General features: G+C 46.5%; 1 protein-coding gene across 1 annotated transcript; it reads left to right on the forward strand.

Annotated features, from left to right (window-relative positions):
* Positions 1–13,404: 13,404 nt before the first annotated feature.
* On the forward strand, positions 13,405–112,767 carry LOC311235248 (corticotropin-releasing factor receptor 1; the record flags this gene model as incomplete). Its single annotated transcript, XM_084322661.1, has 9 exons — positions 13,405–13,499; positions 21,804–21,924; positions 28,188–28,341; positions 32,279–32,339; positions 32,909–32,981; positions 40,879–40,964; positions 79,564–79,699; positions 90,405–90,446; positions 112,627–112,767. 9 exons carry the CDS (start codon positions 13,405–13,407, stop codon positions 112,765–112,767), a joined length of 909 nt encoding a protein of 302 aa, XP_084178787.1.
* Positions 112,768–144,179: the final 31,412 nt, after the last annotated feature.

Consider the following 144,179-nt stretch of genomic DNA (forward strand, 5'->3'; position numbering starts at 1 on the left):
GGGTCCCCAAAAACGAACTTGGTCCATTGCTGGCGAAGTTCGGCATCCACGGGGGGGGGGGGGGAAAGGAGTGCAAAGACGTATTAGTAGCTTTACAGCCAGGAACAGAACATGTTCTGCGGGGTTTGCTCATCGTGGAAGATATGCAAGTGACTGCACTCCTGTTTCTAGGTAGTAGGTACCTCTCTATTCTAGGTAGAATGGGGGCGGGCATTAGCTCCAACCACAGAGCCAATCGCATCACTGTGCGCTACCCAGAGCCCGAATGACGTGACTCAGGCCTTCAAATCAAAATGGCCTGATTTACTGGAGGAGGAAAGGGGCTGGGCTGAATCTGAGCAATCCGCCAATATGGTATTTAGACACTAAAACACATTGATACGAACTCCTATTACTATAATACAATGCTAGAGACTGAAAAATGACATTTATAGTACATAGCCCCTTTAATGTTGCATTTCTTTTTCAAATGTAGCCAAGAGTAAAGACCCTAACCCTATCAAAACAGCAGTCGATAAGTGTATATTTCCAGCACTATGTTTGTTTACCAATGATTCTAAGTGTTATTAGTGAAATATGTGTTATGGTTTGTATGCGACCCCAACAGCACGACACAGACAGGTAAATCAGAGTTAGCCAGAAACAAAGGGCGTATTTATTTGAACAACAGAATTTGCAACACTGTTCCTTTAAGGACAAAAATGTATGTGAGAAAACAAACAGCGTCCAGTAACTGAGGGAATTAGGAACATCGGGAGGATGTCAATATGCCAAATGGAATAGCACGGCAGCGTCCAGTAACTAAGGGAATCAGGAACGTCCCCGTTAAGGGAGAATGTCAATGAGCCAAACGGAATAAGCAAGGCAGCGTCCAGTAACACGTAGAATCAAACAAATCTTCAAAGGATATGGAAAACACCCGAAGGCGAACGAAGGCACGAGTCCAGTGCTACGTGGAAACGTTCAGAGACTGCCGATGGGCACATGCACAGCAAGGACATCCATGGGACGGCAGGGAAGCGACCAACGTCTCCCACTGGAGACCACGGGAGAACACGGCAGTAGATGGTGGAGACGACCCGACAACAGTCAGCGTATATGAATCCTCCCGACAAGCTGATTGGAATTCATCTCAGGTGCGTCAGGGCTCTACAGTGCGACCATTTTACTCGCATTTGCCCCTAATAATATGTGTGTGCGAACCGGAAAAATCAAGAAGATTACAGCCTCAGTCGTGCTTTTTTCTCTCCGCTGCGAATGCAGTTGAATTTTCCCCTTAGGATCGATGCATTGCGATGCATTGTTACACCCCTACACAAAAGTCACTGGCCCACTGTGTGTGTGTGTGTGTGTGTGCTAACTTGGCTAGCGTTATCAACAGCAGAGGTGGGTGCAGGCGGTGTGACGTAATTGGCAGAATCGACTGTCAATCAATGGTCTACCTGACACGCAAACTCATAAACAATGTTTCTGTACTGGAGGTGTAGTACAGTATTTCAATAGGCAACCCTGAAAGGATTATTTTTCTAGAAGAGCAACACTAGCCAAAACATAGGCATTGTATGCATAAAAGGGGCAAAAGCTAAAGTTAAGTGACTGTTACTTTTGTAGCAGTAGTTGATTGATTGATTGATTGAAAACTTTATTAACAGATTGTAGAATGGGTACAGTACAGCTCAATACATACAATTGTTAAGGGGATGCAGACCAGAGAAAGACTTTCGTCTTGTTTACATCAGGGTCCCCCATTTTCAATTCATCATAACATATATGACACACACGACATACAGATAGACAGTACTGCTACATCTATACATTTATGACATACCAGATTTGCTAATACAGTACTGTTTGTGATACAAAACGAGTCCAGAAAAGAGAGTATATACATTTGACATAGAAACTGTACATTGGAGGAGGTTGGGTGGGTGGGGGGACGGGTTGGGTAGGAGGGGTGGGGGGGGTTGGGTAGGAGGGGTGGGTGGGGGACACTGTACAACTATACCAGCAAAACTGTACATTGGAATATTGACAAAACCATACTTGGTCATTTACTGTACATTGGAGGGGGTTGGGTTAGGACATTTACAGGGGCCAATGTCAATGTCACTACCTTTTTTATTAGGCCTAGTTGTTGGCAACAACTTTGCCACAGTAGGCATTAATCACTTAATAGTTCAAATGTCTGTGTCCCATTCCCGTTTGCACACGCAGATACACACACACGCACACAGTGGGCCAGTGACTTTGGTGGTATGTGCTATTGCACAGATGTGTGTCCCGTGTTGCACACGCATGCACAGTACAAATATACATTTATTTAAAAATAAAATACTCTGTTACTTGAAATATTTTCACTGTGCTCCTAAATATTTTTGTGTGCTCCTAAATTTCTTTGTGTGCTCCTAAATTTTTTCATTTAGGAGCACATGTGCTCCTTGGGAAAAAGGTTAGCGTAGAGCCCTGTGTGTGATGTTGATTGACGTTGAGAAGCACGCAGTGCTGGGCCAGCCCTCACAATATGAGCTTATAGAAATCTCCACGCATTGCATCGGAAAGTGGAGGATTTAGGCGGAAGTAAAGTAAGCTGTCAGAAGTGTGTGTAGTCCTATGAACAGGGAGATCCAGGGCTTTCGACAAATTCAGTATTGTATCTACAAAAAACCCTGTAAATCATCTGCCCTTTATTAATTTGCTTATATTTTTTGTACACGTGATCTCAAGAAGGTGATGAATTTGTCACATCTGGTCAATGGTCCTCATTCTCGAACGGACATACGTAAAACTTACCAAGGATTTCCTTTGTAACTCGATTTACGTACTTATTCGGCATTCTCGAACAGCTTCGTATTGTAAATTATTTGTAGGATTTACGTACTCGAAAAGGCAGTCGTAAATCGGACAGACCGGTGTGCGCCCATGGTTTCAACAGCTTTCTCTGTGACAAGTCATTGGGGATTGCCAATACTACAGACATTCGTGGAATTAAATATTTATAATGCTAATTAATACAACAATATTGGTATAATTAATAATTAATTGCGTTTTGCATTTATAGTCCTGACTCAATGAGGCATTGTGAGCATTACACACACACTGCAAACTGAATAAATAAGAACTAAACCGATTGCCGTGGATATAGCTACTGTATAGGGGAATATACTGTATTAATATGCCATAAACTGTCTTCTTCTCTATGATATTATTTATTGTTGGTTTGATGTATTCCTTCCATTGCTAAATGAAATAAATGCATTAGTGAGGCAGCCTCAGCGCATGAGCACACACACACATACACACACACACACACACACACACACACACACACACACACACACACACACACACACACACACACACACACACACACACACGTACTGTATATAATTATATGTGACTCAATGAGGCATAGTTAGCATTACACACACACACACTGCAAACTATATAAATAAGAACTAAACCAATCTCCGCGGATATAGCTACTGTATAGTGGAATATATTGTATTAATATTCCATATACCGTCTTGTTATTATGATATTATTTATTGTTGGTTTTATTTATTTATTACATTGCTTGCGCACATCTAAGAGCCAGTGTAGAAACGGCTTGGTTGTATGTTACTATTGTACTTACATTTGCACTATGGTTGGATGCCAAACTTATTTTCGTTGTATTGTACTTGTGCTGTATGATGACAATACATTTTAATCTAATCTAATCTCATTTTGGCAGATTATATAAAATATTATCATTCAGAGTCACAAATCGATGTTGCGCGCTTGTGTGTACACAGTGTATCAGCTGCTGCATCATTAATGAACTATAGATTTATATGGAATTTGTTCATTATTGACATTACTAAATGTGTGTGTGTGTGTGTGTCTGTGTGTGTGTGTGTGTGTGTGTGTATGTGTGTGTGTGTGTGTGTGTGAGTGTGTGTGTGTGTGTGTGTGTGTGTGCTCGCGCGCTGACGCTATCTCACTGGATGCTACACAATGGAGCATTTATTTATCAACTCTGGTTGGATGGTGTATTGTACTTGTGCTGTATAATAACAATACATTTGAATCTTATCTAATTTTTAGATCAGCCGCAAATCGCGTCCGGCTACCTGTAGAATGAATCAGCATGTGTGGATGGCAATGCCAAACCTCTTGTTACGGTTTGTAAAGCGACCCCAATAGCACAACACAAGACAGGTATGAGAGTTAGCCAAAAACAGGGCATTATTTATTGCACAGGGGAAAAAGGCAGCACTGACCCTTTAAGGGTGAAATACATTAGAGTCCATGAACAACGAAAAAATGCAGCACTGTCCCTTTAAAGGGCGAACAAAAAGTACACAGGAATATCTTCTTGAGTCCATGAATGAAAACGAAAGTTCAGAGTCTGGTCTCGTACAGCCTCACCAGAACGCTGCCGACGGGCAACACAGCAAACAGGGGGTCCAAGGGGAACGGAGTGAGAACACGGGCATCCTCCCGGGGAACTATAGAGAGTGATGACGAGGCCTCACCCCAGGAACGAGGTCCACGAAGAGGGAGTAAAGCAGTAGCTGGCACGACGTCTCACCCCAGAGACGCGGCGGTAGATTGTAGCAACGGATGGCACGACGTCTCCCAGTGAGAACATAGGAAATCCTCCCGTGGGATTATAGAGAGCGAAGACGATGTCTCACCAGGAGCGTGGCGGTTGATGGTAGCATACAGAACGACCTGGCAATGAGTGGAAGGCAACCAGCAGTACTAGTAGTCTCCCGACGAGCTGATTGCCAACCACTCTCAGGTGCGTGAGGTAAAATGTTCGGCACGCCCCCTCGTTGGGCAGCATGCAGTCCTTACCCAGCCCTCACAGTATCCCCCCCCCCACCCCCTCCACGGGAGCCACCTGGCGACCAGCCAGGCCCGCAGGGGTGGGCATTTTTTTTTCCAGAGAGCGGGGCAGGGAACATGACGGAGCAACACACAAAAATGGAGGCCTTGCTAGCTGGGGAAGCTACACGTAAAGTGGGGCTAGCAGAGGGACAGGGTAGCTGCCAGGGCATAACTAGCTACAGGGCCTATGCTAGCTGTAACGCTACATTAACACAGAGGCTGCGCTAGATGCCGCAGCTAAGCTAGCAGACAGGGCTGGACTAGCAGAGGAGAACAAGCTCCAGGGGCTCTCTCATACACTGTCTGTGCCGGCTGGGGTCGTCGACATGGCCAGGTCGTATTGTTGCGGTTTGTAAAGCGACCCCAAAAGCACAACACAAGACAGGTATGAGAGTTAGCCAAAAACAGGGCATTATTTATTGCACAGGGAAAAAGGCAGCACTGACCCTTTAATGGTGAAATACACTAGAGTCCATGAACAACGAAATAATGCAGCACTGTCCCTTTAAAGGGCGAACAAAAAGTACACAGGAATATCTTCTTGAGCCCATGAATGAAAACGAAAGTTCGGAGTCTGGTCTCGTACAGCCTCACCAGAAAGCTGCCGACGGGCAACACAGCAGCCGTTGGCGCAGACCAATGCACGGATAAGCGATTTTTCAGCCCGCTTCTGTATCGTGCATGAGGACACATATACTATCGATAATCTAGCGTTTATTTGAAAATGATTCATAAATCAGCCGAAATATTACAACGTGTTTTGTGTATTCCACTAAAGGGCTATTATCGCTTTCTTTCTCTGGAATTACTAGAAATCACCAAAACTATACTCGTATTCAAAACGGTATAAAACGGAAAAGTACAGATGAAAAAACAATCCGTTTTTTACATGTTGACTGCAAGCAACTCATTGATAAGCGACGTGTGTATTAGACCCATAGCCATAATGTAAGATATATTTTAAGCACTCGCAAATATCCCCGTCCTCCCATTGATTAAAGCGGTGGCCATCTAGCCATAATTTCCCGGAAGGGGCGTGGCTCTCAATGAGTTAAGAATGAGTGACGTATTCATTCGTGGGAACCCATTTCCGAAGACTTCGACAAGTTACGGAGACCATTTCACGCGATCAGGAATCTCGAGGAGGATTTCCGTTAAATCTGTTGGTCCGGAATTCTTACCAAGATATTTACCAAGGCACTTACGAACACATTCGAGAATGAGGACCAATGTTAGCATGGTGTTATTCACCATCAAAGATTAAAAAAAAATTATATTCTCCTTGGTTCATTACAATTTACTCAATTTACATCTTCTGACACTGGGAATACATTCTCTGAGATCCATAGATGTCCCTAGATACCAATAACATGCAAATGGTCCTTGTAGAAGTGGAGCAATCTTCCATTTACTTAGGTATGTATTTTTAGGCAAATTTTCAGAAAATATGGCTAGGGCTTAAGAGGTTAAGAAAACCAAATTTTTTGGTACAGATCAAAAGGTACTGCACAAAAGGCACACCATAATAGGCTGTATGGTGAAGGCTGTATCATTTCATCCCGTTCCCACCTCGGCGAATTACACAATTTTCACTCTGGGTGAAAGATCGATTGGTGTAGATTTAGGAAGTTCTCCATTGACAAAATAGCCCATTTTGCGCAATCATAATTTTAAAGTTGGGACTAGATCTTTCCTCGCGAACAGATATTTGGTCACCACAGAGTTTTATTTGACGCAATTGGTGCAAGTTCGTTCACGTATCTTGTGCTCGACCAATAGCAGCTCTCTTTGTTGCAACAATATACAGAATAGCTATACACAAATAACAATCACAGTGTCAGACGGTAGTGGGTGGGTATTGCACAGTGGATATTGCACATCAGGATGTTGCACAGTGTGGGAGGAGGGGGAAAGGTGAATTACCCTAGACCAGTCTACCTTTGATGGTCTTAGCAAATATGTGTGCCACCTGTATGGCCAGCCATCAGCTAAGAATATGAATGATGCCAGATATAAAGCATTCTGCATGGCATCATCGGCTTTGCCAGAACTCTCTATGCCCCCGACAAGTGGCGCATTGTACCAACACTGCAAAAGGGCAAATTACCAAGCAGCTATAATGAGACATTCATTGAAAGCTATAATGTGTGCCCCTTTACCTGTTGGCAATGGGTGGCATGTCGAGGATGGGGAGTTAACAGTGACTATGACGGATGACTACAAATCCGGCCTCTGATAGTGTGTTGCAGGTAGTCCACTAAGGGTTGGGATGTATAGGGCGAGGGGATTAGGATTATACAGTAGTAGTGTGATTTGTTTGTATTTGTTTAGATCAGTTTGACACTGATCTCTCCACACACCTCACTGTTTACTCATTTTACTCTGTATTGTATATATGTATATTGAATATTCCTCATTACTTACTTACTTTTTTTTACTGTATGAAGCACATACAGAAACAAGCATTTCATCGTAAAGTACCTGTATTTTATTGTGATAAATAATAAACAAACTTGAAACTTTAAACTTGTGTTAGTTGTGTACATGTTACGGCCATCAGGCTCCACAACAGTGGGCAGGGACTGCTGCCAGACATCCAACTACAACTACTAGCAACCTAAAAAGGACAATAACACTACCGTATGCATACTGCACCTTATGTGAATACTGTATATTTCAGTTAGTTAGTTAGTTAATTATATTGACTTGTTATATTGTTTACACTGCTTGTTTTTACTACCTGTACCTCCCCTCCCCCATGCTGCTATGATGCCTGAATTTCCCCAATGGGACCAATAAAGGAATATCTTATCTTGATTGATAACTTTATTAACAGATTGCAGAATGGGTACAATACAGTACGGCTCAATACACACAATTGTTAAGGGGATGCAGACCAGAGACGCAGGAAAGCTGAGAGAGAGACGAGCAGGGGAGACAGGAGGAGGAAAGCTGAGAGAGAGACAAGCAGGGGAGACAGGAGGAAAGCTGAGAGAGAGACGAGTAGGGGAGACAGCAGGAGGAAAGCTGAGAGAGACGAGCAGGGGAGACAGTAGGAAGAAAGCTGAGAGAGAGACGAGCAGAGGAGACAGTAGGAGGAAAAGCTGAGAGAGACGAGCAGAGGAGACAGTAAGAGGAAAAGTTCCAGCTCAGCTAGATGTGGCTCCAGAGAGGCTCGCGGGGGTCTTAGCCACCACACCATTTTTGTGGGTACATCCGTTGGTCTCGCTAAGCCCCTATGAGTGTTGAGTGGAGGAATGGGAGCACACCCTGTATCTGGTGAACGAAAGGAGGGATGAGGTCTTTTTTCTTCATGAGGGAGTGGGGGAATTACAAGGTACTGCCCACATGTTAATCTGGACACAGCCAGCAGTGCGTTACATAAATCCACATACTGCACAGATTACTGTTGGTAGCATGGGGGGGGGGGGGGTGGATCCAATCACAAAAATACTAGCAGGGGCGCCCCAGTGGCGAACCACATAGTGCGCTCAGCCGTGACACGGCTGACTCGGGTTCGACTCCTGAACCCGTCGTTATTTGCCGAATGTCTTCCCCCCACTCTGTCTCCCATTCCTCCTCTGTCTCTCACTACTGGACTGCCCAGTAGAAATAAAGCGATAAAAAGAAATCTAAAAAAAAATCTAAAAAAAAAAAAAAAAAATAGAATAGAAGATGTACTACCAAGTTTGGTACACTCAGACCAAGTGGGTTTCGTGAAGGGGAGACACTCAGCTGATAATATTCGCAGACTCCTACACATAATGTGGAAGGTTAAGAATGATGTAGAGCCTACAGTGGCCTTCTCATTGGACGCCGAAAAGGCCTTTGATAAGGTGGAGTTTGCGTTTTTATTTCACACGCTAGAGCGCTTCGGATTCGGACCATCGTTTACTGGGTGGGTAAAGCTGTTGTACACAAATCCGATGGCCTCTGTCTCTCTTGACTAATGGGATCGTATCCTCGCCCTTTAACCTAGGACGGGGGACGAGGCAAGGTTCTCCGCTTTCTCCCCAAATGTTCGCGCTTTTCCTCGAACCACTTGCTATCGCACTAAGAACTAATCAAGACATCAAAGGGGTAATAGCGGGACAGGTGGAACATAAACTATTTTTATATGCGGATGATATCTTATTGGTATCCAGCAATCCCCAAACAGCAGCTGGGGTCATTGGAACTGTTATCGAGTCCTTCTCAGAAATATCTGGATACACAATCAACTGGAGCAAGTCAGAAGCAATGCCTCTCTCTAAGTGCTGTCTCCCTGCTATTAGGAGGGGATGGCAGTTCAGGTGGATGCCCTCAGGGTTGATATATCTAGGAATAAAACTGATCCCAGGCCTGAAAGAGATAGTACAAGCCAATATTGCCCCTATAATTGAACACGTTAGTGCTCTGACCCAGAATTGGGCCAAGATGAATATGTCCCTCCTTGGGAAGGTAAACTTAGTAAAAATGATATTGGCTCCCAAATTAAATTATATCCTATATATGCTGCCGCTGACCCTGCCGACTCACTCTCCCAGCTCTCCAAATTGAATCACTCGACTGAGGAGGCACCTGCTTGGGTCAAGATGGAGGAGGAAATGGTATATCCCTCATCTCTGGAATCCTTCCTGACACAATCAGACAGACCTATACCTTTTAAGAACCCTCTAATGGCGTTTGCCAGGGAAACTTGGAATCAGTTGCACAGGCTGACTAGTGATAGCCCATATCTAACTACAAGAGCCTCTATATGGTATAATAAAAAACTAAAGATTGGTAAGAAATCAGTCATATGGGAGGACTGGATTAAAAGAGGGATACATGTACTAGGTGATATAGCCGGGGAAGATGGAGTATTACCTTTTGAGGATATTAGAAAGGACTTTGGTATAGATAATAAAAACTTCTATAAATTCCTACAGATTAGACATTGTATATCGTCATCAATGGGAGGGCCAAAATGTGGCCCGATTACTGCAATTCAAGAAATATTTTATAAAGGATGGCGTAGGAAAGGCGGTGCGTCAAGATTCTATGATGTTATAAGGGAACACAATGCACCCAAGTTGGCGGGTCTGAGGTTGAGCTGGGAGAACGATGTACGTGAGGATATTACTGAGGAAATATGGGAGAAGCTGGTGTCCAAATGGGGTAAATTCTCGAGGGAGGCACAATCACAACTTATCTTTTACAAAGTGTTAAACAGAAGCTATTGGACGCCTAGTAAACTGGCCAGGCTAAAATTAAGGGACAGTGACATCTGCTGGAGATGTGAGAAGGAGACAGGCACTTTACTACATATGTTATACGAATGTGAGAAAGTCCGGAAAATGTGGGATCAAATTGTGATATTCCTAAGTAAAGTTTTGAATGTAAAGGTGAATAACTCCCCAATGGCATGTGTTTTGGGTATAGTACCGAAAGAGATTAAACTGCCTAAATACCAGGGAATGTGGTATAGAATGGCCATGATATCAGGGTGTAGAATTGCCTTACGACATTGGAAATCACCCATTGATATTACTTTTAAAGAATGGATGGAACTAATGTTCCGGACAGCATCATATGAAAGGGTAACATATAGAGTCGCAGGGAGAGAGGATATCTTTGCTGAGGTATGGGACAGTTTTCTACACCTGACTGAACGGTCTGGGGACGAATGATTAAGGTGGGGTTTCAGTATTATCAATGATGAAGGTGAAAAATGGGATCTGACCTGATGGTACCTATACTTTGTATTGTATTATGTATGTATATGCATAGATTGTATGTCCGGATGGTGTATCTATGGAATGGCCACTTTCTCTATCACACTCTCACATGCGCATATCTAGCCGCATACGCATGTCTAGGACACACATACTCGTATGTGTACATAACTGAATTACACACACTCATATGCACATGGCTGGGATATACATGCCAGAGGCACACATACACGCATATACTCACATGTAGGAAGCAGGCATACACACACATACTTATACACATATCTGAAGCATAAGCTCTCACTTACACATATAGGGGATATACACATACATATGGGACACACACACATACGTAGCTGAGACGCACATACATATACACATCTGAGATATACACTCACACATGTGGCAGAGACATGCATGGGTACGAGACACACACAAAATGTAGGGTCACAGTCACGTATCTGAGAAATACCCACACATACACATACCCACACATACACATATGAGACGTACACACATACGTACGTGAGACACGTACCCACATACACGTATCTGAGACACACATTCATACACGTTCTCACACACACTTACATAAATATGAGACGCATCCTCTCACATGCACTATGGAGAAAGATGGCATCCCGATAGAGATGCAGCACATACTTGCATCGCAGGTAGAATCGGACTACATGTAACGTATATGCATCTTGGTTATATATGCACAATATATAGTAATGTTTTTTTTTTTTTTTTTTTCATGTTTGTTTTTGGTATGTCTGTATAAGTCCTATGTAAGTTTTGTATGTCTACAAAAAAAGAAAAAGACAAATCTTCGACTTTGCATGTTATGACGATGAAAGTTCTTCCATGAAGATGTGTAAGATTTGTGCAAAAATATCGAATTAATTCTAGTTATCAAAATGTATCACATTTTAATTGCATATTATGTGCGCCAATTGGTTGCGAAAAATAAATAAACTACCTATTTGAAGGGTCAAAATAACCCAAAGTCCAAGTTGACAGGCAGTCTCCCATCCAAGTACTAACCAGGTCCAATGGCATAGCCATTTAGTCTAATGTGTAATGGGAGAAATCGATAATGCTAGCATTCATCTGTTGTGGCGATGGAATGACATTACTATGGAGAGTTGAAAACAAGTTGTCTTAAATTGTAAAAAGTTTATCCTTCTAGCATACTTTTGTATGAAACTGTACCTCTGTGCTTTTTTGCCAACTGTAATTATAAAGTATTCACTCAATCACACCCAGCTCTCTGACCCAACACACGGGTTATGTCTCAGAAAATTTACCCATAATTATTATAACACACAAATTGGGGCAAAATTGGGGCAAAATAAAATCTCAATAACCCAAATAATGGTTATGCTCAGAGAATTAACCCAGAAATTTGACCCAACACGAGTAACCCAGAAATTGGGTTATAGAATTGACCCATCCGTTTTTAGTGTGTACATACGTTTAAGCAGCATAATCTTGTTTATTAGCTACTGTGGTAGATTCTGCAACATAGATCATCATTAAATCAAACTGTTGTGTAAAAGTCTTATAGAAACAGTCAAAGTGGAACAATTCATAGAGGATGTGTGGGGACAGGGATCTTAAGCTCACAATCAAAGGTGAATTTGCATACAAAGTGTGGGCAACAGTTGCAGACTAAAAGATACAGAGTCATGTATCCTGTGTGATCTGTGGAACCGGTCCTGTGAGGACAGCTGCTGTATAGACAAGTTTCAAACCAAGACAATAGAGGAACTGTTTATAAGTGGGGGTGTGTAAACAGCTAACGCAACCAGCCACCTGGGTTCGTCAGGGTGGGGGACAGGAAGCCTTAGTTACCCATTCACACACACACACACACAACATATTCTAGAGAAACATGTGTCTCCTCTTAGGAGACATCAAAGGACCAAAAGGTCACGTAAACATGTTATCTCGCTGGAGGCTCCTGTGACACACACACATACACACACACTCACACACACACACACACACACAGACACATTCACAGGAGCTATAGCATTCTTTATTGTAATTTGTATACAACTCTTAACTTTGATTAAACAGCTGTTGTTAACTACCTTTTCCTCCTAATTCCTTCTGCCTGCACCGCTGAGAAGATAGAAGTAATTCCCAGAGCTTTAGAGCTATTGAAACAACGCAGAGTACTGAGCACCCGGTTCTGACCAGAGCAGAACCGTAATAGCTTGGGAATCCACTTCACTACTACACAGACCAACAGATAAATGCAATTTTTAACAAAGTGGAGCGCTTTTAGGAATAATATATATATAGCGCAAAGGACCTTCGAGGTAAAAGTAAAACGCAGTATTTTCAAGTACATTCCAGAACAGAGAATTGGAGAGACCAATTCCAAGTCGATCGGCACTTTCACTGCCGAGCTATAGTCACTTTTCCGCACCTACTCCCGAACTAAGCATGCGCAGATTGCCCACTGAGTCTAAGTTCATCAATCTGCGCATGTGTAGTTTGGGAGTAGGTGCGAAAAGGTGACTATAGCTCGGCCGAGAAAGTGCCGATCGACTTGGGATTGGTCTCTCTCCGTGTTCAGGAGACTCGGGCGTATAAAAGTCTATTGGATCATGTTTCCAACACCCCCACAGCCGTAGCTACAACCACTTAATGTCAAGGCTCTCATCCACATTCATTCATTTGTTCTGTAGTTAATTAATCGAAATTAACGCGATAAAGTCCCAGCCCTAGTAAATACCCAATAAACGTATGCAAACTGTGTGTGCCCCCTTCTTCCTTTTCCATGCTTTGATTTTGGTCTCTTTTCCAGAAAAAGGGCAAGATGCACTATCAAATAGCTGTGATCATTAACTTCATGGGTCACTGCATCTCACTGGTGGCTCTCCTGGTCGCCTTCTTCCTCTTCCTGTGTTTGAGGTGAGTGTCCGTTCCACTGCCACTGGCCGACTGATCCACTGATCTCACACACACACACACACACACACACACACACACACACACACACACACACACACACACACACACACACACACCATAAAGTGATGGAGACTTGTCCGTTTGCTCCAGAGGTCTTCTGGTTTCAAAAGGTTGCCTCCTGGTTTTCTTCCTACTGTAAGAGGATGAGACATTCCCTATCATCAGCCTGCAGATGTAAAGGGTTTAGGAACTGGGGCATATTCCGCTTATAAATGCAGCTATTTCAGTAATACCCCCCCACACCTCCACCCACCCACCGCTAACAACCATCCGCCATCTGACGAGCAGTACAAAAACACCCAAACAGAGAGTGAAGAGAATGAAGAGAGTGAAGAGGGGGAAGAGAGTGAAGAGAGTGAAGAGAGTGAAGAGGGGGAAGAGAGTGAAGAGAATGAAGAGAGTGAAGAGGGGGAAGAGAGTGAAGAGAATGAAGAGAGTGAAGAGGGGGAAGAGAGTGAAGAGAGTGAAGAGAGTGAAGAGAGGGAAGAGGGAAGAGAGTGAAGAGAATGAAGAGAGTGAAGAGAGGGAAGAGAGGGAAGAGAATGAAGAGAGTGAAGAGAGTGAATAGAGTGAAGAGGGGGAAGAGAATGAAGAGGGGGAAGAGAGTGAAGAGAGTGAAGAGGGGGAAGAGAGTGAAGAGAATGAAGAGAGGGAAGATAATGAAGAGAGTGTAGAGAGGGAAGAGAATGAAGAGAGTGAAGAGAGGGAAGATAGGGAAGATAATGAAGAGAGTGTAGAGAGGGAAGAGAATGAAGAGAGGGAAGATAGGGAAGAGAATGAAGAGAGTGTAGAGAGGGAAGAGAGTGAAGAGAGGGAAGAGAGGGAAGAGAATAAAGAGAGTGAAGAGAGTGAAGAGAGTGTAGAGAGGGAAGAGAATGAAGAGAGTGAAGAGAGGGAAGATAGGGAAGAGAATGAAGAGAGTGTAGAGAGGGAAGAGAGTGAAGAGAGGGAAGAGAGGGAAGAGAATAAAGAGAGTGAAGAGAGTGAATAGAGTAAAGAGAGGGAAGAGAGTGAAGAGAGGGAAGAGAATGAAGAGAGTGAAGAGAGTGTAGAGAGGGAAGAGAATGAAGAGAGTGAAGAGAGTGTAGAGAGGGAAGAGAATGAAGAGAGGGAAGAGAGGGAACAGAATGAAGAGATAGAGGGGGAAGGGAATGAAGAGAATGAAGAGGGGGAAGAGAGTGAAGAGAATGAAGAGAGTGAAGAGAGGGAAGAGAATGAAGAGAGTGAAGAGAGTGAAGAGGGGGAAGAGAATGAAGAGAGTGAAGAGAGGGAAGAGAGGGAAGATAGTGAAGAGAGGGAAGAGAGGGAAGAGAGTGAAGAGGGGGAAGAGAGGGAAGAGAGGGAAGATAGTGAAGAGAGTGAAGAGAGTGAAGAGAATGAAGAGAGGGAAGATAGTGAAGAGAGGGAAGAGAATGAAGAGAGGGAAGAGAATGAAGAGAATGAAGAGGGGGAAGAGAGTGAAGAGAGTGAACAGGGGGGGTGTTGGGAAGGCAGGGGGACACCGGGGGCAGAGCAGCAAAATGGGGAGGGGGAGGGGTTATTTGACAAACCAAAATAAACCGAGCGTTAAGGAGAGAAAGGTCTTAGCGCCCTGGACAACAGCCGTGGTCGTTATCGATCCCCGGGACGCCCCCAGAGAGCGCTAAAAGCGCCAAAGGGCCCCGGCCTGCATCATAAATGGGAGCTCTAAAGGAAAGCGTTTATGCACTATCTGTGTTTGTATGCCACAGTGGCTTCAGACAGGGAGGTGGGGAGGAGGGTAGTGGACGTCAAGAGGAGAACGCCAAATGGGGGTTGGGGGTGGCGTTGCTGCAAGGTACTGCTGGGGCTGTAAACGTCATTTTATTAGAGAGGGACCTTGTAACTGTGTTGTATTGGAAATGGTGTTTGACTCTAAAGCCAATAATTACACAGAGAAGAGTCATCACTGCAGTTTGTCATTTGGTTGGTGAGAGAGAGGAAGAGAGAGAGAGGGAGAGAGAGAGGGAAAGAGAGAGGGTCGAGTGAGAGGGTGAGAGAGAGAGAGAGAGAGAGAGAGGGAAGAGAGAGAATTATGCCTGATGGCGTCAAGCTCAGCTCATCTCAGCAAAGACCTGTGTGGAGTGTCGGTGTGCAGCTTTCCTCTTTAATTAATAGGCATCGGACAAGCGCCACCAACACTGGCAGGCTGCCAAGGGAAGTGAGGTCACTCAGCGTAATGAATACACCCCCCTCCCTCTTATCCTTCTGGTGTTATAGCAGCTGCATCTAGGAAGCAAAACTAATGGGGGATTTTGCTAGTGTGGTAGCGAGTGTGGTGGTAAATTGGCCAAGGCTTTGTGGCATAGCAGTTGAATTGGGGTCCACTCTTGTGTGTTTGTGTTTGTTGTTTGTTGTTTGTGTTGTTGTTTATTTTCCCCTTTCCGCAATTACACCCCGGCATAATGGAGCTGTTGTCTCCCTGTGTACGAGCCGTCTCCGCCAGGTTGCTGTTGCGTTAATTAGGTTGTTGCAGCATTGGAGAGTTGGAGAGAATTGATGCATGCAAGGATGAATCACGTCGCTCACTGTCAGCAGGGCAGCAGCCCTCAGCTGGTGACAATAATATTCTATATTATCTTCCAATCTGTCACTGCAGTGGCCAAGGTTGATTTGTTCTGTCAAGTTCAGTTGGGGGCCTGCTTCTATTTTCAACCCCCCCCCCCCCCCCCCCCCCAAAAAAGCTTTGGGGCAGTTTGAGAGTGGACATTTTAATTATACCCATGGGTCAATGATGTATATGGAGCTGTCAGACTTGGGGGTGTAATGCAGGACGAAGAGGGGTAGAGGCAGTGTCCAAGGGGGTTTATTTGAATCAAATACGATGTCAAACGGTGGACAGACAGAAGACATGTAGACAATGACACCACGAGGACTGAACAGAAAACGAGGACTGAGGGCAAATGAGAACAGACAGAGAGGGAGAGTGAGAGACAATGAGAAAGAAGAGAGACAGAGAGAGCGGGGGAATAAATGTCCATGGAAGAGCGGGGGGAAACAGGCCATGACCTGGCAGGAGAGACAGAATGTTACAGAGAGAGAGTCCATGACCTGGCAGGAGAGACAGTCAGGGGTGCGTTGCTCATGGGACGGGGTTTGCACCCGGCTCTGTGAGCAGACGCACATGTGTGCACACAGGAATGTGCTGCACTTGACTGATGCGCCAACTCGCTAAGTACCCACCTGGCTACTTTGCATAACAATAGCGCAAGTTGTCAGGTGTGTTCAAATACGTTCTCAGATACATTCACACAAAGGTCATGGACATTATGATGAATTGAAAATGGGGGACCCTGATGTAAACAAGACTAAAGTCTTTCTCTGGTCTGCATCCCCTTAACAATTGTATGTATTGAGCTGTACTATACTGTACCCATTCTGCAATCTGTTAATAAAGTTTTCAATCAATCAATCAATCAAACTGTCTCTCTGTAACATTCTGTCTCTCCTGCCAGGTCATAGACTGTCTCTCTGTAACATCCTGTCTCCCGCGCATACGCATAATGTTCCCTCGTGTACGCACAGACTAAAGACAATGCCTAATTGCCTCTACGAATGGAATGTAACACATTTCATTCACAGGAGAGACAGGATGTTACAGAGAGACAGTCTATGACCTGGAAGGAGAGACAGGATGTTACAGAGAGACAGGCAGGAGGGGCAGGATGTTACAGAGTCAGTCTATGACCTGGCAGGAGGGGCAGAATGTTACAGTCAGTCTATGACCTGGCAGGAGAGACAGAATGTTACAGAGACAGTCTATGACCTGGCAGGATGTTACAGAGTCAGTCTATGACCTGGCAGGAGGGGCAGGATGTTACAGGAACACTAGAAACAGTAGCCCCTCAGGACACAACAAACAAAAAACAAGAGGCGGCTAGGTGGCGCAGCGGTCTAAGCGCTCGTCACCAACGCAAGAGACACCGGTATCGAATCCGGCTGTCAGCGTTGCCTCCGGCTTGGCCGGCCGTCACACTGGCTCAATTGGCAGAGTCAGCGGGAGGGAAGCTGGTGGGGTGATATTCTGGTCGTTGTAAACAGCGACTCCTACAGGTCGGTCAGGGCGCCTGCACAGCAAAGAAGGGATATGTTGAAGGTAGTGTGACCTCCCACACGTTACACTTCACCAATGAGAGTCCGCGCTGGCAGGTGAAAAGAGGTTGCTGGCTGTCTCCTATGTGACGGAGGAAGCATCTGTTAGACTTCAGGACTCCCTAGACTGACCAGTGGGGGGCACATGCGAGCAACGATCAGGAAGGGGATAGGGGAATTGGCATAACGACGAAATTGGGATGGGAGAAAAAAGCGGAGAAAAACAGAAGAAAAAATTAAAAAAAAAAAAAATAGTGGGAGGAAAATGTTGTCTATTTGCATAATCTCCTGAAGGACTGGTGTGACTTAATTACTGGCTGCATTTCTTCATTCTGTTTTTCATTTTCGATTTGTTTCCTTCTGAGATAACTCTTGTGTGTGATTAGATCACTGGCCTAATTAACGTGACTCAAGCTTCTGCATTGTGCTGCGATCCACAGGGCTGGAAAGTTGTGCGCTACAATGTCACTGTTGTGTTTCTGTTTTTAAATCTCATGTGAGATATGTCTCTGTGTAGCTGAGTGGGTCCATAGGGCATGGCACTTATACTGCCATAGTTGGGGTTCAATTTCCACCCAATGCTAAAAATGTATGCTCTTGTGTAAGGCACTTTGGATAAAAGCAACCACGCTGTGCTAGTTTATATCACAGCCGGGCAAATTAATATAGACTGAAATTAACTTTAGATCTCCCAGGCGATTGTATGTCATGTAATTTGATTTAACTCACTCAAAAGCATTTTATATTACCTATATTAACAGCATAGCAGCAACCGTTGACCTTTAACAAACACTAGATTTAAAGAACACCATAGGAGCAACCTATGACCTTTAACAAGCACTGGATTTAAAGAACACCATAGCAGCAACCTTTGGCCTTTCTGCACAATCCACGTATATATATATTTTTGGATCGTTTTTGCTTTTTTTCGATTTTAATATTCTATTCAATGTCACAGACCTGTATGTTGCCGTTAAAAGGCATACTGGGACCCTGAGGGTGGAGTACCGGCCAGATCCTGCTAGGTGGCAGTATCGAGAGTGCAGTAAACCCTGTTCCAGACTGTGTGTTATTTTAAACCCCTCCGGGCGGAGAATTTTGGTACAGGGAAGCCTAGAGGTTCACTCGATCACATTGAAATGTGTCCGGGACACTCGATGCGTGTGTTGTGCCGGATTATGTTGTGGACCAGATGGACACCAGATGGACCAGATGGCGATCAAACAATTGGAATATTCTTTTTGGAATAGCCCTGATCAAAGATCTGACGTAAATTCCAGCTTGATCCTGCAATGATTTCATATAGATCCGGCTGATGAATGCCGTTACTGGCAATCAAAGCATCAGAAACGACCCCCCCCCCCCTTTCATGCATTCATGATTAAACATAATACCTATTATATACATGTGATTTGGAAATAATAGCGTGTCCAGCGATGAAACGCCAATGCTTTTAGCAGAATTCACGTAGCGCCCTATAACTCAGCTTTCCAGGAATTAGCCCGGATCACCCCGAAACTATACTTATATTCACCACAGGATAACGTGCAAACGTATGTATGAAAAAATTTATTCTTTTTTGCATGTTCGACGGAAGATACTAACTGTCAAATGACCATAGTATTGTCTCCATAGCTGTAATATAGACTATAGATATAGCTCTACAAACAAGGTGACACACCCCTATCTTTAAAGCGTGGCCCAGCTAGAACAGGATAAGGATAATGGCCGGCGCTTAATGAGTTAACAAGCACTGGATTTAAAGAACACCATAGGAGCAACCTATTACCTTTAACAAGCACTGGATTTAAAGAACACCATAGCAGTAACCTATGACCTTTAACAAGCACTGGATTTAAAGAACACCATAGGAGCAACATTTTAACTTTAAGAAGTGGTATGCATGTGGTATTGGCAGCAATTTTAAATAAGAATTAGTTTTGTGCACATACATGCATTATGTATTCAGTTTGGTACTTTCTACATTAATAAAGAAGTCTGTAGTGTCTCTCTCCTGACTGGAAATAAAAAGATCAACAACCGCTTAAAGCATGCAGAGCAAATGAGTGGAATCGTTTGGGGAAAGATGGTTGATTTTGCACCTGACCAAGGCCACAGAGGCAGACATGTTGTGCCTCAATACGTTGACATCATTCTTGCTCTCCTCAGGAGGCTGTTGGTCCCAGGACTAAAAGGGGGGGAAAGTGAATGAGTACATTATCCCGCCCGTCGTCAACTACCACTGACTTGCTCTTGAGCAAGGCAATGACCCTCCATCTGCTCCAATGGAGCTGCTCAGTGGCCAACGTCCAATAATTCGCCGTCAAATAAAGACGCACTTCTTCAACCATTATCTGAAATAATAATAAAAAAAATATATATATTTCATCGAACCGTAACTAACCTTACTGTCATGCACTTGTCCTAATAAACTAACCTACACTGTAGCACTCAACACTTTGATGAACATTGTTACTCAACTGATAGAGTTGTGCCCTTCCTGATGAGTTGTCGTACAGAACTTGTAAGTCGCTTTGGATAAAAGCGTCAGCTAAATGACTAAATGTAAATGTAACAGCATACGACCGTGGTTATACTGGGCAGCTCCCAAGTGTGATGTGTGGAACTGTGTGAGTGTGAAGCTGTGTTGCTTCAGTGACTCTGCCTAAATAAAGAAAAGGACGGGTGAAGGTGAGAGACAAAGGTGAATGGTAATAGTTGGGGGGGGGGGGGGTTGAAACATGGCTGGGGGATTGTTTGAGGGGGGGAGGGACTATTCTGCCACATGGGCCACCACTAGACTAAAACCACCAACCCTGATACAAACACTGCAATACTATGATGGTTTGTTTTAATGTTTAACGATCATTAAGACAGAAAGTTAGGGTTAAGGTAAATTAAAAGTAAATATGCTTTTTATAAAAAAAATTTACTTATAGTTATAACATAACGTACAATATGTACCTTTTTCCTGTGGTCGATACTTTATTTACATATTTTAAGCGAGATGGGGCTGCAGTCTGCAGAGCTGTGGTTTGCGCGGCACACGCCTCTGGAAATAATGGGTTTCAGAACGCAGCGGTGCCCTTGTTTTGCGTTGCATCTGAAAGGGCCATACAAATTTCTTGGAGGACGGTTCTAATAATAAACACACGCCTTTCTGGGGCACAGTTGGAGAAACGTGGGAAAGGAGTACAGGGAGATGAACACGTGCTCTACAAAAAGAACAACACAACACACCATACATATTTTGAGCTCATCAGTCAGATCTCATCTTCAGAGAACAAGTGAAAACATCTGCCAACAGAGAGGGAGAACTTCACTTGTTCCAAATCCTTTGTTTCATCAAATGTCCTGAAAACAAATGACAGTATCCTGAAATTAGGAAGGTAATTAGGAAGATAATGTTGCTTGTTTATAAAAAAGAAAAAGAAAATACATATTTTAAAACCATTGACAGGACCACCCCCCCTTCTCGTTTGAGAGAATATGAGCTGGAACGTGTGATGTCATTATGACATATAATTCCAGGAAGTCTTAAATAGAACTCGAAAAGATGAAAGTGAAAAATATCAAGACTATGTTCACTATTTTATCACGATTTGACGCAAGTATTTTTTATTTTATTTTTGTGCGTGTGTGATCACGGGGCTCTGAGAGTTATTACAGTTACTCTCTTACTCACCACTGTGTAGTATACAGTATTTACAGTTACTCTCTTTCCTGTGTGCATATGTGTATCTGATCATTTTGTAATGTTACTTTTATCTGTACTGTCTATGTGTTTATTCTGAAACTCGTGTTGCTGCTATTCTTGACCAGGTCTCCCTTGTAAAAGAGATATTGGATCTGACCGGGACAAACCTGGAGTGTTCCATTAAGATGGGAGAAATTGATATGTATATATATATATATTGCAGTGCAGATATATGCCCCCTATACAGACCACCGTCGGAAGCCAGCCTCTTTGACGTGGGACCAGAGATAAGGACATGGCTACAAGATACGGAGTTGGACCTCTGATGTTACACGAAAGAAGAAGAAGTATTGCAGTGCAGCAGTGCTCCATTGAGTGTGATATGTTATGTGATATGTTTGTTATGATACTCAGACTGTAACTTCCTGTCCTCACAGGAGCATACGCTGCCTAAGAAACATCATTCACTGGAATCTGATCACCGCCTTCATCCTGCGGAATGCCACCTGGTTCGTGGTACAGCTGACGATGAGCCCTGAGGTGCATGAGAGCAACGTGGTGAGTGACAGGCGGACGCTGATCTCTATTGACCATGCGAGACAGAGGGGGAAGCTTGTCTGAAAGATTATATTTCGCACTACGTAGACAGACACTAGATCACTTTAACTACCAGGTCGGAAGAACGGTCTGGTGGTTTTAAGAGATCATCCCGTAACTGAAAGGCCATCCAATGGGGATCCCTGCCAAACTGTCCTTGAGCAAGACGTTGAACCCCCTACCTGCTCCAAGGGCACCGCAAAGGGCGCCCTTACGGAAAAGTATCATGGTGTCGCCATGATATTACCATTGGTATCATGGTTTAAATTGTATTATACCATTTTATTATTTATGTGCAAAAGTTGTACCATGCTGTTACATAACAATTATGTATACAAGGGGCGGCTAGGTGGTGTAGTGGTCTAAGGCACTCGCCACCAGTGTGGAGACGCTAGGATTCGCGTGTTCGAATCCAGCTCTCCACATTGTTTTTCAGTTTGGCTGGTCGTCCGCAGTAATACACATTGGCCGTATTACGGGGAGGGAAAAACTGAAGGGTGGGGATCGAACGTTGTGAACAAGCGACTCCTACAAGTCGGTTGGTGCGCCTGCGCAGTAGAATCAGGAAGTGTCGGGGGCAGCGTGAGCCTCCCACGCGTTACTCCTCGACACTGATAGATCGAGCTGCGCAGGTGAAAAGATGCGACTGCTGTTACCTCAAGTACCGGAGGGGACTTGTGCTATGTATGACTTAGTCCTCACTGCAGCCGGCTTGTGGGAGGCAAGAAACAGCGTTCGTGACAGGGGAGGGTTGAATTGGATGATACGAAATTGGGATGGGAGAAAAATATAGAAAATGGGAGAAAAAGTGGATCAAAAAAAAAACAATTATGTATACATTTTTTTTTTTTTTTTTTTTAATATTTTATTTTGATTTCCCATTATTCAACAACAATAACAACAACTATATGTGGGTGCCTATATACGCCTATGGTAAATGGTTGTAAATGTGCAAGATAAAGTGATAAAGGTCCCTACATATGTAAACAAACACAACAGGAAAACAGAAACAAACGACAACAACAAAAAAACTGAACAAAAAATTACAATATTTTCAGAGACATTGAGAGATACAGGATGTCCTCAACACATCTTTAACACATCTTTACCAGAATGGAGCTACTAGAGAGATCAATGAGAAGGTCATTCAGTCAAGTCGGGTGGGAGATCTCCAGTATACATTCTTATAAGACACGGAAAATACTGTTACAGTGTTCCATTATTACATTACATTTAATTTCACAACATTACATTGTAATCAGATTACATAAATACAGATTACAGCTTGGTCTTAAATATGTGACATCTGTAGAGACACATAGTGTGGTCCACATTTCATAGAATCTTCTGGTATTTTCCAGGTAATAAACGACTAAATGTTCTATATTAAAGTTGAATCTATTGAGATGCAATGGAATACAAGCAGAATGTACATAGTAGCCTACAAAAAATACGTTATACAACAAAATCATTCATAATTAGATTTGTATGTAGGGTAATACAAAATGATTGATTAATAAATGTATCATTTAAATGTTGATGAATTTTGTTGTTTACATGCATGTGGTTACATGTTGTGTGCATGTATCCCCTCCCTGCTTCCTATTTCCCCAGGTGGAATGCACCTGATTGGATAAATGACATGCTGGTGCTCTGGTGTGACATCTTATAGTAGATAAGATAACATTTGTCTATTTGGTTATTTGCACGGTTGCTGCTCTCAGCCTATTTGTTATCCAAAGTCCAGAATCGCTTGTGTGTGGATTTATAGTGTTGGAATATTAGCATTGGATTAGCAATAAGCAGCGTAAGGCATCATATTTGCTAGCTGTGGCTACATGGCTTAATGTAACAGATTTGTTGATGCACGATTCAAACTTTTTAAGAAGCTTTTCTAGTCTGTCACAAACTGGGAATCTTTTCAGTCTGTCCAAGATATTGAAAACAGAAATAGTTTGCATTCATTATAAATACTGCTGTAGGTCGAGGGGGCAAGACCTAAGAATTTTGCTCTTTTTGTATGTAAATGTGACAAGATGCAACAATAAAACTGAATCTGAATCTGAACGGCGTTATGTAAATCAGCCATTAAACATATTTTGAATACAGCTGATTCATTATGTTTTCTACTTAGTGTAGTTTGAGTTGTTGAGTTAAAGGTGTCCAATGGAGTTTTTGACCACTAGTTGCTGAAATTGGCGCTATAGAGCACAGTAGGAGGAAAGGGGTCCCTGAAAAGTGTGTATCATGTGCTACACTATACACTACGAGCATGGGGTGATGTGGAAAAAAATAGTGCACTGGAGGAATGTAAACATGTCCTTGTGCTTCATTTTGATCGGTCTATATGATGTTCTTTGAAATCTAAAACGCTAACTGCATGTCAATCAAAGGAGGTCCAACCCATTACAACTCTGCCAAAAGCTAAAGTGAAACTTAACATGTGAAATGACTTAATTTACTTATAATCATTAAGGCCTTAGGAAGGCATTGTAATGTGTGATTCCATTTGCGTGTTCCATTGGAGGACAGAATGCTCACTGTCTCTTCGTCTGCATTCCATTATCTACAGTTTCACCGATTTGGTTGCAAAACGTTTCATTATTGCTTGTTATCAGCATTTTTGGAACACAGGGTTCTGGGACCTTTCAGATCAGAGGTTGTGTCGAACTCAGGACAGGAACCGTCCGATCTAAACCGTCCGTTTTCCGGTGCATTTTCCGGAGATTTTTACAAGCTCATATTTAGCTAATAACACTTAAAATCATTGGTAAACAAACATAGTGCTGAAAATATACACTTTGACTGCTGTTTTGATAGGGTTATGGTCTTTACTCTTGGCTACATTTGAAAAAGAAACACAACATCACTTAATACGGATATTGATCTATTTGTGATGTGAAATAAATGACATGAAACTCAAATTAACTCTAGGCTCTTCCACCTGATATCAAGTTAGCTTATATAAACTCCAGATGTCAGTCGTGAAACTCACACTTGCTTGTACTTATTTGGAATAGCCGTGTCGGAGATAAAATGCCGGTTTGGCAACATTTGGGACATTAACTGTTGTCAATGTCGGGCCTTACAAATGTTCAACTAAGCGTCGGAAATATACATTTTCAACAACAGAAAGGGGCTGGTCGTCCAGCACAATAAATTTGGTTATTTTCTCGGTTATCAGCTTTACTTTGTTACCGTCTGCATGGAGTTTCTCGCACTTCTGAATGGTTTCCAGCTATGTTAGCTGCTGCGGCAAACTTTTCCTCTTGGCATTCGTTACACGTATGAACTCGGCATACTACTTTCCATGATGAATCTGCAAGAGTTTAATTATGTTTGTGGTGTTGAAGTTTCCAGTGTTGCTGCCACCCCTAGAAATACTTGCGTTGCAGATATTACACTCGGCTGTTTTGCCTTTTTCTTCTTTGAGTTTAAAATACTGTAACTCCCGGCGGTCAGGTGGCGTAGCAGAGATTGCGCTCGTCGCCAATGCAAGAGGCTGCGGTCTCGACTCCCGGAGTCAGCATTGCTTGAGGCTTGGGCTGATCGTCATACTAACTTGTTTGGTTGGGTTAGGGGGAGGGCAAGTCATGGGTGGGAAACTGGCGTTGTGGACAGCGACGCCTACAGGTCAGGTCTGGGTGCTTGCTCAGCGGAGGCAGGACTTGATGAAGGCAGCGTGACCTCCCACGCGTTACACTTCACCAATGAGAGTCCTCACTGCCAGGTGAAAAAAGAGTCACTGGCTGTCGCCGCGTGTGTCGGAGGAAGCGTGCGGATGACTTCAGGGTTCCCTTGTACCGACCAGTAGGAGAACATGCGCACAACAAACAGGTAGGGGAGGGGGGGAATTGGCATAACGACTAAATTGGGACGGGGAGAAAACAGAGAAAAATGGGAGAAAGAGAGGATTAAAATAAAACTCCACACAGCTGACATGATCGTGGCACACTGCTAACAAGTTCACTCGCGTTTAGCTAATGCTAGCGTTGTTGTCGCTACTACTGTTCACGTGACACCGCTCACTTTACGGAATGTATCGGATCTGAATATATGTCCTGTTTTTCCGACATCCGATCCTGTGAATTAGGCCAGTATCGGACCGATACTGATACTGAATATTGGATCGGTGCCATCCCTAATAAAGTGATATAAGGAAAAGTCAACGAAAGCAGGGATTAAAGTTCTCCGTCCTACGATGGATTTCCGTCAATTTGATTCGGAGTCAAATCAATTGGCTACCTGGTATAATATAATTTGCATACAATCAATTTTGATGTGGGTATTAGGTAGCCTATATAAATTATATATAATAGTATAGCTTACATATAGGCCTTTATTGGCTACAACTATGCGACAGTAACTTGTGCATAACGCATGGCACAGACACGGAGCCCTGAGAAGCCTGCATACAGTAAACTAACTTGATTGTTAATCTAACTGTTGTCCTTGTATCTTTACACTTATGAAAACATTAAATAATATGTATAGGCTATATGCTATAGCCTAGCCTACCCTCGTTTGGCAATAATAGCCTATTCTCAAATGGCTATCTCCTCGCTGATGGACCAGTAGCCTATATCATATCATATTCCTATGTCTCCAACAAATCGTGGGGCTCTGGGGAAGAAAGGTTGGGAACCCCTGCTATAGCCTATCCTTTATAATGTTATAGGCTATTTTATTTACAGTAGTCTATTTTTTTATCTAAGCCACGATTGAAAATAATGTACTTCCTTTCTTGACAATAGCCTATAACAATAATACGAGAGAGAGAGCATACAATAACAATGAATCTCACTGACATGGCCTGCCTATGTGATCAATAGTTAAATTAAATAGGATACACACCTAGGCTATATGACACACCCCGCGGGATTGACTTTGCCATAAATCATAGGGTGATATACGCTACATTCTCTTTAAAAATATTAATTTTACAGGACAAAAGTAATAAAGATTTAATCACTTTTATTCTCTTAAACTGGTCTGATCGACCTTCAGCATGTACATAAACAATGAACAGACAGGTAGATCCAGTCGAAAAAACGCAGTTGTTGTTGTTATTATTATTATTAGGCTATTATAGCCTTCTAACGAAAACACAATTATAAGGCTATAATTCGAAAGACCGACCTGCCTTAAATTAAATCCGTAGTCTACGGATTTAGAAAATTAAATAGGATACACACCTACAAACAGCATTGATATTACGTAAAAGCAAACTGGCAATAGAAAAGATGTTCAAAATAATCTAGTTCCCTTAAAAACGCTAACGCTATAAAAATATACAGTGGAGGTTAAAATAAGAATATGACTTGGCCAGGAGATTTTTTTTCTGCTTTAATCCCTGCGAAAGCCAACAGATGATAGGAAATGTATTCAGCTTGTGGACTATAGAGTGTGAGAAATGTGAATGTAAACAAAAGGGAGCTCTTTACAAGAAAACTCTGTTGGACACCTTTTAAGAGTTAAGATATGTCATTATGATGTCTCATAATCCAGGAAGTATTAAATATGAAATGATGTGAAATGATATCAAGTGAAACATGTCAAGGCCTTTGCATATGCTATTTTCACAAGTTGTATTTAGTACTTCTTGGAACACGTGACATCATACATTCACGCTTTACCTCACTAGTTTATAGTTACTAGTTTATCGTTTTGGGATATGTGTAAGATCAGGGGCGTTTCTAGATTTTTTTGGGGCCCTATGCAAAAATCTTGTTTATCTCAAGGTGGCTGCAGTGCAATATCAAGTTAACTAGCTATTCATCTTAAAATCTTGTTTATAATGTTTTCTGGCAAAGCCACATTCTGCAAGCTAGCGAATAGTTTATGCAGAGGGGGCCCCTGATGACTATTCAGATTTAATTGTATTGCCTATATTTATGTCTTTCTTCTATAGACGGGTTTCTTGTTTATAAACACACCATGTCATTTTGGCAAATCAGCATGGTTGTGAGTGTAAATCTTTCACCTTTTACATATTTAGCTTTGGCATGGATTGATTGTTTAGAACGCTAGCATGGCTAACAAATGCAATATATTGTAGTCTGCCTCATTGTTCTGACCAGGATTATGTTCCTTTTTGCCTCCTTGATGCGCACACACACTGAGTCTGACGTGGACGAGAAACCTGTCTAATTGAATTAGAGTGTCCCTTTAATGTAACTGTGACATATTGAACATAAATGAACATTAATCGAATCATCTTGTAGGTTTGGTGTCGCCTGGTCACCGCTTCCTTCAACTATTTCCACTCCACCAATTTCTTCTGGATGTTCGGTGAGGGCTGCTACCTCCACACCGCCATCGTCCTCACCTACTCCACCGACAAGCTGCGCAAGTGGATGTTCATCTGCATTGGCTGGTGTAGGTTCACTGTTCTTTGCTGATAATATCCCTGTATTTATCAATCATCTAATGCGACCTAAAAGCACCAGTAGTGGGGTGTATATGGTCATGCGACCTGAAAGCACCAGTAGTGGGGCGTATATTTATATATGGTCATGTGACCTGAAAGCACCAGTAGTGGGGCGTATATATATGGTCATGTGACCTGAAAGCACCAGTAGTGGGGCGTATATATATGGTCATGCGACCTGAAAGCACCAGTAGTGGGGCGTATATATATGGTCACGCGACCTGAAAGCACCAGTAGTGGGGCGTATATTTATATATGGTCATGCGACCTGAATGCACCAGTAGTGGGGCGTATATTTATATATGGTCATGCGACCTGAAAGCACCAGTAGTGGGGCGTATATTTATATATGGTCATGCGACCTGAAAGCACCAGTAGTGGGGCGTATATGGTCATGCGACCTGAAAGCACCAGTAGTGGGGCATATATTTATATATGGTCATGCGACCTGAAAGCACCAGTAGTGGGGCGTATATTTATATATGGTCATGCGACCTGAAAGCACCAGTAGTGGGGCGTATATACCGTAATTTTCGGACTATAAGCTGCGCCTTTTTTCCCCATTTTTCGACCCTGCGGCTTATATAACGGTGCGGCTTATATGTGACTCGACGTGACCAAACCCGAAAATGTAAAAATCGAAATATTGCTTTTTTGACTGCATGGAAATGTTATTTATCTGTTCCCTTATTTGCTAAACTTAATACAACTTGTAAATGAGTTAATTCTTGTTATTTGTCCGACAGTATTGTGTCCCAATGCTAATTACATATGGTAATTAAACATTAAAACACCTGCGGCTTATAGTCCAGTGCGGCTTATATATGTACACATCATTCAATTTAGCTGCTGCGGCTTATATTCAGGTGCGGCTTATAGTGCGAAAATTACGGTATATGGTCATGCGACCTGAAAGCACCAGTAGTGGGGCGTATATGGGCATGCGACCTGAAAGCACCAGTAGTGGGGCGTATATGGGCATGCAACCTGAAAGCACCAGTAGTGGGGCGTATATGGGCATGCAACCTGAAAGCACCAGTAGTGGGGCGTATATATATGGGCATGCGACCTGAAAGCACCAGTAGTGGGGCGTATATATATGGGCATGCGACCTGAAAGCACCAGTAGTGGGGCGTATATATAGTCATGCGACCTGAAAGCACCAGTAGTGGGGCGTATATATGGTCATGCGACCTGAAAGCACCAGTAGTGGGGCGTATATGAACAGTGGTCTTAGAGCAGAAATCCTATTCTTAGACGTTTGATTAATATGGGCCCTGAGGTTTGACGTAGATCAGTTCAAATGTACACTGCAAGAAATCATTGACAAGTAATTTAATCTTGACAATTTGAGGTATTATTATCTTATTTTGCTTCTACAACTACTGCATATTCATAAAAGCAATCATCAAAGCAATTATAAAGATAAAATCTTCACATTGCTGTACGAATTGCATCATGCACACCAAGCTTCTGCAAAAAAACATTTTACAGCCATTTTCACAAAATTACATGTTCACCTTAACTTGAAGATACTGCCTCATATATATATATATGATGTCGGGGAGTTCGCGACCCTCTCTGCGCCGCCCCCTATCTCCCTGTCTCCGGCTGTCCCTGAGCAATGATCGGAGTGTTGAATGTCCCGTGACTAAGACGGGGAGGACGTGACCCTCTTTGCGCCGCCCCTGTGCCTCAAATAGATCCGCTATCAGCTCTATCTTTAATCTTTCAAAATGTTCAGTTGCTATCGCTATTAGCTCTATCTTTAATCTTTCAAAATGTTCAGTTGCTATTGCATGCACTCATCTGTGTTTCACTACACACATGAGTGCATGCTTACCAACTGTCCGTCTGCAACACTACTATCACCAACATCTAAGAAGGGAGATCCCCCCTTGAATGGCCCTTCTAAGGTTTCTCTCCTTCACACTGCCTGTGGAGCTTTTTTCCCTATTGTTAGGTTTTAGTGAGTTTTTCCTTACCTTCGTCTGCGAGGGCTTGCATTCTTTCATTTATTTGCATTCATCTAAAAAATGTTGGACCTTATGGTGTTCTTGTTCTGTTCTTGACTTATTGTTATGTTTTCTTCTTGACTTGTTTAAAGAAGACCTGTACGGCCCATGGGGACATTAACGTGTGTTGTCGGGCCTTATAAATAAATTTGATTTGATTTGATTTGATTTATGGGGTATTTTATGAAACATATTAAATCCAAAACACCACACGATATAAGCAAAAACATAAAATAATCTGTGAATTACTAACTATTTCGTTATTATTACATTGAAACTGTGTCTTCTAACATGCAGATGTGTGCTTTTTTCTTTTTTTAATATTAGCCAATTTAAGCATATTAATAAAGCATGTGTAAAGTTGAATTCGGATACGGATGAAAGGATTTCTTTTCCCTATTCAACTGGGGTACCATCCCTTAAAATAGTATTTTCTTTAAACTAGTCAAAATAATCTGGCAATAGGATGAGACAATTTCCATTGTTTCCAAACGTGTAACAAGCTACATTATCTTGAAACAGAAGTAGTTATTTGTCTCGTGCCAAGATATTCTCACTGGTTTTGAAAAAGAAAAACACAAGTTCAGTTGCATTGAAAGTTCAGCATTGAAAGTGAGACTCAAAAAATAAATCACGTGGAGTTCACTAATACACTTTTTGCATAGTCAGATCAACCTGTGCAGAGCTGTGGAAGCTAATCACATTCCCTCCCTAAGGCAATGTAACCTTGTACACATTGTAACACTGTGTAACCTTGTACACTGTGTAACCTTGTACACCTTGTAACACAGTGTAACCTTGTACACCTTGTAACACAGTGTAACATTGTACTACACCTTGTAACACAGTGTAACCTTGTACTACACCTTGTAACACAGTGTAACATTGTACTACACCTTGTAACAAACACCATGTAACATTGTACTACACCTTGTAACACTGTGTAACATTCTAGACCTTGTAACACTGTGTAACATTGTACACCTTGTAACACAGTGTAACCTTGCCCTTTCTATTTGGTCTTAAACTCCCAATCCCTTACCCAGTGGGGGACATTGACAATAGATTTATCTATTATTCTGGACCAGTGGTTCCAGTTTGTTAAGGCAGTCTGGCCCAATGTGGGTCAAATGAGTACGGCTAGGGAAGTGTATATTTGCCTCCAGCCAGAAGTGACACTTATATGGCCATGTGACCTGAGCTGCGGTCCTAGAACAGATAAATACAGGCTCTGAGGTTCAAATGTACACTGCAAAAAATTATCTCAAGTAATTTCATCTTGTATTGAGTCTTAAGGCGAGTTGAAAACGATGATTTGTTATTTGAAGACATGTAATGTATGGCCGGGGAAGTGTAGGCTATATTTGCCACTGGTGACAGAAGTTGGCACGGCCCTTGCATTGGTCCTCGCATGGTCCTCGTCAGCATCTCTTGGCAGCTGTATAGCCTTATTGTATGCAGTCCAGGAAAGCAGACGATCACTTCACATTAGCATCAAGCTCAGGAAGTGACAGGTCTTGGGCTCGCGTATGCGGATCACAACACTCCAAATGACAATTGATTCTGACAGATCCTTGGCAGGACACTGGGGAGAGAGGGAGCAGGGGAGAGGGGGGGAGAGAAAGAGGGAGAGAGAGAAAGAGGGAGAGAGAGAGACAGAGAGAGAGAGAGAGAGAGAGAGAGAGAGAGAGAGAGAGAGAGAGAGAAAGAAAAGCTTTCTTTTTATCTTTTTTTATTTGATATTTCAGTGTGAAATCCCTGGAGTGCTATTATGTGATTTGCATTGCTTGGAAAGATGAAGGAATCTGTCAGTGTCTTTTTTTTTATATCCCCCCTCCATTCATCCCCCCCCCCCCCCCCCCCTCCACAGGTATACCATTCCCGATAATTGTCGCGTGGGCCATTGGAAAACTGTACTATGACAACGAGAAGTAAGCCCCTTCTCCTGAGAAACGCCTCCTTTGTTTCCCCTGCTCCCCCCCCCCCCACACTGTAGTGAAGGACAATGCGGGCAAACTGAAACCATGTCACATTAAAGAAAATTAATTACCATTAATAATCTGCTGTAATCACATTTACATTAGACTGGATTCTTTATTACACATTGCACACCCACAGCTAGTTTGACTTTAATTGTCAGTGTTTATGTGGATTGATATTAAGTAGCCTTCAGAAATGCATATTAGAAGGGAGATAACTGCATCACCGTTACGACGTGATATAAGAGGGACTACGTTTTTATTATTTTAGGCTAATTATGGGAATGAATCAACCGCCAGTCAAACACAAACTCTTTCATCCATAACTCACATTTTGGGGGAAATTACCCTGTTGGCGTTCACACTTGATTTAAGCGATTGCTGAGCTAAGTGGATTTGCACCCCTAGAGCACAACATTATTAATTAATGACAGCATGAATTGAACATGGAAGGGGATTTATGACTACGGATGCTGAAAGACAATGGCGACTGATGGCAGCTATTCACCTTTTTCTTCCAGGTGCTGGTTTGGCAAGCGAAGTGGCGTGTACACAGACTATATCTACCAAGGCCCCATGATCCTCGTGTTAGTGGTAAGAGAGATTTTTGGTTTCCTTCCTTGGTCCCATCATTCATGTATTTTACTGCAGTAAAGCACCTTGGGCTGCCATTCTTGTATGAAAGGTGCTATACACATAATGTGTATTATTATTATTATTATTCAGTATCATATGAATCATTTCAGCACAAAGAACCACGCAAGTAACATTTTAAATTTCAGATGAGTCTGGCTTTCCAAATGCTTTTAGATTGTATATATTTTTTGTTACATACATAATTCGTCAAAGACATAACATGTTGTGTATTTTAAAGATTCTCTCCAGATGTATTTTAAACCCCTAAAATATGTTCAATATTGAATAACAATTGGTATAAATATGTTTTATTCCACCAAAAGGTTTCAATAAACTATTGAAAATGGCATCTCTACACATTTACCCTCATTGAGAACGCAAGGATCTAAGAATATACAAATTGTTAACAAGCATCCATTGATATTTACCAGGAATTCCAAGTTGGCAGGTTATATTCTTTGTCATGTCAATGCTGAAGCTAAAGGTGTCAGGTTACCACATATTGGACCATGAGAGGATAAGATATAAGATATATAAGATATAAGATATTCCTTTATTGATCCCCTTGGGGAAATTCAGGCATCATAGCAGCATGGGGGATGGGGGGGGGTACAGGTAGTAAAAACAACACAAGCAGTGTAAACAAATAAGTCAATATAATTTACTATCTAACTAACTGAAATATACAGTATTCACAGTGTCACATAAGGTGCAGTATGCATGAGGTAGTGTTATAATTTACTGTCTAACTAACTGAAGTATACAGAATTCACAGTATCACAGTATTCACATAAGGTGCAGTATTCACATAAGGTGCACATAAGGTATGCATAGGGTAGTGTTATTGTCCTCCTTGGGTTCCTATTAGTTCTAGTTGGATGTCTGGCAGCAGTCCCTGCCCACTGTTGTGGAGCCTGATGGCCGCTGGTATGAAGGACTGTCCGAGGCGGTTTGTTGAGTGTCGGGGGGGTATGAGTCTGTGGCTGAGCTTGACTAGCTTGTCGTAGAGGGTGTGGGAGGGATTCTCCAGGATAGCAGCCAGCTTCCTTCTCATCCCTCTCTCTGCCATCACCTCTAGTCTGACCAGTTCGACTCCCACCACGGAGCTAGCCTTCCTCACCAGCTTGTTCAGTTTGTTGGTGTCCCTCGAGTTGATGTAGCCCCCCGGCATGCCACAGCATAGAAGAGGACGCTGGCCACTACAGACTGGTAAAATGACTGCAGCAGTCTATTGCACACGTTGAAGGACCTGAGTCTCCTCAGGAAGAACAGCCTGCTCTGTCCCTTCCTGTAGAGTGTAGAGGGCCTCTGTGTTGTCCGACCAGTCCAGTTTATTGTTCAGGTGTACCCCAAGGAACTTATATGACACCACCACCTCAACCTCCTCCCCTCAGATGGTGATGGGAATCAGGGGGGGCCTCTTCTTGCCCCTCCGGAAGTCCACCACCAGCTCCTTGGTCTTACTGGTGTTGAGTTGAAGGTGGTTGCTGTCGCTCCACCCCACAAAGCTCCCCACCAGGGCTCTATACTCCTCATCATCGTCAGTGATGCAGCTTACGATAGAGGAGTCGTCAGAGAACTTCTGCAGGTGGCACCCGCTTGAGTTGCATCAGAAGTCTGAGGTATAGAGGGTGAAGAGGAAGGGTGACAGCACAGTTCCTTGGGGGGCGCCGGTGTTGCTCACCAGTACGTCAGACTGACTGTCCTTTAGTCTGACGTACTGCGGTCTCTCAGTGAGGTAGTCTTTGATCCAGGCCACCAAGCCGGGCTCCAGCTGCATCACAGAGAGCTTCTCCGCTAGCAGTGACGGCTGGATGGTGTTGAAGGCACTGGAGAAATCAAAGAACATAATCCTCACTGAGCTGCGCGGCTTCTCCAGGTGCGTGTACGCTCTGTGGAGCATATAGATGATGGCGTCCTCCACCCCGATGTTTGTCTGGTATGCAAACTGCAGGGGGTCGAGGGAGTCTTTCACCAGGGGCTTGAGGTGTTGCAGGACCAGTCTCTCAAACGTCTTCATGACTTGTGACGTCAGAGCGACTGGCCTGTAGTCATTGAGGGTGCTGGGTCGTCCCTTCTTGGGCACGGGACAATGCAGGAGGTCTTCCAGAGCTGGGGCACCCTCTCCAGCCTCAGGGAGAGGTTGAAGAGATGTTGGATGCTCTCTATTGTGCATGAGTAGAAGTTCTTAAGGATCTTCTGACTCACTTGGAACTTCCTTAAGCGCCTAAGGAAGTAGAGGCGTTGCCGTGCCTTCTTGATAACACTGTCAATGTGTGTGGTCCATGTCAAGTCCTCAGATATGTGGACTCTGAGGTACTTAAAACTGTTCACTCTCTCAACCGTTGCCCCGTCGATGCTGAGGGGGCTGTAGTCCCTGACCCGACCTCCTAAAGTCCACAATCATCTCTTTTGTTTGGCTGACGTTCAGGGAGAGGCAGTTCTCTTGATACCACCGCAACAGATTCTTTACCTCTTCCAGGTAGGCCCTCTCATCGTTGGCAGAGATCAGGCCCACCACTACTGTGTCGTCAGCAAATTTGATGATTGTGTTGTTGTTCCACTGTGCCATACAGTCGTGTGTGTACAGCGAGTTATACAATGTGAATCATGTTGGTTCACAACATTTTATACAACAGCTGGTTCTGATTAAGCTTTCTGATGTGAAACTATGTTGGTTGTTCAAAACATAAAAAAATTTACTGTACATGGTTCACCCTGAATAATTCCTATTCAGTAGACTGTGTTTAGCTCTCTGATTAGCCAAAGATGAATTAAGTTATTAAAAATTCCCTACACATTGTGTTTTTAACACTTTAAAATGTTGTATATTGAATAACAATTAGTTAGTTTTTTCCACCAAACATTTTCAATGAACTACTGAAAATGCAGCATCCCTGCAGCTTTGCCCTCATTGAGAACGCAAGGATCTACGAACCCTCCGCCCCCTTCCCCCCTCACCTCACGTCTTCCCCCAAGCTGGTTAACTCTGTTTCCACCTAAATGCTTTGACAAGAAATTGTTTCACCCAAACACAATTCTTCTTAGCTTATTATAATCTTGTTATAACTAAGAAAAAAAACATTGTTTTTGTGCATAGTCCACTAGATGTATCAATTTGCCAGCTGGGTACTAGCAGTCATGATAGGGTTGCAGGATTAGTTGCATCACACAGGAAGCTCATATGAGGAAGTACAGAGAAGGGTGCTCTGGGGACAAGTGCTGCACAAATAATAATCTGTATAGTCAAAATCATGCGTTAACTGTGGAGATAAATTCCTTGTATCTTAAGACCCTTTTTCTTCCAACACAGTTTGTGTTTTTCTTTCTCCTTGTGTGTATATACATGGTGCATCTTGACAAAAATAGCTGGTCATTTACAGAAGCTTTTATATATATATATATATATATATATATATATATATATATATATATATATATATATATATATATATATATATATATATATATATATATATATATATATATATATATATATATATATATATATATATATATATGTCATTATTAATATAGCATATCTGTGCTACATTCTATAGTATTTGGTCTCTGAAAAGACGCAGCTCTCCAGATGCCTTGGTCTCGGCTCGGAGTAGGAATCTGGGTCTCGTCTTGGCTCCACTGAAGCTGGTAGTGAAGACAACACTGTTAGCTAGTAACATGTTCCATACTAGAGGGACTTCTGTGACAGACCTTTCCCATCAATCTCTACAGAGAAAATGGAACAAGAATGCATAGCGGGAAACAGATTCCTGAAACGTAAAGCAGCTTAGCGCAGCAGTGGAAAAACAATGTTTTATTTTAAAGTGCTAATCCGCATTTATTTTCTTTGTTCTGATGACATTTTTGTGCACGCACATATGCACATCTACTGCACACACACTGCACTATAATTTTGTATATTCATATTCCGTATTATATACTGCACCACATCCTCAATGCTACTTTTAACGGTATTTATATGCTGCGACTTTGTACTACCTCTACTGATTTATTTTCACTTTATTCTATTTTATTTGATGTCTTATCTTTATTCTATTTTATTCAAAACAAGTGCAATTGCTGCTGTAAGGTTGAACCAAAACAGAAGGATTTCACTCTCTGTACATAAACTTAGATGTAGACTTAGACTTAAACTTAGACTTATATTTAGACTTAAGGTGCTCCCATAGTCGAGCGGACTGTACACGGACTGAACTCTGCGGAGGTCCACTGGACTCTTTGAGCTTTCATAGTCGAGTGGATCTCCGCGGACCAATTTCCTACATGACCAGTTTACACCTCGCGCCAGTTTGTGTGACACAAAGTGGGCGCCGCGGACGTCCGCGCGTCAGAAAATAGGAGCTTCGCACTTGGACTCTGCTTTGGGTCAGCTTTGAGCCCGCGGGAGTCTGCTCCGTGTACGGTCCGCTCTACTATGGGAAGGGCTTTAGTCTTAGACGTAGAACTTAGACTTAGAAGTAGACGTAGACATAGATGTTATTGTCCCCAGGGGGGAATTCCTTTTCACATCACTGTACTCATGAGATAACAGTGTATCCAAAAGCACACAGTAACAACATACAATAACAGACAGCAGCACATACTGTACAACATCATATCAAACAGTGTATCCAACAGCACACAGTAACAACATACAATAACAGACAGCAGCACATACTGTACAACATCATATCAAACAGTGTATCCAACAGCACACAGTAATAACAACATACAATGAAAGACAACAGTACACACTCAGTCCTGTTCAGTGAGGCCTTTTGTTTTAGGCAGCTATCAGGCTTTTCCCAAAGCGAGCCCTTCTGTTGTACCTGCACTCGGAGGCAGTAGGGTAAGGTAGCCATATTGTTTAGCTCTGTGAGGCTGGGTGTGGGGAGACCAATTACAGTATCCTGGCAGTGGTGTTGGTTATGCACGTGAGTTTGGTCTGTTAGTAATGGATAGTATGTTAAAGAAACAGGCGGAACAGTACAGTAGGATGGACTGAATAACACACAACAGTATAGGGCTGTCCCCGACTAAGGATTTGGATGGTCGACTATGATTGGCCAAAATTTGACGTTAGTCGACTATTGGTCGTCAAAGGAATAAAAAAAAAATTAATTAAAGTATAATATTTTTAAATTGTTTATTTAAATTTTTTATTTTCTTTTTTTGTATCATTCCATTTGGGCTGTGGGGGGTGCTTAATGTCTGAAGGAGTCGACTGAAGGCTTCTTGTCCTCTGCAAAAGCATGCAATTGATCCACTGATTTGTCTAGTCTAGTGTGTTCATTAGATGGGTGAAATCCTCTTTCAGTGCCTCTGTGCCTGTTTTCGTAAGCAGTTAGGCTCTGGTATGCGTGCCATTAGCGTTAGCCATGCTTCTAGGCGTCTTTTCTGTTGGAAAGAATGATAAAAAAAATATTAAAGAAATATCTTTTATTTTTTTTTGTATTCGACTAAGAGGTTGGCTAGTCGACTACGGCTCCTTTTGACCGATTAGTCGACTAATAGGGGTCAGCCCTACAACAGTAGGAGGAGATGGGGGGTAACATAGAGTCCCCCATCTCGGTATTGAACCAATACGAGTTCAATACAAGTACATGTGTGAAGAAGTGACAACAATAAACAATCTGAATCTATTGGTGAAAAGTGGATATTACTGTTACATTTTTGCACTGTACTGACTTGCTTTCCATCTTTAAAATGTATGCTAACTACTGAGTTGATATGATATTGGTATGGTTTATTCTTAAACTCCGAGGGGAAACATGGTTTGCCACCAGAGCGAATACAAATACACAAACAGGAAACAATTACATACAGTACAAGTTACATAACACAGTAAAAAGAAGAGAAGAAGAGAGCCTCTCAACACAGAGCTAGCGGTGTTCGTTAAATAATTGAACTTACTGCTGTTGAATTGAACAAACTGCTGTTGCTGCTGGTGATGTAAAACGCATCACCAGTCGCAGTCACCAGTGTTTAGACCAGCCGAGAACAGTGAATGTAGGAACTGAGTTATAGGTAGAATCACTATTGTGCCTCTAGTTGGTAGAGAGTCGGAAAATAGACATTTGACAATGAGATTATTACTGAAAGAAGAAATATCCTGATAGAATAGCGCTCTGGTAAAAGTACAAGACCTCCATTCAAAATTCTACTGTCTACAGTAACAATATTTGATCTAAAGTAAAGGCAATATTATGTGCACAGCTGTGCGTTTATTTAAAGGGCTCATATTATGGAAAATGGGTTTTGCCTATAGTCTTTGTATCGATTTGGCAGCATGAAATGTCATTTAGGTGATGTGTAGAAATTACAATGGGTCCTCTCCTTGCTGTTTAGCCAAGTCTTCAGATAAACAAGCCTAAACAAACTGTTTAGAATGATTGCTTGTTGTAATGTCAAAACAGGGACACAAGCAATAAATTAGCTTTAAAGGTCCCCTCCACTCAAACTAGGCCTTTCATCCTCACTGTGAAGCAGGCGTCATACAGTAGCAGCATGGGCGCATAGGCAGGAAAAAAGATAATAATAGAAATAATAATAATATAATAAAATAAAAAACCTATATAATAATACCTATAATAATAATAATAATAATAATAATAATAATAATAATAATAATAATAATAATAATAATAATAATAATAATAATAATAATAATAATAAATAATAATAATAATAATAATAATAATAATAATAATAATAATAATAATAATAATAATAATAATAATAATAATAATAATAATAATAATTATTATTATTATTATTATAATAATAATAATAATAATAATAATAATAATAATAATAATAATAATAATAATAATAATAATAATAATAATAATAATAATAATAATAATAATAATAATAATAATAATAATACCTCAAAACAAGTAGGCCTTGACTAAAAGTTCTTGTCATTATTGGGGAATCTATTCCTCTTTGACTTTTTTACTTTATCGTAGCGACCTGGGGATTTGGGTCGGTTGGTCAGTTGAGCTGTCACTCAACACTCCGCCATCCCGGCGCTATTGGACGCGCCAGCCGCGGGTCGACAGAGTCAAAAGTGCACGGGCTGACCTGGGAAGGTATACGTGGGTGGGGCACCCAGCGTGCACTCTCTCGGGACATGGGAAATGGTAGCAATGAGTCTGATACTGCAACCTGTAATGGAGAACTGTGATAATAAATACATCTGCCTCGAGAGTCGTCGATAACGTTGGAAACCTTGAACGTTACATTGGTGTCTGAAGTGGGATTTGAGGCGAAGTATGGACATTAATAGTGTCAGTGGAGAATGAGATAACGTGGGCTAGTGAGGGCTAACGGGAGCTAATGTGGCTAGCGCTAGCTAGTGGGAAGCAAGACTGTCTGTTGGGGGAGGGCATCTCTGTCGGTCTGGGAGCTAATGAAGAGTAGCCTAGCTTAGCTTACAGTTAGCATCAGGTTTAGCATGGCAGACATGGAAGCCGGTGCCGTTAACATTAAGAAGAGAAAAGAGGAAGACGATGAGGAGCGGTCGGGTGACACGGACATGGAGTGTAAAGAACAGTTTGCAGAATTCCATTGCCGGTTCACGGGCGCCCGGTTCCCGCCGGATGGAGGTCAGAGGTGACCCAGGACAAACATGCAGAGAAGACGCATGCTACAGTATGAAGCACATTCTCAGGGGCTCATACAGAACCAAGCATTGCACTGTAATGTACATGTACTTTATACGTGACAAATAAAACAAAACTTGAAAACTTGAACATTATCTAGTCCTGCGTCAGCGATAACCCTACAATGCATTTGTGAAAAATTTCACACCGCTACTACTTCTGTTTGTTTTTTGTCTCCCATGCAGATCAATTTCATTTTCCTCTTCAACATCGTGAGAATTCTTATGACCAAACTACGAGCCTCGACCACGTCGGAGACAATACAGTACAGGTGCAGTAAAGTTAATGGAGACCATACAGTACAGGTGCAGTAAAGTTAATGGGGTTCCATACAGTACAGGTGGAGTAAAGTTAATGAAGACCATACAGTACAGGTGCAGTAAAGTTAATGGAGACCATACAGTACAGGTGCAGTAAAGTTAATGGAGACCATACAGTACAGGTGCAGTAAAGTTAATGGAGACCATACAGTACAGGTGCAGTAAAGTTAATGGGGTTCCATACAGTACAGGTGCAGTAAAGTTAATGAAGACCATACAGTACAGGTGCAGTAAAGTTAATGGAGACCATACAGTACAGGTGCAGTAAAGTTAATGGAGACCATACAGTACAGGTGCAGTAAAGTTAATGGAGACCATACAGTACAGGTGCAGTAAAGTTAATGGGGTTCCATACAGTACAGGTGCAGTAAAGTTAATGGAGACCATACAGTACAGGTGCAGTAAAGTTAAGTTCAAGTTCTTTAATAGTTGTCATACAGAAGTACAGAATACTTTCATACAAAATGCTTCTTACTGTTACGCTCCAGAGACTGTGCTAGACAAGATAGTATCAAATAACATAATAACATAATATAGCATGAATTTAGAAGAAGAAAATGAGGTCACAGTGTTCGGTATAGACATATGTACAATGTTCTGAGTTACCATATAATATACAATACACAATACTATGCAGTGTACTAATGTACAGTACTATCTAGTGCAAAGCAGAAATGGGATGAGGTACAATTTTAGGTACAATTTACAGTAAGGTGTACGAGTTGTAGTGCAATCCTTCATCCATAAATATAAAGTGTGGGGAGTGGGTGCTACAGTGTGTTTGTTTAAAGTGGGTGTGTGCTATAAGTGTGTGGAGTGGGTGCTACAGTGTGTTTGTTTAAAGTGAGTGTGTGCGTGTGGATGTGTGTGCTATGTGCGTTTGGTGGTTGTTGTTGTGTAGTGTTCATTCATTGTTCGTTTAGCAGCCTGATGGCCTGGGGATAGAAGCTTCTTCTGAGTCTTTCTGTGCTCGCCTTGAGACTCCTGTATCGCTTGCCTGACGGCAGCAGTTCAAAGAGGCAGTTGTTCGGGTGACTGGAGTCTTTAATGATTCTCTTAGCCTTGCCCTTGCAACGCTTGTAGTAAATGTTCTGGAGGGTGGGGAGCCCCCCTCCAATTGTGCGTTCGGCTGAACGTGTCACTCTTTGTAGTCTGCTTTGGTCTTGTGCAGTGCTATTCCCAAACCAGGAGGTGATGTTGCCGGTCAAGATGCTCTCTATTGTACATGAGTAGAAGTTCTTAAGGATCTTCTGGCTGACTTGGAACTTCCTTAGGCGCCTGAGGAAGTAGAGGCGTTGTCGTGCCTTCTTCACAACACTGTTAATGTGTGTGGTCCATGTCAAGTCCTCGGATATGTAGGCTCCGAGGTACTTAAAGCTGTTGACTCTCTCAACCGGTGCCCCGTCGATGCTGAGGGGGCTGTAGTCCTTGACCCCCGACCTCCTGAAGTCCACAATCATCTCCTTTGTTTTGCTGACGTTCAGGGAGAGGCTGTTTTCCTGGCACCATCCCGCCAGGACCTTGACCTCTTCCAGGTAGGCCCTCTCGTCGTTGGCAGAGATCAGGCCCACCACCACTGTGTCGTCAGCAAATTTGACGATTGTATTGCTACTCCGCTGAGCCACACAGTCGTGTGTGTACAGGGAGTAGAGGAGGGGACTCAGAACACAGCCCTGGGGGGCCCCTATGTTGAGGGTGATGGATGAGGAGGTGCAGTTGCCTGCTCTCACCACCTGGGGTCTGCCAGTCAGGAAGTCCAAGACCCACTGGCAGAGGTCATAGCCCAAGCCCAGGTCCCTGAGCTTGAGCTTGGCTATGAGTATGGAGGGGACTATGGTATTGAATGCCGAGCTGTAGTCGATGAATAGCATTCTCACATAGTTCCCCTGCCTCTTGTCCAGGTGTGATGCTGCTGTGTGCAGCACATGGGATATGGCGTCCTCCGTGGACCTGTTGGGGCGGTATGCAAATTGCAGGGGGTCCATGTTGATGGGGAGGGAGGAGCAGATGTAGCCCTTTACTAGCTTCTCGAAGCACTTCATGGCTATGGAGGTGAGAGCTACAGGGCGGTAGTCGTTGAGGCAAGCAGGCTTGGATTTTTTGGGTACAGGGATAATAGTGGACTTCTTCAGGCAGGTGGGGATGACAGCCTGTTCTAAGGACAGGTTAAATATGTCAGTGAATACTGGGGCCAGTTGGTCGGCACAGACTTTTAGGACGCGGCCGGGGATGCCGTCTGGACCTGCTGCCTTCCTGATATTCACTTTTTTAAAGGTCCGCCTCACCTCATGCTCTGTTACCCTGAACACTGCGCCTCCATCAGCAGCCGACCCCCCCCCCCCCCCATTGCCGAGGCTTGTGAGCTGGTGTTGTTATTACCAGCATCAAACCTCGCATAGAAGGTATTGAGGTCATTTGCTAAGGAGATGTCACTGTTCAGTTTGAGGGAGGCGCCTTTGTAGTCTGTCATCGTTTTGAGCCCCTGCCACATAGCTCTAGAGTCAGCTTGTTCAAACTGGAGTTAAATTTTATCCCTGTAGCGTCGTTTGGCCTCTGACACAGTCCTCCTTACGTTGTATCGCGCCACCTTGTGGTCATTCATGTTGCCTGCCTCTAGGCCGTCGTTGTATGCTTTGGTGCGCTCTCTCAGAGCTTCACGGACGGATTTGTCTACCCAGGGTTTTTGATTTGGGTAAACTTTCATTTTGGTAGTGGGGATTGTTTCTTTCACCCTAGTACAAACATAGTCCAGCACTGTCTCCGTTTAGGCATTAATGTTATCTGTGTCGCGGAACACATTCCAGTCTGTGTTGTGAAACACTGACCGGATCGTATCCTCTGACGTCACATCCCATTTCTGCACCTCTCGCGAGACTACGGGAGTACTTTTAATTCTCTGTCTGTACTTCGGTGTAAGAAAAATTGATGCGTGATCTGACTTACCGAAGCCACTATCAGAATGAGCCTTGTAGCCACCTTTAAATTGCGTGTAACAGTGATCTAGGATGTTACCGCCTCTGGTGTTGCAAGTCACATGCTGATAGAAGTCGGGCAATACCTTTCTCAGATTGGCGCTATTGAAATCTCCCAGAACTAAAATGGCGGCGTTAACATTCGCCTCTTGGATTCTATTTACCTCGTCGTGTAGTCTGGAGAGCGCAACCTTGTTGCTGGCTTCAGCTTGCGGTGGAATATACACTCCGACCAGGACGATCGCCGTTAACTCCCTCGGGAGGAAGAAAGGACGACACTTGATGGTTATATATTCCAGTTCTGGGGAGCAGTGGTTGGATAGTTCCTTCACGTTAGTTGGGTCACTCCAATTTTTGTTCAACATGAAGGCAATACCTCCTCCACGTTGTTTACCGGATTCTGCTGTTCTATCCTTGCGGTGAATGAAGAAATGATCGGCCGGTAGGATGGCGTGGTCTGGGACTTCTGGCGCCAGCCACGTCTCGATGAAGCAGAGAACGTTACAGTCCCTAACGTCTCTCTGGAATTGAATCCTTGCTCGGATGTCGTCTAGTTTATTGTCTATTGATTGTACATTGGCTAGCAATATACTGGGTAGTGGTGTCCTGTGCCGCCTGGTTCTCAGCCTGTTACGGACTCCAGCTCTCTTTCCTCGCCGTCTGGGTCCTTTGTCCCTGGGGGCGAGATCCGGTCCTGATGTCCTCAAGATCTCAACGGGCCATTGTTGCGGTTCAGAGAGCTGATCCAGAGAGTAATCCAGTCGGTAAGTTTCCCGTAATCCAATGTCTATTAGTGACTGACGGTCATACACATTAAATGCACCTACTGTTGGTACAGACAAAACTCTTAAAACTATAAATATTAACAAAAGTATGCACAGTCTCGACGGAGCGCACAGACAGGCAGCCGGACGTAGCGGCGCCATCTTTTCTTGAATGGAGACCATACAGTACAGGTGCAGTAAAGTTAATGGGGTTCCATACAGTACAGGTGCAGTAAAGTTATTGGGGTTCCATACAGTACAGGTGCAGTAAAGTGAATGGGGTTCCATACAGTACAGGTGCAGTAAAGTTAATGGAGACCATACAGTACAGGTGCAGTAAAGTTAATGGGGTTCCATACAGTACAGGTGCAGTAAAGTTATTGGGGTTCCATACAGTACACTGAGTACAGGTGCAGTAAAGTGAATGGGGTTCCATACAGTACAGGTGCAGTAAAGTGAATGGGGTTTTACTGCTCTGAGGGGGAAATAACACTCTGCTGTGACTTCACACAATTTGACACTTTTAATCTTGGAAGGGAGAGACATTTCAGCCAGAGCTATTCAGTATGCTAATGAAACCAATGCTGTATAATAATGAGACGGGTTTCAGCCTGATCAAATATTTAGTTGGTGGAATTCAAACGTTGATGTTATTCCGCTGAACTGACTTGTCAGAGTCTCTGAACGCCCACACATTTACTTTTGGTCAGGTATTGAGTTGAGCTTGTCATGTTTTTTCCTAAGAATATATGCATTTAGTGTGCAATGACTTTCAAAGAAAATAAACCTCATTGAACCTTTCCTACTTAGTGTTATTGATAAGGGAGGGACATCTCACACATTGTTTATTATAGTGTGTGTGTGTGTGTGTGTGTGTGTGTGTGTGTGTGTGTGTGTGTGTGTGTGTGTGTGTGCGCGCGTGTGTGTTTGTGTGTGCGTGCGCACAGACCAAACGCATGCATGTGTGTATCTACGGGGTGGGGTTGTTATGTTTCATCTGTCTGAGCGTTCCGCTCCAGCCTATTGGGGATATTCATCATTCGTGCACTTATTGTGTGCACGTTGAAAAAACGTCTATGCACCTACATTCGCCGTGGCCACGCCTGCCCCGTGTTTACTTAAAACACAGGACGTGGTCACCTCCACGCCCTTCCTCGTTATTTTCACGCGTGAAAGGTAGCTCAAATGCGCCATCAAACAGTGAATTGTTAGAGACGTTATGAAGAGAAAAGAGAAGATAAAGAACATTGGACTACCGAAGTCTTTTCCAGGACTTCCCCAGCGCGTCCAGATGGAGTATCGCTGGGTGCCCGACGCTGGACTTTCTTCAGATTCCCGTCACCAGCGTGGCATTGGACTGGAGAACGTCACGCGGCATGCGGTAGTCGAACTGAACCGTGTTCAGGTAGGGCCGGCAACGGCAACACGCGACGTTGACGCTGTCACTGTTGCTCATTGCCCCGTGCAACCGGGCGGCCTGATTGCTTTTACCAAACGGTTCGTGTTTCCGCGTTCCCTTTTTGCGCTCTGATTGGCCACTGACGTTTCTGGTCATGTGACATGTGTGCCCAATCGTACTTTGGACGGTTAAGCTTAGGTGCTCTTTCGAAGTTGGTTAAGGTTAGAGTTTGTCTTAGAGCAGGGCGATATCGTGTGATGGCAAGTTCTTTCGCCGGTTAAGCTTAGGCACTCTTTCGAAGTTGGTTAAGGTTAGATTGTGGATTGTAGGCATTAGGTAGTTTGCTGCTGGTCGAGGCGGAAATGGGCGTGTCATGTGATTGGGCGCACATGTCACATGACCAGAAACGTGCGTGGCTGTTACGATTAGTCCTACGCTTCTTTGGCATGATGGACCCAGATGACAGAGTGGAGATTGATGAGACCGGAGACAGAATGTGACGATGAACAGTTTACTTAAAGACAAGGTACATACACGACTAACACACAGGTAACATTTAACAATGATCGCGCCCAGCAGGGCAGGACAGACAGGACTATATACACCGACTAATTGACAAGACACAGAGGGTAATTTACAAACAAGACACAGGTGTGGTAGACAGAAACAATAGAACACAGAGTACACTGGAAAACAATAACAAATAACCAACCAGACTAAACATAATTACAAACCACAGACAGGGGAACACAAGACTAACAAAGTGGAGACAACAGACAATAAGCACAACAAACACAACTGACAATAAATAACAATAAGTTGGTGTGTGAGCTGATGCCAGATTGGCATCAGCCCACCGGGTGGCAATGTAGACTGAGGGTTATTGTTAATGGGAGGTACTTGTGAATATGACTGTCTGAGTCCTGGTCCCACAGGACCAGGACCGGAGGAAGTGTTACACGTGGCCAATCAGAGCGCAAAACGGGAACGTGGAAACACGAACCGTTTGGTAAAAGCATAGACGCAACCGGGCGGCATGTGCACAGCGCAGTGGGGTTTCTACTCGGGTGAACGCAGACAACAAGCAATGTTATTACGTGTTTTTCTCAGTATCTGTTATATACGTGTTTCCCCCGATTACATTTAAAATTTTTACATTTAGTCATTTAGCTGACGCTTTTATCCAAAGCGACTTACAAGTTCTGTACGACAAGTCATCAGGAAGGGTACAACTCTATCAGCTGAGTAATAATGTTCATCAAAGTGTTGCGTGTTACAGTGTAGGTTAGTTTATTAGGACAGGTGCATGACTGTAAGGTTAGTTAGGGTTAGTTTTTTATTTATTATTATTTTTTATTTCTTTTTCATTATTTCAGATAATGGTTGAAGAAGTGCGTCTTTAGTCGACGGCGAAAGATTGGACGGGATTCGGTTGTCCTAACTGGGGTGGGTAGTTCATTCCACCATTGTGGGGCAAGGACTGAGAATAGGCGGCTTCTCTTTGATGACCCTCCCGGAGCTTGGATAGGAGTAGGTCTGAGGCGGCCAGAAGATGCAGAGCGTAGGGGTCTTGAGGGTGTGTAGTTAAAGACCATTGACCGGAGGTAGGCGGGAGCGGTTCCCTTTGCCGCATGGTATGCTAGGTCGAGGGCCTTGAAGCGGATACGTGCAGCAATGGGAAGCCAGTGCAGGTCCCTAAGAAGTGGGGTGACATGGGCCGACTTCGGTAGGTTTGAGATCAGGCGGGCCGCTGCGTTTTGAATGAGTTGAAGAGGCTTGGTGGCCGGGAGGCCAGCGAGCAGTGCGTTGCAGTAGTCGAGGCGGGAGATGACTGTTGATTGGACGAGGAGTTGGGTGGCTTCTTTTGTCAGGAAGGGGCGGATCCTTCTGACGTTGCTCAGGAGGAATCTGCAGGTTCTGGTTGTTGCTGCGATGTGAGCAGAGAAGTTCAACTGGTCGTCGAGGACGACACCAAGGTTCTTGGCGGTCGGGGACGCGGTCACAGCTGCATTCTCGACTGTGATGGAAAGGTCGGTCAGGGAGGAGGATTTGGCCGGCAGGTGGAGCAATTTTGTTTTGCTTAGGTTCAGTTTGAGGTGGTTGGTCGTCATCCAGGCGGAGATGTCGGACAGACAGGCCGAGATCCGCTCAGAGACGTGGATATCTGAGGGAGGGAAGGAGAGGAAGAGTTGAGTATCATCGGCATAACAATGATACGAGAAGCCATGAGACGTGATAATGTTACCCAGTGATTTATTGTAGAGAGAGAAGAGAAGGGGTCCTAGGACCGAGCCCTGGGGGACACCCGTCCACAGGGGGCGGGTGGCCGACAGGGTCCCTCTCCATGACACTTGGTAGGAGCGGTCATTGAGGTATGATGACAGCCATGTCAGCGCAGTTCCAGCCACTCCCATTCCTGCGAGGGCTGCGAGGAGGATCTGATGGTTGACTGTGTTGAAGGCTGCAGATAGATCTAGGAGAATCAGGACAGAGGAGAGGCCTTTCGCTTTTGCTAAGTGAAGTGCCTCTGTGACCGCAATGAGGGCCGTTTCTGTGGAGTGGCCAGTCCGGAAGCCAGACTTATTAGGGTCTAGGAGATCATTCTGTAAGAGATAAGCAATAAGTTGGTTGGATACAGCACGTTCAAGTGTTTTAGAAAGGAAGGAGAGAAGAGAGACAGGATGAAAGTTGCCTATGACGGTGGGGTTCAGGGTTGTTTTTTTATGAGGGGTGTGACTCTGGCTTGTTTTAGGGAGGTGGGGACCACCCCCGAGTTGAGTGAGGAGTTGATGGTTGCAGTTAGGAATGGGAGGATGTCCGGTGCTATTGTCTGGAGGAGTGGGGAGGGTAGCTGGTCCAGCTGGCATGTAGTCGGACGGTTCGACGTTACCAGTGTCAGGGTCTCGGCTTCTGTAATGGGAGAGAAAGATGACAGAGTGAAGGATGAGGTTCTCGATTCAGTGTTTGGAATGGGTGGGGGTTAGGATAAGGAGCTGCGGATGTTCTCCACTTTTTCCTCAAAGAAGATCGCAAAGTCTTCGGCAGAGAAAGATGAGGGACGAGGGGGTGGGGGGGGAGTGAGGAGGGAGGACATGGTAGCATGCAGTTTGCGAAGATTCTTGGTCGATCCTATGGTGAAAGAAAGAAGCTTTGGCATTAGTAATGGTTTTGGAGAATGTTAACAAGAGGTTGTGATATGTGTCGATGTCAACAGTGAGGCGTGACTTTCTATACTTCCTCTCAGCTGCTCTCAGGACCTGTCTTTGTTCTCTCACTGCATCTGTCAGCCATGGACTGGGTGGGGAACGGCGGGCAGGTTTCTCAACGAGGGGACAGAGCTTGTCGAAGGAGGTTGCAAGGGCTGAGAGGAGGGTGGAGGTTGCCATCTCTGTTGGGAGAGCAGAGAAGGTGTCACTCAAAGGTAGAGCGGATAGTATGTCAGAGGAGAGGGTGGAGGGGGATAGGGAGGGCAGGTTGCATCTGAGTGAGACTGTTTGAGTTGGGGTGAAGACCTTTCGGTTAAGCATGAGAGTTAGTGAGAAGGATATGAAGGAATGGTCAGATACATGTAGGGGAGTTACCGTGGTGTTAATGATGCTGGAGTTATGGGAAAATATGAGATCCAAGGAGTTGCCTGCTTTGTGGGTGGGAGGCATGGCAGTGGGAGTCAGGTCAAAGGATTGTAGGAGGGAGACCACTGGGACCGACTGAGATGAGTCAGGCAGGTTGAAGTCGCCCAATAGAGGAGCTTAGAAGCATGTCCAGCTCAACAGTGAAGTGATCGAGGGGACCTGGAGGGCGATAGAGTGTAACAATGGTGAGAATGAAAGGATTAGAGACAGATACTGCATGATATTCGAGAGAGGAGAGTGACAGATCTGGGAGTGGTGTTAAGTTTGTAGCCCATGAAGGAGATGTCATGAGGCCAGTGCCTCCACCCCGTCTGGAAGGTTGAGGTGTGTGAGTGAAGTTATAGTTTGTAGATAATGCTGCAGGTGTTGATTAGTTATTGGGAGTTATCCAAGTCTCAGTTAGAGCCAGGAGCTGCAGATTTTGGCTATGGGCGTAGGCAGTAATGAAGTCAGCTTTTTGACTGCTGATTGACAATTCCATAAGCCTCCACGTACTGTGACAGGTGTATTAGTGGCTGTAGGAGGGTAGGAGAGATTAGCCAGGTTGCTAGCAAACTGCCGTGGGTGGGTTGAATCTGTTCTGGAGGAGCAGATTGTGGATATAGGTATGAGACACATTGTGATGTCAGGAGTGGCAGGAAGAATGTTGAAGGGAGTAGGGGGGAAGCGGGATAGTAGAGAAGTGGCAGAGTGGAGTGAAAGATAGGATACTTGGCACTAGGTGGATCCCTGGATCCCTCTGCGAAGAACTCCAGGAAAACTCCAAGACTTTGTCTGTCTTCGATTAACCCTTATATCGCTGAAGGACAGATGGTGTCTAGTATTAAGGGCCTAACCGAGGCTTATCTACCTTTTACACAGGTAGACGGCCTGGTGGGGGGCTTAGGACCGGCGTGCCGCGCTTAGACAAGCCACTTCCCTCTGTCCTTTGCCCAGATATGGTAGAGTGGCACCCCGACCGGAAGCCGACGCAGAGGGGCGACTCGGCCCGGCAGATGGCTGAGTGGGCCGACGAGGCCTATACCGCCGCAGTACAGAACCTGGCAGCAACAACTAACATTGCTCAGTTAGCTGCTTTTCTGTCAAAAATGGTGTCAGGCGGTGGGGTCTTGGGGCCAGACGACGCCAGACCCTCGCGCAGGGTTTCGAGGTTATGCGACATCTAACACTGTAAGCTATAGCCTCAGGGAAGGGGATGACGCTTTCAACATTGATGCACAGACATTTGTGGTTGGAGCAGTCTCCCCTGGAGGAGGAGAGGAGAATTCCCCTCCTCAGGACTTTTTGGTTTATCAGCGGAGGCGCCGGCAGCCTATAGCCAGGCCCCCACGCCGCCCCACAACTCACAGCCAGAGGTGAGAGTATTGTCTCATCAGCGGCTGCTGCGAGACCCCCTACCAGTGGCCTTGCGACCCCTGCCTGAGACACTTGGAGCGCATAATGAAACAGAGACATGGGTCCTCACGGTGCCGACAGACCCGGGCGGCCGTAGGTTCAGGCTAATTTGAAGTGCGCGGCTCCCCCGGGGAAGTAGACCGATGCCATCATCTCACTGTGTCTAGCAAAGCTCTCTGATCATCCCCTCGTATGCGATACGAAAATAAGGGCTCTGTTCCCCCTCTGGCGTTGGGCCGCGTTACTATTCCTGCAGAGAAGTGTAAGTGGCCCGACATGTCACTTCTCATGACAGAGGTGGATACCCAGGTCGTTGCTACGCCTGGGTTTGTCTATGAGAATGTTGTATTTTCAGAAGGCCCCCATGACGGAGCGGGTTCCCCTGTCTAAAAAAAAAAGGACGTCATAGTGGGAACCCTTGGCCGCGTCACAGCGACGTAGTGTCACAGCGCGGGTTCCCCCAGCCCCGCCCTCGCCAGGCTGGGTATTACACCTGTTCCTCCCCCCGTCCGGACTACCAGTCCTAGCAGCGGCAATGTGTCAGGCACACGTAATTTGAGTGATAGTAATATCATTACAGGGTTACAGTGTGTGAAGAACTTTTACTCAAGGCAAAGTAAAGACCACACGTTGTGCATGTCCAGCCGTAGAGCAGGCCATCCCCAGCTGGCTCAGCGCTTTGCTAAGACGTGAAGGAATCTATGTTTTTCAATGTTTATATAATGTATACATCGGTGGGTGACAGCATCTACTTAGACGGATCTTTAGATCTTAAAAGTAGCCGGCAGCCAGTGTGTGTTTCCACGGTAGAGAGCAACAGAGAGAGTGTGTGTGTTAGCAGCAGACTAATAGCAGACCCATGGGCTCCGAGGCCAGCTTGTTAACACTATGGTCGCCAAAAACGCCTTACCACGTCATTCCCCACCATGCTCATTCTGCCAAAGACGCCGTACCACGTCTTTGATATCAATATTTCAAAAATCTGTGATCGCAATCATATTTCTCCCCCGGAGACTTGAGATCTACTGTTGATCCCCTCTCAACTCTCCAACGGTTCAAGAGCGCCATCTGGTGGCCGATCGGCGGATCGCCCAAACCGGAAACAGGAAACGGAAGCTGGTGCTCATTCCAATTCGGTCCGATCACTCGCTAATAGTCCCAGGACTCGAGCTAGACAATGGATAGCAATCCGTTACCAATAACTCGATAAACAACATGATTTGGACGTATATACTATTATACAACCTGGAGATGGATCACATATTTCTACATCCCATAATAGGAATATTTCTGCTCCACGCTCATCGCCCAACGCTACGAGGAAGCTACGGTAAGTTTCAGCGTTATTTTTTAACGTGTTTGATACAAACTGCTCTAATGATCATATCACCCACACTAGATGAATCATCTAACGTTGGCCACGGAATTATAAACGACCCCCCCCCATCCGGTCAACATCAGATGATAAGTAGTAACTTCTAGAAGCACGTCCATTTGACATTTTTTATCTCGCGCAGATTGCTATCAAACTGTATTTGATCATCAATATAATGCATTTAGGGCTATACATCACGTTCTGGAGAAAGCTGCAGAAAACGATAAAAACATACTTATACTTTAGACTAGGCTTGGGCGGTATCCTTATTTTCAAACCGGCAAACCTTTATGTTATAATACCCCGGTGCACGGTATTTGACGGTATGACTTTCATTTTCATCAGCGGGGGGGGGGGGGGGGGGGGGGGGGGGGGGGGGGGGGGGTGTTACGTGTTACCAAGTAAACAAATCATCGTCAGCTCTCAGAATGGTAGTCCCGCACAGGTAGAAGCCTGCACCGTTTTAGCGTTAGCATCTAGCCTATAGCCATGGCAGACTATTTGATTCCTTAAGGGCTAGAAATTGCCTGGGTTTTGGTCATATGCTCCCGAAATGCTCCCGTTGTTTGGCTACTTCTATGTGCAGTGAAAACTACTCGAATGCTTTATAACCTAGTCATTGATTTAGTTCAGGGTAATCTAAGATTAGCCGCAGAGCTAACACTACTTAACGTGAGCTAACGCTAGTTATTCAAGCTCAGTAGCTCACAGAGAGAGATAAACAGCTGACAGCGGATAGTACAGGACGGTACAAATACAATAAAAAGGCGGGTGGGGGCTGTTGTGTAAACCTTGTACTCTTTAGTTCACATATAATAAGAGACTGATTGCTCCGAGTCCACAACAACACTGCTCTCGTCACAACGCTTTACGGTATTTTCACAGCACTGTCGCAACATTACCGTAAAACGTGAACACCGTTGTGACCCACTCGCTCCACTAGAGCGGTCTCGCCCTCTGCTGGCGCGTGTGTGCACTACACTCAGTGTGTGCACTACACTCAAAACTCTGTTTCACTGTTATAGAAACTGAAGCGCATCTGTGATTTTGACGGTGACGGACGGTATTGAAAATCAATACCGTAGGTATTTCTAAATACCCTGGTATACCTTAATACCGTCATACCGCCCAAGCCTACTTTAGACTGTATTTTAGTATGAATATGTGAATGAAAAAGTATAACGTTGCTACACCCTGAACAATAGATACTTGACGTTGAATGGGCCATAGTAATGTCAATATAGCAATACAATTTAAAAAGTTATAGCCCTGCAAAGAAGGGGAACTTCTCCATAGACAAATAGAGCTGGCGTGGGATGGTTTATTGTGAATATAAGCCTGGCGACCAAAGTGTTAACATAAACACTGATAAGCACTGGTGGGGGAAGGTTTGGTCAGAGCTATGGGGAGAGTTCGACATCGATAGAAGAGGACGTTTAGTGTGTCAAAGACTAGACTGCTGTTGCCATGGTAGCATGTCACTTAGTAACAAGAAGAGGGGGCGGGCCCCGTTGCTAGGGAAAACACGTTATGAGCCATGAGTTTTCCGGGGTAAGTTAGATTGAGACACGACGTGGAGCCGAGCAGACACCACAGAGACTTTGAGAGGATCCCTCCTCCCCTCGTGGGATGGGGGCAGGAATGGAGTGCCACATCATCGCTAACTTCGGCTAACAGGGAATGGTTGTTGGCTACGACGAGGCCTCAGAACCATTGGACTAATGAGAGAAGAGACGGTGGAGAATAATGAATTTAGTTTTCCTTCAAAGACGGTTCAAGGACATTACAGAATGGGTTACATCTCGTACGAAGCTATGTTTATGAAAATAAACATCAGGAAAGAGATCACGTTGCAGTGTCGTTTCCTCTGACTATGGATGTACTAACAGGGGTTGATACAGTGTGAGAGGTAGCATGTCTATGTTCCCCGGGTCCTATGTTCCCCGGGTTCTATGTTCCCCGCTTTGATTGATTGATTGATTGAAAATGTTAGACCACCAGCCCTGATTCCAAACTCTAACCTTAACCAGTTCGAAAGAGGGCCTAAGCTTAACCGTTCGAAACAAGGCGGACATTAATAATTAATAAAATAATAAAAACTTATAAAATGTTCAATCTATTAATCAATCAAAGCGGGGAACATAGAACCCGGGGAACATAGGACCCGGGGAACATAGGGATGATCCCGTGTGAGACAGCTAATGAGATATCCAAGTAAAATGACACAACACCGAGGCCAGTCACGGAACAGGTGACAAGTGAAAGAAAACATTAAAGGCTAGAAACACTGTTATCTTACAGACGGGACAATGCTCAGCGGGGGAACAGCGTCATCCACAAATCCCTGACATACTGTAGGTGTGATGAATGCTGTTCCCCCCGTTTCAAACCGCCCCTTTCTGTCGAGGTCCCCCCATGGGTGCAATTGCCCCGACCCCAGCCTCGCTGGCGGAGTCAGGGTGCAAAACCCCGACCCCACGAGATACCTTGCTGGCGGAGTCAGGCGAAACCCTGACCCCACGAGATACCTTGCTGGCAGAGTCAGGGTTCGCAATGCACAGCGGGAGGGACCGGGCCTCCTATCTACAGTTAGCTGCGAGACCGCTTTGCTACAGAAGTGTCACATGTCGGCATGGATAGAGAGAACGTTGAGATTGGGGCTCGTGTTGCAACCCACCGTTTTTGGGTTTGTTATCAGAGGCCGCGGCAGTGACATCCCTGGCCGACGAGATTCAATCTCTGTTGGTGAAGCAGGGCATCGTCACGGTCCCAAAGAAGACACTGGGGGACGTGATGAGTGGGGTTGTTACAATGAAGCATATATGACTTGCCCTAAGGCCTCAACAGTCACAGGAATATGGCTCGTTCCCCGGTAGGCCTTGGTTGTAAAATGGTGGTGACAACAAGAAGTCGGACACGTCTTTAGCAAAAATAACAGTATTTAAATAACAAAAGGTGGAGAGCTGGGTGCACCAGCCTCCTTGGTTCAGGATACAATAAAAGTAAATGACAGTGGGCAAAAAGCTAAATAGAGCAAAGGGCAAAATGGTGAGAGCACAGGTGAGAGAGCACTGCAGTGACGAGCTCCTGGTCTGTTCATATAGGGTGTGGAGCCTCGTCACCACACCTGTGTTTGATTACACAAAAGCAAGTGTGTCAATTTCAACAAAGAACATGTGTCAATTAAAACTCACCAATTAGTGACACCACACTCACACCACAATGTGAATGTATCACCAAAAGACAGTAAGTAGACCGTCCACCATGTGAAAGTACACATAACAGGGGTCTACTCCCGATTTTTTCTGATGTCCAGGAAAACGGGGGGTATCAGACCCATACTGGACCTGTCCTTGTTCAATCATTTGATTGCGGTGAGACGGTTCAGAATGTTGACCCTCACCTCCATAGACCTGAACGATGCGTATTTTCACATCCCGATTTTCCCTCCTCACAGGAAATTCCTGCACTTCCTTTTTCAGGGAATAGCGCACAAATACCAGAGACTGCTGTTCGGCTACTCTCTGGCCCCTCGCACTTTCGTCAAGTGCTTGGAGACCGCCCTGGGGCCTCTGCGCCGTCGGGGAATACGAGTTTTATTCTACCTGGATGACATTCTGGTCCTCAGCCGGTCGGAGGAGGTCGCCGGGTCTCACACCAGGCAGGTGGTGGAACACCTCACCAGCCTCGGTTTTGCTGTGAACTGGAAGAAGAGTACTCCTCTTCCCAGCCAACAGGTGGAGTACTTGGGTTTGATTCTAAGTTCAAGGTTTATGAGGGCAACTCTCTCAGAGCGACGTCGAGAGGATATTCTCGGTGCGCTCAGGGGGTTCAATCCTGGCAGGACGGTTACGGCGTGGTTCGTAATGTGCCTGCTCGGCAGGATGGCGTCTGCCCACTCCGTGGTCCTGCTTGGTCTTCTCTTTATGAGGGAAATACAGAGGTGGTTTTCCAGTATGAAAATAGACCCTGTGAGAGGCAAGCGGAAGCGCCTGAGAGTCCCCACTTCAGCTATAGGTGACCTAAACCACTGGAGGAGGCCGGGGACCCTTACCAACGGGGTCCCCATGGGCAGCAACACGTTGCACGTGGCGGTCTTCTCTGATGCCTCCCTCACAGGATGGGGGGGGCATGTCGGACCAACGCGTTAGGAAGCAGTCGGCCTGCTCTGTCTATCCTACATATCAATGTGTTGGAATTGAAGGCAGTGCTTCTAGTCCTCAAACGGCTCCGCCCTCATGTGATGGGTGAGCACATTCTGGTCAGGACAGGCAGCACAGCGTCAGAGACGTATATCAACAGACAGGGAGGAGTACGCTCCCCCCGTCTCCACTAGACAGCGGTCAGACTCTGGCTATGGGCATCTCGCAATCTGCGCAGCCTGAGGGCTCTCCACATTCCCAGCAAGGAAAATATGGCTGCAGATTTGATGTCACAGGGAGGTCCCCACCCAGACCAGCGGGGTCTGGACCCAGACATAGTCAGACTGATCTGGAACCGATTCGGGGAGGCCACTGTGGACCTGTTTGCGTGCAGTCAGTCCCACCAGTGCCCCCTGTGGTTCTCGGTCAGTCGGAAGGACAACCCCCCTCTGGGAGTGGATGCCTTCTCGATGTACCCTTGGCCGCCTGGGATTCTATGTGTTCCCCCCCATACATCTTGTTACGTATTACTTTCACATGGTGGAGGGATACTTACTGTCTGTGGTGCATATTCACATTGTGGTTAAGTGTGCTGTCACTAATTGGTGGTCTGTGATTGACACACTGTTTCTTTCTGTTGTCTTTGTTTTCCCTGTAATTAAAATGGCCGTTCTTGTAATTATCACAGGTGTGGTGATGAGGCACCACACCCTACAAAGCAGAGCAGAGTGCAGGCTGCAGTGTCTCTCAGTTCACAGAGTCCTCTTCACAGCTCTCCATAGTCTCACCTGCTCTCACTGCTTCCCTGTCTATTTTTGCTGCTTGTTCTTTTTGTCTATGCACATTACCTTTTGTTATTGAACTTGGGAGACTGGAGCACCCATCTCCCCATCTTTTTGCCCATTAAATTAGCTGTTCAAATAAATATTGTTATTTTTGATAACTCTTGTCCAGTGTCCTGTGTCCACCACTTTACATTCAAGGCCTACATGAGCCATATTTTAGGATTGAATGTAACATATAGCTGATAAACCAGCTGTAGGAGCGGGTACGTCAGGAGCACAGGATCCTGGTCGCGCCGGACCAGGATCCTGTGGTTCCCAGCCCTAATTCAACTCCTGGTGGCCTATCCCATGGTCGCCGCGGGCCCTCTCTCAGGCACACGGCTCAGTGTTTCTACCACCTGTCCTGGGGCAGCCTCTAATGGCTTGGCTGCTGAGAGGTTGAATTTGGAGGGGATGCGTGCTCTGTCCCCAAGCTGGGACCTCCAACTAGTCCTGGTGGGGCTGGTGGGGGCCCCGTTTGAACCTCTTGAGCAGGCGCCGTTGGATCGGCTGTCTTTCAAGACGGCGTTCCTTCTGGCCATCACCTCTGCTAAACGCGTGGGTGAGCTATGCGCTCTTTCGGTTCAGCCCGAGTATCTGTCTATACAGGGTAATAGCAGCGTTACTCTGAGGCCCAATCCAGCCTTTGTGCCAAAAAATATCCGGAGTTCTTATCGCTCCACGGATATTGTGCTACAGGCTTTTCACCCTCCCCCTCACGCAGGTGAGGCGGAGAGGAGCCTTCGTGGAGTGGCAGCCTCTGCTGCCCTGCTTGGGGGGGTCTCAGTGGAGTACATCTGCGCTGCGGCCTCTTGGTCCTCCCCGGGCTCTTTTGTCAGGTTTTACCTCATGGACATGACTGGGGGCTCTGTCTCCCAGGTAGTCCTGAGTACCGGGACTTCTCCTGCACCCCGCCACCAGGTGGGCTAGCAGGAGTGTGTGGGTGTGGACTGCAAGGTGTTTTCTAGGGGTGGAACGGTACGCATTCGAACACTATGGCGCGACCCCGGTCAGTCGCCTTTGGTTTAGCTCCGTGACGATTGTGCACATTTTTAGCTATCATGTTTGTTTTTTCTACTTTTTTTATTAAAACATCACTGGCGGGTATGTCATACGACCGCCAGACACTTATGGACCTAAACTCCGGACTCAAAGAGGAGTTGGGAGACACTTTATGCCCAGAATGGCTAACAGAAATCAAGCGGGAGATCGGCAACAAAGGAAACGGCAGAAAGAAGCATAGAGGAAGACGAGGCGGTATCAGACTCAGATTAAAAAGATCTGCTTACCGTCCAGCAATTCCATCCATCTTTCTGGCGAATGCACGTTCGTTGGATGGAAGGATGGACGACTTGAGAGCGAGGGTCCGATTCCAACGGGAGATGAGAGACGTTAATGTCATGTGTTTCATGGAGACATGGCTCAAGCCAGCGACGCCGGACAACAGCGTCTCTCCATCGGACAATTTCACCGTCCTGAGAGCAGATCGCACGGCAGCCTCTGGGAAGAGCATCGGAGGTGGGGTCTGCATCCTCACGAACAATCTCTGGGTTAATCCCAAGGAAGTACATGTCCTCTCAAGTTCATGCTCCCCAGATATGGAACATCTCCAAATCCTGTGCCGCCCGTACCACCTACCCCGTGAGTTTACCGCGGTCATTTTATCCGTCGTGTATATTCACCCACAGGCAAATACTGGCAAAGCGCTGGTGGAATTACACGACCACATCAACAAACAACAAATCAAGCACCCGGAAGCCGCAACGATAGTGACTGGTGACTTCAACCAGGCAAATCTGAAAAAAGTGATGCCGACCTTTTTTCAGCACATCGCCTGCTCCACAAGAGGGGGAAACACACTCGACCACTGTTACACCCCGTTCAAAGCTGGCTACAAGGCTGTAGCGGCTCCGCCACTGATGGACTCTGCAAGCGCGAGCGATCACGACTAAATTTTTTTAATCCCAGCATACAAACAAAGATCGCGTGACGTCGTCGTGTCACGTGAGACAAAAAAGTGGTCTGACGAATCAGAGGCCGCGCTCCGTGATGCGTTCGAGGATACAGACTGGGACATGTTTAAAGGAAGCGCCAGTGACGTCAGCGAGTACGCTGATACCGTTGTGAGTTACATAGCAACTGTGGCAGACGGTATTGTCCTCACAAAGAAGGCGCGGGTTTTCCCAAACCAGAAACCTTGGGTGGACAGCATTATAAGAACAGCCCTGAACTCACGCACCACGGCTTATAACCTGGGCAGAGAGTCAGGAAATATGGAAGAGTACAAGGCTTCAGTCTACACTCTGCGCAAGGCTGTTAAACTTGCTAAGAGGACATATGCTGAGAAACTGGAGACACAAATGGCACAAAACGACACAAGAGGCTTGTGGAGGGGACTGAAGACAATAACTGACTACAAAGTCAGCGCCCCCGAAATGGGGAGCGACGACGCCTCTCTCGCGGACAAACTCAACTCCTTCTACGCTCGGTTCGGTGTAGACAGTGTCGCCGCTAGCCCTCTGGCTAGTGACGCCACTGGCGCACCGGCTGTTGTGGAGGGGGGGGGGCAACCGCGGGGGGGCGGGGGCGCTCTCTCGTTGTCGGAACACAGTGTGAGAAGAGCATTTATGCAGGTGAACACCAGGAAGGCTGCGGGTCCAGATGGTATAACAGGACGCATACTTAAGTCCTGTGCAAACCAGCTTGCCCCGGTGTTCACCGCCATATATAATCAATCCCTGGCGGAGTCAGTAGTCCCTGCCTGCTTCAAGATGTCTACCATCATCCCTGTACCGAAGAAACCCTCCCCAACATGCCCAAATGACTACAGACCGGTGGCACTCACCTCTGTGGTCATGAAATGTTTCGAGAGGCTGGTCAAGGACCACATTTGTGCCTCTCTCCCCAGTGATATGGACCCTATGCAATTTGCATACAGGACAAACAGGTCCACTGACGACGCGGTCTCCCAGGTACTGCACAGCACTCTCTCCCACCTTGACCGTCAGAAGGGGGGCTATGTGAGACTGTTGTTCATTGACTACAGCTCAGCGTTCAACACCATAGTCCCCACCAGACTGGTGGACAAGCTGATCGAGCTAGGTCTGAGCTCCGCCCTGAGCGCCTGGGTACTGGACTTTCTGAGTGAAAGACCCCAGGCGGTCAGGGTGGGGGGTCAGACCTCCAACACCATCACCCTGAGCATCGGGTCCCCCCAGGGCTGTGTTCTAAGCCCCCTGCTGTACTCACTCTACACACACGATTGTGTGGCCAAGTTCAGCTCCAACTCCATAGTGAAGTTCGCCGACGACACAGTGGTGGTGGGGCTGATCTCGGACAACGACGAGAAGGCCTACCGAGAGGAGGTTGAGGTACTGGAACGTTGGTGCCAGGACAACAGCCTGCTCCTGAACATTGGTAAAACCAAGGAGCTGATCGTGGATTATAGGAGAGGACAGCAGGAGACACACACACCACTGATGATTAACGGGGCTACCGTGGACAGGGTGAGCAGCTTCAAGTACCTGGGGGTCCACATCTCAGAGGATCTGACATGGTCAACACACATAGACACAGTAGTAAAGAAAGCGAAGCAGCGCCTCTACCACCTGAGACAGTTAAGGAAGTTCAGAGTATCGGGGAAGATACTCCAGTCCTTCTACTCAGGAGCTGTAGAGAGCATCTTGACCGGAAACATCACTGCCTGGTATGGGAACAGCACGGCACAGGACAAGAAGGCCCTACAGAGAGTGGTGCGCTCAGCCGAGCGTACCACGGGTATTGCGCTACCTCCCCTGCAGGCTCTATACAACAAGAGGTGCAAATCCAGAGCCTGCAGGATAATGAAAGACCCCCACCACCCCAATAACAGCCTGTTCCAGCTGCTGAGGTCAGGCAGACGCCTGCGAACCCCAGCTACTAGGACGGAGAGGCTTAGGCTAAGCTTCTTCCCCCAGGCCATCAGAGCCTTGAACAATGAACATTGAGAGACACAGAAACTAAACTATCCACACACAAGCACACACAAGCACATACACGACACGCACGCTGAGCACGCTCACACACTAGCAGCCACTTTAACACTCATGCCGCACATACGCACACTTATGGCCAGAGGAAAGGCCACTTTAAATTAGTATAACATCAGGAACAGTGTATTGCACTACTAAAGCTACCTAGCATGTCCTATATGCTCTGTAAATACTATGTACAGATACCGAGATGGCACACCATGTACCTGTTTATTGCACTGTTGTTTTTTACTGGATTCTATTAATATGTTGTACCACTGTATTTTATCGGATTCTATTATATGTTGTACCACTGTATTGCACATCGTCGCGGGCAAGACCAGCCGCATTTCATTGTATACCTGTATGCCGTGACAATTAAAACTCTTGACTTGACTTGACTTGACTACACCGTTCGGTACGACCTCCACGGTTCGGGGCATGTGTGTATTGTTCAGTTATTGGGATGCACAACACACACCCAGAGAGGCAGTAACTAAGTTAGCCGTGAGCTAAGCTACCTAACGTTAGCCACGAGCTAACCGTGGAAACGCTCACAGCGAAGTGATTCCACGACACCAGTTCCATTAGTGGGGAAGGGGGGGGTTTATTGACGAGGCTTGACAACAAAGGTTCAAAGATAACTTCACATTTATTGGCTGTTCGTTTATATTATATCATCAGGGCTTCTCCAGGTTCCAACGCTGTGTTACTGTTGACTATTTACTTCCTCGTGTGACGTCACTTCAAATACGGCTACCAAGACGCTCAAAAAGCTAAAGCGAGTCGAGTCGATTAGGTACCATGCAGTGAAAAGCAGCATAAGAGAATACTTCATAATGTTTCATGCAATAAAAAAGTTCATATATATTTAGTACACATGATTTATTTATTTTAAATAACACTGACTTTTCCTTTTTTATAAGAAAGTCTAGTGCTGGTTGAGCATATGCATACTTTATGTTGATGGCCTTTGTCTATAATGTGGCCACAAAAATAGAAAGGTTTAATTATTTATTAAGTTAATACTTAATACTTAATACTAAATGTTGCCTATATCAGTTCGGTCTTTGTGTGCCAAACATTATTTAACCTCTTCCACCTGGAGCCTATTTTCTGAAAATCCGCCTAAAATACATACCTAAGTAAATGGAATATTGCTCCACTTCTACAAGGTCCATTTGCATATTCGTGGTATCTAGGGACATCTATGGACCTCAGTGAATGTATTCCCAGTGTCAGAAATATTGTGTATATGGTTCAAGGTTTTCCAAAACGGTCGTCTCCCGCGAAATAAACAGACCATTTCGACAAGTAAAATCTATCTAATAACACTTTAACCTATTCCTAAACTAACATATTGATGATAATATACATTATAAATGCTGTTGTGACATGGTTATGATGTTTATACTTGAATACGTTTGAGGAAAAAAAACTATACTTTTGCCAAACAGTGGAGATATTGATTTATGACATGATGTCATTTGCGGTCCGCCGACGGACCGGACGGGCGGAAGAGGTTAAGGCAAACCGCTGTAAACCTTTTTACTTACCAAATAAATGAGAAGCATGTTTAAATCAGCAATGCCTCCCCTCTTGCTGTACCAAAATCTCTCCTAGCTCTAACCGGTCACTGTCAAAATAATGTGCCTGATGTATTTTTGGAGTGTTAAATTATAAAAAAAAAATGTATCTACTTTTTCTCCCCCTTTTTTCTGTATTTTTCTCCCATCCCAATTTTAGTCGTTATGCTAATTCCCTTTCCTCCCTTCCTGGTCGTTGTGCGCATTTGCCCCCCACTTGCCGGTCTAGGGAGGATTGATAGATACTATCACACATGTCCCCTCCGATACATGTGGAGTCAGCCAGCCGCTTCTTTTCACCTGACAGCGAGGACTCTCACTGGGGGAGCGTAACGCATGGGAGGCTCACACTACTTCCCCCAGTTCCCTTCCTCGCTGAGCAGGCGCCCCGACGACCTGTAGGAGTCGCTGTTTACAACGACCAGGATACACACCCCACCGGCTTCCCACCCGCCAACACTGCCAATTGTGTTACTATGGACGACCGACCAAGCCGGAGGTACCGCTGACAGCTGGATTTGATACCAGTGTCTCTGCGGTGGTAGGCAGGCGCTTAGTCCGCTGCGCTACCCAGCCGAGTGTTCAATTATTTTTTTTATTTTTTTATACACTTTTTCTCCTTATTTAATTTTTTTTCTCCCATCCCAATTTCGAATCGCCAATTCTTTTTCCCTTCAATTCTCCCCTCCCCTATCTTGAACGTTGCTAGACTATGCCTCCCACTGGTTGGCTGTAGTGAGGATAGAAGCCTTGCATCACGTGTCCCTTCCGGTACACGAGGAGGCAGCCTGTCGCATCTTTTCACCAGACAGCGCGGTCTCTCAGTGGCGAGGAGTAACGCGTGGGAGGCTCACGCTGCCCCCGATACTTCCTGACTCTGCTGTACAGGCGTCACCCAACCGACCTGTAGGAGTCGCTGTCCACAACGTCCAATCCCCACCCATCGACTTTCCACCCGCTACCTCTGCCAATTGAGATAGTATGACGACTGGCCCAAGCCGCAGGCAATGCTGACTCCGGGAGTCGAGGCCGCAGCCTCTTGCATTGGTGGCGAGCGCAATCTCCGCTACGCCACCCAGCCGCCTCCGAGTGTTACATTTATTTTTTATAAAAAACAACGTATACCGAACCGAAAACCGTGACCCCAAAACGTGATACGAACCGAACCGTGGATTTTGTGAACCGTTCCACCCCTAGTGTTTTCACATGCGGTCCCACTCACGTTGTGCGTCCTAGGGTGGCTGTTCCCTATTACGCATATTGGTCGGAGTTTGCTATCCCCCCACTCCTCGTTAGGACGATCGGGGGGACGAGACCCCCCTCCCTTTTTTGATGGGCGTAAGGGCCCTCAGGGGGTGCATTTGTCAGGGGGTGCATTTGTCAGTGGCTGCGCGTCCGCTCCCAATAGGCTGGAGCGGAACACTCAGACAGATGAAACATAATGAAGGTTAGCTTATAACCCTAGTTATGTGAATACTGGCTGAGCATTCCGCTCTTCACGCCCTGAGGACCCTTGGCTGTTTTTTTCACGCGTGAAATTCAGACTCGGAAGGGCATAAGGTGACCACGTCCTGTGTTTTAAGGAAACACGGGGCAGGCGTGGCCACGGCCAATGTAGGTGCATAGACGTTTTTTCAATGCGCGCACAATAAGTGCACGAATGACAAATATCCCCAATAGGCTGGAGCGGAACACTCAGCCAGTATTCACATAACTAGGGTTATAGGATAACCTTCGTTAGTCAGGCGCTGGGAGCAGCAAGGCTTTTTGGCCCAATGTGACAGGTGAAATGAAACTCAGTGTCCTTGTGGAGCGACCAACGCCTTCCACCAGACATCCTCCTATTAGGAAAGCGTGTTGCTGCCCGTAGAAGTGCCTGTCAAGTCTGTCCAGTTACTGTGATGGATCACGGTTTATGTGGGTTTTATTTGAGTTTATTCTAGTGTGCTTTGGATGTATTTTGGGTTTTCTCTGGCGAGCTGTCAATCACCAGACACCAGTTGATTGCCATGCAGCATGGCAGGTGTGCAGTGCCATAGGCTTGTATGACTGTGTTCGGATGTTTGTCCATTTCATTTTCATTTCCCTCAATAGTAGAGGAGTGTCCCAAGCTCATGCTTCTAGTGTTTTCTCTGTTTCTAGTGCTGTTGGTTTTCTTGTTGTTTTCAACTGCTAGGCAGTGGTGGTTACTTTTTTTTTTAATATATATTAAAATAAGGTTTGATAATAATTAGATGATGATAACAGCACTAGTGACAGTGTAGTGTCGGTGAATCAGAATAAAATTGTTATTTATAGAACCATACACCCTCTTTTTGACATGTGGGTTCTAAGCCATTCTTGCCTTGATACAAAATCCTAATGTTTTCATAATCTTTTATACAAAATCATGATCATTTTCATAATCTTTTTACATTACTACAAACTCCATTACCCACATACTGTACAAGGTATTTTCTCCCATTTTCCACAAAGAAAGTAGCTGAAGCTACCCTGAAGCACAGCTCAGCTCTTTCATAATCATCTAACCAAAAGAAATTAGCAGAGACAGATGACATTTCATGTCCTCATATAACACAGTGGTTCTCAACCTTTATGCCCCCAAGGCCCCCCTGTAACCAAGGAGATCTTCCAGGGCCCCCCACAGGAGACACGATAACCGTCTGCCTGTCATCATCGCAGTCTGTACACACTCCAGTGCAGCGAGTCTAGCTCATTCAATTTGACCTTATAAAAGCATAAGGGATTCAAAAACAACTTTGTGGTATTTCATCACCTCAAAAGCCCTGTTGCTTTTTGAAAAACTGGGCTTTTGAGGTGATGAAATCACTGCACCCAGGCAGCAGTGGTTCTGCAAAACAAAAATTCGAGTATATATCTGCTTAGAAAACGAAAATGTCTAATAATCTTTTTTCATTTCTCCACGTGGTAAATACACAGGTCACAACATGTTTACAGGAACGTTTTGGAGTTGTATTTCGTGACTGTTGGGAACTAGGCTACACTGGCACACCTACTTCCAGTGAATGACGCTAAGACATGTAATTTAACATGTAAATGCTAAGCTAGGCTAATGGTACGGCTGTTCCCTAAGCCTAATGCATGCACAGAGAAGAAAAGGGTATGTATCTGCTTGTCTAACTCTAGGGTAGATGGCAAATAAGCGAATTTCCCAAAAAGTTGGCACGTTCCTTTAACTAACCTAAACCTTAACCAGAATGTAAAAAAATAAATGTGATCTACTTTTCTTTTTTTTCTCCTTTTTTCTGTGATTTTTCTCCCCATCCCAATTTACCTCTTGTGCCAATTCTCCCTCCCCTGTCCTGATCGTTGCTCGCATATGCCCCCCATTGGCCGGTTGTAGGGAGGATAGAAGCCTTGCATCACATGTCCCCTCCGATACATGTGGAGGCAGCCTGTCACATCTTTTCACCTGCCAGCGCGGACTCTCATTTGGCGAGGAGTAACGTGTAGGAGGCTCACACTGCCCCCGCCATTTTTCCTGACTTTTTCTGTGCAGGCGCCCGAACCGACCTGTAGGAGTCGCTGTTCACAACGACCAGACTACCACCCTTCGACTTCCCACACGCTAACTTTGAGTTAGTATGACGGCCGGCCCAAGCCGGAGGCAACGCCGACAGCCGGATTCGAACCTGGTGTCTCTTGCATTGGTGACGAGCGCAATGTCCGCTGCGCCACCCAGCCGCCCTACCAGAATGTTAATTTAACCGAAAAAGCCACAGAGAAATGGCAGTGAGAGAACTGCGAAATAAAAGATATTTCCGAAATGTGGTGCATGTTTATGTTGTCATGTATTATTTTTGTTCTGTTTTGTTCTGTTTTTTGCTTTGCCATAGTTTGTCTCTCCTGCCCATGTAAAGCGTCTTTGAGCACCTGGAAAAGCGCTATATAAGATAGATGTATTATTATTATTATTATTATTATTATTATTATTATTATTATTATTATTATTATTATTATTATTATTATTATTATTATTATTATTATACAAATTCCTCATGACAACATGTTTAATATATTTATGTCAGTGGCACCCACGTAATATTACGTGATTGCCTGACAACCGTTGGGTGCCAGACCACGTAATATTACGTGTTTGATTCATTTTTCATTTTTTTCTCGATTTTAATATCCTATTTAATGCCAGGGACCCGTATGTTGCCGTTAGAAGCCCTACTGCGACGCCGAGGGTGCAGTACCGGCCAGATTCTCCCAGGTGGGACGACAGTGGCTCAGGAGGTAGAGCAGTCGTCTGGCAATCCGGAGGTTCCCGGTTCGATTCCCGCTCCTGGGCAGCGTGTCGATGTGTCCTTGAGCAAGACACTTAACCCCTAATTGCTCCCGATGAGCAGGTTGGCACCTTGCATGGTTGCCTCCACCGTCGGTGTGTGAATGGGTAATATGTAAGTAACAAATTGTAAAGCGCTTTGGATAAAAGCGCTATATAAAAAAGCAGCCATTTACCATTTACCAGGTGGCTGTATCGAGCTGCAGTAAACCCTGTTCCAGACCCTTGTGTTACACTGTAAGGTCTCCGGGCGCAGATCTTTACTAGACGGCAAGGCTATAGGTTCAATCGGTCGCATCCAAACGTCTACGGGACATCCGATGCATATGCTGTGATTGATTATGCCGTGGCCCTAATCGACATTGGATGTACCAGATGGCGATCAAACAATTGGAATATTATTTTTGGAATACTCCCGGCCACAGGTAAGGACTATCTGACGTAAATTCTGGCTTGATTGTGCAATGTTTTCATACCGATCCAGCTGATTAGCGTTTTTAGCATTCAATACTAATGCCGTTACTGGTAATCAATAATCAGAAACGACTTCCCCCGCCCCCTCCCCCCTTTCATGCATTCATGGTGGAACATAATACAGATTAAATGCATTTGGATTTTTAACGCCTTATAAATAGCTTTGCAGGAATTATCCCAGATCATATTCATGTAGAAGGGTGGATTATCCCTGCTTGTGGGAGTAGTAGTACACAGACACTGGGTAGTAGGATACTATAGTATTGGACCTATATGTACCCCCGTCTTTGGCCCGGAACGTCGTTCTGGAGGGCTTGCAGCTGGAGTGGATGGGGCCCAGGATTTACTAACCTGGGGACTGGTACTCTGGTCTCCCTCGCCTTCCAAGGCGGTCAGCAGTAGCTCCCCACACACCCTCACTTCCCCCAGTACCTCCGACAGCCCTCCCACACCCAGTGACTGTCAGTTCAATAGTATTATTGGGCTTCCCTGTAAGCAGTACCCTTCCTTGACCACCTGTATAGACCCTTCAAATGCTATTCTGTGAATGGGGTGTAAGGGTTAAATAATTATGCAGTCACAATATTTACCCAGGGGTTAGAATAGCAAATGGAAAACGGAAGAAACAGACACACACAATGATCCCGATCAAGTCTACTTTTACTGAAGCCTGGGCATGTTATCAATTACAATTAACACTGTCCTTTATTCATAATTGGCACCGGGTGCTCTCACTGTTATAATGTAGGGGAAGCTCTTCCCACCAGAGGCACCGCATGCTCAATACATTAAAACACCCCACTTGTACTAGGGGAACCCAGGCATGAAGTAGAGAAACATTTGGGAATTCAAATAACCAAATAATCAAATACAAAATAAAACCAAGTAAATGTGGGCCCACGTTACCAAAAGAAAACCTAACCTAAGCCGGCTTAAATTGTTCGGGGTACCCCTTAGACACTGGTTGTTAGCGTTCACTTGAATGGACGTTGCTGTTGATACACGTGGTATCGTTAGTACATTCTGTAATTAATAATACAGACCACAGTACCAAGAAAAGCCCAGCAAAGACCATGTGACGTACGTGCATTGGTCATTATCATTATTATCGTATTTGTAACACCATGTAAACATCAGATTAGTATAGGTATTATTTTGTTGTTATTTGTATTTGCTGTGTGTCACCTTTGTATTGATCCCGTTTTTGTTTCTCCCCTAATCCAGATGCCATCCGTCTCACTGATTGTGCTGATTGCCTGAGGAGTGGCAGGCTGAGGGCAATCAGCCTCAGTAGACAGGTGGTTTTAAAACCTGGCATGCGACACACATCCTGGCGCCTCATTGTGTCATTACCACTGACCGCGTGATATTTTTCCGTAGCCGCATTTCTGGCAGACGCTCTCTGATTGGCCGACGTCAGTTTCTACTCTGGTTAAGTTTAGGCAATCTTCGAAGTTGGTTAAGGTTAGGCAAGTTCTTTCGACGGTTCTATGTCGTTACTGGCTTTCTCAGCACCTGTCTGCACTGTACTTCACTTCGTGCACGTGCACTGAATAAAAAATTCCACCATGTACCTTTACATCCCAACATCCGTCTGACCACACCCCCTTCCGCTTACCTTCATAAGCAGGTGTGTGGTCACCTACTCGCCTCCTTCTTCACTTTCACCACAAGGAAGTGCCTTCGGTAGATCCCCACTTGACGAGGTTGTTAGTAGAAGAAAGTTGGAAAACAAGAGATACGTTGACATCATATCTTTATTTTCTCTCTCACTATTTTCGAGAAAATACGGCGATATTGTCTTCGTTACTGGAGTGTCTGGATCATTCCGACCTTCAACGGTTTTTTCGTATTAGGAGCTCACGCCGCTGACATGCTTCCCAACTACAATCCTCCTTGCTGCGGCTGGATGGGGTTACCCTCCAGCAACACAGCTGGACTGTAGGACGCACCGTCTGTTGTGAGAAGCGGTTGTTTCCAGGTTGGGTACGTACTGTTTTGCTTGCAAGCTCTGGTTGTTGTTGATGCTATGGGGGTTAGCTAACAATTTACGAAACGCTGACCCCAGGCTAGGGTCCTCTGCTCGGCTTAAAACGGCGGTCGGAGGATCTGGGTCTGACGCCCATGATGGCTAATCTAGTGGGCCGCGCTAGGTTCTGGTGATCCCAGGATTCTAGAGCGGATGCTTCTCTGTCCTGTGCAGGCCCCATCTTTCATATACAAATGAAAGTATACCCTAACGAGGAAATGTGGGCATAATATCTTCTTTATCGGAAGTTCCATGCTCAAAGGGCCCCGTGTATGTCTGGATCACCGTTGACAACTGTGTTCTGACATTTATTTTTCTTTTCCCTGTTAGGGGAGGGATTGGGACAGCGGCCTGTCTGAAGTGTGGCTTGTTATGTCATTGTATACAGTTCAGGTGATAGCTGCTTAAAGCTTGCGTGCTAGTTGTGGACTACTGTTTTAGCCAGTCAGCTGTTAGCTGCGCAGCTGTTAGCTGCGCCGTTGGCTCGCTGTGTTTACCAGGCTGGTATACGTTAGCTTGTTGCTATCAGCCGAATGGCTGTTAGCTTAATGCTACACTGTTGAACGTTTCTGTGACTATAACATGCCTTAAACACTCTGACTACAACGTCATCTTTGACAGAGGATGTTAGTCGAACCTACCGGGAGCCCGGCCGGCGAGGACTGCGTCAACATGGAGAACCGTAGCGGCTGGGTGGTGCAGCGACGCTGCCCTTGTCGTCAACACAGGAATGCTGTGTTTAACGTCGGTGCCCCGTTAGCCAGACTGCAGTTTGCTTGGCCTGCGCTCACGGTAGGAAGGTCCCGACCAGACCTTAAACACGTCTTCTTCCTTCCCTTCTAAATGTTTTGTAATAACGATGTTTTCCAAAACGGGTGTTGCTGCAATACATTAAGGATACGACGCGTGTTGTGTGTGAATTGTCTTGTCACTGGTATAGCTTCTTCTCCATACAAATCGGGTTGTTGTTTACATGTGTAAAAATGATCTGGTTAGTTGTGTTGAGAACATCATGTGTGTTCATGTACCGTGTACTCACAACTAAGGGGGTTAATTAACCTATAAAGCTATGCTTAGTGACATATGAGTGAAGAATGAATTCTTTTCTCAGCCTGTAATGACAATGAACAGTGTGTTCACATATTAACAGGGTTACCTGTTCAACTGGGCCGTATCAAGGGTAAGGTAGGAGGGGTGATCCCCCCGGTTCCCTGGGGCTTCCCCACCCTCCTCTCAGACATGTTGTTTACAATATATTGTGTCACTGTGTTTGTGGGGATACGATGTAACCCTTAGCTTAGTTGCTGGGGTTGTGCTAACCGCTTGAGAAACTATATTTTCCTAAAGAAAAGATTGTTTGGTCGCTTTTCGTGTGTGCTTAGCAAGGCCTGTGGCCGATACTAATCGAGGATTCTGTATTCTCTCGTTATGAAAAACGGCATTCCTCTGTAGCAAGAGTGTACTTGCCATTTTTTGTTGTGATAAAGGGTTGTGTGTGTCTTGTGATCTACAACTGGGTTAGGTTGGCCACAGAAGCACATGTGTAAGTCTGGTACCGGGGCTCTTAAGGGGGCCCTCTCTATTCTGTGTTTTTTCCTTAGTAAAAATCAGATAGCAGGTTAGCACATGAGCTGTTAGACACTTCATGTAGCTGACTATGACTGTGTCATGCTCTTTTTTGTCATTACATCGTATCATGGGTGTGGGGTCGTAAAGGGGTGAACTGGTAATCCTTTCCTCCCCTTTTGATGGGCAGGGGTTAAAACCTCCTGTCCTTCAAGGTTCCTGTCACGTTGCTGTTCGGCACGTTACAGGGTAAGGGGGGGGGGGGGGAGTTTCCTGGTCCCACGCCCTGGAAGATTGGGCGTGTGCACCGCAGAAATTCCCCCGCCATAGAGTACGTCACTGTGCGCGTCTCTGTTGGTAAGACTTCCGTGAGTTGTTCAGGTCCATATGATGGATCTGTTTCAGGGAGTGGTCAGGGCTCCTCCTCACAAAGCTCCTACTCGGGCCTTCTGTGAGTTAGGACTCTCCTTCCCTGTGAGGGAGCCTCCTCAGAGTTCAGAGCCTCCTCCTCAGATTGTCAAGGTGAGTAGAACTTCATAAAGGAGTCCTGCTCTATTGTGTGTGTATTCGATTCAATTCGATTATTGAGTGTGTATTGGTTCAGTGCCTCCTCCTCGGAGAGCCCTAACCCTAATTTTACATAGCTCAATGTTGCAATATATTCTTTTCAATCTATACAGCTCGCGTGGGAAGTCTCTCTGGGGATTTCCGTCTCCTCCCTATGGGAGGGTGGTGGGATGTAAAAATGTAAAAAAAAATTACCCTCAGCTGCGTCACGAGGGATTCATGTCAGTCTGTGTTCTTTTTTGAATAAAAAGAGGAAGGTACATGAAGCACGACGGCTCCGTGTCGTTCTCCCAGGCGACATGGAGGAACAATGTTTGGTGTCTTGCTGGACTATCCATTGATGTGTTTGGGTCTCGACGCATACATAGTGCTGGCTCGGTGTGTTTCTGTTAAAGAATCACACAGGGGCTAAGTGCGCCTTGGTTGCTTGTTAAAACAGCGTTTTTATAGGGCAACTGGGATGGAGTTTTGTCTCTTCCGAGCGCCAGTTTACTAGGTTGTCTCGATGAATTCTCGTTCATATCTGGGGGATGTTAACGGAATAGATCAGAACATAGGTAGAGGGGTCTCACGCCCTTGGGGTGGGCCACTGAGCACGGTCTAAATGGGGACCGTCTGGGTGGCGCCCTCTTTTTATGTTTTAGATCGACACGCATACCTACCCCCTCTTCTGGAGTGGGCATGTCGGCGTGGTTAGCACACGGGACTGGTCTGGTCGCGCTGGTCCAGGTCAGTTAACCCGTTGTCCGCCGGGGATGCAGATCTGCTGTTCTGGTACCCTGAGGGACTTGTGCTTTTTCGGGGGGAAAAATGCCGGGTCTGTCCGGGTGTCACAGGGTTAGGCGCTATGGAAACCCTTTGTTGGGTACATTTTGTACTCTGCACTATCGTAATGGCTTACGGCCATGCCAACCTGTACACGCCCGATCTCGTCCGATCTCGGACGCTACGCAGGTTCGGTCCTGGTTAGTACTTGGTTGGGAGACCGCCTGGGAATACCAAGTGCGGTGTGCTTAGGGCTGGTTCTCCATTCTTTTTGCTCCTCTCTCACGCGTGGCGAAGAGGGGGCTGTTGGGGTGGTCTTGGACCTCCTCTGGTAACCCTGTGCTTCCCGTGCCGCCGGGCCCGGTCCGAAGTAAAGTTTCGTTGATACCGTAGGCCTGGGATAACCCTTTTTTGAAAACTGAAACACTTGTACTGCGGTATAGCCAGTGTATGCCCGCAGGTGTGTTTGAGTTTTTTCTTGAGGGGTTATAGGAACAACCACCGTCGGTACCAAGAGGGTGGTTGATTCCCTGGTGTGTTGGAGCAGTGTCAACTCCCGGGTTACCCGGTTGAGTGTGCCCCTGCACGTTCATGACGTCTGCCAATCATGTCAGCCTTCTCTGCCTCGACCCCTCTGGGTGGGTTTTTTTTAATGGAGGCTTTGTCATGCAACAACACCAGCATACGCCCCTTCCGCCGGGGGGGCTGTTTTCAGCTGACTCCTTTGGCGCCTGTCTCGTCCACAGTGCTCCAGGCTCAGGTTACAGCCTGTTGCCTGGTTTCCCCGGTGCGCTACCTGCTTCCGTTGGTTAACCTTTTTGTGTGCTTACGGCCATGCTGACTGCCTGTTCTGCAGGGTCAGTGTGCCAGGCGGTGTGCTATTGGGGGGAAAGGGCCCGCTCTTGGAGGGGCCTTATCCGAATACGCTGGCGATGTGGGGGGCGGTGTCACTAAGTGACCACCTGGTGGGGTCTTGATGCCTGGCGTCATTCACCTCTCCGGTGATCCAGTCCCTTCAGTGGGTCTGGGTCTTCCTTCGCGCTCCGCTGCTACGGCCTTGCCACGGGGTTGGGTTTGCTCTTAACCCCGTGATTTCTGGGGGCAGTAACGAGGTTGTTCCTTCCGTTCGTTCCCGGGTGGCATGCGGGTTGTGCGTGTGTGTAGTCGTGGGGTCAAGCCACGGTCTGCTCACCCTGTGCGTTGAGTTGCTTGAGTGCCTCTTCGCACGGTCGGATTCGTCGCCCTCCCGTGAACCTCCAATAGGGGGGGTATCCTCCATTAGGGAGGGTCGGGGAGGCTCGGTCCTCCCCGGTCTGATGGTTGTGGGGGGCCTCAGCGGGGTACATTGGTCGGGCTATGGCTCCCGCTCAGCCCCTGTTGCAGACAGGTGCTGAGCAAGCCATTAACGACATAGAACGAAGGGTTATGTATATAACCCAGTTCTATGAGTTAAATGGTGCGCTCAGCACCTGGACGCCGCTGCAGCCCTTGATCTCGCCTTGTGGTGAAAGTTTGGGAAGGAGGCGAGTAGGTGACCACACACCTGCTTATGAAGGTAAGCGGAAGGGGGTGTGGTCAGACGGATGTTGGGATGTAAAGGTACATGGTGGAATTTTTTATTCAGTGCACGTGCTTGAAGTGAAGTACAGTGCAGACAGGTGCTGAGCGCACCATTTAACTCATAGAACTGGGTTATATACATAACCCTTCGTTAAGCTTAGGCACTCTTTCGAAGTTGGTTAAGGTTAGAGTTTGTCTTAGAGCATGGCGATAGAATGCCAGGTAGTTTGCAGGCTGTTTGACGTGGAAATGGGCAAAGACACAGCTCGTCACGCTATTGGGTGCACATGTCACATGACCAGAAACGTCTGCCAGAAATGCGGCTACGGAAAGTATAGACGCCCACTGACCAGAGTGGAGTGTCAGGTTGCCTACTTTGCCACTGTGTGTGGAATTACCTATGGTGTTGGCCTTTGTATTTTCCACTGTGTGTGGACTGTTATATATTGTATTGGCCTTTTCTGCCATCTCCACTATTGTGGGGAAGTAATACTGTGTGGGCCTTATTTGCCACTATTGTGTGGGCTAGTGTGAACTGTGAAGTTCACACTATTTATTGAATAGCCTTATTTGTTGTGTGGCATTGTGACGCTGGGTCTCTGTGCCCCGGCCTTGTTGTACTCCTCATTTGGTGAAGGTATTATTGAATGGTCGTCATCAGGGCCGCCTGGGAGAAATGCGAGGCCCTGTGCGAGATTTAAACGCGAGATAATAGCGCTGCCCGAGGCTGGGCATGATACAGTCAACATATAGCAAGAGAGAGAGCGAGAGAGAGCTCCCGTTCTACAGTCAATATACAGTGTACAGAGAGAGAGAGAGAGAGAGAGAGAGAGACACACACATTGGAAAGAAATTGAAATGCTATTTGGCCCTAAACAGAGAGTACACAGTGGCAGAATACCTGAGCACTGTGACTGAAGATCCTTGACTAGGTACAGACTCAGCGAGCACAGCCTAGCCATCGAGAAAGGCCGCCATAGGCAGACTGTGTGTGTTAGAAAGAGAGAGAGAGAGAGAGAGAGAGAGAGAGAGAGCATGTGTGTTTGTCGTGTGTGTGTGTTAGAGAGAGAGCATGTATGAGAGAGATAAGCAAAGATGACCCCCTAAAGGATATTCAACTTTTAATGAAAGAACAAAACAGAAGGAAAAGATAACTTCACAAAGGCAACATGAATATACATAGATCCAAAAGGACAAAGATCAACACTTAAATCCAAAGAGAAGAGGGTCTATACCAGAGAAAACAAAGCAGCAAGGAGCCAATGGCCGACATCAGCTAAATAGGCTAGCCAGGTAGGCTACTGACACCAGGCCACACACAGCTTTGGCCAACGGCCCAACGCTACCCAAGCTACACAAACGACCAAGACAATTCACACACAGCACATGTCGTATCTCCAAATGTTGTGAAGTAACATATGTTTTGCCTGGAAAAAAACATTGTTATTAACAAAACATTCGGGAGGGGAAGGAAGGAAGAGTGGGGTAATGTCATGACATTTTCATTCATCTTACCTGCACCAAGGAACGCAGGGCGAAAGGCCGCAACACAGGTCTCCACGTTGACGAAAGGCCTCTCGCTGGCGGGACAAAAATAAGCTATGGCCGGAGCCTTGTCATGGTGCAGGCCCGACTACATCTTCTGTCAAAGATGATGTCGTAGTCAGAGTGCCAGAACCCCCTGCTATTCTCACGGCTAATGTCAATGGTCGTAGCACAAGCTAACAGCTAACTCTAGGCTAACTGATAGCATCAAGCTAACGTTCCCAGCCGAGCGCAGCCGGCAGCTAACGTCGTAGCTAAACAGCTAACTGGCTAACAGTTAGCTCAACCCGGCTATCGCTAACCATTAGCTAACGCAGAAGCAAGCTATGCGGCTACCACTGAAAAACTGTACAACGTGAGAAAAGCAATACAGGTGCTGACACCAGGCCACACACCGTTAGCTACTAGTACAACAGCTAGTCGGCCAGTTTGGCTCCAGAGAGAGAGAGAGAGAGAGATCCACGGCGGGAATAGAATAGAGTTAATAGAATAGGTTAAAAACTCACCAAACGTCCAAGAGGATGGAGACAACCGCGTGGAGTTGACGAAGTTCATCTGCCAAACGACCATCCTCTTCATCTTGGCTGCATGCGCTGTCTCTAGGTTAGCTAATGCTAGTTAGCCTTTAGCTAAGCTAGCTACTAGCCGACATCATCATGGCTATATCCCGACTGCACCATGACAAGGCTCCGGCCATAGCTTCTTTTTGTCCCGCCAGCGAGAGGCCTTTCGTCAACGTTCCTTGGTGACCGACCGACTGATAATGACCGACCTCTTCGTCTTGGCTGGCATAACTAAGCATAACCTCCAAAGCTGCACGCGCGAAATAGTCAAACGCAGCTGATGCACGCCGGCGTACACATGATGTAACCACTCACTTCGTTGAAACCAATAGTATGTCTGCTGCAGAGCCCCAGAGCTCCAATAGTGAGTATGTCTGCTGCAGAGCCGCAGACCCAGGAACAAGTCAGACACATTCTACAAACGTGTCTAATGTGAAATATATAAGCATATAAGCAAAACTAGATTTTAGGTCTGTGATGAAAAAGGGCCTCGCGGGAAGGGGGGCCTCGCAAAAAAAATAATAATAATAATAAAAAAAAAAAAAAAAAATTGTGCGAGGCCCCCCTTCCCGCGAGGCCCTGTGCGACCTCACTGCTCACACACCCCCTGAGGCGGCCCTGGTCGTCATTAACACTTTGAGTGCCAGCCACGGCATAAGTAGTTATTTCATGCCAACCGTTGAGTGCCAGAAACGAGAAATGCAGTTTTTTTATCGTTATTTTTTTTATTAGCGATTTCCATTCATATTTCATCAATCTAGCCTCACATTACCACTGGCACTCACTCTGAGCTCGAATTGGGAAAATACAGCCCCCTATCGTCTCCGGATGGTACTGCACCCCATTGGATTAGACTGAATGAAACGCATGGGAAAAAAAGAGTCCGGATTCCACATTTTACTTGTCAGGCAAGTAACCGGAGACAATCCCATTCATCGCCCACCATCAGAACAGCGTGGAATATGTCTTTCGACCAACCAGCGTTGGATCAATAAACACGATCGATATTTGGAATGGCGATCAGGAATTGGAATAATCTTTTTGGAGAACATCTGATCTGAGGTAAGGAATCTATTTGACCAGTATTGGGATAAATAGAGCTGTTTTCACCTATATATCAATGTGTCCCATATGTGTGTGTGTGTGGCTGTGAGTGTGTGTAGCTGATCAGGAAATAAGATAATCGATTTTTCAGCCCGCTTCTATAGCGTGCATAAGTACACATACTATCGATAATCTAGCGTTTATTTGAAAACGATTCATAAATAGGCCGCAAAATGACAACGTGTTTGTGTATTACAGTAAAGCGCGATTCCTGCAGAATCTTTTTTTTTTCTGAAAGTTTAAAAAAAAACAGCGTTTTTCAAAATGGTATAAAACGGAAATGAACCGATTAAAAAACAATCCGTTTTGACAATGTTGATTGCAAACAAGTCATTGATAAGCGACGGTCGTATTAGACACATAGCCATAATTGAAGATATAGCTTATGCGTTCACGTGAGTGCTCTGTCATTGAATAGAGCGTCGGCACTCAACGGGGTATATAGGACTGGCACGGCCGGCACGGAAAGTGTTAACTGTGCTTGTTTATTTACTGTTATCCCTGTTTTGTTCTCCCCTACCCTTTTCCCTTGTTAAATATCGTTGTGGGTTTCAATTTACTTTTGGAAAACGCCTTATTTCTTCCTGCCGGGCCCTGTGCTTAACACATTGGTTGCCAACAACGAGATTTCTTAATCGTTATTTCTTTTATTAGCGATATCCATTCATTTTTCATCAGTCCAGCCTGACATTATCATTGGGAATGGCTCTGAGCTCGAAAAGGGCAAATACCGCCCCCTATCGTCTCCCAGATGGTAATGCACATCATTGGATTGGATTGAGTGAAAAAGTGCATCAGAGAAAAACTCCGGTCCAGGGTTTTCCCATCTCTGGCAAGCAGTGTCGTGTTACCAGATTCACTGGCGAGGCTGGGAGCAGCTTGGATTATGCGTTTCGGACTATAACGTTGGATCAATAAACGCGATCAATATTTGGAATGGCGATCAGGAATTGGATTCATCTTTTTGCAGAACATCTGATCTGAGGTAAGGAATCTATGTTACCAGTTTTGGGTTAATCAGAGTTGTTTTTCACAGATTTCACAACGTGTGTGTGTGTATGTGTGTGTGTGTGGCGTTAGGCGCTGAGCGCGGCACGAATAAATTATTTTTCAGCCCGCTTTTGTATCGTGCATAAGAATACAAATACTCTCGATAATCTAGCGTTTATTTGAAAACTATTCATAAATTAGCCGGAAAATGACAACGTGTTTTGTGTATTCCAGTAAATGGCTATTTTCGCAGAATTTCTCTGAAATTACTAGAACTCTCCGAAACTATACTCGTATTCAAAATGGTATAAAACGGAAATGTACTGATGAAAAAACAATCAGTTTCGTACATGTTGACTGCAAGCAAGTCATTGATAAGCGACGGGTGTATTAGACACATCGCCATAATTTAAGATATAGTTTATGCGTTCGCAAATGTGCTCATCCTCCCATTGATTAACCTGGTGGCATCCAAGCGATAAATCGTCATATCCGGCTGGCAACCAATGTGTTAAAGCACTCACTGGACAGGCTGGTTTCACAACAGCCCGGTCCAGCTATTTTATTTTGTCTTATCAGACCTTTGTTTGTGACAGACCCCAAGACGGCTCCAAAAATTCTAAGTAAAACAAAGCCTCCCCCTTCAGTTTTATACAGCCATCATTGACAACATACTCAACTGATCCATAACAGTTTGATATAGCAAATGGTCACACATGCAGAAAACTGCAGTGCATAGACAATAAATCATCCAAGATTGTTGGCACCCCCCTCCTATCAGTTGAATCACAAACCCACAATAAAAATATCAACCGCTTTATTTGCAATTTCTCTCAGATTACATAACTAAATCTTTCCTCCTCTGAGGCACCATTGAATGTACCAATTTCCATACCATTACACTCACCTTTTTTCTTTTATTAATTTATAAATTTTTAGTAATATTCATTCATATGAACAACCTGCACTCTGTCTACAGGAAAGCTGTGAAGGCCACGCTGGTCCTCCTGCCTCTGCTGGGAATAACCTACATGCTATTCTTTGTCAACCCGGGAGAAGACGAAATCTCCCAGATCGTCTTCATATATTTCAACTCGTTCTTGGAATCCTTTCAGGTACGTTATGTTCTGCTGGATTTTGGGCAGCAATATTCAGAGCTGTTTTTAAGTCTTCCGGCACAAGTCAGGTCTCAAGTACAAGTCAAGTTTCAAGTCCTTTGCGGGAAGTCTCAAGTCAAGTCACAAGTCTATTATGGTCAAATCTCAATTAAAATACATGTCTCATTGCTCATTTTAGCAACAGCGACACGACAAGCCATGGTATAGGGTTATTAAATCACAGCTAAGGGGTGTAGTTCGGCCAGACATGAAGTAGCCCTTTAGCTGTGATATAATAACCATATGATATAATAACCATATGCCATGGCCTGAAGTGAGCTATTGCTTTTATAAAACGGTTACCAAGTAGGCTATGGCTATATGAAAGTAAGTTTATAAAAATTTGGTTTTTTATTAGTAAATAATAGTGTTCAAAATAAAAATAAGCCCTCCTGGCTGCCTGCACTGCAAGGCGGTTGCTATGCAACATACACACTAACAACAAGCTGGTATTCTTTTTTTCATAGTCGGACACAGGGCTTGACATTAACACCCGCCACCCGCCAAATGCGGGTAGAATTCGGCAGTGGCATGTAACTCCGTCACTCTTACCCCGCCACTTTGGCGGGTGACCTTTTTTCATTTCACCATCACCGCGAATCCGCCTCTCAATTAATATTGCCGTGGGGGGGGGGGGGGGGGGGGGCATAATCCCATGGGACAATGCATTGGGAAATTGTGTCCCACGAGGACATCTACCCCGTAAATATTTTCGCACGGATCGGAATATGGGCACACGGGCATTGGGAAATCATGCCCCCCACCGAATTCTTCCCCCGGGAGAAATCTTGCATCGATCCGCACACGTGCGCGCGCATGGGAGCTTGCGCAAAATCACCCAAATCGGAATACACGCACGCGAGTGGGAGCTTGTGCAAAATTGCAGTTGCCCCCCTTTGCCTAGTCATAGTTACTCCTGCCGTTTACCCACGCTCTATTGCCCGCCTGTGAAGGTCAGGAAACCTTGACCCGCCCCCCCGCCCATTTGGCGTTAGATGCTATTTTAGCACACACCACACTACTGACATTTTGGATTAGATGTTATTTTAGATGTTTCTGTTCAAATAAAATCGTATGTCCAAACAAATGCATGCAGTTACATTGTCCAATTACCTATATTTATGAATTTTTGGCTGGTGAAAATGCTGAGTGGCTAGTGACTTTGGGAAACCACTAGCCACAGTGGCTGGTGAGCCAAAAGGCTAATGTCAAGCCCTGGTCGGACAGATATGCAGATTATTTACCAAGGCCGAACACTATTTTAACGTACAACGTAGGACCATTATTATACAGTTTTAATATTTTTTCAGGCAAGAATATACCCATTTAGATTCCAAATATGTCGTCAGTTCATCCAAATAATGCCTGTTTGGAAATTTGCTCCAAAGTTTTCTAGTCCTCAAGTCTTCTCAAGTCCCCTGCTCTGGCATGATTACACACTCACAGTGGAGTTAGCAATGTATTTCTTGGAATATCCCTCACAGTGTATATAAGCCGTTAACCCAGAGGGGTCAGATTGTTGGGCGCAGTGTCTGTGGTGCGAGGACACTGTGATGGGGATGGACACACATGGGCTGCTCCCAGGGGACTTGAGTCTGTGACCTTCTGATTAAGAGGAAGGCCACTCTAATTGGCCGGCCACCTCCTCCGTACAGTTTGCAGTGTTTGGTTCAATCCCTTTTCAGTTATATTTCATTTATGGCTTTGCGCTCTGCTCTATTGGAACTGTCCCTTTAACACATTGTGCGCCAAGAACGGCGTAAATCGTTATTGCCCGCCATGCGTTGAACGCCAACAACGGCGTATCACGTGTTTGGGATCAACATAAAAAAAATTCGCCATGGCATTCATAATTCATCCAGCCTCCCTCCAGATCACAGCCGGACCCTGTTCTGATATTGCAACGCCTCAATACCGCCGCCTGTTGGATGGTCGGGCGAGTTACACTCACGCCAAACCGGAAGTGGCGATCGGTGCATCAAGGAAATTCCTCCGCCAGAGATATATTGTGGCGTGGATCAATATACACACTCGAGTGCATTTGGATCGCTTTCGAAACGCAATAATCTATATGATTTCAGCGTTTATTGCGTCATACAAACCAGAAATGGATCTAGTATAACCAATGCGTTGTGTACTTTTTTAATTGAAAGACAGACACTTGATCCACGGTCTTGGGTGGTTTATTCTGGTAACACACAAAAGATCCTGGTCAGACTCATCAGACACCTCGAACACCGCTCACATGGGCTGTTTCCTCATGTAATGGTCAATATAATAACATGAAATAAACAATGTACAATCAAATGACAATATTTAGTACCTGGTAACCAGGCGCGGACCTAGCACATTTGGCGCCCTAGGCGAGATTCACCACTGCGCAGCCCCCCCCCCCCAAAAGAAAAGATTTTTTTTCTTTTTTTTTTTGTAATTTTTTTTTATGGCTTTTGCCTCTTCGTAGTTCTCTAACGTTAGTCTTTCTTTCCTCCCATGCTCAATTCTATAAACACTTGACCGATACCCATCAATGCACAGCGCTCTAGCATGTTCTGACTGTGAACACCTAAAGCTGAGGCTCAGACCGACTGTTTTAGATTTTTGGCTCATTTCCCCTTATGTTAGAATTTTTTTTATGTAAAAATAATGGTTGCAGATATAGAGGGGGGCGCCAAAACTGCCTATAGGGACCGCCTATATCGCCTGTAGGAAGGTCCGCCCCTGCTGGTAACACACAAAAGATCCTGGTCAGACAGGTTATGTGGTCGGCTCATCAGACACCTCGAACACCGCTCACTACAGGAGAATTAGGAATAATTAGCCTACTAGCATGTGGGCTAGTTATATACATTCTCGACACAATCTCACTTAATTATTATTTTAACACATTTACCATACAGTCGCTACCTTCTACAATGTATTGTCAACATGCCTACATTAATACTTCCAACTAGTAGTGAGAGTTAAACATTTAGGAATGTTATGTTCATTCTGGGTGTACTATAATGTGAACCTACCATGGGCTGTTTCCTCATGTAATGGTACCACGCTAACGTGAACACTTGCGTTGAAGCCCACAAGGAAACGCCCACCAACCAATAAGAATCCCTAGAACAATTAAGTGCCATGCTATTGGGTATTAGTTACCTTGACAAGTGGAATCACAATAAACTCTGTTACACTAGCAGATCAACGTCAAATAATTGGGATATTTTTCCTCCAGTCTCATCGGCGAACGGTAAGAGGATACTAACGTTACTTTCAGCTTGATTGTCCATTTCTTTGTTTGCAATCAGTCTGATCCATATATCAACCCATACTAAATAAAGCCGTTACTGACGATCAAGGAATTATAAACGACCGCCCCCCCCCCCCCCCCCCCCCCCTTTCCTTCACGCATGATGAAGCATAATGTATACCGATCATATACATTTGAATTTTTTAATATAGCGTGTATAGGAAAGAAACGCCAATCGATAATCTATCATATGCTTCAGGGCCTATAACTAGCGTTTTTGGAATTACAGCAGAAAAGCTTAAAACATACTTATATTCGACGGTATTAACACAACAATGTATGAATGAAAAAATATAACGTTCCCACATCCGGAACGATAGATACCCGATGTTGAATGGGCCATAGTAATGCAGATATAGCTATAATATTTAAAAAGTTATAGCCCTGCAAAGAGGGCATAATGATGGGCACAATGCATGGCGCCCAATGTGTTAATCATATGCTATCATGAAAACTTTCAACCACGCTCCTCACCTGCCTAGCCACGCCCACATCCGCTCATACATAAGCGGGGCCATGGCCATACTACCAGTTCCTTCCCTACTTTCACCACCGTGAAGTCTGTGTATAGCACCGCTTCAAGTTTAGTGCTTAAAGTAGTTATAGTTAGTTATAGGAGCTGTGTTGGTGTTTTCTTTTGTTTCTCCCTCTCTCACTAATTTACGGGAGAAAGAAAGGATAATGTCGTCACCACCGGAGAGTCTAGAGGATTATTCTGACCTCCACCGGCGTTTCACATTTGGGGAGTGCGCGTCGCTGGGCAGTTCCCCCGCCAGTGTTGCGCTCCGGCTGTGCAGCTGGATACTGTTGCCGCGAGAGGCAGTCGGCTGGCCGACGGTCTCTCTAGGTGGGTGGTGTCTTGCGACGCGGGCCTCAGATGTGTCAGTTGTGCAGGGTCGGCTGCGCAGGTTTGCGGCCCCGCAGAACAGCCGGCTCCAAGCGAGGGTTCCTCCGTTGCCTCTCCATCGCGGGATGGAGGGGACGAGGGGTTTGACGCCCCACGAAAACAGAGGCTTTGTTTTCCTGGGAGCCCCGATTCTGGGTTAGAGTCCCAAGTCTCTGAGGAGGGATGCCCTCTGCCAGCCGCACTGGACGTTGGCCCCCGCCTTTCAAGAAGAAAGTGGGATGGGAGGCTGATTGGCACAGTGGGCAAGGCGCTCGCCTCTAACGCAGGAGACGCTGGGTTCGAGCCCAGCTCTCGGCGTTGCTACCGGCTGGCCGGTCGTTCATACTAACACAATTGGCAAGTGTTAGAGGGTGGGAAAGCCGGTGGGTGGGGATTGGACGTTGTGGACAGCGACTCCTACAGGTCGGTTTGGTGACGCCGGTGCGGCGGAAGCAGGAAGTAGTGGGGACAGCGTGAGCCTCCCACGCGTTACTCCTCGCCACTGAGAGTTCGAGCTGCTGCAGTGAAAAGATGCGACAGGCTGCCTCCTCATGTACCGGAGGGGACACGTGATGCAAGGCTTCTGTCCTCACTACAACCGACCAGTGGGAGGCATAGTCTAGCAACGTTCAGGACAGGGGAGGGAAGAATTGGATAATACGAAATTGGGATGGGAGAAAAATAGAAAATGGGGAGAAAACGTGGATAAAAAAAAAGAAGAAAGTGGGCTGGTCTCCCGGCGCGAGGGGTGCGAGCTTGCATGTTTTTTAGCCCGAGCTCAAGGCGGCAGCAGCCAGCATAAAATGGGGCTTGCTGCTGACGCCACTGTATCTCTGGTAACGCCGTCCTGTGAGGGAGACAGGTTGTCTGCCCCCTTTTTCTTTGGGCTAAAGAAGAGGCAGTCGGCTGTCTGAAGTGATCAGGCCTGCATCGCTATTCCTCACATTACACAGCTTCAGTAGTAGCCGGTAGCTAACAGTGGGCCCGTGTGAGCTAGCCGTTAGCTTGCTACTGCGTTAGCCGGTAGCTATCGGTGGGACGGTAAGAGCTAGCTGTTAGCCGGTAGCTGGACGTTGGTCAGAGCCGACGGTGGGCCTGTGAAGGCTAACCGTTAGCTTGGTGCTAACTGTCAGCCTGGAGTTAGCCGTTGGCATTAGCCGTGGGGAGGTAGCGGGCCCTGAACACTCTGATTCAGCGTCATCTCTGGCAGAAGATGTCGTCAGCCTGCACCACGGCCGGCCGCAAGATGTGGGCGAAACGCCAGAGCGAGACTCCAGCCGTCGCCACTTCTGGCCTTGCCAGCAAGAGGCCTCGTCAACGTGGTGGTCCAGCCATCGTTGCAGCCATTCATCCTGCGTCCGGGGGTCAGTTAGAACACGTTACGCTATGCCCCACTCTCCCCCCTCCCCCCCCAAAATGTTTTTGGTTAATAACAATGTTTTTGTTTAACTTCACTGTATTTTGGGGGATACAACATGTGCAATTTTAAACCCACAGCTAAGAATGTTGGGGTTGCATTCTTGCTTGGAGAATTTGTGCAGTTTTCTCAGAAAATTTGCGTTGGTCTCTATTGTGTATAACTTAGCAAGACCTATAGTCCTAGCACTTAGCCAAGGGCTTATGTCCTTCTCTCTACTTAAGACAGCGTTCTTTCTTACGTGAGTAAAAGTGAACTTGGGGTTTTATTGTATGATGAGAGTTGTGTGTGTTTCATGTAATACGTTTAGGTAAACGTAGCATTGGGTCCACAACTGGTATGGGTGTTAGCTTACAGAGTTGTACATATGTGGCATATGTGACCTTTTGAGTCCCTCTCTTTATCTGATATTTTTTCTTTGCTTAAGGGTAATGATAAAAATAGCGGGTGGCAAGTTTTTCGCACATAAGCCAGAGCCGTGAAATAAAACCAGTTTTTTACACAAACAAGGTTATCGGCTGTGGCTGGCATACAGAATGTAAAGCTATGACCCTAGCAGGTATATGTGCTTTCATGTAGTAGTATGCGGCTGGTGTCACGGCTCTGCCTTTTTTATTGCATCGTATCTGGGGTGAGGTGTTGAGAGGGGTGGACAAATAACCCCCCCCTCGAAACTGATTGGCCGAGGGGTTGTGCCTTTCTACCTATCAGTTTTCCCTGACAAGGGTGTTTTCTCTCTCTCGTCACGGGGAGGGGGGGGGGGGGTTCCCTGTTTCGCACACCAAATTAGTAGGTGGGACACGGGATTCCCCCGGCCATTTGAAGACGTCACAGGCGCGTTATCTTATTGGCCAAGAGACATGTCCGTGAGTTACAGGGCCTGTGCTACAGGCCGCTGTCATTGTAAAGGAGGGGATGCAATGCAGTCGAGACTATTGGTTCTTCTGCTTTGCTCCCTACCAGTAGTGTATATTGGGCCGTTTTGAGTTTTCAGAGCCTCCTCAGAGGGTGTCAGAGCCTCCTCCTCAGAGAGTTTCAGAGCCTCCTCCGTAGAGAGTTTCAGAGCCTCCTCCTCAGGGAGTTTCAGAGCCTCCCTCTCAGTGAGAGAGCCTCCTCAGAGGAGCCTTCTCCTCAGAGAGTCTTGGTCTACTTAGTCCAATTGTTACATGAACCTTTTTCAATTGTTTTACTCACGTTGAGGTCTCTCTGGGAAAACCGCTGTCTTCCCCTCTTACATAAGGAGCAGAATTGACGCAGTTTTTATTCCCATGCTCGAGAGGCCATTGAAGACGTCACAAGCATGTTTTCTTATTGGCCAAGAGACATGTCCGTGAGTTACAGGGCCTGTGCTACGGACCGCTGTCATTGTAAAGGATGGATGATGCGATGCAGTCGAGACTATTGGTCCTTCTGCTCTGCTCTCTAACAGTAGTGTATATTGGGCCGTTTTGTACTTAGTCCAATGTGTTACATGAACCTTTTTCAATTGTTTTACTCACGTTGAGGTCTCTCTGGGAAAACCGCTGTCTTCCCCTCTTACATAAAGAGCAGAATTGATGCGGTTGTTATTCCCACGCTCGTCGTGTGAGGACCCGTGTCTGTGTCTTTTGTAGAACAGCTTCCTGCTGCTCGTCCCAGACAGCAAGGGGAAACATTGTGGGGCTCTTTCTTGTTAGAAATTCACTGTCACTGTTCTCGGGTTCTTTGCGAGCATACACGCTGTTTTATGAAATCAGCGTGTGGTCTTACGAGACCGATCAGCGCTGGCCCAGGGTGTTTTTTCAATGATTGAATACACTTTGTGGGACCGGCGCGCCTTGGTTGCCCAACATCATAAAAACAGCGTTTTTTATGCGGTCGGCTGGGAAGGAGATTTTTGTCTCTACCGAGCGCCAGTGCACTAGGTTAGACTCGAGGGCTCGCGTACATCTCCGGGGGGAGATGATGGAGTAGATCAAAACATTGGCAGGGGGGTCTCACGGCCGTTAGGTGGGCCACCGGGAGCGGTGCGTTCACGTACTGACCGTCTTGGTGGCGCCCTCTGTGATGTTTTGGGTCGACACGCGTACCTACCCCCCTCTTAGGACTGGGGGCGGCGGCGTGACAAGGGCACGGGACATGTCCTGGTCGCGCCGGACCAGATCACTTTAACCCGTTGTCCGCCGGGGCACAGACAAGTTCCTGGTACCCCGAAGGACCCTGAGCTTTTCCGGGGGGAAAATGCCAGGGCGGACCGGACGTCACAGGGGTTGATGTCATGAATGTGTGTGTCATATAGGTGCCACTACGAGTTGCCCTTAACAGTGGTGTGTTTGCACAATGTTAGGTGGGTTGGTCCTTCTCCATTTGTTTTCACCCCTCCCTCCCTGCTAAACCGGGGATGGGAGGGGGCCGTCGGGGAGGCTGCTTCTGTCAACTCCTCTATGCATCTCTGTGTAGGTCCCGGGCCTCCCCCTCATTGACCTGTGGCCTGGGTTAACCCTTTTTAAACCTGAAACGCTTGAACTGCATTGTATAGCCTGTGTATATGTGCAGTTATGTTTCCGGGGTTTCTTAGTGGGTTAAGGGAGCAACCACTTTCTGTTAATAATAGCAGAGTCGACTCTCCGGTTGAGCCCGGGTGTGACCCCGGCTGCCCGAGAGTATGCCCCGCATCTTTCATGACGTCTGCCAATTGTGTCAAACTCTTTCTCTGAACCTCGACCCAGAGGGATTAATAAATTGGCTGGGTCAGGGTTCGTGGTGGAATCTGTTCACTGGCGGAGTTGGCTAACTCCGACTCTGCGAGGTTCGTGGCCCCATGAGATTGTGACATGGTGCACGGCATACCGAACACCCTTTCCGCCGGGATACTGTTCTTGCAGTAAGCCCCTTAGGCGCCTGTCTAGTCCGCAGTGCTCCGGGCACAGGTCGACTTCTGCTCTTGAGACCTGTCGACCTGGATTGAGGGATCAACCTCCTTGGAGGGTTGTCTCCCCGGCTCACCAGCTGACCCCACAACATTGTGGGGGGAAAGCCTCCTTGGGAGCGCTTCGGGGGCGGCGTGCCAGGGGGAGAAGGGCCTTCACCTATTTTAGGCCCTGTCTGATACGCTGGTGATGTGTGGGGTGGTGTCACCAGTGACCGTCTGGTGGGGTCTCGATGCCGCGGCCTCGTTGACCTCACCAGGCCCCTTTTTTCAGGGGGTCCTAGCCCCCGGGATGTGGCCTGGGGCTGGGACCTCCTCCACGCCCCGCTGCTACGGCCTTGCCAGGGGGTTGGTTTTTTTTACCCCGACCCCGCGATGTTGGGGGCTGTGACGGGGTTTTTTATTTTTTTGCTTCACGTCCGTTCCTTGGTGGTGTGCGGGATGCGCGTCCGAGTAGTCGCAGGCCCTTCTATACAAAGGTAAGTCCCACGGTCTGATTACCCTGTGCGTTTGAGGTGCTAAACCCTCTTCGCACAGTCGGGTCCGGTCTCCCTCCCGTCCCTCACTAGGGGGGGCCGGGGGGCCCGGATCCTCCCCGGATTCTGATGGTTGTAGGGGACCTCAACGGGTACATCTGTCGAGCTTTCCGCTCTGCTCCACTCTTGTGTTCCAATAGAGCAGAAAGCAAAGCCATAAATGAAATATAACGAAGGTTATCCTATAACCCTAGTTATATGAATTATGGCGAGCGCTCTGCTCTGACTCACTGAGGACCCCACTGTCTTCCGTTTCAGCGGTGAAAGACTGGGGAAGGAGCTGGTAGTATGGCCATGGCCCCGCTTATGTATGAGTGGATGTGGGCGTGGCCAGGCAGGTGAGGGGCGTACATGTGGTTGAAAGTTTTCATGATAGCATATGATTAAAGGGACAGTTCCAATAGAGCAGGACGCTCGCCATAATTCATATAACTAGGGTTATAGGATAGACTTCGTTATTCAAGAAGTGGATTCTATTGACAATTGAACTGACTTGCATTACAATGAAATTAAACAAAATGAAATTGTCCTCAGCCATTGTCAATTGAGTTTAGCTTGCGCACACACAGTGGATTCAGTTTCAGTTTATTTATTTATTTGCGGCGACAACACACATTAATCAATGTGTAGGTAAATGAGCCAGTTTTAGTCGGCCAGTCCTTGGGCAAGATTGATGTTCTTAAAAACCAGTAGTGTAAAAAAAAAAAAAAAAAAAAAGACAATAGACCTTTTGAGTGGAATTCTGTTGCTAGGGGAACACCCTGGGCCCAAGTGTATTTCCTGTCAGCTATTAGATCGATACCAGCAAACACTGCAACAGGACCAATTTAAAATGTTTACGTTGTCAAGTTTGAAAAGGTTTATAATATACAAGATACAAGTAGTGCCGCACAGGACAGTAATAAAAGATATACAAGAATAAGTAAGAAAGTATCTAGTGTTGGACAAATAGTATATAATAAGGATAGGAAGGAGCAGCTGGTTTCATGTTACCTCTGTTCGATTTTGGATGTAGGTTTTTATCTAAGGGCACAATAGTGACAAAAAGTGAGACTGGCAGCCAATACTGGCTAAGCTGCAGTGGGAGCAAGTGTAGAAAACCCCTTAAAAACAGAGGAATGTTTTTTTCACCACCCTCAATGCGGTCAAGACAGGATGGTGAATTTTTACATTGAAAAGCGATCGTTAGTTTCCCACTCCAGGCTGGTTCACTATTTCAAATATTCCTTATTTCACAAGAAAAATAAGTACAAAAGATTATGTATTTGTATATCTTATTTTGCGATAAATAAATCACCCTTGGGGGTGGAATAAAATAGGATAGAACTTCGTTGTTTATAGGAGTTCTCTCGGGATCGAAATACAGACACATTAGTATTCAACAAGCATTAAAAAACTCTACATGCAGTAACTAGGCCTTCTTCCACTAATGAAAGCAGTGGAACCGTATCAAAGGCTATGTGCCAAAGCAAAGGCCATGTTTTAATAGCAGCTTTAATGGTTGTTAAGATGTTGAATGTCCTCCTTTTAATGCTGTTTTTTTTTTTATTCTCTCTCTCTCTCTCTCTCTCTCTCTCTCTCTCTCTCTCTCTCTCTCTCTCTCTCTCTCTCTCTCTCTCAGGGCTTCTTTGTTTCTGTGTTCTACTGCTTCTTGAACAGTGAGGTAAGCAGATTCATGTCTTGTATTGATCTCCCATTCCATGTTTCCCTTGGGTCAGCACACGTATTTATAATCCCTGTAGGTTGCTCACTAGTTTAGTTGCCCTCGCTCTGCTGTGTCGATGCTGAGAAGCGAGCGACAATCGCTTTAACATTTTTATGGGGGGGGGGGGGGGGGGTCGTCACACTCGTCATGTAGCGGCATGAGTGACGTCAATCATAAATGCCTCAAAATAGCTCCCACATGCAGTGTTTAGATGCACGACTGAGACACCCAATGGATCCAAAAACTTGTAGGAATATGTTGGGACTAGGTGAATGATAACCCTAGTTATATTAATACTGGCAAAGCGTCTTGCTTCACCTATTGGACTGCTAATCTCATTCAATAGGCTCCCACTGAAAGAATTTTACTCAATATACCTATCACTGACCAGGACCATGCCCCTATCACTGCATATAAGCAGGTGTGGTAGCTGCTAATCTCCCTCCCAAAGCTACTTTCACGCCAAAAAGAAATAGGGACAACAGGGAGTAAAAATAAACCCATGCCATATTCTAAAAGAAAGGGGAGTCAAGGAAGGAAAGGAATCCAAGTAGTCTAGTTTATGCATTAATTACCTTATTATAGCCAATTTGCACATTATATACATATATATATACATTATCTTTCAAATGGCCAAGTTCAATTTGGATTTAGTATCACCAGGCGTGCATAAGAACAGATAATGAAATCTACTGTAATCTACTGTACTTTTTCATTTTGATCAGGGTGCAACCGTTTTTTTTTTGTATCCACTTTTTCTCCCTTTTCTGTTTTTCTCCCATCCCAATTTAGTCGTGCCAATTCCCCCCTCCCCTGTCTTGATCGTTGCTCGCATGTGCCCCCCACTGGTCGGTCGTAGGGAGGGTTGAAGAATCTATCGCATGTCCCCTCCCATACATGCGGAGTCAGCCAGCCACTTCTTTTCACCTGCCAGCGCGGACTCTCATTGGCGAGGTGTAACGTGTGGGAGGCTCACACTACCCTCGACATCTCCGGTCCTTGCTGTGCAGGCGCCCTGACCGACCTGTAGGAGTCACTGTTTACAACGACCAGATTACCACCCACCGGCTTCCCTCCCGCTGACTCTGCCAATCGAGCCAGTATGACGGCCGGCCAAGCCGGAGGCAACGCTGACAGCCGGATTCGATACCAGTGTCTCTTGCGTTGTTGACGAGCGCTTAGTCCGCTGCGCCACCCAGCCGCCCTCAAGTGTGTTTTTAACCAGATTCGATTTTTTAGATACAGATACAAGACTTTTACTTGAGTAAGATTTTGAGACGGTACCCATACGTTCACTTAAGTATAATTTCTGGGTACTTTTTACACCCCTGACTGGTACTATACTGGTCACCAGGCATTCTGACACTGACACGCTTAGCAGATGAGTTGGCCAAAAGAAAGGCTGTCTTAAATGACAGATGACTCAGCGAGGCCTGTTCCAAAGGCTCCGATTTAGGCTCTAATTAAACTTCGAAGTACTAAAGGTCCCACTGTGGAGTTTGAGGCACCTAATATCTAGCAGGAAGCACTTCACCAACGGGTGGCTAAACAGAGGTTCATCACCAAAACCCTGTTGACCTGCTGAATGTCGCTGTCAGATAGTTGAGAAAGGTGAGGACCGATTCCAGAGGACAGGAATTTGGATCCAGAGACCAGGGCCCTCATTCATCAATGTGTGCGTAGAACATGTTCTATTTCCACACGTAAGCACGGAATGTAGAACTAGTGTACGCACAGGGAAGTCGGGATTCATCACACGTGCGTACGCAGGCTCTACGCACACCTGTCATGATGAATCCCACCTTGGCTCTGCGCCGCGGCTCGTGCACGCTTTCACGTATTTGCATACCAGAAACGCCCCGATTAACCATATACGGTAATGGAATACACCCATGAAATGTGGAAAAATGGACTAAGCCGAGGGAAGCGTGTCATGAGACAGGCTGACAGACGTGTACACTTACGGTGATGTCGGATATGATATCTATTAACCATTGCTGCCTGGGCAGCGCAAACACTAATAAATACCGCGCTGGAATATGACTGCCTTTTCCCGTGTTGTTTGATTAATACCCAGGGATTAAAGTTCTCCTCAATTTTATTCCAAATCGCGATGGATCTCCCGTCAATTTTCTACCTGCTGCATATGATTTCTAGAGGCATACTACAATCTATTTTGATGTCAGTATTGGGTAGCAATGAATCTCACTGCATGTATGATGTAGCCTGCCTTTCAATACATGAACTTGAATTCCATCATGTTTGTGTGCGGGACTCACAAGGCTGTTGTCACAATGGGTGGTACCGGTACAGACAGTAATAATAACAGTCCACACAATATCACGATCCATGCCATAGCCTATGTTCTATTAGGACATGATCTGTGACGACAAATGTTCTGATATCATACTCTGACAGCATGCCTATGATCAACAAAAACGCGAACTTGAATCCCATCATATACATAGTCTGTCCACTATCTGGTGTCATTGCAATGCGTTTTCTATTCTTTCTTATACAGTAAAAAGGGGGAAGAACACTATATTCATATGACTTGTATTCTGCTTACAGCTTCGAAATTCCACTTGTTTCGTTTAACGTAAAGCCTTTTATATATAATCAAAACGTTCCCGTGTTTCTGCGGTCTGCGCAAAATAATAACGAGTTGAGCATTATGATTTATGATGAATTGAAAATGGGGGACCCTGATGTAAACAATACGAAAGTCTTTCTCTGGTCTGCATCCCCAATTAACAATTGTATGTACTGAGCTGTACTGTACTGTACCCATTCTGCAATCTGTTAATAAACTTTTCAATCAATCAATCAATCAATCAAGCTACGCGGAGCGCAGTCAGTCAGTAGCCTACACCCCGTATATTCCGATAACGCTATATAAACCATGCTGCATTCATTCTGAGAGAAAGATCTATTATTCCAAATGCTATTTATAGGGTTTTGACCATAATTACACTACTGTTGCTATTTTACAATGAACTATAATGAACTACGGTTCGTACAGAACATGCCAGTGTTATTATGCACAGAAGCTCATTTCCTTGTTGTAATAATATATTCTACCACTGGGCGCCAGGTACGCCTGGTCTGACCTGTGCGTAGATGTAAGCACGGAGTCAAGTTCAAATCGAAATTGATGAATCCCACTCTTTGCTTAGAAATGATCGTACGCACAGGGTAAGCACAGATCTGTGCGTAGAACACGTTGATGAATGAGGGCCCTGGCCTTGTGCCAATTTTGGAACAATAAACAACTTAACTTAAATAAATTGATTGCTGTTTAACTTGTCCCTGTGTCCAGTCCTTTCGACTAGCCCCACCCGTTCATTGTAAATGTAGCAGGGTGGATTACCTCCGCTTAGTGAGGGTGAAATTATACTAACACCGGATAGCAGGGACGCGGAGGAGCTAAGTCCCACCGAACCCCCAACTGTGGTGGCCGCGTTGCTAGACGTACGAGTAGGAATGCAGTAGGCAGGGCCTTAGGATTTACCAACCTAGGAACAGGTACATTAGTCATGTAGGATATTATAATAACAAATACTCAGCAGTACCCTGTAACCCCCCCTTAATAACTGTGTCCAGTCTAATAAGCGGCATACCCCCTCACACCCGGTGGAAGTGGTGATCAATGCAGTCTTTCCCCAAAATGTTACCTTGTTGATCCGCTGTTGAGAAATCACGTTAATGTAAGACCCCTCTATGTACATGGATCACCGGCAACACAGGGCGACCATTAACTCTTATTCTCAAGGAAGGAATATAGACACAGTACAACAGGTATACAGTTCTCAGCAGAGCTTTACTGTCATTTGAATCTCAAAAGTAACAGTTACACACACGTCTTCTCCGTACTGCCTCCTCCATACACTGTCTCTTGGTTGCTTGTGTAAAGAAAGCACTACATTACCCAAGTTACATACACAGTGAACGTCCCCTTTAAAGGTGACATGTACTATAAATGTCATTTTTCAGTCTCTAGCATTGTATTATAGTAATAGGAGTTCGTATCAATGTGTTTTAGTGTCTAAATACCATATTGGCGGATTGCTCTGATTCAGCTCAGCCCCTTTCCTCCTCCAGTAAATCAGGCCATTTTGATTTGAACGGCTGAGTCACGTTATTCGGACGCTGGGTAGCAGACAGTGATGTGATTGGCTCTGTGGTTGTAGCTAATGCCTGCCGACATTCTACCTAGACTGACTGTACACAGCGATTGGAAACCACTTCCTCATACTCTGCATGGGGAGAGAGAGAGAGAGAGAGAGATAGAGAGCACTTGGGGGGGGGGGGGACCTGCCGCGCGCCACACACCCGCAAACGGGAGATTGAAAGAAAGGACAAAAAAAAAACCACAAGCTGCCACGCGGACTCTCATCACCGAGACGGAGAGAAAGGAAGAGAGAGGGAGGGAGGGAGGGGGCCTTGTCAATAACGGCCTGTCTCTTTTTCTCTCTCTCTCTCTCTCTCTCTCTCTCTCTCTCTCTCTCTCTCTCTCTCTCTCTCTCTCTCTCTCTCTCTCTCTCTCTCTCTCTCTCTCTCTCTCTCTCTCTCTCTCTCTCTCTCTCTCTCTCTCTCTCTCTCTCTACCAGTGCAGACTGTGTGGACTGACTGTCACTCAAAGTGCTTATGGGCGGAGCCAGGCCATAACAGCCTGAAATCTTGAGGCTGAAAAATGATGGTTTTGAGTATTTGATTAGAAATATAAAACAATGCATTTTTTTGAATGTCTTCAATAGACTAACAGGAATTGTGTAAAGTTGCCCAAATAGTGCTAGGAATAGCAGTACATAGCCCCCAGACGCCCCGGCAGTAGTGCCACGCGTAGCACTGTATGTCATGAATATACCTTTGCCCTGTAATAATAATACTAATAATACCGTGCACAACTGTGCTACTGCATGGATAAACACTCGCAGCACACACTTTCCAGTCTGAAAACACTGGTAACATAACACATTTGAAATCAACAGAACTCAAGTGGGACCCACACTTTATAAAGAAAAGTCTCTATAGCTAAGTCGGCATTACTAGATAATGAACCCCCGTTGGAGTGCCCTGTTGTGGCTAGAGAACGTAGTGGCCCAAAACAGGACAGCCCCTTCACTCTGTCCCGAGCATGCTACCAAAATAAACAGTTAATGCTCCAAAGCACGGCAGGTGCGGAATGTACCTTTACTCGACTCGCCTGTGCGTGAGGGTCTATAGACGAAGTGCTGGTTAGCCCCGCATAGAAAATGTCTGGGGTAATTTGGCCGTAAAAAGGTCCAGAGAAACCGTCACCTGTGATACTTAGAGGTAGGGCTGGTCTGGCGGTCAGCAGGTAGTCTGTAGCAATGCTGTGGACGTCCAGTAGAATCTCTCGTGGCTGAGTCCTTCTGTTGCTGTAAACCGGCGACGCGACGTGCTAAGCTAAAATGCTAGTGCACTCCACTTTAGCTAAGCTACTAGCCAAGTTGGCTAACCTGATTCTCCGACTGTACGTTCTAATCAGTGATGCCACTTATTGTAATCTGATTACTTTTCCCCAAAAATAGTAATCTAACGCGTTAATCTTTACAAGCCAGTAATCTGATTGCAGTTACTTGTCCAAGTGGCTGTGCGTTACTATTTCGTTACTATCTCATCATAATGCAGGCGGAATGCAGTATTTTCTTTCGTTTTCGACAGTCAAATATAAGTTTGGAGAGCTTTTCCTTGTATTGGGAGTGACGTCACAGCACGCAACCTCGCGTGTTGTACCATGCTGGTGGGCGCGGCTGTTATTGTTATTATCAGGCTGACCTAAACTGCGAGCTAGCAGGGAGACGCTCGCGCTGGTAACGCTTTCTTGCACTGGAAGTTCACTAGTCTACTTAACGTTTGTGTCAGCTAAGCCGGGTGAAAAAAACATTCACTTTGCGGAGGAAACAAAATACTGTCTACCGCATATGGAATATACAGCACAGCACGACCAAACGGATAGAAAAAAAACCAAAGCCGAAGCATCGACTTCTACAGGACTCGGAGGTGCACCAGCCAAACAGTATGTTCCACCTTTGAGTTAAACATCTTTTGCATTGCACTATTCATGAACATGGAACACCATACTGCAGTATGTAGGTTGTCAGTAGCACACAATACCATCAAGTGCTCCTGTGGAACGGCTTTTTAGTCTGGGAGGGTTGGTGCTCACGCCTAGAAGGAACAGACTTTCTGACAAGAGGTTTGAGAAGATTCTGTTACTGAGATATAATCACTGGTTTACTCACCCCTCTCCCCTGTTTCAATAGGAACATTAGAACCATATCTGAATGGGGCAGGCCTCAAAGGTAGGCTACATATCAGCCTACATGTGGTGTTATTGACCATTTATCTTTTGTGAAATCTATAGATCTATAGATAGGCCTACCTGCCCTATTAGTAAATTTTACTCAAACTGAGTACATTTTACAAAATTTTTTTGTCATTCTTATGTTGTGGCAGCAGCAGGGGGGACGACTTCGTAACCTAGTTACTTTCAAAGTAACTAAGTTACTCTGATAATCAAGTAATCAGTAAAGTAACTAAGATTACTTTTTAAAGGAGTAATCAGTAATCAGATTACTTTTACAAGTAATCTGTGGCATCACTGGTTCTAATACGCAAAATTTAACGTTCGTCTTCACAGTCCATCTGCCGAATGTCCTCTTCATCTTGGCGCATACTAATCACTATATTTGATATTGATAAGCTTACGGCACGCTGCGTTACTTCTTCTGCTCCGGTGCACAATTGGTATTTCACGTTTTTCAAAAGTAGAATGCTCGTGGCAAACCCGTCCACTCGCTCCCGTGGATTGAGCCGAAGAGACCCCGCACATGTGGCTTCTTCGTGGATACACATCCTCTTCGCATCTCTCTACAGACTACCAGACTGCCGCCAACAAGCTCCCCCTAGTGTTAGTCCCCCCACGATGCTTTGACGGGCACAAAAGTAAACGGATCATTGAAACAGTTATAATGAACATAGTCAGACACATTCACGTGTCTACATAAACAATGATGCATGGAATTAACGTTACTGTGTGTTGTAGCTATGTTAATAAATTCTGAATGGCATTAACGTTACTTGGGTATGTTAGCTAGTATGATAGTCCAGACAAACAAAGCTATTTAGTTAGCTTGCTAGCTATCGTTGGTAATCAAAAGTTGTCTGTTTAATTTAATGTTACCTCAGGATACCACTGTCATTGTATTTAGTTGGTTAGCTATTTAGCTAATGTTGATAGCATTGAATATCATCAACGCTAGCTGGCTGGCTACAACGAATTCTCACAAGCTGGCATCGTAAAATCTCAACACCAGCCATGGGAATACTCTTTACTAAATTATGGAGGCTTTTTAATCGTCAAGGTAAGAGAGGATTTGTCATGATCAACTGAAGGTGTATGCTATGGAACAGTCTATGTGCTTGGCTACTTAGCTAGCTTATTTGGGTTCAGAAAAAGGCCCGCTATGTGACGCTAATCTCTAGCTAGTATCGTATCGTGTATTTTTAAATTTTTTATCCACTTTTTCTCCCATTTTTCTATATTTTCTCCCATCCCAATTTCGTATCATCCAATTCAACCCTCCCCTGTCACGAACGCCATACCGAGATATGGGGTAGAGCGGACGCAAGGCCCGACAGATGCACCCCCTGAGGACCCGTAAGCCCACATCAAGGGGGAAGGGGAGTCCCGTCACCCCATCCTTCCTAATGAAGAGGGGGCGCAGTCAACTCCACCCGAGTGCGAACAAGAGGGAACTAGAACCCCTTGAACACACAGCACAGGCGGAACCACGTGTGACACAACACACTGTGGCCCATACCCACACACTCCTGCTACCCCACCAAAGGACGGGAAGCAGGAGAGGCCACAGACCTCAGAACCGCCTGGGAGACAGAACCCCCGGTCATGTCCATGAGGTAAAACCTTACGAAGGGACCCGGGGAGGACCATGAAGCTGCAGCACAGATGTCCTCCACCGAGGCCCCACCCAGCAGAGCGGCAGAGGCTGCCACCCCACGAGTGGAGTGCGCCCTGACGCCCCCAGGGGGAGCCAGCCCGGCCAACGTGTAGCAAAGGGCAATGCCCTTGCACAACCAATGGGACAGGCGCTGTTTCGATAGTGCCTTACCAGCACGAGAACCACCGTAACAGACAAAACTGATCGGTAGCCCTGAGGCCCTGAGTACGGCTGAGGTAAATCCCCAAAGCCCGGACCGGACATGACAGGTGAAGGCCCGCCTCCAACTCACTTGCGTGAGGAGGTGGATGAAACGCCTGAACCACAATATCCCTGGAGCGGAAGGAACTCCGGATATTTGTAGGCACGAAGGCAGGATTAGGCTGCAGAGTGGCACCGCAATCGGAATGAAAGACAGGCACTCTGGTCGTACCGAGAGAGCACAAAGCTCACCCACGCGTTTAGCGGAGGTGACGGCCAGCAAGAACGCGGTCTTGAACGACAGCTGTTCCAACGGCGCTTACTCAAGAGGCTCAAACGGGGCCAAGGACAACCGACCGAGGACCAATTGAAGATCCCAACTCGGAGCCAAAGAGCGTTTTACCGGCTTAACGCGTCGGGCGCCAAGCAGGAAACGCTTCACAAGAGGGTGGCTGAACAAAACATCACCCTCAAATCCCTCATGATAAGAGGATATAGCTGCTGCATATACCCTCACCGTCGAAGCCGACAGTCTATCAAGGAGAGACTGGAGGTAAACAAGGACAGTATCCAGGGGGCAGGACACCGGTCCCTGCCCCCCGCCTTACACCACTCTTGGAACATACGCCATCTGCCCGCGTAAAGCTCGACAGTGGAGGGAGCATGCGCATTCCGGATGGTATCAACCACAGAAGGGTCCATCCTCTCCAGACTTACCCTCTCACCAGCCAAACCATCAGACGTTGGCACAACACCGGGTGCTGAACAGCGACCCGTGTGCTTGAGTGAGGGCCTTCGCCGACCAAGGAATAGGTCATGGCGGAGCTACCAGTAGCTGGATCAGGACCGGGAACCACACAGCTGCGCCCCGGTCCGGCGCAATCAGGATCAAGGACCTGCGCTCCTCAACGTACCCGCCCCAACAACTGACCTAACAGATGTATGGGGAAAGAATCCCAGGCGGCACGGCATCGGTCCCAGACCTGCCTGGCTATGTCCGGACATAATCCCCCCCCCGTCAGGATACGGACCGCCCCGCGGGGATGTGGGGAGCCCTCAGGCCGCGCAGATGGAAGACGCCCATAGCCAGCCGCCCGCCGCCCGGTGCAGACGGGGGGAGCGTACTCCTCCCTGTCTGTCGATATACGACACTGACGTCGTATCGAGCGTGTCGCAACACGCTCTGAGAGGGATGCCCATAGCACTCCACCCGTTGACTGGGAAGAGGAGTACTCTACTTCCAGTCTACAGCAACCCCAGGCTGGTAGGAACCCTGCCTGGCATGAGACCTGATGATCCACCTTGCCCGCCAAGGACCAGAACGTCGGCAGGGCAGAATACACTTCGTAACCCCTGACGACGCAGAGGCCCCAGTGTGGCCTCCACGCACTTGGTGAAGATGCGGGGAGCCAGAGAAAAGCCGAACGGCAGCCCCTGGTACCCATACGCTAACTCTGTAAGGAAGCGCAGGTAAGCCCTAGGACGGAAGATCGGGAATGCGAACACGCATCCTACAGGTCTATGGAGGAGAACCAGACCCCCACCTGACAGTGTTCAACAGGTAGGAGACAATCCAAAAAATACCGAACCTTCCCATGGTCCAACATGGGTCTGACACCCCCCCCCCCTCCCGATTTCTCAGGCACCAGAGAACACCGGGAGGAAAACGCCACGACGATGGCTTGCTTCGTCCACAGAGATCAGATCTCGTCGACCAGAGCTGTCACTGCTGGTGACCCTGACAATAGGGTCTGTACCAAACCCGTTGTGTAAATACAAGTCCCCGCCTCAGCGTTCTCTCCATCCACCTTGACATATGGTACTGCCGTAGCCATATGCGATGACACTCCCAACGCACCCGCCGCCATGTGGCGCAGGTCCGCAAGGAACTGTAGATAGGCGGCCCGGTCCCACCCGCTGTGCGCAGCCAACCCTGGACCCGTGCGAGCAGAGCGTTCCGTGGAGTCGGGTCGGAACCTGACACTACCCACGAGGCAATCGCACCCAAGGGGGGACCCCGACAGAAAGGGCCGGTTTGATACGGGGGAAGCTGACATCAATCTAGGTGACAAAAGCCCCCCCACTGAACACCCCTCCAGAACATGCTGAGGAGTTGTTCTGCAGCCGGACATGCAAGGCGTGAGGACCCCATGGGTTCCTACACACCGTAGCCCTGCAGTGATATTACTACCACCTAAATCACGCGCACCTCTTCTTTTCAGACCACTGCCGATCTCGCGGGAGTGGGAGGCACCAACATGATACCTGGCCTGGCGAAGGCGAGGCCGGGGAAGCCCGCACTGTGTGCCTCAAAAGGTTTCGAGCCCCCCTGCTGACAACACCTATAGTTGATAGACGTAACACCAGGCTCAACCAACACAGCTTATGGTGTGGGAGCCGCTTGACAGCACAACATTCTCACGGACAGACCCAGGCTCAGCCATCAACTGGGTGTCAGCCCCTGTCCCTATGAAAAGCGAAAAGTGGGGCCGCCCACGCTTCAACGAAGGCACGCGGCCCGCAGCCAAAGGAAACAATCAGAGCCCCCTTTTTCCGCTGGTGTTGGGGGAGGGAGTGATCGGAGAGCGGGCTGCTCGCGGCAGGACGGCGACGGCTTGTATATTCCAAGCCGAGCCCATCCAACATGGCCGATCCCTCGGCCTTGTGGAGACCTGTGGATTCAACGCCCAGGATACCTCTGGCGGGGGAAAACATGGCCGCCTGTCGAGGGCCTCGTCATCACCGCTGACGAGGCCGTGCTCTCTCTTCTTCTGGCTGCGCGGTGTGAGGCGGTGTGTGGCCTAGGACAAATACCGCCCGCGCTCCAGCGGAAGACCAAAATCCTCTGCGGAGAGGGGAGCCCTGAGCGGTTATAGCTTGCGGCTGGGTCAAAGCTAATAACGTCAACAACCTCGCACGATGTGTCGACGTCGGCTGGCCCTCAAGGCCCCGCCACCAGACACAATTTTTTGATAGAAAAAACAGCAATTCGAACACAGTTCTAATCACTGCCAATTCCATACCGTGGCGGTACAGGCTTTAGCAGCCCACCAGCCACTCGCCAGGCCGACCCACCTCATGGCGTCGGCCGGGCGGGGGGCACTGTTTCAACATGTCAAAAGCAAAGGACTGATGCTAACACGGAGCACCAGTGGTGGTTGTAAACAGCAACCTCCACTGTGGTGTGCACCATGAAGGGGTTAATGAATAAATGAACTAACACCACGAACATACTGTAGAATGGGCAAGCCCATGTACACAACGTTAAGGGGAGGCGGACCAGAGAGAACCAGTCCCGCATTCATTCATAATATTCACAACAGCACACCAGCCCTAGACCTCAGCCCATTTACCCATGAAGGTAAACAAAGCCCCCCCCCGCACTACTCCCCCAGTAGACACCGATTGACCGTCAGCATGAATGGTTGAGAGGAGGGAAGATTGTAGCATAGACAGACATTCCCGTAGCAGAGAGACAGTAGCCCCACTATAGTAGCCCCACTATAGCATAGCGTTCGACGCTAATGTGGACAGAAAACAGTCAGCTGAGCCACAACACTGGCCGCCGCTAAATTCCATCCTGCAGCAGTATAGCTCTACTGCCACCCGCCGGGCCGACTCGCTCTCAAGCATCGGCTTCTGGGTGGGATACCGTCCAGCCCCGCCGAGGCACAGGATCGATGCTACCTGGCTAGGCTACCTAGCCACGGCACACCCGCCCTGCACCCTGTTGTCAACCCATTTACCCGTAAAAGGTAAAAATAGGACTCAGCAAAACCCCCCACATTAGCTACCGACTGACCTTCATCAATGAACCGGTTTAAGAGGAGGGAAAAGCGGCAACATCCCACAGCGGGGAACATTAGAACAGTGCCCAGCATTTCAGCAGTAGTGTTAGCATTTAGCATTAGCATTAGCATTTAGCGTCAGCATTAGTGTTTAGCAGCACGCTCCAGGATCGCTTGGAACCCGTCCACTTCAGTGGAACGTTCACCAAACCATCCCACCCCTGGCGCCGACACACAACATGGTTGTGTAACAAAACAAACCAGCATTACTAACACTAGCATCAATGCCTGATGACACAGGGCTCACCTGTGTGCGAGCCGGCTCGATAGCCAACCTCGCACGCTGTTCCTCGATCTGCTGCCACAAGACGAGGGAACATCAGAATAGACCCGACGTGTCGTTGGAACATACCCCGAAGATTCCAGGGGTAAGCAAATCTCCGTAAGTACCCAATATTATCTAAACTTTTCAAATCAACTAGTTGCATAGGGCGTCTTGCATCCGCTATGATGGAAACGAAAATAGAGGAAGAGTGAGTGGTGGCCATGCCCAGTCCTATGTAGCACGCCACTAGGGGCGGGGCCTGGCAGGTGAGGGGTGTATTTTGGTTTTATTCGTTGATGGAGTACAATAGGTACATGAGATGAGGTATATATCGGTATGGCTTAAGAGCGAGACGCGATGCAAGTACGAAATATAACAGGCAGTGGCAGTTTTTGGACTACACGCTGTTGTTCAGGACTCGCGCCGCTCGCGGGAGAGTTTGCGGCGCGAGTCTCTCCCTCCCCTCTCTCTCTCTCTCTCTCTCTCTCTCTCTCTCTCTCTCTCAATGCAGTGCGCTCCGAGACTCGCACTGCACGTGTATAAGACTCTCTCTCTCTCTCCCTCTCTCTATCTGTCTCTCCCTCTCTCTCTCTCTCTCTCTCTCTCTCTCTCTTTCTCTCTCTCTCTCCCTCTCTCTCTCTCTAGGAACACTGTCAAACACTGTTGAGGAAGTGCTGACTGACAGGGAAACCGCTTCCGCATTATTTCCACTCGCTTGGTTTTGCTCATACTTACTCAACGTTACGCTAACTCCTCCAATCACAGTTAAGAATTCGTACACGTCACAGATCTGCTTAAATAAAGAATGGCTTGGTTTAGTGGGGGAGGTTCTTATCTCAGCTGAACTGGAGGAATGGGACTGGGTAGAAATTTCACATCTAGTCAGTGTTGGTACAAGCCCACATTGCTAGAAAACAATGCAAACCACTGGAAAAGGCCATTTATAAGATAGGGGACCTTTAACACATTGAGTGCCACGCCCCTTCCGGGAAGTGCATCTGGCCTTGCCGTCCATTAACCCCATGTAAACGCTCACCTTGTTTGTAGAGCTAAACCTATATTTTATATTATAGCTATGGGTCTAATAACACCGTTGATTGTCAGTGAGTTGCTTCTGGTCAACGTGCAAAAAAGAGATTTTTTTCATCCATACATTTCCGTTTTATACCGTTTTGAATATGAATATAGTTTGGGTGCTTCTGAGTAATTCCAGGAAAAAGACGCGAAAATAGCGGTTTAGTTACGTTGTAATTTTTCGCCTGATTATCGAATCTTCCTGAAATCAACGCTAGATTATCATTATTATGTCTCCTCGTGCATACATGAAATGGGCCCTGGAGCGCGGCGCCCACCGACACCCCCCCCCCCCCCCTCCTGCACCCAACGTAAACAGCCACACACACAGCTTCAATCGCGGGAGAAAAAAATATCAGATCAATGCAAGATTGGATATATAGTGTCCTTACCTGGTCTCTGATGTAATGCAAAAAGAATTATCCAATTATCTGATCGCCATTCCAGTTATCCACAGCGATCCTGCCGCCGACGTTATTGGGCATTGCACATGAACGGGCGGGCGGGGTCATTTGTCTAAGCCATCCCTACAAGTGCGTGTTTTGCCGGAGTGTTTAGGACCCGCCCCCACGCGGCAGCTCGATAGTTTCGAATGGAGTGCAATAGCGGCCGAAGGCGTTAGACTCTTAGAGGGTGGTATAAGACCGTCTGCCAGCTCAGACACCCAGAACAGTATGCACAAGGTGCTCTGCTGAATTATTAATGGCAATAGCGAATAAAATAAATACTGTGAGAAAAACGTAGATCTACGATTCCGGCACTCAACCGTCGGGCGACAGAAACGTATTTCTACGTTAACGGCACCCAAAGGGTTAAGGGGATGCAGACCAGAGAAAGACTTTTGTCTTGTTTACATCAGGGTCCCCCATTTTCAATTCATAATGATATCAATTCTGTGCAACATCCACGCAAACGGTTGTGTTGCAGTCGCTAGTTAGATTTTTGTGATAGGTACGCAACACCCTCTGCAACCCACTCTGCGACGGTTGCCGATGTCGCAGAGCCCATGTTGTGTTGCTGTTGCATTGCTGTTGCATTGTTGTCGCTCGAGCATGTAGAGCCCTTCATTGTGCCATGTGCCAGAGAGAGAGCTCCTCACTGTGCCATGTGCCAGAGAGAGAGCTCCTCACTGTGCCATGTGCCAGAGAGAGAGAGCTCCTCACTGTGCCATGTGCCAGAGAGAGAGAGCTCCTCACTGTGCCATGTGCCAGAGAGAGAGCTCCTCACTGCCATGTGCCAGAGAGAGAGAGCTCCTCACTGTGCCATGTGCCAGAGAGAGAGAGAGCTCCTCACTGTGCCATGTGCCAGAGAGAGAGAGCTCCTCACTGTGCCATGTGCCACAGAGGGAGCTCCTCACTGTGCCATATGCCAGAGAGAGAGCTCCTCACTGTGCCATGTGCCAGAGAGAGAGAGCTCCTCACTGTGCCATGTGCCACAGAGGGAGCTCCTCACTGTGCCATATGCCAGAGAGAGAGCTCCTCACTGTGCCATGTGCCAGAGAGGGAGCCGCCTCAGACCATGGAATTGGCCATGGAGGAGCTGCCAGTAGCTATCCTTCACCACACATTGATGTGGGGGGTTTCAAACATTTACCCCTACTGCGTATTCCACTGCCCAGCTGGCATGGGAGCATGCAATCAGTGGTCCCTTGTCTGCTGCTGCTGCACAGTGGGAAACAGTTTGGAGATCAACTCTGAGTGCATCTAAATGGGTACGATTCAGGATCATAATGAACAGGGCATATTACCCCGTCGGTTTAACAAAGATGGATGACAAGTATAAAGATTTATGCTGGCATAAGTGTGGCAATAGAGGCTCACTACACCATCTGATGTGGGACTGCCCAGCTGTTAAAACTCTGGGCAGTAGCAATATCAATGATGTTGTCGGAGCTATGGCTGCCTATTCTCATGAACTGGAAGGAGCGAAAACCAGCATGCTTCTCTGGGGCCTCTTGGTTTAGGGAATATATGAACATAATGAATATGGAACATGCATCCAACCTGCTAAAGGACTTTGACAGGGGACTGGCTGGTAACTGGAATATTGTGAGAGAATATCTTGCCCAGCGAGAATAGCCCTGTAGTATCATTTAACTATAAAGCAGGGGTGTCAAACTCACAGAGGGCCACATCAGCATTATGGTTGCCCTCAAAGGGCCAAAGACCAAATGTAAATGTAATGTAATGTAAAATTTATGTAACTACTCCTTTACACATTGTTTCTGTATTTATTACTTATTCAAGTTACACATATTGCATATATATTTGCATATATGTACAAATACATGTTAGCCTATGTTATTTGAACATAAATCCTTTTAGTTTATCAGGTTAAGAACCCCATATTACTCCATCAATCAATGATCAAACCATTCAAGTAAATAACAAAGAAGAATATCTTCAAATACAAGCTATGACATTACGTTTGTTGCTTTGTTCAAAACCTTTTTGTCACTGTCAAGAGGGGCAGAACTATGGTGCAACCAACAAGTGTGAGCTGCTAAGAACATGTGGGACAGATGTAGCATGTTACAAAAACATATGGCTGCACACAACCTTGCATAGGCCATACATCTATGGGAGATAGTTTGATTACAGAAAACATGTGTCTGCATGAACACACAAAAATAACAAAATAGGGGTTGTCTCAGTTCACAACTATATTGGTCAAGTTTTGGGTGGGACAGGCGGCTAGGTGGTGCAGTGGGCAAGGCGCTCACCACCAATGCAGGAGACGCTGGGTTCGAGCCCAGCTCTCCGCATTGCTATCAGCTTGGCTGGTCGTTCATACTAATACAATTGGCAGTATTAGGGGGTGGGAAGCTGATGGGTGGGGATCTGACGTTGTGGATAGCGACTCCTACAGGTCGGTTGGTGCGCCTGCGCAGCAGAATCAGGAAGCGACGGGGGCGGCGTGTCCCTCCCACGCAGACCCCCGACGCTGAGAGATCGCGCTGTGCAGGTGAAAAGATGCGACGGCTGCTTCCTCGAGTACCGGAGGGGACACGTGATGTAAGGCTTCGTCCACATTGCAGCCGGCTTGTGGGAGGCATGGCCTAACAGCGTTCGAGACAGGGGAGGGTAGAATTGGACGATACGAAATTGGGATGGGAGAAAAATTGAAAAATGGGAGAAAAAAGTAGATAAAAAAAAAGTTTTGGGTGGGACTTGTTTGTGTCCCTGCACATTCTGATTCAATTGGGCGAGATGCTCGGTTATGTCACACACACACCATAGCAAAGTCACACAGCTAGTTTGCATCTGACAGTTACCTGTTCCACTCGACAGGGTCGGTACCGACCCCTTTTGACCTTATTAAATTATAGTCATATTTTTATGAAGATGCAAAATAATTTGTGATTTTAAAATCAACCGTTTTCAAGTATTATTATCACTACTATGTCACAAATACATGTAGAATGTAAAACGTTAGGTTGGCAATAGTTTAGCAATAGGTTAAAAGTGTACTTATATCAGGCGGTTAGGTGGCTGAGCGGAGATTGCGTTCGTCACCAGCCCCGGAGCTGAGCTGGATTTGCCTGTTCGAATCCAGCTCACAGCTCCGGGGTTGTCACCAGCTTGGCTGGCCGTCTGCACTGATACAATTGGCTGTATCAGAGGGTGGGAGAAGCTGGCGGGGTGGGTCCGGGTCGTTGTAAACAGCGACTCCTACAGTTCGGTCGGGGCGCCTGCTAAGCGCGGATTGGACGTGAGGGGGATAGTGTGGTCCTCCCACACGCTACGCCCTCTCAATGAGAATCCGCGCTGCCAGGTGAAAAGAAGCGGTGATTGGCTGGACGTGTGTCGGAGGAAGCACGTGGTAGCCTCCACTCTCCCAGATGATCTGACTGTGGGGGGTAAGTGCGCAGCGACCAGGAAGGGACTGGGAATTGGCATACGACTAACATTGGGATGGGAGAAAATCGGCGGAAAAATGGAGGGGGAAAAAGACAAAAAAAAAAAAAAAAAAAGTGTACTTATATCATTTTAAGTTTTCTATTTGCAATCGCGAATTTGACCCGGAACCGGAAATGGAAATGTTGAACCATGGGAATTGAAGCTTTTTTGCGGCCATTTTGTAGAGGAGGTCGCTAGCTATCTGCCAGCGTTGGAATTTCTCCGATCTACACTTCCTGGCAAGTTCTATAATAGTAATAGACACAATATTTCTGACACTGAGAATACATTCATTGAGGTCCATAGATGTTCCTAGATACCAAGAATATGCAAATAGCCCTTGTAGAAGTGGAGCAATATTCCATTTACCTAGGTATACATTTTATGCAGATTTTCACCTGGGGTGGAACAGGTTAAGACAATATTTCTTCAGCCACAATAAAGCTAGCTTTCACTGCTGCATGGTTTTTGGCTGTAGCTCCTGTGAACATACTCTGCTGTGATTTCAGTTTGCCTTTTAATTCTTGGACAATTTGTGTCAAATGCCGACGTAAATTGTACTCTAAAAATCACTTTGAGTGCTTTGTGTTGACTTGTTGCCAGATGCCTGTTTTTGGGTTCCAGCTGAGAGGTAGGAGCTGGAAAACATAACGGTTCCATAGCCTGAAGTCTTATAGTCATACAGGTCCAAAGTTTATCAAATTCCCACGGAAAATTTGTTTTTATAATGTGTGTACCGCAATAATTCAGCGTGATTATCCAAAATGGCCATCCGCTTCCATTCATTCCAACGCACAAGTCAAAACAAAGAACTTGTTGGTCTTCTTCTGCCCCTTTCTCATTGCAATCAGCGCTCATCTGGGATCGCTTTTGGAGCCGACGCTCTTTAGCTACGGTGGTCAATAATCTTTGCCATCAGCGGTGACCGTTCACAACCGAACACGGTCACTTGTCCGAACAGCTTGTTAAATGACGCTCACCGGATATTTCGTCTTGTAACTCGAGACTCGAAGCATGCAATAGGTTGAGTGAGGAGACGATCGAAAGGTGGCAAATTCAACTTTCCAACACTGTATTGGTTGCACGGCAAGAAAATGCAGCCCGGAGCCGGCAGACGATGGCAAAGGGCTTGACGGCCCGCATGCGGGCCCCGAACGTTAACAGCTCCTAACGAAGGAATCTCTACATGTGTGTCTGCATATCTCAAGAAGTTCGGCAGGCATATAGACCATCACAACACTTCCGGTAATTTGAGCTCATGGGAGAGAGAGGAGGGAACTCAAGTTTCAAGTTTCTTTAATAGTTGTCATACAGAAGTACAGAATACTTTCATACAAAATGCTTCTTACTGTTACGCTCCAGAGACTGTGCTAGACAAGATAGTATCAAATAACATAGTATAGCATGTAATTTAGAAGAAGAAAATGAGGTCACAGTGTTCGGTATAGACATATGTACAATGTTCTGAGTTACCATATAATATACAATACTATGCAGTGTACTAATGTACAGTACTATCTAGTGCAAAGCAGAAATGGGATGAGGTACAATTTAGGTACAATTTACAGTAAGGTGTACGAGTTGTAGTGCAATCCTTCATCAATAAATATAAAGTGTGGGGAGTGGGTGCTACAGTGTGTTTGTTTAAAGTGGGTGTGTGCTATAAAGTGTGTGGAGTGGGTGCTACAGTGTGTTTGTTTAAAGTGAGTGTGTGCGTGTGGATGTGTGTGCTATGTGCGTTTGGTGGTTGTTGTTGTGTAGTGTTCATTCATTGTTCGTTTAGCAGCCTGATGGCCTGGGGATAGAAGCTTCTTCTGAGTCTTTCTGTGCTCGCCTTGAGACTCCGGTATCGCTTGCCTGACCGCAGCAGTTCAAAGAGGCAGTTGTTCGGGTGACTGGAGTCTTTAATGATTCTCTTAGCCTTGCCCTTGCAACGCTTGTTGTAAATGTTCGGGGGGATAAAATGTATGAATGTTGATTAGAGCCTTGACGTAAGTGGTTGTAGCTTACGCAGGTTTTGCAGATTGCCCAGGGAGTCTGAAGGCTGAATCGGCGCATGCACCGATTGGGGAGTAGGTGCGGAAGATTTACTATAGCTCGGCCGAGAAAGTGCAGATCGACCTGGGGTGTTCTCCCTGTTCAGGAGACTCGGGTGTATAAAAAGGTCTATTCGATCATGTCTCCAGCACCCCCACAGCCGTAGCTACATCCACTTACGTCAAGGCTCTAATTAACATTCATTCATTTTAGCCCCCCAAGCTCCCTCCGCTCTCTCACATGAGCTCCATGTAACACGGAAGTGCAGTGGTCTATTGCTGAGGACCCAAGGAAGTGCAGTATCGAATGTGGTGCCATTTGGACAGATCGTGGCACTGAAACTTTACATTTCATGCGTTTTGCACGGGCACACACTCCGAACTAAATGTTTTGCATATCCCAAAAAACATGTATCCAATCTGCTTCATGCTCTGCGGGTGTATTGCTGAGGAACAAGGGGGTTCTGGTGTCGATTTTGGTACCAGAACAAAAATCTGAACATTGGATAAAGCCAGATTCAAATTTCATTTGGTTGACATATTAGAACCAAAGGTTTTTACAAAGGGAGTTGTGGAGATCTCTTTTCATCACTCCATAATTTTTTTTATTGAAAACCACTATTTACATACACAATATCTAATCAAGTCATTAGTAACAATACGTATATTGTAAATGGTAATAATAATATTATTAATAAAAAAATTTATCCACTTTTTCTCCCATTTTCTATTTTTCTCCCATCCCAATTTCGTATAATCCAATTCAACCCTCCCCTGTCTCGAACGCTGTTTCTTGCCTCCCACAAGCCGGCTGCAATGTGGACTAAGTCATACATAGCACGAGTCCCCTCCGATACTTGAGGTAACAGCAGTCGCATCTTTTCACCTGCGCGGCGCGATCTTTCAGCGTCAGGGGTCTGCGCTTTGGAGGGGCGCCGCCCCCATCGCTTCCTGATTCTACTGCGCAGGCGCACCAACCAACCTGTAGGAGTCGCTGTCCACAACGCCCGATCCCCACCCATCAGTTTCCCACCCCCTAATACTGCCAATGTGTATTAGTACGGACGACCAGCTAAACTGAAAGCAATGTGGAGCGCTGGGCTCGAACAGGCGAACCCAGCATCTCCAGTATTCGTGGTGAGCGCCTTGCCCACTGCACCACGTAGCCGCCCTATATTATTAATAATTTACTAAAATGTTTAATCTGAATAATAATATGTTGCACTGTCTTGTACTGATTCATATAAATGGGCCTCTACATATGTTTGACTTGTGATGTCAGTGCTGCCTGTCAGATTGAATCATTTGTCAGTGTGCCATGTAGGGGAAATATCTTTAATGACATCTGAGACCATCTGCATAACTGACTATGGTGACTGTAAGTTGATGTGCCTTGAGATTCTGGTTTGAGCCAGTTGTGTGCCTTGGTCCCAAAAAGGTTGCTGCACTAGACCATATTGTGACTTCAATAAAATATTGATTAATTGTGCAGCCCTTACGAGATAAGGATTTGGCAAGATAAATGTCATATTGCATTGTAATTTTAACTTAAAAAGTAAATAATGTCAAATACTGTTGTACTGTCAAAACGAATACTAATATTTTCACGTGATATTTTAGCCATATCGCCCATCTCTAGAACATGTACGAATGCACATAGGTACCCATAACCTGTTCTCAAGGTTCAGTATGTGTAAACAACATATCACATTTATAATAACCCAGGTAAGCTGCTATGCCAAACATGAGAAACCTTGTATTGTGCACCATGTATACATCCCCCATTTTCTGTTGGTTTTTGCTGTCTGTGTACATTTAGTTTTCAGAACATTCTGTTCATACAGGGATATTAGTGAGCGAGCTATGACAATCCAAAATAAGATCTTAAAGGGGAAATAAGAATTCCCCATGTTATTACTGTGCTCCAGGACGCTTACTCATTTTAGGTAACCAACTTGCGTCTAGTTAACAAATAATTAACTGTATTAGACACTTGTTAATGATGAATAGGCTTCACTTTAGATTGGCCCCCACGATAGCATCTGCAAATGATTTATAGATGTTTTATGAATGTCTTAACAAATCATTTGTTGAACATGAAAAATAAATGGAAACTACTGTATAGGCGTTTTTTCATATCCATTTTTCAAAGCATCTACAAATGTGTTACTACACATTAAACAACATTATTTAATGATGAACAAATCAAGTACAAACAATGTTGATAATGAGTTATAAATAATGTAGAACTAATCTGTAAATGTTATACAAATATAGTTATAAATGATTTAATAATCATTTATGAATGTATATAAATGGTTTGTTCATGATTAGTTCATTATCCACTAATGCGTTATAAATACTTTGTAAATGGTATACAAATATAGTTATAAATGATTTAATAATCATTTATGAATGTATATAAATGGTTTGTTCATGATTAGTTCATTATCTACAAATACCTTATAAATGTATTATAACAGGGTGTTATTATAAAGTGCTACCTAAACGGTTTATCTGTTAAAGGATAGACACCAATTTCCTCGAAGTTGATACGGATCAGCTAGCCTATCTTAAAACTCCAGGAGATGTGTTTTAGGCCAGCTAGGCTATCTGATCAATATCTACTGAACGCACAGAGAGGAGATTGGTATCTATCTTCTTGTCTGACTCTGGTGAAGATGGTAAGTGCATTTCCCATAATGTTGGGAAATGTAATGTTCCTTGGCTTTAAGCATATTCAACGACTATTTGGCCAACAGAATTGGACCAGTCAGCTGACTGAATATCGGTTGTCTGATTGCTGTGTGGGTTGTCTCCCTCCCAGGTGCGCTCAGCAGTGAGGAAGAGGTTTCACCGTTGGCAGGAGCAGCACTCGATCCGAGCCAGGATGACCCAAGCCATGTCCATCCCCACATCGCCTTCGCGGGTCAGCTTTCACAGTATCAAGCAGTCAACATCGCTATGAGAACGAAAACTAGCCATGTCCTTGATATGTGCTTTGGGGAACGCCCGGGTACAATTAGAGAACATTCTGAGTCGGGACAATGACAGAGGGAGACAGCTCTCTAGCATTTCAGGAAGGACAGAGAAAGGGGACTTTCAGGGAACGACATATGGGGAACAAGGAAGAAGAACACCATACAGACTATGGAATAAAATCGAGAAGCTAGTGGATCAAGAGAAAGGTCTGAGAGAAAGGACTATTCAAGCATTTTACGAACTGTGAATATAAATTGCAGCTCCCAATACCTTGTGACTTGCCATAGAAATGTTCCATTGTATTCCTGCTTGCCATTCCCTTTGCCATTTGACATCAGTAGACCACACTATGTCATCACTGCACTTGAAATGGATCACATTTGGAGCTCGGTGTGCACACGCATCAAGGAGGCAAAAAGGAACAGGGGTTTTTGCGACCGGTAGAGATTACCCACCTCTCTGGGCTGTCCCAAACAGAAAAGAAGCATGCACACACTGATTGATTGCGGCCTACAGAAACCATTCGCACCATTGTTCCCATTTCCCCGTTTCCCCAGTCTTACCGGGAGTCTACACTGTAATATTTTTGGTGTGTTTTTATGACACCCGTGTGTCAGGACAGAGGCGCTCTAAATGTATTCACCGCTGCAATCTCCACCAGACGCGTAGGCTACGTGGGAGACGGATCGAACACGCTTACACTTTTCTGTTGCTCTGTTCTTTTTACGCTTTAAGTCTATTTTTTCCAGCTGCTGCGCTTTCAGTGCGCATTCATCATTTCACTGCTATGTAAATAAATCACATGTTCACAATAAAGAAAGCCACACATAGATATGTTAAAATATGTCATCCCTTAATTTTGGCCAACTGTGCGGATATTTCAGTTAAGAGCTATTGATACTAGGCTAGATGATGAATTTGAAGCAGCACACTGATAATATGTATATTACCTCATAGGCTACAGGTCCTATTAATTCATTGTCATTTCGCTTCAAAATGCTATATAAATACATTGTTAAATTGTGTATTTAATAATTATGTAAGCATTTCTACAGCACTTTGAGGCACCGTGGAATGGGTGGTCCCCCTATGTGTAAACCCTGTGGTTGAATAAAGTAGAAATGAATAGGCTGAATAAACACGTATATTGTAGGCCTACATCAACAAGACTATTTGTTCAAGTTCATTTTTCTGCTCCTTGTCATTTTAGTTGAGAACCTAACTTTATGTTACTACATTTTTAAACTACCAGCTGACGAGTAGCCGTGCCGTTCTATCCATAAATGACTGCAGAATGATCAAAGGATTAAGACATTTGTACATGGATCTTTGGTAGAGGACAGAACGGGAATTCATCTAGGCCATCTAGCTGGATTATGACAGTTGCTCACATAAACAAAGGCTGCACTAAGGTCCTGTTTAGGAAATGTACGTCTCCCCACGCAAGTAGGGGAGAACGGGGGATGTTGTCACACGGGTAGGTTGTCACATTCATTATATTTCACCACCAGAGGGTCCTGTCTCCCATATTTTGGTATTTAAATGTAGAGAATTGGGGTCAGAGTTCACCTACATTGTCATCTTTGGAGTGAAACAGCTGAACTTGAGGTGAGAGGACTTTTTCATGAGGTGTTTTTCATGTCCATTTGTAAATATTCCGCTCCTCAGTATTTTTCTTCTAGGCTTTTACACAATTGGTTTGTAATGAAACAATTATTACCCTTAAAAAGTGTGAAGGGGGGCGCCCCAGTGGCAAACCACATAACGCACTCAGCCGCGGCACGGCCGACCCGGGTTCGATTCCCGGACCTGTCATTATTTGCCGAATGTCTTCCCCCCACTCTGTCTCCCGTTCCTCCTCTCTCTCTCTCTACTGGACTGCCCAGTAGAAAAAAGCGATAAATGCTAAAAAAATTTAATAAAAATAATAAGTGTGAAGGGATAGCTATAGTTTAGATTGTTGTTAGCTAGCTAACTAGTTGTTAGATGGCTAGACTTGATGTTATCAAGACATTCCAGTTGGGGTTGGTCGTCACATTTTCTTTGGGGTTGGTTGTCACATGGAGTGCCCAGACCCTACATTTGCCATCACTGTAACAAGTGAATGAGTGTTCTTATTTTTTTTATATAGGATGGCCTAAAGATGTGTTCCTGTTTATGTTCATGTTAAGATGCATTAAGTTATGTATTTGTCAACATGTCAATGCAATTAAACGTTAAAATTTAGTTCTGCCTTCTTGTCTTATTTTCTTTTTTTTTATCCACTTTTTCTCCCATTTTCTATATTTTCTCCCATCCCAATTTCGTATCATCCAATTCAACCCTCCCCTGTCACGAACGCTGTTTCTTGCCTCCCACAAGCCGGCTGCAATGTGGACTAAGTCATACATAGCACAAGTCCCCTCCGGTACTTGAGGTAACAGCAGTCGCATCTTTTCACCTGCGCAGCTCGATCTCTCAGTGGCGAGGAGTAACGCGTGGGAGGCTCACGCTGCCCCCGACACTTCCTGATTCTACTGCGCAGGCGCACCAACCGACCTGTAGGAGTCGCTGTCCACAACGCCCGATCCCCACCCATCAGTTTCCCACCCCCTAATACGGCCAATGTGTATTAGTACGGACGACCAGCTAAACTGAAAGCAAATGTGGAGCGCTGGGCTCGAACTGACGAGCCCAGCGTTTCCAGCATTTCGTGGCGAGCGCCTTGCCCACTACGCCACGTAGCCGCCCGCCTTCTTGTCTTCTTTTTAAGATTTTTTCCCATTAAAACACATGGTGACAACCAACCCCATAGTGTGTGACAACCATCCCCATGATGGGGTTGGTTGTCACAATGTGTCAGAGTGTCTTTGATAGGTGATTAACTCTTTGTTACAATACGTTGGAAAATGAGAGGGATACACATTTCAAGCCAACATCTTAAGCTTCAATTTAATGTAGGAATTACTATTGAAAGATGTTTTGATGATGAGCAATTCACACTAGAGTAAAAAGTGTGACAACGTCCCCCGTTCTCCCCTACACTGTAGCCCATTTCCCGCCTGTCATTCAAACTCTGGCCACGTTTTTCTTCTAAGTACTGCCCTGGTTTAACGCTTCGGAAAGTTGTCCAATATCCTATCCATATTGTTGCTCTACAAGCAATTATTTTCATTGTGCTATATGCTGAAAATAGCACCGAATATGCTGACTAGAGGTGACATTCCAGCATCCTGTCAAGGAGAGTCAAGTGTGCTTGAAAAACTTGAGCACGAGTGAGTTTGTAGATCTAGAAATCTAGTAGTGAGTTTGTAACTACTAGAAATTCCCAGTGTCTGTTCTTCCAACATGAAAGTGGCAAGTGACAAGTTGAGAAAGTCACTAGACTCTAGTGCATAGGTGTCAAACTCATGGCCCATTAACCCATTAATCTTGGGTTAAAAAATAGCGGCGTTAAAATAATTGTGGGTTAATGCGTTAATAAAGCTTTAACTTTGACAGCCTTAGTTATTACACATTCTTACACATACATGTATGTTGAACATCTGAGGTATTGATGAAGTAACAAAGGAAAAAAGCCAAAAGCACTTACTCCTCAGACATTCTTTGACAATTTTACAGCCCAAAATACAAAAAAGATCCAGGCGGAATAGGTAACAAAGGGTTGAAGAAATATTGTCTGAACTGTCAGATGCAAACTGGCTGTGTGACATAACCGAGCATCTCGCTCAATTGAATAAGAAGCTGTAGGGACGCAAACAAGTCCCACCAAAAACTTGACCAATATAGTTGTGAACTGAGACAACCCTTATTTTGTTATTTTTGAGTACAGTTACAGTTGTGTGTTCATGCAGACACATAATAGCAATTTCATTATGAATAGAAAATGGTGGACACTGATGTAAACAAGTCGAAAGTCTTTCTCTGGTCTGCAATCCTTAACAATTGTGTGTATTGAGCTGTACTGTACTGTACCCATTCTGCAATCTGTTAATTAAAGTTAATTAAACTATCTTCCATTAGTTGGATGTATGGCCTCTGTAAGGTTGTGTGCAGCCATTTGTTTTTGTAACATCTGCTACATCTGTCCCATGTGTTCTTTGCAGCTCAGTTGTTAGTTTTGCCCCTCTTGACTGACAAAAAGGTTTTGAACAAACTTAATGTCATAGCTTGTATTTGATGATCTTCTTCTTTGTTATTTACTTGCATGGTTTGATCATTGATTAATGGAGTAATATGGGGTTCTGATAAACTAAAATTATTTGTTAAAATAACATAAGCTAACATATATTTTTACATCTATGCAAATGCATATGCAATATGTATAATTTGAATAAGTAATAAATACAGAAACAACATGTTTAACAATATGTAAATGAGTAGCTACATTTATTTTACATTACATTAACATTTATACTGTGTAGTGGTTAACACTGTCGCCTCACAGCAAGAAGGTCCAGGGTTCGATTCCCGCTTGGGGACCAGGTTTCCATGATGCCAGGTACCCAGGTGGGGTATCTCCCAGGCCTTTCTGTGTGGAGTTTGCATGTTCTCCCCATGCTTGCAAGGGTTTCCCCCCCGATAAGATAAACCCAATGGAAAAACATGCACAACAACAGATCGCTAACGCTGTGGCATCCTTGACGAAGATGGACAGGAGCACTTGGATTGGTCCCCTGGCACGGCTCACGTTGACGCCTGTCTGCTCCCGGCTGCCCTTGGGGGGGAAGGACGACGGGATGGGTAATCGCAGAGACTAATCGCATTGGCGATTCTAAAGAGACAATGCATGCGTGTGTGTGTTCCGGTGTGTGTGCTAAAAACTAACCGCTGTGTTCAAGTTCAAGTTTCAAGTTTCTTTAATAGTTGTCATACAGAAGTACAGAATACTTTCATACAAAATGCTTCTTACTGTTACGCTCCAGAGACTGTGCTAGACAAGATAGTATCAAATAACATAGTATAGCATGTAATTTTAGAAGAAGAAAATTAGGTCACAGTGTTCGGTATAGACATATGTACAATGTTCTGAGTTACCATATAATATACAATACTATGCAGTGTACTAATGTACAGTACTATATAGTGCAAAGCAGAAATGGGATGAGGTACAATTTAGGTACAATTTACAGTAAGGTGTACGAGTTGTAGTGCAATCCTTCATCAATAAATATAAAGTGTGGGGAGTGGGTGCTACAGTGTGTTTGTTTAAAGTGGGTGTGTGCTATAAAGTGTGTGGAGTGGGTGCTACAGTGTGTTTGTTTAAAGTGAGTGTGTGCGTGTGGATGTGTGTGCTATGTGCGTTTGGTGGTTGTTGTTGTGTAGTGTTCATTCATTGTTCGTTTAGCAGCCTGATGGCCTGGGGATAGAAGCTTCTTCTGAGTCTTTCTGCGCTCGCCTTGAGACTCCGGTATCGCTTGCCTGACCGCAGCAGTTCAAAGAGGCAGTTGTTCGGGTGACTGGAGTCTTTAATGATTCTCTTCGCCTTGCCCTTGCAACGCTTGTTGTAAATGTTCTGGAGGGTGGGGAGCCCCCCTCCAATTGTGCGTTCGGCTGAACGTGTCACTCTTTGTAGTCTGCTTCGGTCTTGTGCAGTGCTATTCCCAAACCAGGAGGTGATGTTGCCGGTCAAGATGCTCTCTATTGTACATGAGTAGAAGTTCTTAAGGATCTTCTGACTGACTTGGAACTTCCTTAGGCGCCTGAGGAAGTAGAGGCGTTGTCGTGCCTTCTTCACAACACTGTCAATGTGTGTGGTCCATGTCAAATCCTCGGATATGTAGGCTCCGAGGCATGGCCGCCTAGTTATAGTTGAGAGTGGGGGTGCAATTTTTTTTTTTAATTTTTAATTTTTTTTTTAATTTTTTTTTTGACAGGCAAGGGGTGGTTTGGAGGGGGTCCGGCACGACCCCCGTCCATGGCCGATTTTTATTTTTATTTAATGAATATAGAGCCTTCAATCTTGACCAATAAAGCTGCTCTTTTCACTATAAAACTCAGTTTATATTGCAGTATGATAGCCAATTACTATAATAATAATAATATATTAATATATATACTGTATATACACTGTATATTGATTTTTCGCTCATTCATTTTTATTAAATCAATCTCCTTTCAAATAGGCCAAGTTTTTAATAAGAAAGAGAAAAAAGATATATTTCCATTACCTGTAAATCTTGTGTCTCTTTCTCTCCTTCTCTGCCTCCTCCCTGAGTCTGCAGTGCACAATCATGACATCGATCTAAAAAAAAAAAAAAAAGTAAAAAAAATAAATGGAGGCCCCTCGTCACTATAGGCCCACGGGCCGCGGCCGTCGTTAATACGGCCCTGCTCGTCTGCCATATAGATAGCGTTAACGTTTGCAAATGAAGTCAACGTCATCCAGCTCACAGTGCCTCACACCACATATCTAGATAACGTTAGCTAGCGGCTAGCACTAAAGCTAACGCCAACCAGAGAGGGAAACGTTATTATTATTTATTCGAGGAAACCGTATGACCAGATCGCAATTCGGGACCGTGAAACACTTTTATTGTATTGCGTGGTAGAACCGTAGAAGTTCTACTACCACTCAATAGTAACTTATGTCTAACATAATCCTTTTATTTGAACAACTTACTGGAAAAGCCTGCTTGCCTGCCACCAATATTATGACACACTCTGTGGGTTTTGATTTACACTCAGCCTACCCGCTGCAGCCGTGCAGCCAGACTGCAGCGCTGTGTGCTGAAGGTCTACGCGCTGCCTGGGAGGTACTGGATCAAACCATAATGGGGCAGGGGGGGGGGGGGTTCGCAATCTTTGGAAACTTAAAAACTTGTTATTAAGTGTCATTGCGTATTATTAATTTGATTATAGTTATAGACTATAGTTATGGTTAGATTTATATATTGGGGGGGGGTATATCATATTTTTCATATGATCAAAAAGTGGTGGAGCAAGATCATAAACTTGCTCCCCCAAGTTCAATAGTCCTAGAGCACGTGCATCGTCTGCTCTATTACGTGGGCGTCTATGCTCCGAGGTACTTAAAGCTGTTGACTCTCTCAACCGGTGCCCCGTCGATGCTGAGGGGGCTGTGTGTACCACTAAAACATTGAGTGTCGTTGCATGCCGAATAAAGACCTCTGCAACAGGTCCTGCATTATTATTTTTTATACAGTCTTTGGCCCTTTGAGGGCAACCATAATGCTGATGTGGCCCTCTGTGAAAATGAGTTTGACACCCCTGCTCTAGTGACTAGATGCTAACGGACATTCCCATGAAAGGCATGGAAACGGACAATGTTGGAATTCTGATAGGAAGAGACCAGTATTGGAACAGAGTCACAGGACACATGGAAAGACTGGATGGCGCACTGTTAGCTGTGGAAAGCAAATGTGGATGGCTTGTAAAAGGAACTGTATCTATTCCCATGCTAAATGTCACAACTGAACCACTCTATTCCCATGCTAAATGTCACAACTGAACCTCTTCCCATGCTAAATGTCACACAACTGAACCACTCTATTCCCATGCTAAATGTCACAACTGAACCACTCTATTCCCATGCTAAATGTCACAACTGACTCTACTCAATGTTAAAGTCATGCATGTGAGCATTGGAGAAGAACAAGCCCTAAAGGATGAGACGTTTGAAATGTCTGTAACATATAGTAAGTGCAAAGGAGGTATGAAGTCTGTTTACCATGGAGAGATCACAAGGTGATATTGCATTCAGTTATGTCACAGATTTAATCATTTAGTCAAAGTTTCAAAACAATGCACTAAATTATTGGTGTTTCAAGAATATCTGATGCAGTGATCCAAGTGAACAGAATCAACGTCAACTTAACATGCCACACAGCAAATACCGCTAACGTAGCTGACACTAGTGTTAACGATAGGTTATGTAGATAACCTAGTTATATTAGTATTGGCTGAGCGTCCCGCTCTGAGCCTTATGAGATACCCCTTATCTCCTATACCTACTGTATCCCCAACGAACAACTACATGCACCCACACCTGTATGGGGCCCCGCCCCTATGGAGGCGTAGCCCATATAACCATGACTCTGGTCACCAAACACCCTTCCTCGCCAAATCCCGTTCCAGGAAAAGATCCCTCAAGAGGGAACTCAGGGCCGCGCAGAGCGGGACGCTCAGCCAATACTAATATAACTAGTTTATCTACATAACCTATCGTTATATATCGTATTTGCTTATCGCGTCCCGCTCTGAGCCTTATGAGATATGGGGAAGAGCGGACGCGAGACCCGACAGATGTACCCCCTGAGGACCCGTAAGCCCACATCAAGGGGTGCGGGGAGCCCTGTCACCCCATCCTTCCTAATGAAGGGGGGGCGCAGTCAACTCCACCTTAATGCGAACAAGAGGGAACCAGAACCCCTTGAACACACCGTACAGGCGGAACCACGTGTGACTCAACACACTGTGGCCCATACCCATAAACTCCTGCTACCCGACCAAGGACGGGAAGCAGGAAAGGCCACAGACCCCAGAACCGCCTGGGAGACAGAACCCCCGGTCATGTCCATGAGGTAAAACCTTACAAAGGGACCCGGGGAGGACCATGAAGCTGCAGCATAGATGTCCTCCACCGAGGCCCCACCCAGGAGAGCGGCAGAAGCAGCCACCCCACGAGTGGAGTGCGCCCTGACGCCCCCAGGGGGATCCTGCCCAGCCAACGTGTAGCAGAGGGTAATGCCCTCGCACAACCAATGGGACAGGCGCTGCTTCGACAGTGCCTTACCAGCACGAGCCCCACCGTAACAGACAAAAAGCTGGTCGGTAACCCTGAAGTCCTGAGTACGGCTGAGGTAAATCCCCAAAGCACGGACTGGACATGACAGGTGAAGGCCTGCATCTAACTCACTAGTGTGAGGAGGAGGACGAAACGCCTGAACCACAATATCCCGGGAGCGGAAGGAACTCCGGATATTCTTAGGCACGAAAGCAGGATTAGGTCACAGAGTGGCACCGCAATCGGTCCGAAAAGACAGGCACTCTGGACGTACCGAGAGAGCACAGAGCTCACCTACGCGTTTAGCGGAAGTGACAGCCAGTAGGAACGCGGTCTTGAAGGACAGCTGTCCCAACGGCGCCTGCTCGAGCGGCTCAAACGGGGCCAAGGACAACCGACCGAGGACCAATTGAAGATCCCAAGTCGGAGCCAAGGAGCGTTGCACCGGCTTAACGCGTCGAGCGCCAAGCAGGAAACGCTTCACAAGAGGGTGGCTGAACAAGACATCCCCTCAAACCCCTCATGATAGGAGGATATAGCTGCTGCATATACCCTCACCGTCGAAGCCGACAGTCTATCAAGGAGAGACTGGAGGTAACCAAGGACAGCATCCAGGGAACAGGAGACTGAGTCCCGGCCCCCCGCCTTACACCACACTTGGAACATACGTCATCTGCCCGCGTAAGCGCGACAGTGGAGGGAGCATGCGCATTCCAGATGGTAACACCATCAGGATCAAGAACCTGCGCCCCTCAACGTACCCGTCCCAACAACTGACCTAACAGATGTATGGGGAAGAATCCCTGGCGGCACGGCATCGGCCCCAGACCTGCCTGGCCATGTCCAGACGTAATCCTCACCCGTCAGGATGAGGACCGCCCGCGACAGTACACCTGCACCCACATTCTCCCTGCCGGGGATGTGGGGAGCCCTCAGGCCGCGCAGATGGAGGACGCCCATAGCCAGCCGCCCGCCGCCTGGTGCAGACAGGGGGAGCGTACTCCTCCCTGTCTGTCGATACACGACACTGACGTCGTATCGTCCGTCCTGATCAACACCATTTGTGGACCAGAAGGACCGCTTTCAACACCAACACATTGAACGTAGCGCAGACCGGGCAGCATGGTTTGCCAGCTGCCCCCTACTGCGTTGGCCCGACGTATCACCAGCGAGGGAGGCATCGGTGAAAACACGACGTGAGACAGCGCCGTAAGCGTCCCAGGACGGAACGTCCCGAGCGTGTTGACAACACGCTCTGAGATGGATGCCCATAGCCCTCCAACCGTTGACTGGGAAGAGGAGTACTCTACATCCAGTCTACAGCAACCCCAGGCTGGTAGAGACCTGCCTGGTACGAGACCTGACGATCCACCTTGACCGCGAAGGACCAGAACGTCATCAGGGCAGAACACTCCGTAACCCCTGACGACGCAGAGGCCCCAGTGCGGCCTCCACGCACTTGGTGAAGATGCGGGGAGCCAGAGAAAACCGAACGGCAGCCTCTGGTACTCATACGCTAACCCTGCAAAGGAAGTGTAGGTAAGCCCTAGGATGGAAGATCGGAGATGCGCATACGCATCCTACAGGTCTATGGAGGAGAACCAGACCCCCACCTGACAGTGTTCAACAGGTAGGAGACGATCCAAAAAATGCCAAACCTTCCCATGGGACAGGTCCAGCCTGGGTCTTACACCCCTCCCTCCCGACTTCTCAGGCAGAGAACACCGGGAGGAGAACGCCACGACGATGGCTTGCTTCGTCCACAGAGATTGGATCTTGTTGACCAGAGCTGTCACTGCTGGAGACCCTGACAATAGGGTCTGTACCAAACCTGAAAACGGGTGGGGTTGTGTAAACACAAGTCCCCGCCTCAGCGTTCTCTCCATCCACCTCGACATATGGTACTGCCGTAGTCATATGTGACGACACTCCCAACGCACCCGCCGTCACGTGGCGCAATTCCGCCAGGAACTGTAGATAGTTGGCCCGGTCCCCCGCTGTGCGTAGCCAACCCTGGAACCGTGCGAGCAGCGCGTTCCGTGTCGGAACATCTGACCCTGACACCACCCACGAGGCAATCGCACCCAAGGGAGAACCCCGACAGAAAGGGCCGGTCTGATACGGGGGGCTTCCGATGAAAAAAGCCCCCCCACTGAACACCCCTCCAGAACATGCTGAGGAGTTGTTCTGCAGCCGGACATGCAAGGTGTAAGGCCCCCATGGGTTCCTACACACCGTAGCCCTGCAGCGATATTACTACCACCCCAAATCACGTGTGCCTGCGACCACTTGCCAATATTTCAGGAGTGGGAGGCACCAACATGATACCTGGCCTGGCGAAGGCGAGGCCGGGGAAGCCCGCACTGTGTGCCTCAAAAGGTTTCGAGCCCCCCTGCTGACAACACTTAAGTTGACAGACGTAACACCAGGCTCAACCAACACAGCTCAAGGTGTGGGAGCCGCTTGACAGCACAACATTCTCACGGACAGACCCAGGCTCAGCCATCAACTGGGTGTCAGCCCCTGTCCCCATGAGAAGCGAAAGGGGGGACGCCCGCGCATCAACGAAGGCACGCGGCCCGCAGCCAAAGGAAACAATCAGAGCCCACTTTTTCCGCTGGTGTTGGGGAAGGGAGTGATCGGAGAGCGGGCTGCTCGCGGCAGGACGGTGATGGCTTGTTTGTTCAAGCCGAACCCATCCTACATGGCCGATCCCTCGGCCGCCAAGGCTGTCGGCCTTGTGGACACCTGTCGAATCAACGCCCAGGATACCTCCGGCGGGGGAAAACATGGCCGCCTGTCGAGGGCCTCGTCTCTTCTTCTGGCTGCGCGGTGTGAGGCGGTGTAGGGCCTAGGACAATACCGCCCGCGCTCCAGCAGAAGACCAAAATCCCCTGCGGAGAGGGGAACCCTGAGCGGTTATAGCTTGCGGCTGGGTCAAATCTAATAACGTCAACAACCTCGCGCGATGTGTCGACGTCGGCTGGCCCTCAAGGCCCCGCCACCAGACACCATTTTTTTAATAGAAAAAAACAGCAATTCCAACACAGTTCTAATCGTTGCCAATTCCATACCGTGGCGGTACAAGCTTTAACAGCCCACCAGCCACTCGCCAGGCCGACCCACCCATGGCGTCGGCCGGGCGGGGCACTGTTTCAATATGTCAAAAACAAAGGACTGATGTTAACACGGAGCACCAGTGGTGGTTGCAAACAGCAACCTCCACTGTGGTGTGCACCATGAAAGGGTTAAATGAATAAAAGAACTAAACCACAAAAAACTGTAGAATGAGCAAACCCATACACACAACGTTAAGGGGAGGCGGACCAGAGCGAACTAGTCCCGCCTTCATTCAAAATATTCACAACAGCACACCAGCCCTAGCTTAGCCCATTTACCAAAAAAGGTAAACAAAGCCCCCCCCGCACTACTCCCCCAGTATACCGATTGACCGTCAGTATGAATGGTTGAGAGGAGAGAAAACTGTAGCAAGACAGACCTTCTCATAGCAGAGTGACAGAACGAAACAATAGCCCACTACACAGGGCCGCCTCAGGGGGTGGGGGGCCTCGCGTTTAAATTCGCACAGGGCCTCACATTTCTCCCAGGCGGCCCTGCCCCTATACTACTACAGCCTAGCGTGAGGCGATGTGGGACCCAGATCAACAACCGCCTGCGCACAGACACGCAACATGTTTACCATGTCGGCTGGACCCATAGCCCCACTACCCGACGCCAATGTGGATAGGAACTAGCCAGCTGAGCCATAACCCGCCGTTAAGTCCCATCCTGCAGTAATATAGCTCTACTGCTACACCGCCAAGCTCACGCATCGCCCCAGATGGGGACACCGTTCCATAGACCCCGCCGGAACACAAGGTAACATACCTGGCTAGGCTACCTAGCCACGGCCTACCCTGTTGTCAACCCATTTACCCGAAAAAAGGTAAATAGGACTCAGCAAAAAAACCCACAACAGCTACCGACTGACCTTCATTGATGAACCGGGCAAGAGGAGGGAGAAGTGACAACATCTCACGGCGGAGACATTAGAACAGCGTAGCAGTTAGCAGTAGTAGTAGCATGTGGCATTAGCGATAGCATGTAGCATAGCATTAGATGTTTAGTAGCACGCCCAAGACAGCTTGGAAACCGTTCCCTGCAGTGAACGTTCACCAAACCATCCTGCCCCCGGCGCCAACACACAACATGGTTGTGTAACAAAACAAACCAGCATTACTAACACTAATACCCATGCCTGAAGACACAGGGCCTACCTGGGTACAAGCTGGCCCGACAGCCAAACTTGTACAGCTGAACCTCGATCTGCTGTCATCAGACGAGGAACATCAACATAGGCCCGTCGTGTCGCCGAAAACATGCGTCGAAGATGCCAGGGGCCAGCAACCTCCGGTAAGCTTTCAACATTATGACTCTGATCTTTTTCATCCTGCTAGTTACGTATGGTGCACGCAGCCAGTACGCTGGAACAAAAATAGAGGAAGGGTGTTTGGTGACCAGAGTCATGGTTATATGGGCTACGCCTCCATAGGGGCGGGGCCCCATACAGGTGTGGGTGCATGTAGTTGTTCGTTGGGGATACAGTAGGTATCATAGGAGATAAGGGGTATCTCATAAGCAGGGCCGCCTCAGGAGGTGTGCGAGCAGTGCGGTCGCACAGGGCCTCGCGAGAAGGGGGGCCTCACAAAAAATAAAATAAAAAAAAATAATTTTTTTTTTTGTATTTTTTTTTTGTATTTTTTTTTTGTATTTTTTTTTTTTTTTTGCTAGGCCCCCCTTCCCGCGAGGCCCTTTTTCATCACAGACCTAAAATCTAGTTTTGCTTATATGCTTATATATTTCACATTAGACACGTTTGTAGAATGTGTCTGACTTGTTCCTGCCTCTGCGGCTCTGCAGACTGCAGTTTTCCGGTTTCTGCGGCTTTGCTGCTCTACAGATTTTAGGATAGTGTTTCCGGTCTCTTATCCCGTCCGCCGTAATAGAAGAAGAAGAAGAAGAAGAAGAAGACACACGACACGAGGTAGAGGGATGATCTAATTCAGCGCGGAGGAGCCAGCCAGTGGATGTCTTTTCAAAAGCAGCATGGATCAGAAGAAATTACACCGTGGGCCAAGAAAGTCTCCTTCCAACTTTACCATTGGCGCCGCATTGATACTGCGTTATGGTGAGTCAACCTATGATTATATTCCCGCCGTGGACCTATCTCTCTTTCTCTCTCTCTGGAGCCAAACTGGTCGACTAGCTGTAGCCTGTTGTAGTATGGAGTTAGTAGCTAACGGTGTGTGGCCTGGTGTCAGCGCCTGTATTGCTTTTCTCATGTTGTAGTTTCAGTGGTAGTGCGTTAGCTAATGGTTAGCGATAGCCGGGTTGAGCTAACTGGCTAACTGATAGCATCAAAGTAACGTGCGCAGCCGGCAGCTAACGTATCAGTTAGCCTAGGCTAGAGTTAGCTGTTAGCTTGTGCTATGACCATTGACATTAGCCGTGAGAATAGCAGGGGGTTCTGGCTTATTTTTGTCCCGCCAGCGAGAGGCCTTTCGTCAACGTGGAGACCTGTGTTGCGGCCTTTCGCCCTGCGTTCCTTTTGTGCAGGTAAGATTAATGAAAATGTCATGACATTACCCCACTCTTCCTTCCTTCCCCTCCCGATTTGTTAATAACGATGTTTTTTTCCAGGCAAAACATATGCTACTTCACAACATTTGGAGATACGACATGTGCTGTGTGTGAATGTCTTGGTCGTTTGTGTAGCTTGGGTAGCGTTGGGCCGTTGGCCAAAGCTGTGTGTGGCCTGGTGTCACAGTACCTGGCTAGCCTATTTAGCTGATGTCGCCCATTGGCTCCTTGCTGCTTTGGTTTCTCTGGTATAGACCCTCTTCTTGTTGGATTTAAGTGTTGATCTTTGTCCTTTTGGATCTCTCATACATGCTCTAGTCTCTCTCTAACACACACACACATGACAAACACACATGTTCTCTCTCTCTCTCTCTCTCTTTCTAACACACACAGTCTGCCTATGGCGGCCTTTCTCGATGGCTAGGCTGTGCTCAAGGATCTTCAGTCACAGTGCTCAGGTATTCTGCCACTGTGTACTCTCTGTTTAGGGCCAAATAGCATTTCAATTTCTTTCCAATGTGTCTCTCTCTCTCTCTCTCTCTCTCTCTCTCTCTCTCTCTCTCTCTCTTGGATTTAAGTGTTGATCTTTGTCCTTTTGAATCTCTCATACATGCTCTAGTCTCTCTCTAACACACACACACATGACAAACACACATGTTCTCTCTCTCTCTCTCTCTCTTTCTAACACACACAGTCTGCCTATGGCGGCCTTTCTCGATGGCTAGGCTGTGCTCAAGGATCTTCAGTCACAGTGCTCAGGTATTCTGCCACTGTGTACTCTCTGTTTAGGGCCAAATAGCATTTCAATTTCTTTCCAATGTGTCTCTCTCTCTCTCTCTCTCTGTACACTGTATATTGACTGTAGAACGGGAGCTCTCTCTCGCTCTCTCTTTTGCTATATGTTGACTGTATCATGCCCCGCCTCGGGCAGCGCTATTATTTAAGAATATGTTGACTGTATAAAAAAAAAATAGTTAGTAATAGTTAAATCTCGCACAGGGCCTCGCATTTCTCCCAGGCGGCCCTGCTCATAAGGCTCAGAGCGGGACGCGATAAGCAAATACAATATATAACAACAGTTTCCACTTATTTTCTCTGTGACAGTAAAACATGTTGCATGAATGTCTTGTTCTAAATCATACAATGAAGTAGAAGACAGTGCACCCTGCAGTGTGATTTTTTTTTACGGATCCCCATTAGTTGGTGCCATAGCAACCAGCTAGTCTTCCTGGGGTCCACAAAAAAAAACATACAAAAACAATTATTATTGCAAAACAAAATTATTAAAAGTCAGTACACAATGCATAATGAAACTAACAATTAAGATGGCTAAAATTACATGCAAGCACAGGGGGGGGGGGGGGAATACTTTACAGTGTTAAATACAATTTAAGATTATTTTTTAAAGTGAATCTACTGTAAATGCAGCAGAGGTTTTGAGGCAGGTTATTCCAAAGAGTTAATGCTCTAAAAATAAAATATCTCCTTAAAGGGTTGGTTTTTGGACCTGGCAAATCAAGCTGCCCACTACTGTGTGGATGAAGCTTTCCACTGCCCACCTGGCAGGCGCAAAACATCTGATTGGTTATTGATGCATGGAGATGTTGTTTTGGCCTGCCAAGTGTTGTTCGCAAACTACTACCACCATCACGCCCCTCTTCAAAAAGTACACAAATCAAATCAAATCAAATGTATTTGTAAGGCCCGACAATTAATGGGCCGTACACGTCTTTTTTTAAACAAGTCAAGAAGAAACATCACAATAAATCAAGAACAAAACAAAAAACAACATGAAATCCAAAATAAAATGTAAAATAAATAAATGCAACACTCCCAGACATACCCCACGCGAAGGTAAGGAAAAACTCACTAAAAACCTAGCAATAGGAAAAAAGCACCACAGGCAATGAGGAGGGGAGAAACCTTAGAAGGGCCGTTCAAGGGGGGATCTCCCTTCTTAGATGTCGGTGATAGTAGTGTTGCTATAAAACAGGTGAAATAGTTGGTAAGTATGTACAGTACATATACGTGTAATGAAACACAAATATGTACATGCAATAGCAACTGGGGTACATGGCTTTAAGAGTTTAAGGTTTACTCAAACTCTACTTTTATTTAAAATATGATATTCCCGGGTGGCTACGTGGTGCAGTGGGCAAGGCGCTCACCACGAATACTGGAGGCTGGGCTCAAATAGATCATCTCCCTGTTCGAGCCCAGCGCTCCACATTGCTTTCAGTTTAGCTGGTCGTCCGCACTAATACACATTGGCAGTATTAGGGGGAGGGAAACTGATGGGGTTGGGCGTTGTGGACAGCGACTCCTACAGGTCGGTTGGTGCGCCTGCGCAGTAGAATCAGGAAGCGACGGGGGCGGGGCCCCTCCAAAGCCCAGACCCCCGACGCTGAAAGATCAAGCCACGCAGGTGGAAAGATGCGACTGCTGTTACCTCGAGTATCGGAGGGGACTCGTGCTATGTATGACTTAGTCCACATTGCAGCCGGCTTGTGGGAGGCATGAAACAGTGTTCAAAAGACAGGAGAGGGTTGAATTGGACGATACGAAATTGGGATGGGAGAAAAAATTTAAAATGGGAGACAAAAGTGGATAAAAAAATATATGATATTCCCAATGTAGTTAGAATGCACATAATTTAGCATTGAACCAAATAATTTTTTCGATTGCCCCTATTATCTGTTCAGTATGTTCATAGTGGATTGTAGTGGTAATATAGTTCCAGAATTATTTTAGCAATTTCTACAGTCATTGACGATAAAGCACAAGCCTCTAAATCAGGGGTCAGCAACCTTTTTGACATGGAGTGCCTGTTTGAAATATAGTTGTAACTAGTGTGCCTCAACAATATTCCATGCATCGTAATATTTTTTTCTCATAATCAGGTCTTTTTAATGATAATTTGTACATTATTACATCATTATTGTTATTATTAACAATATTATTATGATGGTTGTATCAACCCTAAATCTGAGTTGGGGGGGGGGGGATGCAATGCAGACAAACAGCTGCATACAGTGCGACCATTTCACTCACATTTGCCCATTCATTTTTGGACACATCACACCATCGGTGTGTGTACTGTACGTGTGCTGTCATAGCTCCACCTACAGGCCTAATGGAGAACACCAGGAGAACACCAGGATGTGAATGGAGGGTGAATGTGAGGTATATCGTGTAATATAAGTTTTGATTGATCGCAAGACTACACTGTAAAAAAATAAATAATAATAAGTTACCAGAACTTAAAAATATTGAGTTCAGTTACTGTGCATTAAGGTTTTCAGTTTTCAATCCATAATAAGTTAACAGAAAAATAAGTACACAACCACATTATTTCAACCTAATGTTTATTGTCATTGTTTTAAGAACACAAGTTGACTTGGTAATACTCACATTTTGAGTAAAAAAATGGCTTTTAACATGTGCAATGTTCAATGAAATAGAAAAATAAATAATAAAATTTGTTGATTAATCCCACTGGTCACAATGGTGACCGTAATAATGTTTTTGTTATAAGGCTCTGCAAATGTTACTGAATGATGTAGCAATGTATGTCCAGCTAAATTGAAATAATAAACAAATAAAGGGTCTCAATTAAATATGTGGTAGTAAAAAGAACCTGTGGGAGGATTTCAACAAGATAAATGCGACAACAGTGCAAAATATTTCACTATAATATTTCAAAGCAAAACATTTTTATTTTATTTATTTTTTTAATGCTGCCCCCTGTGCCTATGAAAATGCCCCCGCGTGCCTACGCAGGCACGCGTGCCTAGGGTTGCCTACCCCTGCTCTAAATCGTCAACACGTGTAATTTGCTTGAGTTTATTCTGTTTTGAGTCCTGTATAAACAAACGTTTCTGCTTTGTATTTGTAGCATTTCCAAGCTGGACTTTACTTCAGACAAAATGAACTCCGTGAGACTGATGGCCATGATGCGGTATGCCAACCATTTATTGACACAAGTTCACCATTAGACACCGTAAGAGCTGAAAGTGGAAACAGACATACAGTCATTCGTTTATACAGAACTCATTTCCATAGAAAGGTGTAGCACTGGCTAGCATCTTATAGCTAGTTCAGCTCAATACATAAATTATGAAGATTGCAAATATAACACAAATAACACAATCCATAAATAAACACATACCTCTTCGCCTTCCAGCTAGGTGCTAAACAAGGTAAAAAGGGGGGTTTCCTTCACGAACAGTTATATAAATGAGAGATATCCGTTATTTACGTTAGTACTCTCTCTCGTCCATTTCTCTGAACCTGAAAAGGTAACCGGATATCGTTGTTACGCAAGAGTATCCACAGCGCGAGGGGAACTACCAGTATTTTCAAAATAAAAGACAGCAAAAAACAATTCCACGTAAAATCAAGTCTAACGTTATAAACAGAGGAATTTGGTTCTTTACACTCCCATCAAATCATTGGTGTTTCAAATATTGTCGGAAACACAATGATTTCTCCATAAACCATAAGTGTTACAAAGGATCAGATTAAACCGAATATATATATTTATTTATTGATATATATTGTGTAACTGAGGGGTACAATTCCCTGACTGTATTAATCAAGTACTGATATCATTGAATCACTACCGACTTGTACATTGCTGGCCAACACCGTACAAAGGTATTCTAGATGACGACACTCGCACAATAACAGGGTTTTCCACACAGAATACTAGTTTACAATATTTATTACGTAAAAGAGATATGGTATTACATTACTTTGGTCAATTGCGCTTATAAGGCAAATAGAATGTGCATAGGCGAGTCAACAGTGAATATTAAGTAATTATCTCTAGTACTCTGGGAAAGGGTGTACTACCGGTTGTAAGCCAGCAGAGGGGGCCAAAGCTCTATGCAAGTCAATGGTTCACGGGGGCAATATCACCCCTGGAGCAGTGGGGATAGGCAGTGGTGATCCCAGGGTGCGCTCCGCGCGGATGAGAGCCGTCGAGCCTCTGTTACGACAGAGACAGGCTTGAGTGATGGTCTCACGGGCAGGTGTAAATCCCACAGTAGCAGTGGGGTAGGCGGTTCTCTGTTCCAGCAGCTTGGTCAAAGCAATGAAGAAGAATAATCCTTGCCCGGAGAGTGGCACCGCTGGCGGGGTGTAAGTCCTCCGTGGTGCTGCTGCTCCGGTGTAGATATCCTCTCCGGTGCGGTAGTGCACGGCTGAACTTGACGTTACTGTACTATTAGCACGCAGCAATAAGTGCTCTATTATAGACACACAATTACCCACTTCACGTGGTCTTTGACTCGTAATGAAGGTTTACTAATATATAGAGAACGATACGACAAACAGACGTATTTAGGATAACACGATTCTATCTTGGGCGATACGAGCCCTGCTATACCGCACGTTACGTAGTGGGTAAGGCTTTACTTGGTAACTGAACCAGACTGAAACTGAAGGCGAACTGAAGAGGAACTGCAAGGGGGGTTCTGTATTCTTGCGCCATATTTATATCCACGGTGGACAAATAGTGCCTATCTCATTTCTGTCGCCTCTAGGTCTCGTAGCCGTGGGCGAAAAGCGGGCATGTTCAGACATATCTCGTCGGTACCTTTCAAGTCAGCTCGAGGGGGCAAGGCTTTACTCGGTACCTGGCGCCATGGGATCGCTTCCAATAGAGGAATGAATATTATGGTCTGTCCTGCTAGACTAAAGGGATATTCCGTGCATATTGTACAAGGAATATACAGGGGATATCAAACGACATACAAATATTATACATGGGATCTCAGGCAATAAATATATATATTCGGTTTAATCTGACCCTTTGTAACAGCCGCCCCCTAATTAGTCCCACCTAATTAGCTAAGCAGGGACAGATTAACCGCACTGTCCACCACTCAATGTCTGTGAGGGGTCGGTCAGTTCACAAAGTCAGGGGTCATGGTCGTCATTAGGCAAGTCGGGGAGCCTTGGCGACTCTTATCAGCCTCGCCACGGGTCGGTTGTAGATCCGCCCTTGGCCGAGCACTTCTGCCACTCTGCCCTTTCCGTCGGTACCAGTGGTCACTTTGCTTACGCGGCCGGCCGGCCACGCAACTCGGGGTGGTGACTGGTCTATGGTCATGACGACTGGACGGGATGAAGGGGGGCTTAGGAGGAAGCGGGCCTGAGACTGCTTTGATCTTGGCTTGGCTGTGCTTTCTCCTCCTCCGTCTGTTTCTCTTGTTCGCTCTGTACCCCGTGTGAGGAGGGGCCGGTCCCGGCCGCCCCGTCAAGGAGTCGCTTGGGGTGCTGGGTTCGAGGTCAGCTACGTCTGAAGCGCAGCTGAGGGGGGTGGAGTTCCGAACTCCCTCTGGTACCCACGGTTCTCTCACGGGCCTCTCGCTTAATGTCAATAGCCTCTGCTGTATGGGGGAGAGGCCGGTATCTTCTTCTGTCTCTCTGGAGTGGAGGCAGCTAGTGGCTGCTGTTTGGTTGAGAGATTTAGCGAGGGGGCCTTGCAATGTCCATCCTAGGCGGGTCTCGACTGCTGCAGGACAGCCTCGGGGGCCGGTATGGACCCGGTCAATCGGGACTATGAGTTCTGCATGGTCGGAGCCTATCAACAGGGTCGGGGTGACGCCGTCTATGAGCGGGATAGGTAGTTGACGCAGGTGCACATATTTATCCATCAACTTGGTGACAGGGTAGGTGTACTGCGATAGTCCTATTTCTTGGCTGGTGAAAGCATTTGTGATCTTGTACCGTCGCTCTGGCTGCCCGCTTGCTGCGATAGTGAAGGAGACATTCTCGCCCTTTATCGTCTTTAAATCTCTTCTTATTGTCCGAATCGTCATTTGGTTCTCGCTCCCCCGCAGTCCCAGCTGGGCCGCAGCGGACGCGAGCAGAAGGGTCTTCTCTGACCCGTCATCAAGGACGGCGTAAGTGTCCATGACTTTGTCCCCGTGGCTCAGGAGCACTCTGACCACTTTGAGGAGCACACGGGGGGTCCCGCTGTGCTGGTCAATGTGGAGCACTCCTGCTAGTTGGTTGTCTTGGACCTTCTGGTGGGCTCCGCACCGTGCTGCGCGGTAAACGGCGCCCGCCTGGGCCGCCTGGCGCCACTGGTTCACTTGGACGGGGTTCAGTGTCTTATATTCGGCGCACTGTGCCAGCCAGTGTCCGCCGTCGCAGTAGGTACAGTAGGGAGCGGTCTGGTGGAACTTTGGTTCTGGTGCCACCGCCTCGGCGTGGTACATGACCGCGACGGGCCCACTCTGTTGTCCTGGGTGACGCTTGTTGATGTCGTGCAGGACCTCCAGGTGGGTGCCACCGCACCTGCTGCACTTTTTCTTCAGGTGGCACTCAGCTGCTAGGTGGCTGCGCGCGCAGCGGAAGCAGCGGCGGTGGTCCTTGACCCACTGGCTCACATCATCCGTGGTCAGCTTCTTGAAGTCCTCGCACTGGTGGAGCCGATGTTCTCCCCCACAGTACTGGCACTCAATCTTCCACTGGTCCTCTTTCGTCGAGGGGGTGTTGTGGTTGGAGTGCTGCGGTACTGACTCTGATTGGTGCATAACAGTCACCGATCTTCTTCCATCATTTATTCTCCTGGTTCCTTCTCTGGAGCCAGGGGTGCTCCGTCCGAATGTATCTAGCCGTAAGCTGCTGACTTCTCTCGCCAGGAAGTCGGCTAGATCGAGGAGGTTCGGTTCGGGGCCATTAGGGTCTCGGTGGTCTCTCTGCCGCCTAAAGCGCTCCTGTCGGGCGGGCGGTAGCTTCTCCAAGATCCTCTCTACATTTGAGTTGGCGTATAGTTCATGCCTACCCTTTTCCCTCTGCGCTCCCAGCATCCCTACCAGGGACTGCACTCTGATGGACAGGTCGTCCAGTGCTCGATTGTCTGTGGCTGGGGGTAGGCGGTCAATATGCCTTATCTCTTCTATCACGTAATCCCATATACGTCCATATCTCTGGTCCAGCGCTGCAAGGGCCGCTGTGTATGGTGTCGAAGAGGAGGCGTAGGCCAGCGCTATATTGTGCGCTCGCGGTACTTTCAGGTGCTTCAGTAATATTGCATACTTGTGGCGTTCATCAGCGACATCCACCATCATTGTCTCTAGGCACATCCGGAGCTCCGTGTACTGTGCTCGATTCTCATAGACGAAGTCTGGGATTGACGGCGTGGCAATGTATGACGCTGTGGGTGACTGATACATCGGTGAGCGTTGGGGGAGAGGCCTCCTAGGCGAGTCTCCTCTTGCGTGTCGTCTTGGGCTGGTACTTGGTGGGTACCGAAGGTCGGGTACCCAGGTGCTGTTCCTCGGGGCTGGCGGTGCGTCAAACTCACCCGTGAGTTGAGTCGGGGGTTTGTAGCGCAGGGCCTCGGGGCTGACTTCTGGGCTGTACTGGACCTCCTGGTCCTGAGTACGTGGCTGCGGGTCGGGGCTGTACTGGGCCTCCTGGGCCAGAGCACGTTGCTGCTGGTCGGCTTGACACCCCTCCTCTTCCTCCTCCTCTTCCTCTGCTAGGACCTGGAGTCGTCTGCTCAGTCTCTCGGCGTGGTCCGGTTCCGTTACCCGGTTGCTGGGTCTCGTATGGACCGGCTGGGGAGGGGGTTCAGAGACGTGGACAGGCTCCTCCTGTAGGCGGGGTTCGGAGACGTGGACAGGATCCTCCTGTAGGCGGGGTCCCGGGTCGCTTCGTCGGGTAGGGGAATGTGTCCTAGACCCATGTCTTGACGACCTCTGGGAGCTCCGTGCGGAGTGAGGGGGTGTCGCCATGGCAACCAGTTTGTCCATCAGCTCCGCCTGCAGCCGGTCGCGCTCTGCCTCGCGCCGGGCATGGGCTGCGTCGCGCGCGGCTTCGCGCTGGGCGTTGGCGATGTCGCGCTGCGCATTGGCGCTGGCCTGGGCAGCGTCGCGCTGTGCGTTGGCGACGTCGCGCTGGGCATTGGCGCTGGCATGGGCAGCGTGGAGCTGTGCATTTGCGATGTCGGCGCGGCTTCTCTCGATGTTCTCTTCTGTCTGGAGGCGTCTGGTCTCCAGTCTTATTCGGTCGTCCTCGCTCCTTTGTTGCGCCTGGAAGCGCTCTCGCTCGCCTGCATAATGTTCGCGCTCGCACGTCTGTTGCGCTTGAAGTCGATCGCGTTCGGTGGAGGCTGCCAGGGTGGCGATGAGTGCTTGCGCCAGCATCTTGTCCGCCTCGCTGGGGGAAGACGCCGTTCGGGGCGATCGGCTCCCGGCAGTACTGGTTGGAGATCCATTCTCCTGTTGTGTACCGAGGAGATCCGTCTCCTGGGTGCACGTCTCTTTAGGGTTGTCTTCCTCCCGGGGCTGATCGGGGCAAGGGACTATTTCTTCGGTATTGTCTGGGGGTAAAGTCTTGTCAGTTCCCTCCTGGTCCCCACCGTGCGCTTGGTCAGTTACATTAGCACCCACTAGGGCCTCTGTGGTCGGGGTAACCTGGTTGTTAGGGTCAGACATAATTTTACTTTCTACTTTTTCCGCGTTTAACTTCCCTTTAAAGCTAGGTATTGGACTGACAGAGTATGCCTCTAGGTAGGGAGGTGGCTGTCGTCTGCGCTGCGGGCGATCTAGCTTAGGAGAACCGTTTGTGGAGTGTTCGTCATCGGCCAATTCCATATTAATATTATATTAATATTACGCTAATTATTATATCCGGCTCGAAGGACCAATTGTAACTGAGGGGTACAATTCCCTGACTGTATTAATCAAGTACTGATATCATTGAATCACTACCGACTTGTACATTGCTGGCCAACACCGTACAAAGGTATTCTAGATGACGACACTCGCACAATAACAGGGTTTTCCACACAGAATACTAGTTTACAATATTTATTACGTAAAAGAGATATGGTATTACATTATTTTGGTCAATTGCGCTTATAAGGCAAATAGAATGTGCATAGGCGAGTCAACAGTGAATATTAAGTAATTATCTCTAGTACTCTGGGAAAGGGTGTACTACCGGTTGTAAGCCAGCAGAGGGGGCCAAAGCTCTATGCAAGTCAATGGTTCACGGGGGCAATATCACCCCTGGAGCAGTGGGGATAGGCAGTGGTGATCCCAGGGTGCGCTCCGCGCAGATGAGAGCCGTCGAGCCTCTGTTACGACAGAGACAGGCTTGAGTGATGGTCTCACGGGCAGGTGTAAATCCCACAGTAGCAGTGGGGTAGGCGGTTCTCTGTTCCAGCAGCTTGGTCAAAGCAATGAAGAAGAATAATCCTTGCCCGGAGAGTGGCACCGCTGGCGGGGTGTAAGTCCTCCGTGGTGCTGCTGCTCCGGTGTAGATATCCTCTCCGGTGCGGTAGTGCACGGCTGAACTTGACGTTACTGTACTATTAGCACGCGGCAATAAGTGCTCTATTATAGACACACAATTACCCACTTCACGTGGTCTTTGACTCGTAATGAAGGTTTACTAATATATAGAGAACGATACGACAAACAGACGTATTTAGGATAACACGATTCTATCTTGGGCGATACGAGCCCTGCTATACCGCACGTTACGTAGTGGGTAAGGCTTTACTTGGTAACTGAACCAGACTGAAACTGAAGGCGAACTGAAGAGGAACTGCAAGGGGGGTTCTGTATTCTTGCGCCATATTTATATCCACGGTGGACAAATAGTGCCTATCTCATTTCTGTCGCCTCTAGGTCTCGTAGCCGTGGGCGAAAAGCGGGCATGTTCAGACATATCTCGTCGGTACCTTTCAAGTCAGCTCGAGGGGGCAAGGCTTTACTCGGTACCTGGCGCCATGGGATCGCTTCCAATAGAGGAATGAATATTATGGTCTGTCCTGCTAGACTAAAGGGATATTCCGTGCATATTGTACAAGGAATATACAGGGGATATCAAACGACATACAAATATTATACATGGGATCTCAGGCAATAAATATATATATTCGGTTTAATCTGACCCTTTGTAACATATTGCATAGTATTTGTATATCGTTTGATATCCCTTGTATATTCCTTGTACATATACACGGAATATCCCTTTAGCCCAGACCATAATATTTCATTCTCCTATTGGACAGCGGTCCACCGGCGCCAGGGACCGGCCTCCGGAGTCAGGTTCAAAGTCACCGTCAAGACGTGTCCTTGCCCAGGGATACGCGACAGAAATGAGATTGGTACTAGTTTGTTCACCGTGCGTATAAATACGGCGCAGGTGAATATAGAAGCCCCTTCTTAGCCCCTTAGTATGTTACCAATAAGTTGAAGCCTCACCCACGATACAACGTGCGGTGAAGTATGGCCTGTTTGGCCCCAGAATAGAGCATTGAGACCGCGTGCAAATTAATAACTGAATTGTCAGAGTTTGGCGCTATACCGTCGAGTGCGACATATTTCTATTAAGTCATTAATAGTCTATTTGTGTATAGTGTATCGTGCGGTTAAAGTTCTACAGTGACCAGCATCTCCAACGCTTCCTCGTATTAGCTAGAGTTCTTATCCAGGCTGGGCTGACCACATGGCGCTTTCACCCGAGGAGACCTAGACGAGAACCGTATGGACATGTACACTGGATTAATCTACCCGACGACTACATAGCCCTTTGCGGCTGGAATATATTTGCTTTGGTCCTGTGATTTATGGAGCGGATAATCGCCGACGCCTGCACGTGTTGGATTTACCCCCGCGAGGAGTCAAGTCGAGTCGGCGCCTCAGAGAGCCTGAGGCCGACTAGCTTTCTTCACTGTGGAGCTACAGTCTACGGAGAACAGCTGTATTCGTCTGTGGATCAAGAGGCTACTGCACCGGCTCCTGTACCTGGAGTCTCCTTAGTCATCGTTGACCAGACGTTCTACTACCGACAGATCTTCTACCCCTGCTGGCTTACAACCAGGGGGAACCCCTTCCAGTATCTCCCGCTATATTACTAGTGTACCATAGATATAATTCCCTAAGATTCAGGTTGTATAATTACCTCCTGCGTAACCAGAGAATGGACATTCATTATTGATTTGCCTACGCATATTCCTTTGCCTTACAAGTGCATTCAAAGAATAATGTAAAGTATATTATGTACCCTTTGCTCCATTAAATACTTGATTATACCTTTGTGTGGAACCGATTTCATTGTGGGAAGTGTTCATCATATTCATATATCGTGTACTGTATGGCCAGTAATTAAAGTACATAAAGCGGTAGTGGTTTAATGACACCATACTTATCAATACAGTCAGGGAATTGTACCCCTCAGTTACAATTGGTCCTTCGAGCCGGATGGTAACTAGTGTAATATTAATATAGCGGTATTAATATTGACATGGCCTATGATGAACACTCCACAAAACGGTTCTCCTAAAGTAGATCGCCCGCAGCGTAGACGGCAGACACCTCAGTACTTAGAGGATTACGTTGCCAATATACTACCTAGCCTTCTACAGACCAAGCTCACGGTAGGGACCAGGAGGGACCTGACACGACTTTACCCCCCGCCAAGACCGAAGAAGTAGTCCCCGGAGAGCTCCAGGATAAAGACAGCTCTCCAGGGATGGAACTCTACCCGCTACAAGAAGAGGAGAGCACCCCGGAGATGGATCTCCAGGACTCGCCACAGGAGAACAGATCTCCAACGAGTACTGCCAGGAGCGGATCACCTCAACCAGCGTCTTCCCCCAGCGAGGCGGACAAGATGCTGGCACAGGCATTCCTCGCCAGCCTAGCAGCCTCAACAGAGCGCGATCGACTCCAAGCACAGACGCTTAGTGAGCGCGAACATTCTTCCATGGAAAGAGAACGCCTTCAAGCGCAGCAACGGAGCGACGAAGATCGTATACGTCTAGAGATTAGACGCCTTCAGGCGGAAGAGAATATGGTAAGAGACCGGGCCGAGGCAGAGCGCGCCGCCGCCGAAGCCCAGCGCGCCGCTGCCGGTGCCCAAAGAGAAGCAGAGCGCGCCGCCGCCGAAGCCCAGCGCGCCGCTGCCGGTGCCCAAAGAGAAGCGGAGCGCGACCTCGCTCTCACCAAGCGCGAAGCCGAGCGCGACCGATTACAAGCGCAGATAATGGAGCAGCTGATCGCCAGGGCGACACCCCCTCCCTCCGAACGGGGTTCCAGGGCCTCGTCAAGACACGGGTCAAGGGCACCCTCCCCTACCCGATCAAGCGACCCTGAGCCCGACCACCAGAGAGAGCCTATACCCCCCTCCGAACTCCCTCCCCGACCGGTCCACGCGAGGACCAGCTACAAGGAAGAAACGGTCTACACCGCGGAGAGGCTAAATAGACGACTACAGGATCTAGAGGACCTGCCAGAGCAAGAAGAAGAGGGAGAGGAGGAGAGTCAAGCCCGACAGCAGCACAGAACTCCACAGGACCAGGAGGTCCAGTACAGCCCAGGCTCTACCCCCGCGGCTCTGCGTTACAGACCCCCGACTCAATTCACGGGTGAGCTTGACGCACGACCAGCCCCGAGGAATAGCACCTGGATACGCGGGCCATGGTACCCAGCAGGTACCAGCCCACCAAGAGGCGTAAGAGGAGACTCGCCTAGGAGGCCTCTCTTCCAACGCTCACCGATGTGCCAGCCATCCATGGCATCATACATTGGCACACCGACGTTTCCGGACTTCACCCACGAGAACAGAGCACAGTACACGGAGCTACGAATGTGCTTAGAGACAATGATGTCCGATGTAGCTGACGAACCGTACAAGTATGCTATCCTACTGAAGCACCTCAAGGTGCCCCGAGCGCACAATATAGCGCTGGCCTATGCCACCTCTACTACCCCATACACAGCGGCTCTAGCAGCACTCGACCAAAGATATGGACGCATATGGGACTACGTAATACAAGAGATAAGGCATATTGACCGCCTACCCCCAGCCACAGACAATCGCTCACTAGATGACCTGTCTATCAAGGTACAATCCCTGGTAGGGATGCTGGGGGCGCAAAGAGAAAAGGGTATGCACGAACTGTACGCGAACTCTAATGTCGAGAGGATTTTAGAGAAGCTTCCGCCCGCCCGACAAGAGCGCTTCAGGCGGCAAAGAGACCACCGTGATCCTAACGGTCCCGAGCCATCCCTCCTAGACCTAGCCGACTTCCTGGCGAGAGAAGTCAACAGCCTACGGTTGGATACGTTCATGCGGAGCACCCCCAGCTCCAGAGAGGGACCTAGGAGAGCAAACGATGGCCGAAGATTGGTGACCGTCATGCACCAATCAGAATCAGTACCGAGCAGCAAGAACCACAGTACCCCCTCGATGAGAGAGAAGTGGAAGATGGTGTGCCCGTACTGCGAAAAGGAACACTGGTTGTCACAATGTGACACGTTCAAGAAGATGACCACCGACGAGGTGAGTCAATGGATAAAGTCCAACCGACGCTGTTACCGATGTGCGCGCAGTCACATGGCAGCCGATTGCCGCTTAAAGAAGAGGTGTAGTCGGTGTGACGGAGCCCACCTAGATGTCCTACACGACAGTAACAGAAGAAAGCCTGCACCCTCAAGCAGCACAAAGGCAAGTGTTATGTACATTGACCCCGCCAGCAGCGGGGGCGCCCGGGTGCTCTTAAAGGTGGTCCGCGTAACACTGAGTTACCAAGACAAGGTCATGGACACTTACGCCGTCCTTGACGACGGGTCAGAGAAGACCCTTCTCCTCGCGTCCGCTGCGGCCCAGCTGGGGCTGCGGGGGAGCGAAAACCAGATGACGATTCGGACAATAAGAAGAGATCTAAAGACGATAAAGGGCGAGAATGTCTCCTTCACTATCGCAGCAAGCGGGCAGCCAGAGAGACGGTATAGGATTACTAATGCTTTCACCAGCCAAGAAATAGGCCTGTCGCAGTACACCTACCCCATCGCCAAGCTGATGGATAAATATGTGCACCTGCGTCAACTACCTATCCCGCTCATAGACGGTGCCACCCCGACCCTGCTGATAGGCTCCGACCATGCAGACCTCATAGTCCCGATAGACCGGGTCCACACAGGGCCCAGAGGCTGTCCTGCAGCAGTCGAGACCCGCCTAGGATGGACATTACAAGGCCCCCTCGCTAAGTCTCTTAACCGAACAGCAGCCACTAGCTGCCTCCACTCCAGAGTGACAGAAGAAGACACCACCCTCCTACAGCATGTCGAGAGGCTATGGACACTAGAGACAATGCCCTTTAAGAACGAAAAGAAAGACATTCGTTCCAAGGAAGACATTTACGCTATAGCCCTCCTCGAGCAAGGGACAAAGTGAGTCAAAGTCAACGGAGTGATGAGATACGCAACTCCACTCCTGAGGCGAGAGGGTATGCCTACCTTCCACGCCCCAAAAGAAGCGACGGAGCGGTATCTATTGAACACAGAGCGGCGCCTAGCCAGAGACCCCGCTCAAGAGACTGTGTACCGCGCTGAGATTAACAAGCTAATCACAGCGGGACACATAAAGAAAATTGACATTAAAGAGGCCGATCAGACGACCGAATCATGGTACGTGCCGCACCACAAAGTCCACCACAACGGCAAGGATCGTATTGTGTTCAACTGCAGCTACCAGATCGGATCACAAAATCTGAATAAAGAGCTCTTGCCCGGCCCAACACTCGGCCCCTCCCTACTAGGCGTGTTACTACGTTTCCGCCAGGACAAGGTGGCCATCAGCGGCGACATCAAAGGGATGTTCCTGCAGGTGAGACTAGTGGAGGAGGACAAGCCCCTGCTGCGGTTCCTATGGAGAGAGAGGATCGGGGATGAGCAACCAGCCATCTATCAATGGGAAGTCCTCCCTTTCGGAACCACATGCAGCCCATGCTGTGCTACGTTTGCACTGCAAAAACACGTCGCAGAGGACCCAGCAGCTGATGAAGAGGTCCGAAAAAGTGTAGAAAATAGTTTCTACGTGGACAACTGTCTGCAAAGCGTCTCGACGCCAGAAGAAGCCGAGGCCCTTCTACTCAAGCTCCGCGCCTCCCTGATCAAAGGCGGCTTTGACCTCAGGCAGTGGGCCAGCAGCGACCCGCAAGTATTGCGCAGCCTCTCCCCCGAGGACAAGGCAGCAAGCAGCGAGACCTGGATGGCGACCATCCCAGGAGAAGCCCAAGAAATGACATTAGGACTAGTCTGGCGCTTCAAAACAGACTCGCTCCATTATAAACACACACCCCTGACCAAGGAGCAGGGAAGGTCGACTGCACTACCGACCACCAGACGGAGTGTATACAGAACACTCGCCAGACAATATGACCCGTTGGGATGTATTCTACCTTACACCACCAGGGCAAAGATGATTGTAAGAGCGTTATGGGACAAGGACCAGGGCTGGGACGACCCCATACCCGAACACCTTGCATCCACATGGAGAGAGTGGGAGACGGAACTCAGCTCACTCCCAGGTGTCAACATACGCCGCAGCTACTTCCCACCCACAGTGAGGCCGGAGACGTGCCAGATGGACCTGCACGTCTTCAGCGACGCCTCCGAAGTAGCCTACGGTTCGGTGGCCTACTTGCGTGCCCGAGAGGAGGGAGGAGAAATACCGGCCGGCTGGCCGCGTAAGCAAAGTGATCACCGGTGCCGACGGAAAGGTCCGAGCAGCCGAAGTGCTCGTCCAAGGGCGGATCTACACCCGACCCGTGGCGAGGCTAATAGAACTGCCAAGGCTCCCCGATACTATCGATGACGACCATGACCCCATGACTTTGTGAACTGACCGACCCCTCACAACAGACATTGAGTAGTGGACAGTGCGGTTAATCTGTCTCTGCTTAGCTAATTAGGTGGGACTAATTAGGGGGCGGCTGTTACAAAGGATCAGATTAAACCGAATATATATATTTATTTATTGATATATATTGCATAGTATTTGTATATCGTTTGATATCCCTTGTATATTCCTTGTACATATACACGGAATATCCCTTTAGCCCAGACCATAATATTTCATTCTCCTATTGGACAGCGGTCCACCGGCGCCAGGGACCGGCCTCCGGAGTCAGGTTCAAAGTCACCGTCAAGACGTGTCTGGACATGCCCGGCCTTGCCCAGGGATACGCGACAGAAATGAGATTGGTACTAGTTTGT

The sequence above is a fragment of the Notolepis coatsorum genome (genome assembly GCF_963971535.1).
Source record: "Notolepis coatsorum genome assembly, chromosome: 10".
In the NCBI taxonomy this organism is placed as follows: Eukaryota; Metazoa; Chordata; class Actinopteri; order Aulopiformes; family Paralepididae; genus Notolepis; species Notolepis coatsorum.